Raw genomic sequence first — 144,179 nt, 5'->3', positions numbered from 1 at the left:
TGACCAGCCTACTTCCCCCACAGACCTCCAAGCCATGGCAAGACTGGAGACAAACTGTGCCTGGGTGTCTCCAGCTGTTCTGTCCTGGCACCACAGACCACTTTTCTCCCAGAAATCTGTACATTAAGGGCTGAGCTGTCAATAAGCAGGAATAGCCCCCAGCTATAGACTAAGAGAGTCTCTTGACTTTGTGAAATGTCACACATTCATTGCCTCAAGAATTTGCACCAACAGATGGAAAATGTGGGAAATCTTCCTAACCTAATGAGACTTGTCTTACTTCTTGTCCAGGAAAACTGGCTATTTCCTTGCAGGGAGGACTGAGAGTATAACACTCCAGTTATAAAAGACCATCTTTTTCCATCTTCAGAATTATTGAACTCCCATGAGGCCTCAAGATGTTTTCATAATTATTTCCAGTTTCTAAAATTTCTTGTAAATACAGCCTCCTCAGTCCCACCGATGTGAATAGACTAACCAGGGCTAGCACACTGACACACCTCTGTTCCACCTCCCCAGCTTGGCAGTCTGGCCATTTCAGCCCCAGCCATCAGATCCCCTCATGGACAGTGCCCAGGTACTTTTGTGGGATGATTCCCAGGATAACACGCATGGATAACACTGCTTCGCCTGGGGGGACACTCTGGCTGTGCCTGCCCTGCTGTGCAGCCTGCCCAGGGGCTGGAAGGACAATGCCTGTGGCTCTCACTTATCAACACAGAGTCCATCGAGCCCCTGTGCTTCCTAGTTACTAATTTAGCTTTTATGGACTTTTTCATTTCAGTTTAAAATGTCCAAACCCCCTCTGCTGCCGGTGGTTCAGCCCAGCAGTCTGTGGAGTGTTTCTAGGGCTTCTAAAGAAGGGTAGATGCTGCATGTCCTGGGCTGCACGGGAGAGCAAGTGAGGCTGGTTGAGGGTGCAGAGGCTGCCAGGACACTGCCAGGACACTGCCAGCGGGCTATGAAAGGGGAGGTGGTCAAATTTATCCTCTGGGAGGGTCTCAGGAGGGAGGAGAGACCTCCAGAACCACACGCACACTGGGTTTCATGTGGAACCAGTTCGTCCAAAAGAGGGGCTAGGGGCAAACTGGTGCCATGTGCGCAGCCAGGAAGCAGGGAGATAGATAAGAACTGCAGAGCTAAGCTCTCTGAAGTGTAGATGCCATCCTAAAGTGCAAGAAGCCACACTGCTGACTGATATTAGGAATGTTATTTAATCCACTGAATAAAATATTTAATAAAAGTGCTGAATTCATACTGATTAATTGAATGGCCTCTATAAAACTGCCTACTTACACAGCCTCCCACAACCTCTCTTTCACAACTCCATTTAAAGACAAGAAATGCTTCAATATTATTGTGTGGCAGTGAATGAATGTGATAAAAATACCTGTGTGATTGCACTATAAAAATTAGGAAAAAAGATCCAGGGAGAACTAGACATTGGGTAAGGAGGTTTCAAATAAAGGGGAAGCAATCTGAAAAAAAAAAACCCTAGTAAAAACCCGAGAAGCTGAGGCAAATCCATTCTGCACAAAGCTGACCATCTGGAATGCATTACTGAACAAGAGATGTGGGATCACATAGATTGTTTCTGGAAAGGGAGGGGCTTGAGGGGCATGGAAAGAAACCCAACATGGTTGAATTAAGAGCCAGCCACAAACACTGAGCCAGATGGCTTTTTCTCTTCTTAAAACGATGTATGTTCCCATCATTCTATATCTCTGCTAATCGCTTTAGCATAGGAGAACTACATGGAGCGAGATGTTAAGGGGGAAGCAGAGGCACCTGGGTAAGATGAAAAGAACTTTACTTCTCTTGTATGCCTCTCTGTCCTATAAACTGAAATTCAAAACAGGGATGTCTCTCTTATGCAATAGTACATCTGTTGCTGTTCTAAACTCTTTGGGCACAGAAACTCTTTCCAGACAATGCAGAACAATCATTTGGGTGTTTTGACAGGTTTCCAGCTGTAAGCCATATATTTGTTTTATAGCAAATTTTAGGTTAGTTCCTAGAACTTAAAACATATTCGATCTGCTTTTGTTTTACAATCTGTAAACACTTTTAGAGCTCTATTCTTTATTTAATAATAGATAGGCACAACACAGCTGTTCTCCAGCGGCCTGTATTTTCAGCATAACCTTATTCTTTCCTACATCATTCAGAGTTTCAAATATGTTAGAATATGGGGCAAAATATCAGGAGACCAAAAGTGTCTGAAGTAGAGAAGATGAATGATTTTTCATTTATATCTGTAGGACTTTACACTGACTGTCTTTCACAGTACCCAGGGCCATAGAGGATGGCTTGGATACAGCTAGTACATGAATTTGTTTCTATGGCTCAGCAGAAGATATTCAACGTAGTGCAAGGGTACAAACAAAACAGGGATATCAACACAGAGCATCTTGAACAACTGCATGTGGTCTCTCAGAAAAGTCAAGTGTTGCATCAGCACAATTATAAATGCTCCTGGTAGACAAGGCAGCTCATTCAGGACTGGTGTCTCAGCATGGCACTGCCCCGTGCAACATAATCCCACTGTGAGAAGAGACAAGGGCACCAAGAGCCCTGGGAGCACAGTGATTGTATGGAAAACATCAGTGCCATTGCCCAGCTGAAGTTAAATGCTGCTGCCTGCACAGCCGTGTCAGAGGGCTGGACCAGTACCTCTGTTGAAGGATGCCCTCTGCTGTGCCCCATCACTCTTTCAGCAGGGTACATTATGACCTTCCCAGCAGCAATAAAAAAGCTGGTTGTTACTTTGACTTCAGTTTATACTTCAAATGCTGTGATAAAATGATCTCGCAGAAGTAAGGAATGCAATGTGCCATTATAATGAACACAGCAGGCCCCCACAATTGGGTTGGCACCCAAGCTGCATTACAAATGCTTGCATATAATTTTCCTTTTAGAGAAACTACACTGACAAACTGTAACTCTCTGGATGTGCCCGGCTCGCGTTCCCATCTTTCAACACTGCACATTCACAAATCAATCCCATGCTAAAGCAGGATAAGCAATAGCAATGAGCCCAAACTGGATGGAAACACCGTGAATTCTTTCCTTTATACCAAGTGATTCTTCAAGGAACAGAATTTGTTTCTAGAAAATCTTGCCCCCTCACTTACAAAGCTTTAAGATAGGAAATCCTGTCAGCAGGAGGCTTGACAAGCTATTTGTTTTTATATACTCACATTAATAACTCAGTCCTTTCCAGACACCAGTCTTCTGTTGAAAACAAGCTGCCCACATGCACAGGGAACCCTCGGCAGATGCTGGTTGTGGCCTTTTCCTCTGTCCTCTTGGGAATCCTGAATTCCTGTCCCCAGACCTAAATCAGGTGACTCAGCCTTTTGTGAGCTTCATTTGGGAAAGAAATGGCCAGATACACTATTTTAGGTCATTCCCTTTCCGTTGTCCACTTTCCTTACCCCTTCAGCACCTTCCACTTAACTACTCCTTTGGGATATATGGGGCTGGAAACAACCATCCTAGAAGCTCTTTTGCAGCTGGAAACCTACCTCAGACAGTGTTACCAGAGCAGTACTGGGTGGAGGGAGTGCTGGGCAGAGTTGCAACAAACTGAGAACACCATGTTTTCATTTTTGTTATTATTGTTGTTATCCTCAGGGTGAACCAAGAGACCAGCGATTTATAACAATGGAACAAAAAAATGGTCACTTCCCCCAGAAGCTTGCACTGTAAATATAAATGTATAAAATATAAAATGTATAAAAATAAAAATATAAATATCCAGTATAAATTTGGTCTGAACAGAGAAATAGTCTCTCATGGGAGGAACAGTGAGTGAGAGTCTAATTTATAACGGAAAATAAAGCAAGCAGACTGCACAAGAGAGTGCTGCATGGTCATACAATAACTGCATTGTGGACAGGCATGAGAGTGCATTTGTTGAAAGATGGAGAGATGATTTTGCAAGAAGGTTTCAGTGCTAGAAGCAAGAGAGTTGTAACCTTCTTGACCCCAGCTGTGCTCTGGGGAATAATAGAGCTATTTACATTCTTCACAAGTAAACAGGACTGCATCAAAGAAAATACTGGCCCTACCACCACTTTCTTCTCTTCACCTCCAAGACCCCAGATTTTAGCTCAACAGGGTGACTTAATTACTCCAAGCAATCCTAGAAGAAATGAAGTAAAAAATGGCTTTGTATCAAAACGTGTCCTAGTAAATTACAAGAACTGAACACTGCTCAAGACAAGCTGGGATTTATAAAATAGCTTCCCACAGACACTGATCCAAGGCCTGTTAGACTTAACAGGAGCCCTTCCTCTGACTTCAGTGGAATTAAGAGGAGAACTCCCACCCATCCCACTAAGGCTCTGATAAAACTGACAACAAGTTTAAAGGATCCACCCTGCACAGATTATCAACTTGCACCATGGAGTAGGTGCGCTCATCACAAGCTCCCTTCAAAGGCCTGGAGATAAGGGCTGATGTATTGGATGTGTGGCATATGTGTATGTAAACACAGGAGGTCACCTACTGAAATATAAAACTTCAGGAGAGAAAGTTTTTAGTGCATCTAACAGAATATTTCTAGTACTCCAAGAGTTAAGTGTTTCTATACATTTGCCTGAAACTCACTTTGACTCCTTGGCAAAGGGCTCATCCTCATAGAAAAATCAGAAATTATAGAAGCTGCCACTTACTACACTTTTTCCTGTATGTTGCACTCAAGGCATTCACACTAATGAAAGGTGATTTTTCTCACGTTTCCTCCTGCTCCTTGCAGATATCTCTTAGCCACATAGAAATTTTTGCAGACTTTGGCACTGTCTGTGCTCTAGCAAGTCATGCTGGCAAAAAAACCCAAAACAAAACCCAGGCAGAATTAATGACAGGAGTTAATTTGCAAAACAGTACAGTGTGTCAGCAGCAACCAAGGAAGGAGAGCCACCCAGATATTACTGCACAAGATTAATTTAGAAAAATAAAACTTTTTAGAAAAATAAAACTTTTTAGAAAAATAAAAATTGCTGGTGAAGCAAATTACCATGAAGAGTTTAACTTCTACCATGGTAATAGTCCAATTTGTAAATGAACTGGGAAAAGATCATGGTAGCAAGGAATTATTCTGGAGACTCTTGCACTGATCAATAAAGATCAAGAACTCAAAGTAGAGGGACACAGGACTGTGCTTTCTCTGGAACATCTTCTGGTACATACTTAGGAAAAAGTGTAAATTCCCTTAAAGAAGATCAAGAAAAGCCATACATTAGTGCCTTAGGCTGGCCATAAAACACTCACATAAGGACTAAAGCAAAAGATAATCTGGCAGCTCACTCCACTGCACAGGTCAACAAGCACACCGGAGAACATGGTGAACGCAGTCTGCCCCTTCTAAACAGTTTCCAGTCAAACTGACACAGATGCTTTGTTTTGTCTGTTTTAATGTACAACATCATTGTTTATTATATATGTGTGTGACCACTTCAGGAATGTGGATAGACCCATGTTGGGCAATGACTGATGACATTTCTCTGGGCAGACAGGCATGGGGCAGCAATGGAGCAATGGAGATAACCCCAGAGCTAACTTGGGGTCATCACTTTCATTTTAGCAGCTGCAGGTGGGAAGTGCCAGTCCTCTAGCAGGCACTTTCACAGCAGGGGAAGAGTCCTCCATGTCTTTTTTTGTCTAAATCCCCGTGGCGCATCTAAGTAAGAACTCGTAAAGAGAGAGATATCAAACATTTCCACTTCAGTTGTTCACTTACTTACCTATTAGCTGGAAAATTGTCATGCCTGAATAACAGTCACATGTTTGTTTGTTTGTTTTAATAAGTAGCAAAGACAAGTTTTATTTCTGAGAAGTATACTCGTATATTGCTAGTTATCTTTTCCATGAGCATGCCAGTTAAAGTTTGCATGAAAAAAAAACCAGAAAAAAGGATGTCATTAAAATGGGTCCCAAGAACCTTTCAAATGATTCACAGTGGTCTTGTCCTAATTAAAATTGAATGCAAAAACAAACATGCTTGCAGCTTGCTAGGATGATTCCGTATATTTGTGAATTTTGTCAGCCTAGCCCATATGTGAAAAAATGAAGCACACACAGTTGAAGTTTAAGATTCTAATCATGCAGAGTAAGCTGCTTGAACTGAATTAACTTTGTAGAGAATGATATGAGTATTTGATCTCACTTACAGCACTTCTAAGTACTGTAGCTTGTTAACTCATTGGAAAAAAATTCAATTTGAGAGTTTCACCATGCCCCCATTACTGGAATAGGAAAGCATCTAATGTACAAAACCTTCAGCCCTGAGTAAGTCATAACAATACTTAAGGGCCTACTCCACCTGCCCTTAGAGCTAGCATGCACATTTCCAAATTTATGCAAGGAAAAGGACTGGAAAGAGATATTTCTTTTTAATGCAATGCATTTTTCTCTATTTGAACATAAGGATGGACTAACTGGAGGACACTAAAAAGCTGGACATAGGTGATGGGCCATCAGGTTGGCTAGAGAAAGTGAGTCACTGCCTTCCTCGTCCAAACCCTTTGGCTTCACTTGGCTTAACACTGTAAGATGTTTAGAACAGCTGTAGACTGGATCTAAAACCAACATACAGTTTAAAATAGACAACCTGGGGAAAAAAATGAAACACAAACACCCAAATCCCTGGGAAACCAGTAAAGCATTAAGGCAACACTGAACTTGTTGAGTAGAGCACAGCATTCCCTGTTACAAAATGGACACCCCATGGGATGGGGCCAGGCATCTCCAAGTGGGGGTTTCTGACTATTTCTTTGAAGATATATGACCCCATCCCATGAAACGTATGGCCATCTAACTTTTTTTAAATAAAATCAAGGTGGAGGAATGAAGCTAGATCTGGGGGGGGATTAATTCAGACTGCAGGTGGTTGCTTGCACTCCTGCAGGACCCAAAGCCAGGAATCCTTCAGACAAAAGGTACCTACCTCACTTCTTTCAAACAATGGAACAAGATTAACTGTTTTCATTTGAAGTGGCACCACTTTTGCCTCTTTGACTAGTGATGAGTACTCCTTAGGAAAGCAAGAGACCAGAGCTCAAAATACCTGCAATAACTGCTAGAGCAGGGGAGGGAAGAACAGACAGGAACACAAGCCCGTCTATAAAAACTGCATGCCATTTCAGGGTCTTATGGGAGAGATGCGGGACTGCAGAGAGAAAGGGACTGAGAAGACTTAGAGAAAGTGCACTGGTTTTGGGTAAGGGCATTTGACAAAGATGAGGGGAACACTGTGGCTCCCTCTTGTGAGATTATGACTGTAGTTTATATTAAGCAGTCACAAATATGAGGCAGAAACAGCTCTGCAGCAGTGAGAAGAAGGTGGTAGCCCTGACAGCACTTTTTGCTGTCATCTACTTTGCCAAAAAGATGTATCCTCTTTGTCTTCTTAGGGAACTCTGCACCACTCTGGCTAATTCCCCTAATCTGACCTGACTGTGAGGGAAACCCTGTACCTGCTGATCTGGACTGAGAATATCTCAGCAGGCAGCATAAGAGCTCAAGGGAAATATCTAGGAAAAGTAAAATTAATTCTGGACTAGAAACATCCAGTCTGTCTGAATTCATTTCTGAATACAGCCCTCAAGGACAAATCTTGCTCCAATTCTAAGGAATGAAAAACCTCCCCTGCACTCCAGTGGGCTGTGGAAGGGATGGTATCTGTTGTTCAACCCTGGCTGAGGAATCAGCTGGGCAGTAATTGTATACTACATTATGAATCTCAGTGTGCTAACACAGGGAGGATGACTAGTGGGCACAAGGCCATCATATTAAAAAACTGCTGGAGAGCACTGGCATTGTGTTGCTGCAAGCTCATCAACACCAGCTTAGCAGCCTATCCTGGCTTTCTGGGAGTCCCCTGTATTCCTTCTGAAAGTCGCTATGGTGCAAACCAGAACCACACCACACAACACAAAGAAGGACCTGCAGCTGACCTCTATTTGTTTTGGCACAGTGCAGACCAGTCTGTAAGAAGCACTTGCTTTTATGCTACAGGCAGCGATCTGCCAAGTTTCTCGATGTCTGGCAGTCAGATGATAAAGTTGCATCCAAAGCCCCAGAGGCTGGTGGAGAACTCACCTGGGCTCAAGACTGGGTCTCCAGCCAGTGCTTGGATGTGCCATGGTTCCTCTGCCAGGAAGATGCATGTGTCTGCACTTTTGCAGAGCTAGCATTTAACTTCACCCTGGTAAAAAGGCTGCAGAACACATATCCAGCACCTGAAACTCTACAGTAAAGACAGCTGGGGCCTTAGAGCTGAACCTGCCCAGTGATAGAGAGTGCCATGTCTGGTGAATGGAGGCCATCAAAGCCTGACATTCTCAAGGACCAAACTTCTCACAAACACTTCACTGCTCATACATAGGAATAAGATGAAAGAAAGAACAAACTACATATGACAGGCATGAATTGGTTTGCACAGGCTTAACTCCACAAGGGTTCCTAGGGCTGGTGATACTGACTGTTAGGTGCTCATTTTCACATACTCATGGTCTAAAAAGGAGCTGTCACTGTTCCCTTTTGTACTGTATCCTTTACAGGAGGCTGAGGAACTGATTCAATTAATTTTGCGATTCATACCCTAATCTGTGGCTTCCAGTGTCAGTTGTGGAAGAAAATAACTGCATAGGTGTTCTGCAATTCAAGTTGTCACCTCAACCTGCAGCTTTTTGTGTCCTTACATAAATAAACCTATCACCTAGAAAAAAAAGGACCTATATATATATATATATGAGAAGAAGTAACACTTGGATTAGCAGTAAACTGGACTAGTTGTCACTTTTTGATCTGTGTCAGCTGAAATCAGCGCTCTAGATAAAAAAAGGTACGACAAAAGTCCACAGTTAGATGTCCCATTTACTGTCCCCACCACTTTTCTTAGCACCCAGTTCTGTAGCCATGAATGCTACACCAATGATGTGGCAGTAGGTTTCCTGCCGCAGAACACTTTGATATCTATATAAATAACTTCATCAGCAAGGCTGCCGCTACTTTGATCCACCGCTATCACAGAATCTGCAGCAACACATCAAAGAGATTCAAAACTTCTTTCCCTGTGCCTGCCAAACTTCCCGAGCGGCTGCACCCACTGCGACCACAGCAGGACTGGAGCAGGGCCGGAGCGCGGCCGGAGCGGGGCCCTGGATGATCAGATGCTGCCCCCTGCCTGGCTTCTCGCTTCCCGGCCCCAGCTGAGCTCTCCTCAAGGCAAAGGACACGGCTCGCAGCTTTTGCCTCTCCTGGCACAGAATCATAGAACCATAGAATCGCTAAGGTTGGAAAAGACCGGTAAGATCACCAAGTCCAGCCAGGTCCACCACTACATCATATCTCTAAGCACCATGTCTACGCATTTTTTTGAACTCTTCCAGGGATGGTGATCCCACCACTTTCCCAGGCAGCCTGTTCCAATGCCTAACTACCATTTCAGTGAATAATTTTTTCCTAATATCTAATCTAAACCTCCCCTGGTACAACTTGAGGCTGTTTGCCACTTGTTACCTGGGAGAAGAGACCAACCTTACCTGTCTACAACATCCCTTCAGGTATCTCCAGACTAAACAACCCCAGTTCCCTTGCTCACTCCGTGATCACAACTCCAGCCCAAACTGGCAGGTATGCCACAGGAGGAACTCCAACAATAAGCTAGTGGTGAAAGACAGGAAAAAAATAGTTATTTCCTTGGGAAAATAATTTTTGTAGGCACCAGAAAGTCACTTTGACTGAACAGTTGTTCAAATTGCTCAGCATCATTTAAAAGGGAAAGGAAGGACCAAAGTCTATGTCATAAGACAGTGGCAGATTATCTCAGATCTTTTTGGCTGCAATATAGTGACTTTATGATACTTTATTAGGTTTTGGGCTTTTTGCATTTGCTGTTTTGAATGACAACCAAGTCTGTAGCATCCTGTTATAACTGGAGTCTGCAGCTTGTTGGAGAAATTGTACCTAAGTAGATAAGCTGCAATTACATCACTATTTTGTGCCTTCCAGCTGTAAAAATCAACACTGCAAATCCCACTGTTTTCCTTCCAGGGTCTGCTATATTTCCAAAAGGAGATTTTTTTTCCAAAAAAACCCAGTCAAAGTCAACCTTAAATGCTGTAGACAGACCTTGGACAGTGTAGCAGCACATTTCCCCACCCCTCCTTGCACCCATGCTTAAGCCATAACCACCAGTGAGAGTAGTGATGGCTGCATCCAGCTTATTCTGGACTTGGGGGGACAGATGCCAACATGGGAGCCAAGGGCTGTCTGGAAAGGTGACCTAGAAGCCTTGCTGCTATGCAAATGTAAGTGAATCATCTTACTTCATAAATAGTGGGCAGCCTTCTAATCCTGTGTGTGACACTCCTCTGGATCCATTGCAACACATCCATCTTTCTTGTGCTGTGACCCCAGAGCTGGATGCAGCACTGCAGGTGGGGTCTCACCAGCACAGAGCAGAGGGCCAGAATCCCCTCCCTCACCCTGCTGCACACACCTCTTTTGATGCAGCCCAGGACACAGCTGGCTTTCTGAACCCCAAGTGCACATTGCCAGGTCATGTCCAGTTTTTCATCCACCAGCACCCCCAGTCCTTCTTGGCAGGGCTTCTTGCAATCTCTTCCTCTCCAGATTGTATTGATACAGAGGGTTGCTCCAACTCAGGTGCAGTACCTTGCACTTGGGCTTGTTGAACATTATGAGACTCCCATGGGCCCACTTCTTGAGCTTCTCCAGATCCCTCTGTATCCCATCCCTCACATGTGTCAATTGCACCACTCAGCTTGGTGTCATTGGCAAACTTGCTGAGGGTGCACTGACCCCACTGTCTATATCACTGATGAAGATATTAAAGACATTGTTCCCAACATGGACTCTTGAGGGACACCACTTGTCACTGATCTCTACTGGAACACTGAGCCATTGACCACTATCCTCTGGATGTGACCATACAATTAACCCCTCAGCCACCAAACAGTCCACCCATCAAATCCCTCTCTCTCCAATTTAGAGAGAAGGACATTGTGGGGGACCATGTCAAAGATCTCACAGAAATCCAGACAGATGACATCCATCGCCATTCTCTTGTCCACTGATGCAGTCACCCCATCATAGAACACCACTATTCTGGTCAAGCAGGACTTACACGTGGAGAAGCTGTGCTGGTTGTCCCAAATCACCTCCCTGTCCTCCATGGGCCTTAGCACAGCTTTTGGAGGATCTGTTTCATGACATTTCCAGGCACAGAGGTGAGCCTGACTGGTCCGTAGTCCCCAGAACCCTCCTTTCTCCCCTTTTTAAAAATGGGTGCAATGTTTCACTTTTTTCTGTCACCAAGGAATTCACCTGACTGCCATGACTTTCCAATATAACTTAATGTCAAATAAGCATGCAGAATAATTTGACTGCTATCTGCAATGATCAGGAAGAAGCCAATAAGCAGCTCTGCATTGTTGATACATGAACCCACAATGCTGCCAGGTTTTTTCATGCTTACACCATACTGTGGCTTGGAAGTGCTGTTGTCACCTTGCCATGGCAGGGCAAGAATTCTCTCAAACTTATTTTTCTCATTGCACTGACAAAACAAGAAATATCTCAGAGGAACTGAGAGAACATACATCTGTATATAATTATATATAGGCATAGAAAGATATCTTAATGGTTTAAAAACTGTAGGAAAACATTTTATTTAGAGACAGGGTAAAATTATGACACAATCAAAATGCCAGGCATTTCGTCACTGCCTTCACCAATAAGTCAAGATTTGATCAGCTATCTTCAGTTGAAAAAATATAATTATCTCAAGTATGCTTAAACAATGAAAACCTGCAAAGGAGTAACCTTAGATTGGACCTATAATATTTTCTTTTGATAATCAAAATACTTGTTTCAATTTGGCTTTAATTTTGCTGAAAATAAATTTAAATTTTAAATTTTTTTTTTAAAAATCTAACTGGAAAGTTGAAATAGAGTATGTGAACAACTTCTAGGCATTTAAAAAAATGTTTTAAATTTATTGAAATTGTTATTTTACAATACAGAGTTTGATAAATTAGCACTTTCTAGTGGAAAATTATTATGCTGGTCAACTTCTCAGCAACTCTACCACTGTCACATCCTGCCTCTCACTATGAGATGTTGCCAATAGGACTTGACATTAATGGTACTGCTGATGGTTTTAGCCTGTTTAGAAAAGCGAAATCTCTGCCAAAATGACTGGGTAGGCAGCTTTTTCCAAGACTTATTGGTGACTGGGCAGGACTCTTACCCTACTGCAGCTGACAGGACAGATGAGTCACCTGCTGCACCTCACCGCTCATGCACTCCTGACCCAGGCAAGAACAGAGACTGCCACGTGCACACTTGGACATGCCCATTAGGTTTCATCTGAAGATAAAGAATTGTTTTCCAGTGAGAATAATCATTCACAGAACAATGTTCCCAGGGTCGTGGTAGAGTCCCTATAACTGGAGGTTTTGAAGACGTGATTGAACAGGGTGGTCGCTAATCTCATCTATACTCCCTTTCCCATGAAAGGTTGGACTAGATGATCTTCTGATGTCCCTTCCATACTGGACTGTTCTATGATTCTATGATTTATATGCCCACATGACCATTAGGATATGGATAATAAGTACAACTTATTTCAGAAAATGTTGGGTCCCCTAATTTTTCGGCACTTTTCTATGAAACAGCTCTTCACACAGGAATGAAGAACGTTGTTCTCCAAGACTTCAGAGATGAGGTGAGTCCCAGGAGAAACCTGGGAATTTTACTGAGTATGGCAGACGAGGGCTGTTCCTTTTGCCCTACCCAGCACAGCTTTCAGATGCTGTCAGGGGATGTGACAACAGCACTGTGAAAACGATGTAAAGCCCAGAGTACCCCCAGGCTCACAGAGTCTGCTCAGTACTCCTGTGTGGTGCTGAGAGCCTGTGGGGCAGTAGCTCTGTGAGAAAGGAGATGTGAGAAATGTGAGAAAGGATTCATTCTGACTCTTTAAAACAAGCCATTACAGATTCTGTTGGAAGGATCGGCCCAATTCACTAAAATGTGAATTAATGCAAATTAATGAAATTCAGTATAATACAAGGCTTCAGAAAATGCCAAAAACAAACAGTGTCAACACACTGGAATAGGCCAATCCTTGTATTAGCCTTTTAACATTTAAATACTATTATCCTTAAACTTCTGGAAACAAATGATGCTGGAAATAATAATAAGAAAATATTCATACTTATTAAATAATGAGGGAATCTTCACTAATAGCATCTGCAGACATCCACTTCAGTAACAATTAATAATGTTTAAGTGTCAAAACAATACCCATGCTACACTAGTGAACTGAGTTCTCTTAGGGTTTGAGCCAAGTTGTGGCACACCAAGGTAGGCTAACAGTAGCTTCAGTGGACAGATATGACTGCAACATAACATCCATTTCAAATGTATAGTTAAAAACAGAAGAAAAGAATTCTTGAGAGGACTCTTCCCTGTATGAGAGATAATTTAAGATGATTAAGGCTATATTGGTGCCACACCAAAGGACTCTCAAGCATATTAGTGTACCAAGCAAATGTTTTTTTTTAAGGTATAAAAATGGCCTGTTTGAAACAAATTTTCTAATTCAAAGCTTGCAGTTTTCATTTTGGCATACCTTTCATCCTTCTCCTACCTTTACTTTTTGTCATAGCTTATGTTATTCTTTTGTTCTTTATTTTATTTTGTCTCACTACATTGTTTTGTCCTTTGGAACTGCTTTAACTATAGAGCAAGAAAACATCCTAGCTGCTATATTTATTAGGATCTCCCTACTATAAATGAAAAATTAATTTAGAATTTGTTTTGTACTTACCATGTGCCAAGAAGGATGGAAGAACTAACCAGAGCTATCAGACTTGCCAGCCCCTTGTGAGATCTGCTGCATGCTTAAGCTGCTAGGAGGTAAAAAACGAGAACAAAATTAAGGCCTCACTAATTAAAGACACAAGCCTTGGTCTTGTGTCTTTGCAAAATGGCCATATATACATTCAGTATTGAGTAACAAGGTTTCCAATAATTCCCTCCAAAAAGATGCTTTTAAACATAACAAAGAGTTAATCTTTTAAAGATAGTTTGCCCATTTAAGTAATGAGAGCAAAGGCCAAATAACAGAACGAGGGACTCGAGAAGGACATGGCTGCTCAGTGTGTGCCATGTGAGGAAAAACTCTGGGCACAAAATACGGTATTTGCTCCTTTGCGAAATGGAAATATTTGAGAATTCCAGTTTAAACCAAGGAAAATGCCTGGAGACAAAACCCCAACTATTTTTGCACTCTTGGATGTCAGCTGAAAAGCAAAGGCCAAGCAATCTCAATCTATAAAGCTGAACTGAATCTGAAGAGAGACGTTTTTGACTCATGAGTCATTTGGTTTACGCCAGCCAGAGCACATCCACACTCAGGCTTGAAGCAAGAATTATGACAGATGTAGGAAATAACAAGCAGAAATGCTCTTCAGATGGTGCTTTCCAGCATGCAGTCACATGGAGTAAATTTAAACATTGCAGACACTTTTCAAAAATTCAAAGCAGAACGTGAATGCTACAACTCCTCCCTGACTTCAGTAGCTCAGCCCCTTCCTTCCAGGAGCCAGGGACCTGGGCATCATGCAAACATCATGCAGTTTTTGTTTCAGAAAATGATGGGGGGTGTTTTGCTGTCGTTGAGAGGCCAAAGGATGTCCAGAAGGTTCACAGATACAGGACCAAAACAAAGTGCTTCTTACACAGTTGTATCTTTCTGGCCTTACATTTAGTCCCTATCAGTACATTAAACAAATTATTTGGTTTTCTTACAGGTGAACCTGATTCCATAAGGTACCAAGAGGAGGACTGACTTTTGCTAACCATATTTAGCACAATAATTTTTAGATAGCTCAGGTCAGAAGTCCATTTAGTGCAGAACACTAAGATAATGTGATTTACCAGAGGATCAACACAGTTATAATCATCTCAATAAATTCCCTTTCCAAAGTCAGCTTTATCACAGGGGAGTAGTATTTCTTTCTAGGCTGAGATCTGGGTTACAGAAGCTCAGACAAATTTTAGCACTAACAGTTCTGTCATGTACAGGACAATGATAGAATTAATATCTCATAAATGTCAGCATCAAGTTCTCATAAAATATAGGACTAATCATAGGGACAAAACTTAAAGAAAAAAAAAAACACCTTCCCATGAAGTGGCTGTTATCTTCTACATGATGAGATGGGCAGGCAGATCATAATTCCATGCTTATCCACTCAAATACCAATTTCTCTCCTAAATCAGTTCTGTCAGTTCAAGTATTTTTCAATTATTTATCTTGTTAGTTCTTCTCAAAATGTTCAAGCTAATTTATTCTTCCTTTGAGGAACAGTATGAATATTGAATTTTAAAAGGTATCTTTCTGCCAGTCTTTCAGGAAGATAAATTTGCATTAATTACAATACAGTGACATTAGCTTCTTCAGGAAAGGCTTGTTTGGATTATTTACTGAGCCAGGAATACAACTGCCAATAAATCCATACATCTTATTTATATATTTACTAAACCATTCTTCTCACATTCCATTATCCTCTATCTTCTATACCATCTCCAAACCCAATGTAACAGTTTTTTGAGAAAGTTACAGGAAATCTATAGTTTGCAATCAAAAAGTAACTTATTACTAAAACAATGTACTTCCTAAGGTGCTCAAAATTGCTTTCACCTTAAAAGTATGGAAGTAATCCTAATTTCCAAATGCATTTATAAAATCCTGCAAATACTTCAGCTGTTTATATCATTATCTCTGTGACAATGATATAGACACAAAGATAATAAAGATTCATTTTTTACTTTACAAGACTATCAACAGGTTGATTGTAAGAAACCCTTTCTTTTGTAGTTCTTATTTTTATTTCCTTTCATGGCTGTTAAATATACTTTTTCCATATTACAAAGAGCAAACAAATGGGCTTATTTTCTTAAATACCTGCACAGAAAAAGTTTCACCTATCTGTATAGGATTTTTTTTCTGCACTCAGTAGCATGCATAGTAGATAGTGATTCTGTCAGATCACTTAGATAGGTTTTTTAATTCTTATTTTTATAGTAAATTTCTACTGTTATAACTCTAATCCAAATGGAAAATCACAACAGCACTGTGGTCATCTTCGTATCCCAAGGACCTATGCAGTTATATCCCATGAGAATTCAACTTATTGGTTTGGTGACTCCTCTGGTTGTTCTGGTGGCACGTCAGGGCTCAGTAGGGTGAAGCTACAGGATGAGGAAAGGGACATGAGAAGTCCCTGGACTATGTTCCTGCTGCCAAGCAAGCTCATAGCAGCTGAAAACAAGGCCGCAGTGTGTGGAGCTTGCAGGCCAGAGCCAGCGCTTCTGACTGCTCACACTCCCAGGCACACATGCATATCTGGTCACAGCTGTAGTTTGAAAGACACAGAAATGTCATTGCTTGTGTCTGTCTAGAGTGAAAAAGTGACCAAGAGCAAAGAAAAGGAGAACTGTGAAAGCTATTCCCTGTATTGGATCTTGTCTAATCATCTGCATATCCCTTTCATAGGATATTATAACAAATCCCTGATTGACATGTTCGCTAGAAAATAAAGACAATGCATAGACATACATTTTTACTTCTCCTTGTCCTCTTATCTTAAAAATGAAAAAAGAACAGTACTAAAGGGAAATGAAGTTGAATGATTGCTTTTTTCTCCCCTCTTTTCCAAGCGAGTGTGGATGTTACACTTGCCATTTGCCAAAGCTGGGAGCTACACAAACACCCCTGCCAGGACCAGAACCATCCTCCACTGCTTTTCCTGCCCAGGGAATCTCAATGTACAAAGAGAAGTACAAAGAGAAGCAAAGAGTACAAAGAGAAGTACAAAGAGAAGCAAAGAGTACAAAGAGTGCTTCCTAAAGACACCATAAAACCCCCAGTTAATATAAAAGAAAGGGAGATTTTTTTCATCATTTCTGTAAAGGATGTATCCGTTTCCTTTTAAGAGTGTTTGCCTTTCGCAAACAATCAATTTCAAATTAAATGAAAATTCAAAAATGTTATATTGAGAAAATCTCAGTTTTTATTTCAGGCAGACCTAATTTTATTTTGACTTTTCATAATTAGATGGAGAACATGTTTTGTGATTGGAAATATATATAAGATAGAACATCAAAGAAAAGCTGCATATAAGAACTATCTATAAATTCTATTAAGGTAAAATTTGAGTTTTTCAGATTTGAGTGGACAGTTTCAACTTCAACAGGATCCTTCATTTCTGCATAACGTTCAGATATGATATTTTAAGGGTTGAAAATGCAGCTCATTATTCCAGCTTTACTAAAAGAATATTTGAGTGAAAAATCACCACGAAATAAAACTGCAGGCAGATGGGGTCAGGGCCATTTTGCATTAATTTGGGACAAAGGGAAGTGTTAATGTCGGGGCCCCTTCCCCCCTGCCATGTAGCCCTGGGAGAGGGGCCCTGGGCGGGAGACACGGGGTTTCCCTGCCCCTGGTCAGCCTCCTTCCCCGTTGGTTGTTTTGTGTTCCCCTGCACGGGCAAGGACCCTCGGGTCCCGGGATTGAGCAGTTCCTCAGCATAGCCCTGGCCATGTGGCTGGGGAAATAAACATCTCTGAAACATCTATCAAGAATGGACCCATATATATTTCTTTTCCACGGGCCTCGTTGTTTGATACACGTGTTACAGCATCGTCACTGTAACACGTTTCCTCTCAGGGTCCTTGCCCTTGCCAAGCCTGATGCTGTTGGCAGCAGGAGCTCCAGCTAATGTAAGATTAATTTTACATTAATGGAAGGGTGGTGGGTAAACTTGCTGGTATCAGCCATTGTGCCTTGCAGCCATTAAGACATAAGCAGCTGCTGTGAGTAAAAGGCTGGTCGGGCTCCTTCTGGAGAGCATCTTCCTTCGCACCACCTTGGCCTGGCTCTACAAAAACACCTCCAGAGCTCGTAACCATCAGTCACCCCTCACGCTTGCACATGAACCTCCGGTGTGAAGCGTTGGCACATGACTGAAGGGCTTTTTGCATATTAATCGCTAATGATTTGCTGTGCCTAAATCCAGGCAGCTGCAGGGATCGGCTCGCCCCTGCCCAGCCCTGTGCTACGAACATCACCCACAAGGAGGAGCCCCATTTACAAATAATTCATTAAGAGAAAAGATGAGAGTTCTGCCTTAGCCGTACCCAGGCTAAACAGATTAGCGAAGAACCACCTCTTGATGAAAGAAACAGTGGCGTTTTTTACAACTAATTTCCCATCAGAGACAAGATTCACCAGAGAGGGGATATTTGCCTAATTACATTATTCCAACTTTTCCCAATTACAAGGAGAACACAAGTTTTGTGACTGGAAATGAACCCAAAGGGAAGAAACATCAAAGACCAACTGCCTACAACAAGAGCCTACAACATCAGTTATTTTTCCTTAGACTCATTTAATTACGATGCCAAGCACGTTTTGCCCAGGCAGGAGGGTGTGATTAAGTGAAACTGCTTCCCTGGGGACTACAGAATGATGCTGAAAGAAACAGTAAAAGTTAGTAGAAAGTTTTACACAGTAAAGTTACTGCATGAATATGCAACAGAAGTTTTCACTGTGAATTTATGGTGCTTATTACAGTATAACCCACAAAGCTTAGTTTCACTGAGCATTGTCTTTGTGAATAGCCTCATTACTATCTTACAGCTACAGCAGTATGGAGAAGAGTAGGAAGAGCAAGCGCACAAAGCCCTTGTGACGTTGTGACTTCTCTGGCTCGATTTTCAGGTGTACTGAGCCTTCCGAGAGCCACTTGAAGCCAAAAGGGTGCATGTGCACTCTGAGCCTGTATGGGCACGGGCTTTTGAAATTGTAATCCAAAGCCTGAGGTTTGCAAATTAAGTGACTGTGTTTCAAAACTTCATCTTGAGCAACTTACCTAAGGTTACCCAGCCGTGCCTGGTAGAATAAGGAACAAAATCCATGCCTGTCAATAATCAATAAAATGCTGCCAGATACGTCAAAAGAACAAGCAAGGATTTAGCTTGATCTCACTTGAGGAAGAGTTTAATTCAAGATTTCTTTCATCTAGGTGGGTTTTAGCTCAATTTTCAGCTCACTCACTTTAAAAGCAGAGTGTTTTTTCCTTCCTGTTTGTACGTTTATTTTACATACCCAGAATTCACAGTAAGGTAAGCAGTTTTCTCTCTTTCTTATCTGTCTGCTGCTATCTTGATTACTTTTCAGCATGTTTAAGTTGTTGCCTACTTTGCAAAATAAAATTACCTGAGCTGTTAAGACTTCAGAAAAAAATCTCACGGCAATATATTTATTTTCTGCATTCTTCAGAAACAAGTACCTTCAACAGATTGTTTTAATAAAATGCTGAATTTTTATATTCTAACAAAATCTGCCCTGCTATGATATTGGCTGGGAGGTCAACCCAGAAGGACCCAAGCAATCTGGGGGTTACTAGAGTGAGCAGTCGCCAACAAATATGATCACAGAGCTAATGGGGGCAAGACATTGTGCTGGACCCCACACTTAAAACCAAGGAATACAACCAAGGAAGAACTCACTGGGAATGTGAAGGTCACAGGCAGCCTTTGCTGCAGTGGCCATGAAATGGTGGTGGATCCCACAAAAAGGGAACAAGCAAAATAGCAAGATTGACCCCTGGAGAGCAGAAAAGCAGGTTGTGGCCTCTTAAGAAATCTACTTTGAGAAATCCTGTGCAATGCATCCATAGAGAGAAGAGGGGACCAGAAGAGTCAGTTGAGTTTCAAGTATCACCTCCTCCAGCTTCAGAATGATCCATCTCAATGTGCAGGAAATCAGTCAAAGGCAAGAGGCAGCTGCAAATATGAGCAAGGAGACTGAACAAAGCTCAAACAGAAAAAGGAAGTGTACAAGAGGTAGAAGCAAGGACAGGTGAACTGCCAGGAATATAGAGATGCTGTCCAAGCACGTAGGGACAGGGCTGGAAAAGGCAAAACCCATCTGCAGCTGAACATGGTAAGGAACTGTGGACAGCAGCAAGGACATCTACAAGTATACCAGCTGCAACAGGAAGACAAGGGAAAACATGGGCCTGCTGCTGAATGCAGTAGGGGACCTGGTAACAAGAAAGCTGAGGTACTTTTGTTTTACTGGCAAGGCCAGCCTTCAGGAACCTCATGCCCTGAAACCTGTGAGAAAGTCTGGAGCAAGAGGAAGAAGATCAAGTTAAGGAACGTTTAATTTTTAAAAAGCAATATTAAAGTCCATGGGGCCTTATGGGATGTATCCATGCCTCCTGACAGTGCTGGCTGGTGTCATTGAGGCCACTCTCAATTAAAGATTATGGTGATCAGGGAAAGTTCCTAAACCATAGAAAAGAGTGAATGTCACTCCTGTCTTTAAGTAGGAGGACATAGGGAACTACAGGCTGGTCACCCTCATCTCTGTCCCCTGGAAGGTGATGGAGCAAGTATTCCTGGAGAGCACCTCCAAACAACTGAAGGACAAGGTTACTGGGAACAGCCAGCATGGCCTTTGCAACCACACAGCCCTGTAATACAGCGTAGGCATTGCTAGCAATGGGCCATAAGCTTTGTACTGAGTTTGCAAGGCCTCAGGATAGAGAGTCTTCAGGCTCGCTTTATCCAAACATCTCTTGACCTGCCTGAAGCTTTATTTAATTTGGTTGAGCTGAAACAGCAATTTTACTAACGGACCAGGGGGTTAAACATGAGAGTTGGACGAGATGATGCCCAGAGGTTTCTGGCAACCTCCACTATTCTGTGAAAGTAAAGTCTGATGAAATTCAGCTAGAATTTGCCTCCCATTTAAGAAATATACAGAGCATTTTTTTAAATTACTTGACTTCTTAAATAATTCCAAACCATTATTTTCTCCTTATTCTGACCCTCTCTTTTCTTGACTCAAGTGAAGGAATGAAAAGTAAATCTGATGCAACATGTTCAGGAGAAGTTTACAGATATAAAATGTCTTATTCAAGTTCCTAATTAAAAAAAATAATGGTTTACTTTAACTTAAATTTTAAGAAAAAATAAAACTAGCAAATAATGGATTTGCAATATTGCTCTTCACTGCTTCTTTGAAGACTAATTCAGCAAATTGATTTGTTTAAATCTTTGGAAATCTATTTAAGCATATGAGAATTAATACACATTTTGAATTCATGATGTCTTTTGCAGACATTGTAACTTATGCTACTTCTTAGTTTTCTCTTACAAATACATCTGCAAAGACCTGTTTCTTGAGTAGGTCTATTGATTTTCTAAAATCAAAAGTAGATCAAAACTGGTATTTGCTCAAACATTATCTCTGTCCTTATTATTAACCACTAGCTTTTGGATTTTTACCCTTCTTTTACAAGAAAACTTTGAACTTACAATGGAAAAGATTTGTTCATTCTAGGTGTGTTAGACTTTTTGTTGTTTTTTTTGTTTGTTTTTTTTCAGCTGGAACAGGAAATTTTACTTCATATTTTACAAACTTTCATCCAGACCAATAATGCTTTTATTGTCATGGTATATATAGGATTGCCCATTAAATTATTAAGCTTAAAATCTGAGTCAAGTTTTCTATTTACTTTGGGTTTTGTTTTCCTGTTATGTTTTGCTGTCAGGTGTGGATGTATTACTGTCCCTGCTAATCAAGTGCTCTAGAATGCAATTTCTGCTTAGTTCAGTCAATAACTGATCAATTACTATTGCAAAATTGAAATGTATGTTGCACTTATGTTCCTGGCAGGTTCTGCCCAAACAATCACACCATCAGTACAGACATAAGTCACTTCTACTAAATTTCCACCAGTGGAATATTCTGGCAACTAAATTTATCTCAGAGGAAGTTTCTGGAAATGAAACACCCCCAAAAGTAATCCTAGGATAAAAATTTTAGTTCTCTGCCTATGAAGCTGCTAGGCATCATGTGATGCTCCCAGTTTTGCAAACAATTCAGCCATCTCATTATTTACTCCCCTCTTGGTAGTAGTTGACCCAGTTGTCTTCGATGGACTGGCAGGATGTCCAAATGCCTTGAGGACGTTCCATTTAAGGAATGCACATGGACATGCATTTGCATGCTTGCAGCATTGTTCTTCTCTTGGGTGAGGGTGATTTAAGATAGACAAAATGAACTTTCTGTCTTCAGGATAGAAGTATGCACCTGGGGTATGGAGAACGAGAAAAACTTGTTGAACAAGGGAATGCCACAATGATTAGCATTCATTTGGGCAGCAACTGGTGGAATGCAGAAGAGCAAAACTCCCAGTTTGGCATTTTAACAACCCTGAAAATGTCAGCATGTAGTTGCTTTTAACTACATTCTAAGCCAAACTTAACTTTTTACGGTCTACAAGCATAGCCTGAGGGCTCAAAAACCTCTGAAAAAAACCACACAGGCATCATTCAAATTAGAAGACTGACAGAAAAAGAAAATAAGTGACAAGTTCTCCTCAGCTCTGATTTTCTTTCCTCTTAGTTTTTTCTGATCTTTTTTCTTTCATCCTCACTCACAGCTTTCTTTCTGTCTTCTGTACTGAGGTGACATTGCAATGTAAAAATCAGGAAAGTACTGTTTTGTAATGTGCACTGCACACATACATTTGTTTTGATGACTTGTGTCTCTGTTTTCATATTTGCACAGAAATGGTAAAGTAAACTTCATTTAAAAATCAAAACAACAGCAGCTGTACTTTGTTCAGCTTTTGTTGTTTTGGGTTTTTTTGGTCTTCAGCTTAGACATTCAGTCACTTCTGATCTCTTGATCTCCCATTTGTTTTTTTTTTTTTTTTTTTTGCAGGACCATGTCACAAACCATAACTGCTGCAAGACCTTTCTCTTCATAGCCATCTCTGACATCATTCTGGCTTACTGTGCTGCCTTCTGCATTTGTTTTATGACACACACCTAAGTTTTCTTTCATGTGTGCAATTTCAGCTTTAAAGACACATTATGACAGGTTTTTTCTCCCTTACATTTTCCTACTTTATCCTGAATTTAGATTCACACTTTTGTATTTCTGTGTACTGTTGAAATAATCCACATTCTGTTGCTTTTCTGAATCTGTCTCCTAACTTCCTATTGCCTTTCTGGTCACCGCTTCACAGCTTATGATGGGCTTTTTATGTCTCTTCTTTAGCTAGACAGATCTTGTGGTATTTTGGGGTTTTTTTTAAGAGTTAGTTGCTGCAGCAAGTGAGAGTTTCCAAGCCCTCCTCCTGTGCATACCCTGGGAACACTTGATCTCATATCAAAGGGACTTCTATGATTCTCTGACTTCAGAACTGAGCTTTTAGTATCGCTGCTGTGATACATTTCAAATGCCCCTTTAAGCTGCAGCATTGAGAAGTAAGACTCATAACACTCCAATACTTCCATTTTAATACAGGTTAGCAAATACAGCAGACATCAGAATTGTTTTTTATCAATTTAGTCATGATATATTTCAACTGTTTGAACCCTTGTCATAATTCAGGCAATTTTAATCCCCAAAATTTTGTATGATACAGTGGTTTTAAAATGCAGTACTTAAATCCAGCTTGAATGCTTGCCATCTACCAACCTGGAGAGCCTATGTTATTTTTGGGCCCTAATCTTGTATGACCTCCTCTCCTCACTGCATTTTTCTGCCAGTTGGATTTTCACAACAGTTCCTTACATATTCTTCACAAAGTAGCAGGAGTAGTCAGCTCCTCATTCCTCAGCTGCAAGAAGTGTGTCTTACACATTGATTCTATAGAATATAGATTCTTTTCACCTGTTTGAGCACAATTTGGCATGAAGTTACATAAATACGGTCCAAACATAAAAAAGCCCCAAATACTAGAAAGACAAAGTGTCTGTCAAAAATCTACACATTTTTTATGCTTATCTGTCTGACATTGAGCTAGACAGCTTCTCAGACTTTTTTTGTCAGTGTTTGCTAAGCAGTGAATGGTACTTTATTGCTCATTTCTAGATCAGCCTCAGAAGACAGACACAGGACTGCCTTGCATTGCCACACTACAGTGCTGCCAAGCCACCCGCTAGAAGACTCTTCTGCCTTCTGTACTATCAACTGTAAGTTCAGGCTCTGTTTTTCCTTAATTATTAATATTTCAGCCTTTTACAAGCTAGACTATTTTGGTAAAAAGACATTGTCTCTTCAGTTTAGGATATTTTAATTCTTTTTCATGTAAAGGGGGACTACGTAAAGGCCTGGATCATCCTTTCTGTAGAGCTGTTCTTAGGATTGAGCTTTGTAAAAGAATAAATAGAAGAACATAGATTCCTCTGATCAGCTGTGTTGGGAGCTTTACAGATTCCTACTTAGGCAAGAAGGAATGCTGAACGCTATTCCAAGTGCAGGCTTCAGAGGTTATGCCAAGGGAACCGTATGCTGCTTGCTTAACTGTTAACACTGGCAGGGCTTTGAACAGGGCAGACAAAGGCAGTCCTTGGTGTAACAGCAACACGTCACAGCGCACAGCAGTGACATCCTACACACCATCTGCCTAGGTCAACACAAAAGATAACACTGGCATTTGAGATGCACTTCCACATACCTTAAGAACCAAAGAGCAAGAACAAGCCCTTAGAATAGGGTTAATTACAGGTACATTAGGTACAAGACAATAAAAAACCCAAAGTAATTATGCAAAAGTGGCAGATGCAAAAACTTCAGGACTACTGTACCTGAAGACCCTGGAAAAAATGTTTAAGATTTGTCTCCAGAAAACACCTAAGTGGAGCTACCTATGTGTGGACAAGGTGACTAAATTTCTGTTGTGCTCAGTGGAGTTGAATGTAGGTGTGGAATGGGCTGAACAGCTGAGACTCCACAGCATGCACTGAATGCATGGACAGCTGGACTCCACCGCCTGTAACAGGCGCTTCAGCACTCAGGATGCAGCACACACACAGAAGCACCCAAGTGTCTTAAGAAAAAGCTGGTAAGGGATCTGCCCATAAGCAACAGTGCTTATACATACACAGGAAAACACCAAGTTTTGCAGGGACATTTGAGCTACTTCCAGAGTAGCAGGGAGGTAGCTGCACTCATGTAGCATGCTGTACAAATGAATACACTTCGCTTCTTAGCAAGAGTAAAAAATCCCTATCAAACACTACTGTGCTATGGCTAGGTCTTCTGTACAGCACTCAGGTTTTGTTAAGAGAAAGATTTACTTTTTCCCCCTCTAGAAGAAGCTGCTCCCAGGGAAGCAACATTCATTCCTCTCCCAGCTGCCTAAACCTGGGAACACTAACGAGTTACTATTAGCCATTTAAATCACCTTGCATAAAATCCACAAAATCCTGGAAAATGGAATTCTCGTTATTAGCCCAGCTGTTGCACCACCACAGTGGGCAAAATAGTACTAGAGATGAGCAACAGGAAAGACTACGGAATTAATGACTAAAGGCTTATAGCAATTTTCACAGACTCATTTCATTAATATACAGAGCTTTTGAATGAAACTATGCTTAATGCATGGCTGTGTGTCAGCTCATGGGTGCTTTCCTGCTAACATCAATGATCTCCCTATTTATTAGGCATTTTCCCTGTCTTTCAGCATCATGTGACATGACATGATGTCCAATTAGACAGCCCTAACTGGATTGTTTTTGCAATTAAGATGTGAGGCAATACATTAAAGGCTACCTTAGTACACATTGGATATTAGAACTGACCAGTTTGTTCATAATGCTATAAAAATAGTTTGGCATTCACAAGTTTTATTAAATAGGATTTTCTATCTAGGAAATCTAATAGAAAGTCTATAAAGCAAGCATAATTTTTGTGTTCAGAGAAAGATTGGCCATGAGGAGAGTGAACAGTCTGCTGTGTAAAACATCCCCTGAAACCCATAAGACTGATTACTTACTTATCCAGACTAGGAACCATAGGAACAGATACATACTTCGCAGTTCACCTTTTTTTCCCTTCAACACAGAAAGAGATGATATAGGGAGAACAATCCTAAAATAGTCTTGTACTGGGTCACCCTGATTTTTTGAGGTAGAGAACTTTTAGTCTACTCCTTTTATTTGTTAAGTTCTAAAAAAAAAAAAAAAAAATCTAATTTCCTCTTAATTGCCACAAACAAAATAAAGTACTTGATTATCATGGTATATACTGAATGGTGCCTGTATTTTCTTATGCTGTTTTATGTAATCCTGGAAAGCTTCATGACTGATTAGGTGGGTCATTTGCAAGAAATGCCGTTTCAGAAGACTTGCACATTGATCAATACATGAGATAAGTTGTTTGGGGTTTTTTTACCCTGAGACCTTGCAGAACAGGTAAGAACAGACCATTTATGCATCTCAGATTGCCTTTGTTTTTGCCACCAATGCCCCGGCCAACTTATACTTCATTTGTGATCCAGTTATGAAATTCGAGTTACCCTTTCCTTCTACCCAGAAATTTATTAGTAATACTCAGGAGCAGCAAATAAAACAGAAGGTGTAACCAGGATTGTAACAATAGGCCTATCTATTGCATTGCAAACACAACCCTGGACTTGCCGCCACCACCACATTAGTGGTGTGAACAATTAATACGGAAACCTGTCAAGAAAGCTTTTGAATACAGCCCTACCTAAGCTTCAATAAGAAACAACACTCTTTGTACAACTGACATGGGTAGTTTGTCACCATTCAGATAGATGGGATGCCAAACAGGACAAAAGTTCAAATTAGTTTGACCATTTAAAGGATTAATTACAAGATTTGCTCTGTTATTATTTTACCCTCTACTAAGAAGCTACTTCACCTAGTAAAAGCAACTCAGCAACTAGTTTCAAGTTTTGTTTTTTACAAGACAGCAGCTTAAACACCAAAAATTAGTCATAAATAATGTTTATTATCTAACTGTTTACAATAGGGTAAAAGTAAAGTGAACTTATGTGTTTCCTCGAAGTATTCCAACTCCACAGATTTTGTTTCTACTTATACAATACTGAAAAACAATCAGGAGCTGCACAGGTTTCTCACACAGGATCAAGCATATCCACTAAGAGATGCCAACTCCACTGGTCTCCCAAAATGCCTTATGCTAGCACTGTTCTTGGACTGCCGTGCAGCAGCACTCAGACAGTGTTCAGCAGCAAGGGCCTCTGGTGCAAATCAGACAGCAAACTTTTTTTTTGTTATGAGACCAGATAAGATTGCAACAGGGAGCTTAGGTCACCATAGATACCTAGAGGGATAATTTCTAGTTCTATGCCAGGTAATCTCATCACAAATAGACTCCCCACTGAGGAAGAACAGAGCATCTTAGCCATTCTGCAGAGCACTTATCAGAAATAGTTACAAAACATCCTCTCGTTCCAGAATTGTTCTAAGTACAGGGACTCATGTTCAAGAATCTAACTACAAACAGTACCTCGTGTTGAGACTATGCTCCTTGGTGTAGGTCCCGTTTTACAAGTCTGCTATATGCAAAACTCTGCCCTGCAATGAGGAAATGAGTGGAAAGTGAGAATATTTAAGTTCTGTACTCAAAGTCATACACATAGAGGGCAAATGAACATCGGAGCAGAAGTCTTAGGAGAAGCAGCTGTGGGAGCTAGTGTTTAGTGGAAAGGAGGCTTAAGGGAGACCTTATTGCCCTCTACAACCACCTGAAAGGAGGCTATAGACAGGTGAGGGTCAGACTTTTCTCCCATGTAAAAAGTGATACTACAAGAGGAAACTGCCTTAAGTTGCACCAGAGGAGGTTTAGAGTGGATACTAGAAAAAATTTATTGATGGGTGGCCAGGCATTGAGACAGGCTGCCCAAGAAAGTAGTGGAATCACCACCCATGGAAGTATTAAAAAAAGCCCATGTAGATGTGGTGCTTTGGGACATGGTTGAATGGTGGACCTGGCCATGTTAGGTTAACAGTTGGACTCAATGATCTTAGAGGTCTTCTCCAACCTTAGTAAACTGAGAATATAGAAGTTACCACAAGAGTAGTTGTAAAATACTGCCAAAGGCAAATACAATACACATACCACTGAACACAAGGGAACAGAGTTAACAGAGCCTTAAGCTGAAAGTACAGGTAACAGATGTCCCACTCCTCTCTTACCTAGTATTACCGTTAAACTGACACACTCATCTAGAACAGTTTTAAAGATTAAGGTGAAGCTTGTGCTTACTGTCAAGTTTCAGCCATCCTCCCTCGTTGAACCACATTTGCAGCTGTGAAATCCTTATTTGAAAAAGTAATCCCAGCATCCCCTCACATACACAATTACCATACTTTCTGCAACGCAACACTGCAGAAGACAAGGCAAATGTGTCCTCAGCCTGTGGCACAAGAGCTGTGTCTGTTTAGCTCACCATCAGCTTGTTCTTATCCCAATTTAATCTGCACATATTTTAGACTGTTTATGAAATGCTGTACTGCTCTTTACAAAGTACAGTACACAGCTTTAAGGTCTGAAATGATGCTGCTTCCTCAGAAGCACTGGCCCTGAAGGTACTCATGAGGTGCTGGGAACTGAGACATGCAGCGATATTGATGGAAGCATCTGAGCATTGCTGCCTGGGGGAGGCAGCACCCTCATGCCTGATGCAGGGTGGCATTGAGCCTCACAGTGGCATTGAAGAGCTCTGAAGTTCAATTCTCAGTTTGTTTCCATTTATACTTCACTTTCATTGGCCATCTGATATATTCATAACAGGGGACACACAAAAGAACAAAGTCCCAGCAGAACAGATATCACATTCTACATCAACTCAATACACGTGGATTTCTGCATAATTGATCATTTTATTGGAATCTGTTAAAAGATGTTTGTTCACATCACCTGTTCAGCAGGTAGTTATGCTGCTTCTGTTCACTGCATACATACTGAGCAAGTCTCCAAGCAATATATAAATATTGTCTGACCCCATACTTAAGTATCTTTACTACAAAAAGCAGCTTTTCCTCAATAAAGTTGTATCCATGGGACCAATGTGCATTTCTTCTAGCTATGACTTGTACCAAATCTGTATCAACAACCATAGGTTAGATACATCAATGCATGTTAATAGAGCTTTAACAGTAAAAAAAAAAAGTAAGAAAGTTAAATACTGCAACAGCGGAGATACATACTGCATTTGAATGATAGAACATAGTCTGTTGACCTAGTTAATGACACAGTCACCAAAACACAACATACAGAAGCAATGTCAACAGCCAGTACTTGTCTAAGCATTTTAGAGTTCCCCTTTTCCCTTCAAATAAAGAAGGGTTGTGCACATCTTGAATGTGAACTTAGGTATCATTAACCTTACAGCAGTATTGAAGCTGATAAAGGTTAGGTAGAGACACACTAAAGCTGCAGGCCACTGAGGACACATAGCATTTGTGAGTTTGAGAAGCCAATGTTTACTATAGGACAGGTTCATTGTTCAAACTAAGTGCAGCCTATGTAACAGCAGCATTAATTGGCAAGACACACTTAGTAGAAAATGCCACTTTAGAAACCTAGTATATTTCAGTTAATTGAGTAAAGTGTTGATTTAGCTAGCTATAATGAGGGCTAGGGAGGTATTTTAACTGAAACACCTTGGTAAAGTGAAACAAGCTGACCTTCATTGTCCTCTAGTACCCAGGAAAAAAGGTAAATGTGTTCTCTGTGTCATCAAGGACTAGTATTTCAGCGGGCATTTCAGTTTTTAACCTAGGGGTAGGTTAAAATAAATCTGTATACAATGTAACATACCTAAAATAGGTGCAATGATGACCAAGTAGTTGTCAGTCTCTACTTTTACTATTACAAGCCCAACAATTTTGGCACACAAGTATAGCCAATCTTTTAAGCTCAAATTCAACCATTCCAAGCCAGAGAGACCCATTTCAGAGATGGCTCTGGGATAGCATTCTGGACTGTAAAAGCATGCATATACCAGCTGCCCAGAAACACACAGCTAAAAAAGAAGTTGCTAGAAATAGCCACTGAACATACACATGCATGCCAGTGAGTTTCCCCATTAAAACGCTATTTACAAGCCATACTTCAATTTTTTTGTAATTTGTAGTTTTCAACCCAACTTACACATATGAGTTCAAGTGAAGGACAAACAATACAACCTTTTGAAATATCCAAAGTGAAAATGAGTGCAAGTTATAAAGCTACAAAGAGGTTAGCAATGATTTCCTGGTCTTTTCAGGTGAAAAATTATTTACTAGATAAGCAACGCCAGAGAGGGGTGGAGTCCAGGAAGGACATAACCTTTAGGTAAGCAAACACAGCCTCAACCAACAATACTGACTTTTTGAAAATTCTGGAAGTTTCTTTATACTGAAAACTGAAGTCCTCCACAAAGTTATCTGGCATCTTGCTGCATGTTGTAATGTTATTGCCCTACAAGTTGTGCAGAAACCCACAGCCAAGTATTAATGCACAAGAAATTTAGAAGTTACCGTGCATAAGATATGATTAAGCTGTATCAGAATCTCAGGTATTGATTATGGCTTAGACCTGCATTGAAAGTGAACACTTAGACAAATATCCTTGCGTGGATGACATTGTCCATATGAAAGTGAGACAACTTTGCTACACTGAAGACTTACATGGTTAAAGTGACCTTCTGCTTAGAAGAAACAATAGACAATATATTCACAGATAACCATTGCAAGAATTAGCCCTGTAAAAAATTCAACAATACTTTTTACTTAAGTGTATATATTTGCAGATATTTTATAAGCAAGCTGTTTCTTGAACAGCCAGATATTTGATAGTTAATTCTTTATCCTACTTCCTCCCTCAACCAAATTTGCCAAATTCAAGACATTGTTTTAGCAGCATTCATGAAATCAATAGTGCAAAGCTGTTACAAAAACCTCTTTTCCCAAGCTATGACACACTTCAAGTTTTGTATTAGGTCAATAGCACTTCCCATGTATTTAGAGCTCTGGGGAAAGGCAGGAACAATAGATATGCTGAATCTAGCAAACAAACAATTGTTTGCCAAAGGCTTTTTTGTATTTTATTTTTGGGTGGATTTTTTTTAATTTGCTGCTCATACTGGCCCTTGTTACAACTTTGGTAACTAGTTCACTGCATTAAACTCACAATTCCTCATTTTGATATGCACCTATAACATGTGAATTGAACTGCACCACAATAATTGTAATGTCATCTCTATACATTCGAGCCAGCTCTTCAGGAAGACTAAGCATCTTGGACAGTCGCTCATGATCCACTGTTCCAAACTCATTGTTACCCACTGCATGACGTATCAGGTGAGTTGCTGCATTCTGATCTTCGAATACTGAAGAGATTCTTGCTCTCCTTTCTGTTAAGAGACCATGCATCTGTCCCAAAGTTACCTTATAGCCACCAACAGCTATTGGCTGCTGGTGGTGAACACCAGTGAGGTACTCCCCTACAATTCTAGCTACATCTTGCCTGTGCATTGTCTCCCACAGCCCATCTGTGGCCAAAACCAGGAACTTATCCTGTGGCCGTAATTTGTGATGTATGACTTCTGGTTCAGCTGTGAGGTATGGGGGAGTGTAGTAGTTTGGAGGAATAAACTTTGTATATTCATTGTCATTCAGCTGATCTGGGCCTGATTCTATTACTCTCTTTTGCAGTTCAATACTCCATTTAAACTTTACGTCACCAAAAGCTCTGAAAGGCATCAGGAGACCCAAGAGACGATCTTGTTTCACAAGACTCTTCTCTTCAGACTTTGGATGCTCCATTTTCACACGTTCCACTTCATGTTCATTTTGTGCATTGTGGTCATAGGACAAATTAACTGCAGACCAAGATCCATCTTCTTCCTGAACGCCAAGCATTGCCCTACTGTCACCTGTGTTTGCAATGTGCAAGTCAACACCATCCACATGAGCTACACAGGCAGTTGCACCAGAAAATGCTACTCGCAGTACTAGGTAGTTGAGAAAAGAATTAGGATCTCCTACTTGAGCTTCCAAAGAAATATCATTATCAAGCCTCTTAAAGGCATTAATTAAAGCTTCTCTCACATCAGTAGTCTCTCCACTGTTGAGATCAATCAGCTCCTGCCAGTAAGTTCTTAGACTGTTGAAGTAAAGCTTGGAAGCCTCTTTGCTAAAATAATCATTGGGATGCTTGTGCCACTGTAAAATGGGCAAGAGAGCTCTGCCACTCTCCACAGCATTTTCTATTTCAAGTAAAGTCTCATGAGGTAACAAAGAGACAGCAATGTAGTAAAATAGTCTTTCACTGACAGCTTGAGCACAAGCACAGCCTGCGTGGCCATCAAACACACCCAGAAGCATCCCTCTCGTCTGTAAACAAGTGGCAGCACTTCTCCGGTCCTCTATCGGAGCATTAGCAGGCAACTGGTTGCTATCGAAGCCAAGAACAGAACTTACATTTTTACCATCAAATTCTGGGACTTTGAAACTGTATTCATTTGCCTTCAGAATGCTGTTGACTTGTGGAGGGGTGAGGTAAAACCTCTGTGGTGTAGAAGCATAATCCCTTGTGTGAATAAAGTGATTAAAGTGCTCCTTTGGCCTATAAAGTACCGCAAATTTCTTCTGCGGTGCATATCTGAAGTGACTGTGAGCAAAATGAGATGACAAACAACACAGATGTCTATGGTGGCAGTAACACGCAGTACTGCCTATCCTGCTAATCTCACAGTTACGAATCAATGGGAACAGATGAGCTGGTGCTGGCATGGCATCAGAGAACAATGGCAGCCTGGAGCTTCGGACTGGAATTGCTGAAAGACAAGAGAACAACTATGCTTAGCGGGACAGCTAACAGATTTTTTTCCCCCAGAATTCTATTAAGATGTTTACAGCTCCTAACCGAGTTGCTTATTATATAGAGTTCATAGCTTCAAAGGACTTGACAAAAGAAAGGCATTACAAGGTGCTTGTTTATAGACACTACATTGGGCTGTAACCAAAAATCTATACCATACTTCAGCACAGGTGTTTTGGCTCTTATACCCACTCAGATAGCAGGCATGAAGTGAAAGCATCACCCAGACAGTCAATGAAGCTTCAAACAACTTAGCACAATGGTTAGCATGGAGCACTCAACATAATTGCCACAGGACTTTTACAGCTATTTGCTTTCCTGGTGATTTCACAGCTGACAGAGACAAACATGGCACACAAGGAAGAAAACTCTTTCTATAAGGCAGAAGAAGAGAAAGCATCTAACAGGAGGACTCAAGAAACAACTCTGAGATGACATACAGTGAAGACTGTTTAGACAACAGAAGCAAGCAGTAGGTGATAGGGAATGGATATTCTTTACACAATCAGAAGCCAGTAGCAGGTTTTGTTTCTTCTCCCCCCTTTCACATGTAAAACTTCAAACTTGTGTGACATATACAAAATAGCCACAGCAATCTATGCAGCAACTTTCTAGCTTAAGATATAAGTACAAGAGGTAGAAAGGAAATAATATATATTTCCAACAGCTACTCCATCCCAGTAAATTTTAAGATTACAAAGCACTTTAAAAAGCTACTCAATTGAAGGACTGTATGCAAATTATTTGCTTCCGTGTCTAGAACACAGGCTTGCACAATACTCTAATTCAGTGTTAAGATAAACCACTAGTATCTGAAAAAATATTCTACTGCTACTTGCCACATCTAAAAGCTTTCCTTACTTTTCACTTCCCTGAAGAAAGAGTATGCTAGCGTACTCTTTCTTGTCCCCATTTACATACCAAATCACAACATCAGTGAGAGTGCCTCTCAAAAGCCTTATTCACTATGCCTCATTATCAGGAAGTCTTTCACAATGTAATACTTGAGAAACAATTCCAGAGTGGAATGGAGTTGAACTGTGCCTTGTGTGAAGTACACACATTTAAGGCAAATTCAATTTTCGCTTTTATGATCAAGTTTCATCATAAAAGCTTTTTCTCAGAAAAGACCATTAGAAGGCTTACTGCAATCATAAGTACTAATCTATCAGCACTGCTAAATGTCATATTGTTTTACTGAAGAAATGGATATTGCTGTGTTATGCAAGGTGCTTCAGCTACTAAATGGATTTTTCAGCCAAGCAGGCATACCAGTATTTCAGATGAGACTCAACCCCACTAAAATAGGCAGCAAGCCCAAATACTCAGCCTAAAGGATCATACAACATAGGAGAAATTGCATTTTGCAATCACCCCATTCCATAAGCTTTCCATAGCTTCAGCCATAGGATTCTGATCACCTGGACCAGCTAAGAAGTGTCTGGAAACATATGAAGCTTTACCCCATTCTCTCTGTTTCAAAAAAGGGCAGCAAGTCACATTCTTCCCTCCAAGCTTCTTTGCTCTTTTTAAGTAAACCAGATTGGAGCCCATCTCTCTGTTACATGACATGTAAGTGCTGAAAGCAGAGCAGAATTTGTGTTGCTATCACTCCACTGACTTCCCAGTATTAGTGAGTGACTGTTGTATGTTGACAAAGACTCTCCCGAATCTCCCACTGACAGCTGTGAAGACTGAAGTTTTCTGTTGTGCAGGTACAGGAAGAGCTTGGGCTGTAGTCCAGACACCCAGCAGCAGTGAATTGGCTCAAGCTTCCAGATGCATACTGAATTTATGTTAGCCATTTGCTTCTCCAGTCCAGGCTTCACACACACACACAGCATGACAGCAATAGACTGAAACTCTAAATATAGATTTTAAATTCTATTCATTGCCTTCTAATTATATGGGAGCTATTTTGGTAACAGTTATGCATATTTCTTCACGTGACATTGAAAAGCAACAATTTTGCTTACAGAACAGTAACCTTAAGGTTCTATGGATGTGCCTGGCCTACAGCAGCACCTCAGTTTCAGTACTGGTCTCCCATTAGACTCCCACTGATCAAGTTCTCCTGACTGCTCAGCATTTGTGTTCCGTGCTGACCCACAGTGGTGCCTCAACTGTTCTGACAGTTTTGTTGGTCCATGATGTAGCAAAAATACAAATGTATTGCTGCTGTAACAGTTCTGCAGTGCCAGCAGAGAATATTTTGCTGATTTTTAATCATTAGTTTATCAAATGTTACATGAAATCCAAGAGAAAGTAGTAAAAAGTTGGCCTCCCATTTTCCCTGGCTCTTATCATTTACAGTAGATCTGTGTCAGTTTAAGAGATCAGTCTGTTTCACATACCAGATTCAATAATTCCAAGTTGATTAAGTAAATACATAATTCCAAGTGTCCAAACCTGAATGGAAGTTAGTCTCCCCCATTCACCCCCACAACACAGATGCCCCAAATATAACCAGACACTTCAGCTAGCCTTTAAATAATTAAGATCCCAAGATCATTATGGCTGATCAAAAGATGGCAGAGAAGAAAAAGAAGTAGAAATTTTACAGTTCAAGCAAGATTCATTAAGATAGTAGAATCAATCCAGTGTAAACACCTCCCCAAGCCCAGAGCAGGGTACAAGTGTTATTTTTCAAACTGTAAACATATTATGACCAATAATGAGTCAGATGGTCAACTAAGGGGTTTTGTAGTACTACACTAAGAAAATAGAAAAGTGTTCCACTTTTCTTTAATAAAGGCTCGTTATAGCCATTCTATAAGGGCTAATTGACACTGCACAGACAGGTTCCTCCAAAACACTGCGCCATGGCTTCGGGTAAAAACACTTACTCGGGTGCCTTTCCTACACCTGACAAACCTGAATGAGCCAGCTGGAGAGGACGGGGAGGTGGGGGAGGAGGAACAATAAGCATTCAACACAAGCAGCACCGTTAATCCTTCCCTTCGGCTTCGGCCCTCAGACACAGCCCAGCCTAGCAGCCCCTTCCCGGGTCCCATCCGACCCCCGAGCCCGTCGCTCCACGAAGGGAGATACATACCGATCCGCCTGGGCCCAGGACATACACACATTCTCCTGTCACAACATGAAGCCGCCAACATCCACAAAGCAGAAGCCCGGGGGGCGGGGGGAGAAGCAAGGCAGAGAGTTTGTTAGAGAAGACGTAGAGCTCCGGCACGGAGGTGGGACGGCAGACAGGAGGAGACACGCACACACAGCCCTTCTGCGGGCGCACGGCGCCGCCACTGCCGCTCGCCCGGCGATGGGACCGAGCCAGCTCCGCAGGGACCGCCCGCACCCGCCGCCCGCCCGGGCACCGAGCCGGCCCCGCTCTCCCTTCCGGCAGGGCGAGGGGCAGGGCCCGCCCGCGCTGCGCGCCGCCGGGCGGACACCGCTACCCGCTCAGGCACTGCGCGGCCCCGACATGGCCGGCCCTCCCCAGCTGCCCGCCCGCCTCCGGCACGACCACCTCCTCCTCCCTCCGCCCGTCCCGGGCACAGACCTGGGCCTTTCCCGGGCGGCTCAGGGAGACGGGTAGAAGGACCGTGCGGCGCAAGAAGAGAGGCGGGTGGAAGGACCGCGCCGCCCCGAACGCAACCACTGCTCCCAAACCCCCCGACAGCCACCGCCTCACGCCCGCGGCCGCCGCGCCTTATAAAGGGCCCTGCAGCGCGCGGCGCGCCGCCTATTGGCTGCCGAGGAGGGCAAGGCGGGCACGTGACGCGGAGACCGAGGGAGAGCGCGGGGGGCGGGAGGAGGAGGGGGCGCTGCGTGCGCGCGCACCGCGCAGGGGCGGGAAGGCGCGAACGCGCGAAGGCGGCGGCGGCGCGCGGTGTGCCCGCCCCCTCCCCCGAGGTGTGCGTGAGGGGAGGGAGAGACCCCCGGCGCGGTTTTCCGAGTGGGAAACGGGGCCGTGGGGGTTTTCCTCTGAAATGCTCGTGAAGGGTCTTTAACAGGTACGAAGCACGTTAACTCCACAAGAGACCGCTAAAGTCTGTTCCCTAAGCCGGGGACCTTTCTGCCCTGAAAAAGCCCCCCACATTCCTTCGGTCAGGAGTCAGAGTCACAAAACTGCTGACTGTTACGGAGACCGAATATGGGAAAATGTCTAAATTTTGTAGGGCGTATTGGCATTTACTCTGAATTCCTTTTAAAGAATGGTGCTCTGGTGTTTTTTTCCCCCCTTGAAATGTTCGAGTTGACTTGAACAGTCACAAAGCATGTTAACTCCGCAAGAGACCACTGAAGCTTGTACAGAAACGTCGGGGTTTGGGGTTTTTTTTTATTAATTTTTTTTAATTAATTTTTTTTTATTAATTTGCCCCATGGAGATTCCCGTGTTTTTTTTTATTAATTTGCCCCGGGGATTCTCCAGAATCCCTCCAGGCATAGCAAGCTGCTATGAAGTGCCAAAGACCAGGGACCTCTCTGCCCCGACATCGCCACCCCGCTGCCGACACTGCCAGCAATGAGCGGTCTGAGGGCAGTAGCTGCAAAGGAGGAGCAGCCCTTCCCTAGAAGGGCAGCAGCTGCCTGTCGTTCCTGCCGGCGCGGCAGCAGCAGTAGCCTCATTTCTCTCCCCTCTCTTAGTTACTGTCCTGTCCCTGTTCCACATCTCTACGGCAACACTCAATTTTGCACGTGCTTCTGAGATACTCTTATCCAGACTGGCTCGTCATGTACATTTCTGAATATGGAAAGTATATAAATTCGACAATATTTTGATTTCTTTGATCATCTCTCTGTTTATAGATGCCTGTGCTCTCACGCCTTACTATTTTTCACTATGTCCGGGATGCCCACTTTGCTGTGTGCTGTTGGCAGCAGATGTTAGCAAGCCTCGGGGTGTTGCAATTAGCATTCCCTCAGCAGCTGTAACAAAACATAGATTTTGACAATACTTACATCTTTACCGAGTTGGTAGGATGTGTACAGCTGTGTACCAAAACCAGGAGAAGAAACAAAGGAAAATCTGCACATAGTGCCCAGAAGACTCAAGAGCTCTACTTGAAATTAAGAGTGTGGAAAGTACTGCCCTGTGACCCTCTGTGTGAAAACCAGCTAGAAAGATAAAACAATGCCATCCTTAGAAATGCAGGTCTTTCATGGTAGGAGTTGAAAACACAGAGTATTAAAATTTTCATTTATTGCTGTTCTTGGTGACTTTTGAGACATTTATTTGTTTATCCAGAATGGTAAAACATCATCTTCTCTTTGAGGCTTATTTTAGAAGTAAAAAAAAAAAAGGCATCTGACAGACACCACTGTACATTAAAAACTTCATTAAACAGCATTGAAAACAAGTTATTTGCATGCCTTTTTAACGGTAGCACATGGTTAAAAATAGATTTCCAAAATGTGCTGAATCAACAACCATTTACATAATTTTCTATTTGCAGCAAGAATGATTGTAAAGCCCCAAAATTTAGAAAGTTTCTTATAGACTATGTAAAGGGGCACTATCACGGCACCTTCTCACCCTGTCAGAAGCAAGAAAGCTGTGGGAAGACAGACCTCTGCCTGGGTGAATTTGAGTGATGGTTGTATGAGTAGATACACAGAAATGGACTGGGATGCAGTCACCACTGATCAGCTCATATTCCTCTAAGTAAGGAGTTTGTAGAGTGGCTTCATGTATGACTTCCACAGAGAATGTTGCTGTCCAGAGTTGCCTACCTAGAGAAAAAATTCCACAAAATAGTTAGCATTTAGCACTTTTGGTCTTCAGAACATCTTGTGCCCATTAGTTCAATTCTCCATAATTTGCTGTGAAATTGAAACGTTAGTGGTACAACTCCTTGTTTATTTATTTAATTATCCCTTTATTCCTGATTTAAGGCCAGGAGAGGAGCTACTTTTAGAGCTGGTCTTGGAAGTTGTAGCTCCCTGTCTCACAGTATCCTGTTGATATCGCTGAACTTTACAAAAAATTTGAATTTTAAAACACTGAGTGAGAAAAGATTTTGGCCTTAGCAGCCACATGTAAATCCCACAAATTAAAGACAAAATGCTAAAATTTGGCTGACATTTTGCTCCTCAAGCTGTGAGTTTGCTGGTGTGCTGCCAGAAGTTGGATGTTGCAACGTAACTGGAAAGTTAGGTTTTCCTTATCTTCATCTTGCTGCTGCCAAGACCTTTTTGTGCACTTTGAGCAACAGTCCAATTTTGCTGATTCTAAAGAATAAAAAATGTTTTAATGAATAAAAACATATTGTTCCACATTTAACATTTTACACCAGAGATTGATGGAAAAGCAATTACTTGTAACTACTTCAAGGTATGCAATTCTCTGTTTCCCTGGATGAAAGGATTATCAACAGAGTGTAAGAAGAGCCATCATTTCTTGTCTTACTGTGCCTGTTGCCAGTAGTGGCTAATTCTGCACTGCAAAACCAACAAGCAGCTATGCATTATCACTGCAGCTAAAGTGCTGCAGTACTTACCCTAACACACATTTCCAAAAAAATACATTTCCAGAGAAACTCTGTTACAAATCATCAAAATCCATTTTCATTTGAAATCAAGTGTTTGTAATAACCTTCTAGTTTAAATAGATTTTTATGCCTAATGTATAAAAATGGATTCATTTTTATTGACTAATTTTTACTGCAAGTTAGTTTGGGAGCACTGGGTAATATTTCACTTGTTTTTATATCCCCTGACTCCTTAACATTCTTCTGATATCCTTGCACACAATGTTCCAGAAATGCTGTGTTTCTCCTGTGCTTGTTGAAAAGAGCTCATTAAACCTGTCTTAAAACTGAGTGCATGGATCAAACACTTCCACTTGGCATGCTGCCATACCGATCTGGAGCGGGGAAAAAAAGGCAGAAGAGTCATGTAAGTTTTGAGAGCAGAAAGAAAAGCCTAACAAGGGAGAAAATAAGGGAGACAAGCATGCCAGGTACTGAATAAACAGGAAGGATTGGGCAGGACTAAACTGCATTCTTTCCTTTCCTGAGAGCACTACAGAAGCAATGACAGCAGTCTGAGTATGCTGTTCCACAGAGAGCAATTTATTTTTAGCAGAAATCAGGAGCATTATGTGGCAAAAATAAATGTGTCGGTAGAGCTCAAAGCAGATGGAGTACCTGCAAACAGCGGTGGCCTGGGCTCTTCAGTCTGCTTCAAAGGGAGAGTTTGGTTGTGCTTCAGGTGTTCTGCTGCCCTCTCAGGAAGCCTTTGCTGTGGGTGGTGTATCTGTCCTCCCTCAACACAGCTGGGTTTCTGAGTATAGTGAACATTTCCGAAGTTTTACAGTGAGCCCTGCAAAAGGTGATTTTTAAAGAACGTCTAAGAGTATCAACTTTAGAGTAAACCAGCAGCACCGAGCCACATGATTCATTTCTCCCCTGCCCTTTCTAAAGGCAATTCCAATGGCGAATCACAGACAAATTGCTTTCAGTGGGTATGCACAGATACCCCATTTCAGTGGGGATGCACAGATAGTTTAATTTATTTTGTCTGCCCTGCAGGCTCTTTGTATCTTCAGTCTTAATTCCTTTCCAAAATGAAGCAGTGGGTCTGACTCATTCAACAGTTCAGATTCAACTTCCTAGACTCAGAGAGTAATTGAGGTCAGACAGGACCTGCTGAAAGCAGGGCCACCTTCAAAGCTAGGTCAGGTTGTTCAGGGACTTGGTCAGTCCTGTTTTGGACATCTCTGAGGACTGAGGTGCTCCAGTCTGCCTGGGCCCCAGTACTTCATCACTTTAATTTTTAAGATTTTTAGTTTTTAGTTAATCAGAATTTTCCTTGTTAAGCTTGTATCTGTTGCTTCTTTCCCTTCAGGACTTCTTTGTACCATCCTATATGTTGATTCTCATCTCATGAGCAGAGAATTAAATACATTTTTTTCAATTGGTAGTTGTTGTGCACTAGTTTGCACTTTTCACCTTGATTGGTTTATCAGGGTCTGGTGTCCAGTTTGGGGAATAGAGCATTCTAACTTGATGAAGTAAAGGAAATTCTGTAGCAAAATAATTTCTTGGCCAGCTTCAGGAATGATACTTAGGACATTATCAGTGGCTGGCTTTGAGGAAGTAGTTTCAGGATATCAGGAAGTTGGATCCAGCCATTACCTCAGTTCTGAAGGGTCTGATCCCTTTTCCAGCTGTAGTTCATCATGTGCATTTTTCATATTTCTTTGTTACAGTCATTTTAAAAAGTAACTACATTTGCAGTTATAATGGCTGCCATGCAAAAGATTCAATAGATTTCAGGGGAAATAGTGGAGATTAAAACTGGGAGGGGAATCTGCCTGCATTTTTCCATGCAGAGAATAGCTTACACTTTTCAACAGAAAAAATACTGTTTACGTAATGCTGCTGGAACAATGATATCCTGGGTTCATTTTATCAGATATGATACCCTCAAATAAAAGATTGCTCAGAGGCTGGTAACTGGATATAGCCTTTTGTCTTTACTTGAGGTCACTGGAGTCAAGAAATGGAAAGCCAGTGGATGGTCTATAGAAACAGCTGGCTTATTTGAGATCTTTCTATGCAAATGTGAATCTTAAGGACTAATAATTTCTCCAGCAATGAGGAAGAGCAACCAGTGCCAATTACTAGAAATACCGGTGTTACTGTCTTAGCATGAGGGGGTACTTTGAAGTGAAAAGTAGTTATGGAAGATAAAATTAGAAATTTTGATTTAGAACCAAGAGTAGGCTCTGAACAAATCTCTTAGATGTCTTGGGGCGCAGGGTTAGATCAGGTCACATTTCCACTTGTAACAAGGAAGTTTAGACAGAGTATCAAAGTGACCTCCTCTCATTCCTATTTGCTTTCTCAGTTTACCTTTACCTAAATGCTGGGAAAATAAGACCTTGTATCCTTTGGGGTTTATATTTGATGAAAAAAAATATAAGCATTTGTTATTTTTTTCTGTAGAAAAAAGATGAGTTAGGTTACTGGTTTCCTTGGCTGATAAATAGACTTATTTTCTCAAGTGACCCCATCTACATAAATATTTATGATTTGCTTTATACTGTATGTTTAATTTATCTTTTTAAACAACAAACCAAACATGTATTTGTTCTAACCTCTTCCCTTTCCCTGACTAGATCCAGTATCCTGTTCTTCCAGGCAGGTATCCTAAACAGAAGGTTACAGAGCCTCATTTGCTGCCTCTGAACCAAGGAGTGGTGGATTCTTGTGTGAGTGACCAGTCTTCACTGCACGGTAAGGCACTGCCCTTGCCTCAGCTGACCTACAGCCAGACAGTAACAGGACTCACCTGGGAAAAGAGGCAGTGGGGAACGAAGGTGACAATTATACCAGCCTTTTACATTAAAAGCTTTAGCCACTAGGCTGTTACATGCTAAAATAGGAACAAGCAGAAGGAGGGCCACTGTGTCATACAAGTGGAGCTGGAGCTTTGTTTATGGTATTCAGGAACTGGAGGCAGCCAACTCCCTCTGAGAGATCTTGGCCATCTCAGCAGAACAAAGCTGTGCTTCTGTGCCAGGCTTTTAATCAAAAGAGAAGGCCTGACTGTGACCAGTTCCAGCAAGGCTGCTTTAGGGGTGTTTCTTGTCTTGGGGAATTTTTTATAATGTTGTTTAGGGATCCCCGCTCTAAGTTTGCCCTGCGTTGGCACTGGGGTGCTTTCCTTGAATCTGGATTCCAGCCCAGGGCTGGATTTGGCTAGCAAGTCTGAATAACCCTCATATTCAGTTGCACAGCTCAATAATGTCCCTGTGGCAGAGGCCAGGGAGGTGGTGCAAGATCACACGTTCCCCCATGGATGGGCTGTGACTCTGAGAAACCTCCATAAAGACCTAGGAGCACTGGGAGGACATTCAGTAAGCACAAGATGACTGCTACCCTGCTGCTTCTCAGGAGCTCAGGACGCACATTTCCTGCGAACCTTTTGGGCTTGCGAGTGAGCAGTCCAGGCACCTTACTCCTTCCCCATGATCATTTTACTCGATGTGTTTCAAATGCCCTGGAGGAAATCCAGATTGCAAGCTAAGTGTTTTAGAGTAGTATTTTAAGAAGAAGGATTATTTATTCTATTAGTGTTGACTTTAAACACTGGGGCTAAACACCAGGCACATCAGGCTGTTTCTTTGAAACTTCTTTGAACTTTGGATGCATCTCTGCAGCCTGCAGCCTTGTGTAACTGCAGAGGTTTGTTCAGTTTGTCTGGTTGTTATATAAGCCGTCTTTTATTTTCCTTTTGCTTGTGATCATGTTATGTAGGCTGCCTTCTTAAATTTCAGGAACCCTAAGGCAGCCTGAGTCATGTGTATGAGGCTCTTTTTTGCACTGTTGTGTAAGGTAGTGAATTGCAAAGGTCATGGGAATGAGTTATTTAAAAACTGAAACATGCTGGGCTCTATCCAGCTTAGAATAGATGAGCTCAGAAAGGCATTTGCGTTTTAAATTACAGCTTGGGTTATCAAGGACTGATTTACCTAACTCACTATTTCAGTTTCCTTAGCAAACTGCTGTAGCACACTATATTTTTGTTTCTTTTAAATGTGCTGCTGATACAATCATGCATTCACATGAGATAATGAATAAAATATTTACTTTCAATACTAGAAAACAAGTGCATTCACAAATATTGTCATCATAGGCACAGTCTTCATGCTCATTTGTTTTCAGTGCTCCCAGCAATTATCTCCCTTACCATGTGATGCCAATGGAAGACGTAAGATGCATGGTCGAAGTGCGCTGAGTGCTTTGATCTACTCAGTGGACGACTGGGTTGTGATGTGTCACTGTGCTCTTGTGTAATCTGGCTCAGTCATACCGATGCCATGCAGGTTAAAGGCACAATAACAGATAACTCTGGAGTCTCTAGGGCAGATCACTATATTTCTGTTCACTCTGTCTGCTGTCTGGTTTAAGCCATCCAACTGTACCCTCATTTGTAGAAAGACCTTTCTTGCTTCCTCTTCCATGTCCTCTTCCAGGCCCTCCAAGTCACCACCCATACAAGAGCGTGTCCAGCCACACTTTAAAGTGAAAGTGCTCTGAACTCTCCCAAAAGCACTTTTAAACTTGGATCATTTCACAGAGCAGTTCAGGGCACAACTCCACCAACTGCTCAGCATGCAGAGCAGGGCAGGCAGCAGTCTCTGGAAGCAGGGAAGGGCATTGAAGCGGGCCAGGGGAACAGGAGGGAATACAGAACTACACCCTGGGAGTGATTTTTGTTCTCTCCATCAGCCTGTGGAGCTATCCCAGTATCATTTTGGCCATTTGCAAAATTCATGTGTGCAATGCTAATTTCACGTAGCAAAATGTAATCAACTTGTGATCACATCAACTCTTGTTGAAAACAGTAAGAAAAAGCTATGTAATGAGAAAAAATACATTAAATTGGTTTGGCATAAGGAAGCAGTTAAATGACTCTGATTACTGAAAACCAAACCAGTACAATCCACCTCCCCAAATATTGCACCAATATCACAAAATTAAGTAACAGCATGTCCCCATACAGGCTTGCAATGCAATGTACTGGTAAATGATACAGATAGAAAGTGGTTAAGCCAGAAGTTGTGGAGTCATACGTGCACATAGGAGACAAAAAAAAAACCTTTAAAAAAAAGTATAGAAATGCTAAGGGCACAGTAAACTGAGTTCAGGGACGACACTGAAAGGAAGGAGAACACTGGGGCAAAGGGCTTCCTGGAAAGGGCTTGAATGTAAGCACAGGTGGGCTCTTGCTGTTTGCCTGCTTTTTGCTTTGTTCACAAAAACAAGAACATTTTAAATAAAGGAATTGTACATGTGAGTCTATTGCATTATACCCAGCATCATGACTCAAGGTGATTGCTAGGATTAAACAGGAACAGCTGAAGATTTGGAATAAGGGAGAACAGGGTCTATGAAGATGTAAGGGTTTAAAGATGTTAGCAAAAAAAAAAAAATCCCAGTTCTTTTCCTGTATTCAAGTCATTCTGGTTTGTATTTGCATGTATCAGTGGATAAAATACATGAATCATGGGGTGGGGTATTTTTCTTGCATGTTAATAATGAAGGGTCACCTTGCCCTGAGTCAAAAGGCAGTGCCTTAGGTTAATCCAGAAAACACTTCTTGGATCTGCCATCATGTGAAGACTGGCAACAAGCTTGCTTTCCCCAGAGAAGAGCTATAAAACCAAGCAAGAGAAATCTGCAAACAGAAAGTCTGTTCACTTCTCTAACACTGCTTTTATCCTCGTGGACTATCTTGGGTCGAGCAGCTGGAAGACAGCATGTTCTGTAGGCAGACAGCTCCTGGCAGGCAGTCAGTACAGCTGCAAATACAACACTGTGTGCCAAACATGAGTCTGTAATTTCTACTACTCTCCAATGGTCAGCTTTTTGAGGATAGCATTTAGTCATTTCCTGGGAAGACAAAGGGTGCCCATCAGAACTAATGATAGTTTACTTGCTCATGCGTTGCCATGTGGGAGGTGGCTATAAAACACCCTTGGAAAATGAGCACAACTGATTCAAAATTACAGCAACGGTGTTGATGCAGGAATTTGCTGCCAGGCAGTTCTCAGAATCCCTGCACCCTTTGTCAGACAAGGAGGAATTTTCTTCTGACTTACTTTTCTCAGCTGTCTGAATAGAAGAGCAAATGAGCCTCAGGAGAAATAAGAAGTGTGTTAGTTTTCATTAACTTTTAATTTGAAGTCTGCATAACTGAATGAAACCACTGTAGTAATCTGGAAAGGGTGTCTGAAAACCCTGTTGAATCAGAGATAATTCCTCCCTTCTCTCTGAAAAGTACATATCAATAAGGTGCTTTGTTCAGAGGCACAGTATCCCCACCAGTACTTGCAAAAAACTCAAGCAGTGGAAGCAACTCTGGAAAGTCATTTCAGGCTGCTGCAGCATTCCCAGGGCTGTAGTAAAGGTCAGTGTGTGTGTGTCCTTCAGCCATGTGGAGTTTTGATTAGCAAATCTGCCTCGCTGACAGCTCTGAACTGTTTCCAGACAGTGAAATATCAGGGCTCCCATGTGCACAAGAAGTGCACTCCCCATGCTCAGCTTGTGCTCAAAGACATGGCACTTGCTGCACAGCGTTCAGGCTGTAACACATACTGCAGCAAGGCTCCCACCCAAACATTCCAATCATGTCAGGAAAGAAGTTCAAAAATGTTGTTTTGCTGCCAGGTCTTTCTTAAAAAAAAAAAAAAAAGTTTCAAAGAATACGTAAGTGAAAAGGGACTATAGCATAACTGAGTCTCTTCCCACACTGTACCATTTTCCAGGATCATTCATTAAGGCCATCTTTACAGCACTCAGAACACCAGACCATCATGTTTTCATGATTTTAGCTTGCCTGCAGCAATCATAATTCTGCCAGGTGCCTTGCCACCTTTACCTTTTGTTTTGTTCCTGTGGCCAACCCTGTTTGGTCTTGCTACCAAGGCCGAATCACCAGGTGTAGTGTGATACTGGGAAGCCAGATGTCCCTGACCTGGTTGGGATTCAGTGATGAGTCCCACCAGAAATGTGCCCATCCCTATGAATTAGAAGTATCTTCTTTGTTGCGTCCAAGCACCACTAACCAAACTTGTGTGGCTATGGATTAGCTTAAGTGTTTGTCAAACATATATGGTGCAGTTTCTCCACATGCTGCATTGGTATAGTGAATGCTGAAACAATGACAGCATCCAGAGCATTCTTCGGCTTCTCTTGGACATCAATAAGTAGCAAGCAGAAACTTGTTCACTGGCTGTCTCAAACCAAACACCTCTATTAAGAAAGGTTTGGTTTTCATGTTTGACAATTATTATTTTTTATCCTTTTGCTTTATCTTTTGTCAGTTACAGCCACTTTCTGTACCAGAAGAGTAGAGAAAAATGCTGTATGAAAAAAACAACAACAGGCTTGTGCCACATACTAGGGAGCAGCTGGTGAGTGAACAGCCCAGAACATCAGGGGAGCTGGATGCAGAGAGGAAATGTACTATATTGATCCACTGCTTCTGTTTTGTTTTGTTTTCTGTACCACACTACTCCTTTATTCCAGCTGGGAACTGGGACAATGCAGCAAGCTGAGGCTGCTGATGCCAGTGAAGGTGGGAGGGAAAAACACACATTTAAGGGAGAGAAAAATTTGGCCCAGTGTCCCCTTTTGACTCTATATAAAGCAGGAAAAGTAAAATACTGTTGCTGTCAGTGCCATCTTTTAACAGTAACTGCACAGTAACAGGACATTGTATTAGAATTTATGTTAATACTTAATTTTCTTAATTTTGTTTTTTTTTTTTTGCTTGTCCTCTTGAAATGTATCTCCCTGAACACTTGGCTACTCTGAAAAGACAAGTCCCTGTAGTCAACATGAACAGTCAATGCAGAGGTAATGTCAAATGATTTCTGCAAATACAACCTTCTTATAAAGTTTTATTCTTGTAAAAGTTCATGTCTTTGAAATGTTTGTAAGCCAGTGATGTAGTAATTTATTCAAGCTTGCTAGGTGCACTATTTTTCTATAGTCTCAGTTAAATACTGTGAATGAAGATTGCCATAGTTACAGCTGAGTTCAGAAATCGGCACTATTGTATTGCAATTCTGGTTTCCTACCTCGCTTATCTTGCTCTGGTATAGGGAGAAACACATTTCCATCTCTGTAATTAACTGTGATGTGAAAGATCTTGCACATTCATTTAAAAATGCTTGAGCAAATGTGAGGTGAGGGACATTTTCCATTGTCTTGTTTTCCCCCAAACCAGTGAGTGACATGGTACTTCCCACACCCAGTCTGCATACCTTCTGTGCAAATCTTCAGCCTAGTCCTTGAAATTCAGTTTGGCATTTTTGGCATTTTCATTCATTGCAAAAATATACACCACCAAGTAAACAGGTACACTGACGGCTTCCTTTTATATAGGATATATTGCATGTAAAGACCTGCATTACGTTGGCATTTATTTTGACAAAAAACCAAAGGTCCCAATGTGACTGGAGCTGGCAGGTCTTAACACTGACTTCTGTGTGGTCTAGATAGGTCTCAGGATGGTGGCTGGTAAGCAGGAATCGTCAAGGACTTCACGTAGTATCCTCTGAAAAGCAAATGCCTTCTCCCCTAGCTGAGTAATAACAAGGTATGTCTTACTGTCAGAACAACTTGTCTCCATGAGCTGCTTTCTAACACATCAAAAATCACACATAAATAATTGGCAATGATTCAGGCGTTTTGTCAGGCTCCTGAGTCATTACAAAGCAGACTGGGATCTGGGTCGTACGGGCCTGCAGGTGAGGACTCGGCATATCTGGCTCTGCCCAGTGCTGACCGGTGAGAGCGACGCCTCCCCTGCTCACGGGCCCGAGCGGGGCAGCGGCTCCGCGGTACAGCAGCGACAGCGCATCCTCACCGCGCTCCCGCATTTCTCACCTGCAGCCCAGCTCCCTTCCTTGTGCCGGCTGTCATATTTCACAGACCCTTTGCCAGGACAACACAGCTTCCAAAGCTGGAAATAGATGACTATTCTTTTTTTTTTTTTTTTCCTCACAGCATTGGATACTGCTGGTTCAGTGAATTGAATATGCCCATAGAGGAGGCAGGAGTAACTGGGCCGGGGCGAGGGGAGCCAGGTCGCAAAGAGGAGCAAGGAGAGCAGGTCTGCTTGTCCTCTTAGCTCTTTTCCATCATCAAGCTGTGGCTTTTGAGCTTAAAAGTGTGTGCGTTACCATAGGATTTGTTAAACAATCAGCACCTCTTACTTAATACAGTAGCGAGAATAAATATGCTTTATTCTCCTGAGATGGTGGGTGGGAGAGAACACTCACAGCACAAGATGGGATAGGGCCAATCTTTGTCCTGTGAATATTTTCCTGGATTTTTTTTCCTAGACAGGATTATGCAGGTATGTGCCGTATAGAAGGGATCTCCTGGTTGTTTGGGACGAACCACCAAAAACTGACATGAACAGAGCTTTGTTTTGAATGTTTGATACAATCCTGGTAGAACTATAAGGAAAACCAGCATTCACCATGCTTTAGTGTTGTAATCAAGCTCTCTGAGGTTATATGCCCAGCACATCTGCATAGTGGACATAATGAAATATGCATTTCATACCCATAGTGAAATAAATCTTCAGTTTGCTTGCTGCCTGTGATTGTGATGCCATATGCTTGGCTGAGCATTGCTCCTGATGGATCACTGTGCAAGGATGCCTTACACTGGGGGCTGAGTTTCTTGGTGAGTCACTGCAGTAGAACGCACGGTGGAAAAAGCTCATTTCCCCAGTTACTCAGAGGTAAAATATTTTTGGATCCATGCCTGGTTTGTGCTAGGATTATTAAGGATGTTTTTGTTTTTCTGATAAAGTTCTGTTATGAGAGAGAGCGATCATTGCTCCAGTTAGCACTGAATTCTCTCAAACTGTAGCTGAGTTTTCCTTTCTAAATCAGTTATGTGGCCGTGTCTGAAACATGCCTTGAAACAGTATGGTTGGCTTCTGTATTGAACACACAGGACTGCATTTACTCTTTCATCTTTGCTTTATCTTTAGTCCCCAGTGGAAAACTGGCATTGAGCCCTCATCTGAAGCATGGACTGTAGCAAATCTATAATTTTTTAAGCTTTGATGCAGTAATTATAAAATGAAAAATCATGTGGGTTGTTTTTTTTTTTAAAGCTCTGTTAAAATTATCGAAGTTCTTAAAAATTATGAGTAGAACTAAAGCTACTTTCTTAATCAACACTAAAGCAGTGGAAGGAGTGCTGTGGTGGAAATCTGATGAGGCCCAGAGCGAAGTAGTGCTGGAGATGGAGGTCAGTCAGTAAAGGCATGTTCTGTGCACAGGTGTCTGTGCAAAGTGCTGATCATGACATGACAACTGGATGTGAGGACTGAGTGCAGAACTCACTCTGCCAGCAGCAAACACAGCAAAAGCAGACAACCAACGAGAAAGTGGTGAAGGACTGAGCAGTCCTGTGTCTCTGAGTTCAGTAAACCTATGTCATCAGGATGGGAAAAGGACAGGCCATTCCCCAAATCAAAGTGTTTGTCTCTCCATTTATTGAATCCTAACCTCTTCTAAACATTTTTTTTTTTCATCTGTTCTGTTTCTGAGGGTGTGGCCACCTGGATACAGAGGGCAGCATTGTCATCTGAGCTGCCTGCGGTTCTGATGGTTTTTTGACCAAAAAAAGGCACCATGCTGAGCATGGTGATGATTTCTGCTGGTTTCTGCTGAAGGCACAATACTACAACCTTGAGGCAGGGGCTTTTAATGCACAAGGTGGTCTGGTAATCAAGTAATTGTAAGAAAAATAGGGTGGTGCATCAGGCCACGATTTATTTGACATCAGAAGTCATTTCATCATCCCTGCTATAGGCACAAAGCCTTTGTGGTGACAATGGGGAAACCTTTTCTCTCCCCATCACCTTTCCTCATATTCTCTTCTGTTGCTCCCTATGTCACTCACTGCTTTTACTTCCCACAAGCAAAAGAAATGGGATGTATTTAGTGCCTTTCCTCAAAACCTTGTGGAACTCTGGGACACCTTCTCTGCTCTCAGCTTGGGTCTGACACCCTTTGTAGCTGGTGCTCCTTTATGCCCTCCAGCACCATGTGAGGCTGAACCAGAGCTCTGGAGGAATGTGTGGATATCTGATATGGTTGTTAATAAGAATTTCAAGCTTAAGCAGATGGTTAGCCACAGGTAATAATCCAGAAACATCAATGGAAGCACTCCAGGTTATAAGGGAGGTTATAAATGTGTGCCTTGTCCCTTTGGAGTCTGGAAAGTGTGTCTGTCAGAGCTAGGCACCTGCATGTCTGCAAAATGCCCCTGAATGTCACCTTTCGTGTAAGCCCTGGAGACCAGTTTTCTCTGAGCTGTGGGTTTGAAAGGCATCCAAACAGCTCTGCATGGGTAAGACAATGAGGGCTGTGGGCTTGTCACCTTGCATGAAAAGTCCTTGGACTGCACAGAGTAGCCTTTGCTCCCTCCAGCAGCATTAAATGACCCACCCAACTGGACATCCAGTCACACTCTGGATGGTAGAAGGAAACATCTATCCAGAAGAAGAGACTATCATAGCCAGTATGCCCCTTTTTTGCCCTATCCCTGGATCTTCATACAAGCAATTTCACTCTGGCATACATAAAGGAAGCAACACCTGTTATTAAAACACCTTGGAAATCGTTGGCAAATAGCTCTTATAAACATCAAACACAGGAGAGATAAGTGCTTGGATAAAACGACAAATTGTGTGCCCTCAATACCATGAAGGCAGCACTGAGGTAAATGTATTTTCCCATAAGAAATGTGCAGGAATGCCTGCAGATACTGCAAGAAGTGAGAGAAAAGGATGGAGAATTAGAAAGCACAAGTATTCTCCTTTCTCAGGGCTGGGAGGACAGATGGTGGGTCTGTTCCTCACAGACAACACAGGAGATGTTTAATTTCAAAATCAAGTTTTGATAGTATGAAACATGAATGGAGATCCTGGGGTTTAAATTTAGGTAGTTTAGGGTTTGGTGTTCCTATAAACTTCCTTTAGTCCAGGAATTTAATTTTGTGTTATCCAAGTCCTCTTCAATGTGTCCAGGCTCCTTGTTCCCTGGGCATGGGAACCTTTATGTCCTTGGTGTGATATGATATCCTCCAGGATGCCAGGCTCTGTTCTGTGCTGCAGGGACCCATAAGCCCTATTCCCGCTAGGCATTTCCAGGCTTCTCAGCCCTGGAAAATAAAAAGTCTGAGATATTAGCCACCCTGCAGAGCTGTGGATGGGTGAGTCCTTGGCAAATGTGCAGCTCAAGAAGCCAGGAAGGAATTAGGCAGGTTCTGAAAAGAATCTGTTTCTTTTTTTCTTTAAGTTCATTAGAAACTGCTCTGCTGGTTCAAAGCTGGCTGAATTTGATGAACTGGCATTTTCTGATAAAAATCTGTTGTTTTGAAGACAATTCCTGCCAGCTGTAGGACATCCATTATTGCCTGGCGGAGCTGCAGTGACCAGTGGGAGCCAGGCCAACAAACTCTGAGCCACCATACCCAGGGAGCATAGCCCTGCTCAGTCTGCACCTCACCAGGCTCCACGAACCAGGTCCTGCCTTCACACCAGGCCAGCAGCAGAGAGGAGCAGCGTTACAGGCAGCCAGGTCCTTCATATCCCTGCAGCCGGTGGCCTTTCGCTGTTGACGCAATGGGGCTACCAAAGCTCTGTCTCTCCAGAGCAGTTTCTAATTTGTTTATTGATGTTGACAGAAGCCCATTTTTACTTCTGTCAGCAGAGGTGATGCGGCTGTAAATGAACTGGCTGCTCTGCCTCCCTCATTATCAGCAAAATTGCCAGCTAAGCACTAACTTCTGGACCCTCTGTGGCTGATACATGGAGCAGAGCAGCAAAACACGTGGCCTATTTACATTTCACTACACTGGGGGTGAGAAAAAATGTGGGTTTTAACCCCTGAATTGATTGAGTTCATGACCAGGGAATGTATGTGTATGCAGGTGGCTATATGGCCCCATGGAAGTATATTCTGATCATAATTGATCTAAAATAACTGAGGCTTTGTTAAGGTCTAGCTATTTTGCCTCAATTCATACTTTCAGAATAAAATTCATAAGATATAGATGGGGATGACAAGAAGCTGATAACCCTGAAGTGATTTGCAGGTTGTTCTTTATAACAATATATATAACATATACATAAAAGAACATTAGCTCAGATTATTGTAGGCATGACATTACAAAATGACCATTAACTTCAGATAATTACAGGGAGATTGGCTTTAATTAAGACTATATTTTCATGTTTATGTCTCTCCCTCACTGAGATCCTATTCCAAGCATGTTGTTTTGAAGTTCCTTTAATATACATTTTATGTTTTTGCTGGGCACTTAATAACTCGACTGGAGTTCAGTGGAGAGATTGTCACAAGCAGAAGTGGAAGGCTGTTCCTTTGGCTTTGGCCCCTCGGCAGCCAGCAGAAGCAGAGTCTGATACACAGCCAATGGATGGGATGGTCAGAGAAGGTCATGGTTTTGTTCACTTTGAAGAAGCCTTAGCATTGAAACCTTGCTGGCAGTGTTGGGATCACTGCTGGAAAGGCAGTATTTGGGCTAGAACTTGTCCTTGTGCAAGAGCAGGCTGCACAGAGAAGGTTTGGGCCAGGCCCCTCCAAGTGCTTGGCAGATACTCAATGGCAAAGAGGTGATACAACATTTTGCAAAGTATCTGGGAGTATTCCGGCGTGTTTCAACCACCATTCTCTGTGGGCATCCCCAGCTCTCTGTGCTGCAGTTGCATTACATAAATTAAATTGCCACACCAAAGCTTTCAGCAATCAGCCCAGTTATTTTTTGAAAACAATAGCTAATTTCATCAAAAGGCATTTCTCCTGTGTTCCCAGATGTTTTTACCCTCTTCGTCCCAGTGCTCTCTATCCAAGGAAACAAGATAAAATCCTGTATTGGTCATGGATGGAGAATTTTCCTGGGCCAAGGGTGGTCCTGTAATTCCTTTATGTCCAAGAAGATGCTTGGCTTTGTCTGGCCTGACTTCTGTCAGCAGTTGAGTGTAATGGACAGGATGGTGGTAGCCAGAGCTGCCCAGCAGCACCCGTTCTCAGTGGTCCGCCCTGTCCTTGCAAAGAGACTGCAAGGCAGTGGGACTGTCTGCTGTGGGACACAGGGACAGGAAGACGCTCTGAGCCTTGTAGTATGGGATTTAGGATAGGCAGGTGCATAAAGTGAGCAAGTGTCCTTACAGAGGCTGAACGAGTGGACTTGGGAGCTTAGGAGGGAAGAGGAGTTTGGGGCGATAGCCAAGCAACCCCCAGCAACATGTCTAAGACCAGCGTGACAGCTGCTCCTTGTCCCTCGGGGGCTGCCCAGAGCCTCTGCGGCTCCTCGTTCTGCAGCTATGAGGAGTTTCCTGCTGACCAGAGCTCGGCCTGACAGCAGAGCTGCTGCTGCGCAATGGCTTTGATCCTAACGCGGCGCTTCCCTGTCAAAAGGGCCCTTTCGGAGGCAGGTGGGTGGAGCACGGGCGTGCGAGCGCTGCTGCGGCTGCGCTGGAAGCAGCAGCTGGAGAGAGGAAGGGACGGCAGAAAACACCCTTCCTCCTTCATCCTCCAGAGCTTACACAAGTGTGCCTTTTGTCCCACAGTTTTACACGCTCCCAAAGATGCCCCTGCATACATCTCCGCTTTCAGCTCTCTTCCGTGATTTGGGAGTGCAGTCCCCTGACCCAGGAGACAGCCCAACCCCAGCAGGGCTCCAGCACTGGCCCAGCCTTCCAGAAGCACTGCTCTGAAGCTGTATCTCATTTAAACGTGCATGCTCAGGTATAGGTAATTCTACCAGCTACTTTAATTTGTGCTTTTCCAGAGCCCTCCATTTTTTTCCTATGATGAATTAAAGGGCACAGCTGGCTGCCTGGGGAGTGCCAGCCTCTGCCACTGCTGGGACTGAGAGGCAGAGAGAGGCCTTCACTGAGAGGCCCTCTTTTCTCTCCAGGTTGTGAAAGAAATTTAAACTTTTCCATCAGGTCACCATCAAGACAATACTCTTAAATCAATACTGCTCTGGGACTGAGCAAACAAGAGGGAGGTTGTTTGAAACATTTCTGTTCCAGGTTTGGCTTGAGTACAGCCTTTTTTATGCGTGTGTAAACCCAGAGGAAAATTGTGTTTAACAGTGTAGTCTGTTGGGAGCATGAATACTGTCCTCTGCTCAGTAATTAACCCTAAAAATAAATACCTTGGGAGCAAACTGTGCAAGAGCCTGTGCTATGACACAGCAAGGGGGATCAGGCCACCAGTGGGGTTTCAGCATGTGCTTGGTGCGTTTCTTTGAGAAAAACATTTCCAGCCAAAGTAAATGGGGTGGTTTCCCATTTCCTTTGGTTAAATCACTCCTTGGCAACAAAGGAGACACAGACCTGCAGCATCCCCAGATTTTGGACAGCAATATGAGCTTTGGAGCATTTTATATTGCTTACAGCCCTCCTTTAAACTCTTAAGCAATGCCTTGGGGCCAGGAAGGTCACTGGTCTCTGCTGGCTCTTGGGCTAATGATTAGAGACACCTAGGGGCCAGGTACCTTTTACCTGCCAGCATGGCCACCCTGCTGGGAAACATCAGGTTTGTTTGCAGAGGTGGTTTGCAGGAGGAAAGTGCAATTTGGGGTTACCCAGACCCACTGCTGGGAGCCCTAGACGTTTCTCTCCACTCTCCACCTTGCTGATGGTTCCAGTCCTCCCACAGAGTTTAATTTGGTGCATATACCCTTCTGCACCATGGATCTGCACGTGGAAAATCTTGAAGATGGTAACTTCCTGGACTGTAGGCACCTTTCTCAAGAAATGCCTTTCTCATATACTTGCTGGGACAATGGAATCTGGTAATTCTTGGCTAAGGTCTGAATACAAAACCATGTGAGAAGGCGTCATCACTGGGTGATTGTCCCTGCTGCATTGGCTTGGGACCCTCACTGTAGTCCCAGCTTGCCCACGTTGGGTGTGCGGATTGCTGGCAGCCAGGGATGGGGCGGTACCGTGTGTTCAGCATTCACATTTACTGCACGCTCTCCTCGTGACAAAGGGGCTGAAGAGATGGAGCACACAAGAATGGGCTGCCTTATATTTCCTGTGCAATGCCAAAAAACAGCTGAAAGAGCTCATGATTCTAGGCTGATCCTGTGCTTTGCTCCAGTGTCTCTGGGTAAAACTGAGGCCTGCTGTCCCAGGCACCTCTTCCCAGGCCTGGCTCCTCCACTTTTTCTCCCCTCACCTGGTGCCACCAGCATCATCCTTGCCCTGCAGGACAGCAAACCCTGCCGGGATTCTTTGCTCACAAACAACCCTCTGAGCCACTTGCCCAGTTAGATCCATTTCAGTGCCACTGCACAGATAATATCAGGGGCTGAGGCTTGTTCCCAGCTGTGAGCTGAGTTCTAGCTCATGCTCCTTGCAGATGTCTATTATGCCATCCTTGAGCTGAGAGACTGAAAAGACGTGTGAAGAGCAGCCAGGATTTTACACTCCTGCATACACACAGAGAATGTGAAAACATGCAACTCCTCTAATTATACACTGTGGTTTCCAGTACAGCTTTTGTAACTGTGGATGGCATGGCAATGACTGGCGGGAAGTGAAGCTTCCTGAATTCTCTTAACTTCTGCCCTTACCTACTGCACCCATTTCAAGCTCTCCCAGGTAAAGCAGCTGCAACCAAACAGTGCTGGAGAGAAAGGGGAAGCAGAGAAAGCTAGAAGCCTCAGGAAACAGAAGTCATTCCCCAGAGCAGACCAACTCCTTTCTGTTCCCTCATCTAGATACATTTAAATGTCTCCTACTTAATTGCATTGAAAAGAATCCCAGCCCTTCCCTGGCAATGGTTGCTGAGAAGGCAGCGTTTCCCTTGATGACACGGGATGGGAAATCAGTGTGACCGTGCCAGGGGAGCCAAGAGCCCTGAGTGGCCACCAGGGGAAGCTCCATTACCTCATGGTCTCTTCTGGCTTCTCGTCTGGTGAGCATGGGCAATGAATATTATTATTTCCAAGAAGCATGTCATCAAAGCACTGCTCTGCATTTATTCAGACTGTCAGAAATAAACCACTGGAGAGCAATGCTAAACAGCTAAAGAGATTGAGGAAATTGTGGTTTGGTCACAGTATTTGGGGTGAGGAAGCAAAACTTCCTCACTGACAGCAGCCAACCCTTCCTTACAACCTGTATAACAGGGGTGTCACAGCTGCACATCTGCAGCTGCAAACCAGACAGCATCACTTTAGGATCCTACTCTTGCTGTTGACAGACCAGATGGTCCTGATCCACAGGTCTCAGACTCAATGCTTTCCCATCACCATGCTCACAAATCCCTGAGACTCATCACAGCATTTGCAGCCTTCAAAGGAATTCAGTTGTGTTGCCTTCCCAACAGCACGGTGCTGGCTTTTCTGCACAAGCAAAGGCATGGTGTCACCTAAGAGAAATAATAGGCAGTAAGATCAGCTGGCAGTGAGAGCTGCAGCTGCCTGTGCAAGCTGGGCAGCCATATTCCTTCTCTGTCTTTTTTTTTTTAAGAACTGTAACCATGTCTACACAGATGAATTTGTCAGGCTTTGCCTCCATCCTTATAAAAAGATATACTTCCCTGTCCCTGTGGGTTTAGGTTGATGTGGGGAGAACCCAGAATCTCATCAAGTTCTGCACTGAGCTTTGGGTGCCCCATGTCACAACACCCTCTGCATTGTAATCCCCACAGAAAGCCATCTGCATATCCTGTCATGTGCCTGGCCATGCAGTAATATTTTCCAGTGTTTGTAGAGAGAATAACTTCCACTATGAGGTACAGGAGAGCAATTTTGGTCTTTTCAATAGTGAAGCTCATCACTTAATATCCACATACACAAAAAAAAGAAAATATTGCAAATGAGAAATGCAGCCTTTTCCTTCCCTGTCTCAAACTGTCAAAAAACCAGAAACTAGTTTCTGACTGTATGCTTTTAGGAGAAACGAACACCTGAGGGGTCCCTCTCTCAGCACCATTGCTGCTCTGACCTTCCAGGATAGTGCAATAAATACTGAGCTTTCAGCACAGCTGTTGCTAAACATAAATACTTCAGCTTAACTCCTGCAATCCCCTTGACAAGGTTTCTGGGGCTTGGCTCTCTTGCAGGCCCAGGTGAACCTGAAAAGAAAGAGGTGAGGAGAAGGGCTGGTGCAGGTAGGGCAGCAGCCTGGGGATGTGCCCTAAAGCCAGTGCCCAGATCCATCCTCTGAGAGGCTGCGGAGGGGGGGATGCTGCCCCAACAGCTCCATGGAGTGTGTAGAGGATTCAGGGGGAACTATAGCACATGAAAGTGCAAAATTTATTCATCCCAGGTTGGCTGCTGGTGGCAGGGCATGGATAGGAAAGGGGATCAGGCTCTGGGATGTACTGAGCTGTTTGCTTGGAAGGTCAGTTGGTACAACTCTTCTTGTCCCAGAGATCAGGCAAAGCCAAAAGCAAATATCTCCATTCAGCATTTGCAGGAAGAACTGGAGACGTATTTCTTGTATGGTTTGAAGGGGATTATTTTCCTGCAGCTGTAAATCAGGGTGAGAAGATTATGGAGACCATGGGGTTACAGGTCATTTTACCCATTCCTGTTTCCTCCATACTGCCTGAGCCTTTCTGCCACCCTGACACACAGACCTGTAAAATGGAAATTCAATAATTCTGTAATAAAAGGCACATATGTAAAAAACCCCAAATCTAAACCCAGCCACTGAAAGAAACCATCTAGATCTGTCTCTTACTTGCTGCATGTTTTCTAGGAGTAACAGCTTTAGTACTATGGCAAGTATATTTCCTTCTCTCTGCTCAGATTCAGCCTCTGGTTTGATTCCATGCACACCACAGGTTGTGAGGAGATTGACAGGTGTGGGCTCAGCTTTTGCAGATTAACAAAAGAACAATTCTGAACATTCAAAGGGAAATTCTCCATGTCAGCTAACGCAGTGCTGCCTCCTGATCTCTGCAGAGCTATTCCATGGACAAGCTTTGAAAATCAAGTATTTCCTCATTAACCCCAAGGGCCGCCTTACCTCTCCCCAGCTCCCAGGCTTGGAGCTACTCCTGCTGTGACTGAAGTGACAGGGGAAAACTAAAGGGGTGACAAGTCTTGAGTAGCACCAGTGGTTTGGTAAAGCAGTCTGCAACAGAGAGGGATAAAACTGGTCAGAGCTCTGGACCATCACAGCTTACTGAAGCTCTACCAGGGTAAAATGTAACTCAGCTTGTGGAGAGGCAAATGCATCTCCCATGGAGTTTCCTGGGGGTTGTTCCACAGGCTCCAGGATCCCCAGCCTAACCTGTGGATCCAGGTCCTCCCCATGGGCACTGGAGCCCAGACCTGCCCACACACTTCTGCCCATGGAGGCTGGCACAGCTCAGCCACCTGCAGGATGTCATCCACAGCTCCGCTCCCTTTGGCAGCCAGTGGTGGGCCAGCAAGGACTGTGACTTTCTCAAGCCCCCTATGGCGGGGGTCATCTGTCTGCTGTGTCATGGTAAGAGGCTGGGAAGGAAGGAAAGCAGTGTTCTGGGATGGAGATGGTATGTAGGCAATGCTGGAGGAAGCCGATGCTCAAAGAGCAGGTTTTTTGGAGGCATCTTGGTTTCATACCTTCTTCCTTTTAGACATATGAACCTGGGACTTCATACTTTTAAACTGACTTTTAAGGCTATGTTTGGATTTTCATTCTTCTCACCAAAGAACCTGTGCTGCAACCCTAAGGCACAGCTTGGCGCACAGTGCTGCCCAGCTCGGCAGCAACTGCCCCGGCAGAGCCTGGCTGCCAGACCTGCAGGAAGGGAGGGGCAGGATCTGCATCTCAGCTGACAGTGATGGGGTGAAGAAGGCTGTGTCAGGCACTGCCTGAAGGCAGTGGCTTGGGGCGCAGGAGAGTTGAACAGGCGATTAGGGCTTTTAATTAGTGAAAAGGTACAGGAGAAACGGGCATGGTACTGGATAGAGAAGAAAAGTTAGGGGAAAGCAGGTAGTGTTGAGGGAGACCTTTTTGAGAGGTTTGGTAGTTACCTCCTTCCACCATCTGTTTACTTGTGATTTTCTTAGGAGTGTGTCACAATGCCATTGTCCCCTTCACCCACTGCTCAAACGCTCCTGCTGAGCCTGAAAACAAACCAAAACCCCTGGAGCTCAGCTTGGCTGGCATCACTGTGCTGCCCACGCTGCAGCAGCTGATGGGAGAGTGGAAGCTGAGCACCCTGCCAGCTCCCCTTCTCACCTCTGGTAGGGTTTGCCTCAGTCACACATCTGCCCCTACCATTCAAGTGAATGTTGCAGTAAAATGGCAAGTCCTCACTAGTAAATGAAACTTGTAAATTTTAACATATTTTTGAAGTTACTGTACCTTTGGTCTCTAACTTGGCAAAAAACATCCATCTCATTCCATTAGTTTTGGCTATCCAAAATCATATCCTTTGTTGTTGCACTGACTGCAAAACCCATTTCTCACTCTTGTTCTGACAGAGCTTCTCTGGACTGTAGAGCCAGCAGCAGCCTCTGGCCAGACTCTCGTGCATGGAAGGAGAAACACGTTGTAGGTTTGGGTCAACTCAATTAACAAGTGGAAAAAAACCCATCTCCAATATTTGACTTTTTTTTTATTGCTCAGAGAAACAGACAGGAGAGACTGAAATACCATGTGGGCAAACAGAACATTTAGAAACCTGAAAGACACTCATCACATGAACAACACATTGTAGATGCATATTAATTAAAAAAACCCAAAACCATTAAGCTGGAAATACAATCACAAGAGATATTTATTGAACAAATACCGAGCTTGGTATTTCCTGAAAAAATATCACGGAATAGGGGAACAAAGCTCAGTCAACCTGTTCCAGGTGTTCACTGGACAGCAAGAATGAAGAAAAGCTTCTATGAATTCCTGGAGCTTTTGACTCCTGTAATTATTTCCTAAATCATGCAGAGTGCCTATGTTAGCTATATTAACATATTAACAAATGATCTGGAAAAATAAAACAGAGTAGTATGTACACTGAGGAGAAAGAGAGGGCCAAGTGACTGAAGTGTTTTGACAGGATGTTTTTAGATTAATTTATCATTTTTCTGTAAGAAGAGTTGCTTTTAGCAGTAGTTCTTGCAAAATTCAAGGTCATTAAAGCTTTCACGTGCCTTTCTGTGCAGCAGATAATTAAAGGCATATCTAAAGCAAACTCAAAGCAGGAGTTTTGTATGGACAAGTGTACCTGGTTAGCACAAGCAATGAGAAGAGAGCCCAGAGTGAGAGCCCACATGGTGAAATGTCTCCATTTCTGCTGGTACAGAACTGATAAAAACCGAATGAATTAAAACCACACATCTACAGATGCCACAACTACATCTTCATTCTGCTTTCAGACATTCTCTGATTCACCCAAGTCTAGTTAGTTTAGTTATTCTGACTGCAGTTGGTCATAAATCTGACCACTCTGGAGAACGTATGGTTGAGGTGTGGTTCTGTTCCCTGGAAAAACTGCATAATCATGAATACATCATCAGAATTCACAGAGAACAAGCCTGTGCCTGTGACCACTGACAGTGACGCACAGTTCTATTGGACCAGTGTTAGGACACTTCATCAGGGTCACCCTCGCTCATTAATGCACCACAGCAATGCCCTACACCCCTTCTGTCACATCTGTTAGCTTGAGTAAATACGGTCACATGACAAAGATTTTATTTTCTCTCGTTCACTGACTTTGCAGTAGAACTTGTAAGGACTTAAGTTCAGTGAAGCTGTGCAAAGATATCCACCAAAGAAATACCTGGACACCAGGTGAGGCTAACTTTGCTTTGTGAATGTCCTACTGCAGACTCTTTTTCAGATGGCTCTTTAGCTTAATTTACAGTTTTGGCTCTCAGTAGATCACTGACAAGAAACCTCACAACTAATGAGGTCATACAGTCATGGTTCCCAGTGGAAATACGATTTTTGGCTGTTTAAACAGATCCAGAACCTAATGGACACTTCAATTACTACATTCACCATAAATGCAACAACCTTATTTTTATTTATCTTGGACAATCCACTCCATTAGAAGCTTTGTATTCACACCTTTTCTGAGGCATAGTATGCACCAACAAATTAAGAATTGTGTCCTTAAGCAGACAAAAGCATGACATGGAAATGCCCATGCTAAACTGCACATTAATAAATGGATGTCCCACTGGAAATCAACTTTTCAAGTTATCTCTCTGGTCACAGCCTTACTGGCAGGCACATTCTATCAGTCAATAGCAACTGTATAGGACTAGGAAGCGACACAGACTTTGCAACACCAAAAGCAAATGCAGTGCAGCAGTAGCGACTGTGAGATTTACGTCCATGTTACTCTAAGTTTCATATGATATGACATGGTACCAACATGAGAACATGTTCCTCTTTATGAAGCCAAAAACCATCTGAAATGCAATGCTGCTTCAACTCAGATAAGCACGTCTGAACTGGAAATCTGCTAAGTTAAACCAACCATGTCCTCAGTCTCTGTTTCAGAATAAACATGAGATGATGTTGACTTACATTTTTCTGGTATTTTTGCTCGTGTAAGTCTCTTGTTGAATCATCTAAAGACAAGTAACAGCTATAAACCCAGCAAACACTATTCACGTTTAACCATTTACTGAAAAAACATTAAGTATAAAAAGGTTGGGAGACTTTTCAGTGATAAATATGGGAGGTAGACATCTCAGTTTAAGGTGGTTTGAAGGCCATTCATAATCTCCCTTAACACTTAGTAGGTGGCACTTGAGTAATTATTAACTTGCCTAAATTACAAAAATATGATGACGGTAAAATGATTATGGTCTCTGTTATATCTAAAGATAATAAAGTCAGAAAATTAAGAGACCAAAGGTACATGAGCACCTGTGAAAACAATTCTAAAAAGATTTTAAAAAATTGTTTCCATTTCACTCGTGTGGAAAAAGTGAACAGAATAATTACTGCTGTTTCCCTGAGCATCTTGCATCACATGACAGAAGATCAGGAAAAAATCCGAAATGCTGATGACCATCTCCTCTGCTCCATCATAGCCTCTTTTTCTACATCACTGTAACACCACTGTACCTCAAACACATGGGACATCATGTGCAGGCCACACCCAAGAAAAACAATGGTAAACTCCAAGAGAAGAGACAGAATCATACAATACTGTATGACACAAGAAAGAAAAGTAAATTTTCAAGTGGGAGTCGCTGCAAATAAGTGATCTTTAAAAAGTCCTCCTAAAATACTACCTTAATTCAGAATAAAAGCCATGCTGTGTAAAACTCGACATATATTTGGTAAACATCACACCTCAAAATTACTTAAAGAAAAAAGATTGAAGGTATTTTCACAGAACTTCAGAGTTGGCAACCTCTGCTGTCAATCAGATGCTCAAATTGTTGCCTCAAAGTCAGTGGTCCATATCTTATCAAAAGCCATAAAATAATTTTTATCTTTTTTTAATAAAAACAGCAGTAAGTTTACTTCTGTCTTGTTCACATGTACCTTTCTTTTTAAAGGCCTATGGCTTAGTGTTCAGAAATTAAAAAAAAAAACCCCTATAAATACAGAAAAATAAAGCTTAATAGCACACAACATGTTATTGTTGAAAAGTGCACTACAATTAATCTGCAGGTCAGAGACGCTTCGATCATGTTCATATTTTCCATGATTAAATCCTTAACAGTTCTTCATCTTCTTAATTAAATGAGAAATCTTTGATCCACCAAGGTTTTGGATGCCAAATTCTTCTGCCCAAGTGTATTACGAATAAACCTAAATATCTAAGAGCATTTTAGTAAACATGTATTAATGAAGAAATACTTACATCAGTATGTTTCAGTATCTAAGATAAAATAGTAACTTCAGATTGTCTTTAAATTGTGAATAATATGAATGTATTAGGTGCTTAACTTCCTTTAGCATTTTTAAAAAGTTTCCACTACCTTTCCACCCTAAATTACGATAGAATTACGTGTGATTAATTTTAACAGGTATTTGTGTTTTCTACTACAAATTATTTGTAACCTCTTCATTCAGGATCACCATGTGAACAAAATTAATTTCTCACAAGTCTATTTGACAAAATAAATAAAAAAAACTATTTTATAAGTTCTCAGTATAATCTTCTGTCACTGCATACTGCTAACTCTATTATCTAGTTAACTATTTAAACTGCCATACTGACTCCCATTTAAAAAATATTACTGTGTTCTTAAATTGAAATTTACCTCTTGTTGCAAGTATGTTAGAATAGCTGCTAAAACAAAACTTTGGGAAGCTAAATCCACAACGGAGAAAAACAGGATATCAAAGATGAGCAGTGTTGTTTCATTGCCATAATAGAGAACATCACTGAAAGAGTGTCCTTCATCTGTGGAAAGAGAATATTCTTTTACAAATTATTATTTTTAAGTTGCAAGTTTGTGGAGTTTCATCAGTCTATGCTGAGAGAGCTGATAAGAAAAAGGAAAATCAGAGATATAGCAATTTATGGCATTCTACGGCAACATAGAGATAGTTCTGTCATTCTATTGAAAAATAACACAAACTTTTCACTTATAAAATGGCATCATACTGATGAACACAACAGGTAAAACCCATGTGTCACATTCAACTCTATTTACTCCTGAAATCTCAATTAGGTTATTTTAAAAAGTTGTTTTAAACCGAGAACCAGATGTAACTTCCTCGTCACTGAAATTTTTAGTAACTATTAGCTCTGGTCCCAACTCAACAAGATCATAAAAACATATACTTAATGCCTTACTATGGAGGAGGTTCAGAGCATTATTTTTGTTTAATGGTTAACAGTGCCCCAAAAAATGGGTCTTTTAAGGTGAAAGTACGTTTTTCATAGGCAAAGTACTCTAGACCATTTATCTACTTCTTTATTTTATCAAAAAGCACCACTTTTAAAAGAGAAAAGAAAATGTAAACAATTAAAGGAAACCTACTCTTTTCCCTCTTCCTACTTTTTCAAAAAATGTCCAATACAGGTTTGATTTGAAACAGTGTATTTTCATTACAAATTGTGTATTTCAGTGCCATGAAATCCTGATTTGTATCTAAACTTCTGGGAACTATGGCAGTCCAGACTATCAAACAATGTATTTCTATCAGTGCTTATGATTATGAACTTCATAAACACGTGCACATCTGTATATCCTTTCAGCTGCCTTAAATAAAAAACATCACAGTCAAACGACAAATTATAAATAGGATTTCTGTAACCTGAAGAACTTCTCTTAAATACCTCCCTCACAAGCAGTCACTGAATGATCCCTCCTGCTGTAAAGTCCATTTTAGATTGTAAATCCTGGGAAAGGAATCTACACAGAAACTGGGATACTTAAAATAATACAAACACCACACGTCTTTTTACCATTATAAAAAATACTTTTGTCTATTGGTTCCATGAACTCCATGCCAAGGATTCGTTCAAGCAGCAACTTATCTTTAACAATATAATCCATTTCTTTGTGAACCTGTAAGAAAAGGCAAAACAACACTTCTTGTTTTATGATTTCAAAATTGCTACAAAGTGAAGTACAGCTACTTATATCTTTATGAATGAAACAAAACCCACTGGTCTATTCCAAGATGAAAGTAAGTACATAACAAAAAGGATTTGTCATTTTTAAGTGCAGTCTGCACTGCTGGACAGCATTCCAATTGTTTCTTTTTTTTTGAATGAAGCACTGTTCTGGTTGCCATAGAACAACAAATCTTAAAGCACATATGCTTGAAGAGGAATTACAGTTCCTTTGGATTTACAATTTTTAGTAGCTACTTAGAATAAGTATATTTTCCTTAATACAGTAATGTCAACATACATACGTGATCAATAAAAGAACTGAGAAATTTGTTCATGGCATTGTAGGCCCTTGTACTTTGTTCGAAAGTATTTGCAAACGAGTCCAAAAGCCTGGCAGGACCACGTTTCTGAAATAGAACAAGACCAAGACTTCAGCAGAAAAAAATCGTATTTTAAATAACATTTAAAGAATACCAATATCTCACTTACTCTTGTTAAGGTTTCATGAATCCAGTCATAGTGCAGTCGCATTTTTCTTGAAATGGAAATCTGAAATGTCTGGCCATCTGTGTTTGGTAACAAACCTCTCTGACTACACAGATTTTCCTATACAATTAAAGCAATTGTAAATTAACATTATTAATGCCATTCATAGACCCAAAAATAGTCAAAAAGCTTTTCATTTCCTCTCTTTCATGTATACATAATATTTAATATCTCTAAATATTTGAATCCACTGCACTCTTGTTCTATTGCAGCAAGATTTCCATAGGACATGAAATCCTGACCCCTGCTGTCACAAAGTCATAGTTCTCTTTTCACCTGTGTTCGGTTCATTACCTTCTAATAATACATATTCTGATATTCATTCTCAAGACCTTTCTTTTAGGTCTATAATTTATTCTAGACTTGTCTCGCTTTTTTTGTTTCTTTGTTTTGGATTCCTGACTTTTTCCATATGTTTTTCAGGTCACATTTTAGAAATCTGAGAAACCCCAAGAAAATAAAAAAATTGACATCTTCATAGGGAAAACCTCCTGCTTTTCCCAAAATTATATGAAAATAAGAAATTAGGAAAAAAATTGTAGGAACACACAAGTCAAAAACATTATTAATAAAATTCCTCTATATTTCAGTGTTTGAGATTTAATTTTCACATGGTTTTGGTTTTTTTCTGTCCACTTAATATTGAAATAGCAATATCCTTATTTAAGGTACTTTCATAGTTGTCCCTAAAAAGATACAAGATGTCATGAAATTTAGTGTGGTTTCTGATCTTGTATTAGACCTTTTATATTTGCCTGATCTTGAAGCAAAGATACAACATATGACAAACTAGAAAAAATACTTATGCAAATTAACTTATATAAAGAATGGGTTGTATCCACCGTAGTAGAAGAGATGGACTAAAAGAATTAATTGGAAGGTTACGTGCTTCTGCATTAGTTTTTCAGATCTGTCTCTTTACAAAAGCTTTTTGGTATGCACCATTTTGAATGTGGCTGTGACCTTATGAAAAGCTTAAATATTGAAAAGAAGGTTCTTAAATACGTGAAAAAATCTTTCTACAGAAACAGGAATTTTATATCCTTGAAATCTGAAGAAGTAACAAGAAGAAATAGTGAAGAAAAGAAAGATAAAGAGCTAGTTAGAAGAACTACTGAGTCATATATTTACATACTAACAGCTGCTATCTTTAGGTAACATGGTTCAATGCAGTGCACAACTGCAGATCCATAATGCAAAGGTGCAGGGTCTTTATATAAAATAAATAATTGAGCAGGTATAAACTTGAATACTTTTACTTACTGCTTCTCTCTTCAGGTTCATATTCATTTCTTCCATATTGGTATCTGCATGTCCATGCACTGAGCGACCATGGATATAATGACCAAAGCAGTTGTGTGACAAGAGAAACACTGAAATCTAAGAGATGGGGGAAGAAAAGAACACTTTAATCAACAATTATCATTTTACTTTTGATCTTCTGAATTCACAGTGAAGATCAGTCAAACCAGCCAGCCCTGCTACAAATACACAGTAGGCAGGTACCAAAAAAACATGGGAGAAAAATATTTACCAACTCTTTTACTAATGAGTTTTATCTACATGTAACTAGAAACACATACCAGCTTCAAGTTTAGTTTATCACAGCAAGGATCCCTGCTTAATTCCATTGAGCCAAGAAGTTAAAGCGCTTAGATTTTATTTTGATTCAAAGGTTATTTCTGTGCTACATAATACACAGGCATGATTTCAGCTGAACTCCTAAAAGACTGTACTTAACAGAGCTTCATTCAGTATGATACTATGCTTATCATTCAGTATGATACAATCTTACATCACATGAACTCCAAAAGTAACTCTCTACAACCCAAGTGCTACATGGGTGTTTCACAGAAGAGGAATAACTAAGGCTGGAAAGATTGATAAAAGGGGCGAATCGGTATTTTTAAGAAGTTCTGGACAAATGAGGTAATCCGGTCTGCTCTGACTGCACTCTTCTTTGGTTAAAAGGGAATTTCTGCAGTACAAAGCTTCAAGACCCATATGTAAAGAAGAGAAAGGGAAGTAGTTCAGATATGAGTAAATGAAAATACATGCAAAAGGTGGTAACTGTTAAGAGGGACAAAAGGAAGTTCAGCAGTTGAGGGACAAACACAAGATAGGAGCAGAAAGTGAACACAAGTGTATTAAATAAAACCAAGACAACCTGCAAGTCAGAAGGATTAAAACACAAACCAATATACAGAATGGCAGCAAATGCTTCCACACCTAATTTCTGTTATAACGTGTTATTTTTGAATTCTGTATCAGCACATGCAACCAATTTAAATAAAAAAAAGAAAAACAACCCCTAAAAAGCAGAGGTATAAAAGAACATATGGACACCTATGCTTCTGGAATCTTTTTCCAATTAAAGTTTAACTGAAATCTTACAGAGTTCACCAATAAAATGAGCTGTAAGAAACATCAGGTTTGGCTGTCAGCTAGTAATCTAAATTAAATGAATAAATATTATTTATTATTCTTAAAACTATCTTATGTACTATTCTATTTAAAATGCCACTCTACAAATGAGACTAAGAAATACTTACATTGCTCACGCAACACAAATCAACAAATTGGCTTATCTTATCCTCAACAAATCTTTCATAAAACACAGCAAAAAATGTAACCTGAAATAAATCAACCAAATTTTCTTTTATTAGCTCATCAGATTTGACATTATTAAGCAATTAATTTCACCACTTAACACCCACAAATAATAGACTTCTGTAGTGGCCACTGTTGCACTGGACTTTATGAAACAGGATTGACATAATACTTCCTTTAAGAAGGAAAGTTGTAGCAAGAACCTGCTTTTCATTTTGAACTTGTCAGATGCTTCAGAGTAATTTAAAATAAAACAAAGCATTTGCATAAATTCACGTCTTTGAGAGGATCAAAATTCTGATTCCAAACTGAGATGTCTCATATCTCAGAAGATTAATTTTGAGTCCCAAAGGTGTACTATGCTAAAACAACTAAACATAACAGTTAAGAACATACCCAGTGCTATGATAAGCAGTTTGGACAGCCTAGTGACTTATTCTAGCTTCCAAGAACCAGCCTGAAAATGATAATTCAGGATGTCATGTGTTTCACATACTTGTAAGAGGGCAATGGCTACCCAGAGTGCAGCAGACACACCAAATCTTAAAATGCGGCTCCAAGGAGCTACATAGCTCTCACTGCTTCTTGTAAGACTGGAAGAAGCATCCATTAAAGCCAGGTTAGAAAATCCCACCACCTGAAGAGACAAGAAGGTCAATATAACAACAGGAGACAATGAATAGTATTAATTAGGATCCTGTTGTTTCCATCACAACAGGAACTAAGAAAAAATAATGAAAAATGGACCTGGGAGTAGTAGCATGCTCACTATGACAGAGCTCAATTGTGTGATCCAGTGTTGTTACTGAGAAACGTAATTAAAACATAACCTGTACATATATGGGTTGATACATAAATTAAAAAACATGCAGCTAAATCTCACAGGAAGACAATATTGGTTTTTACTGAAAAACTCCAGAAGATTCTACTGCTGTATTGCATAGGGATATAATTTCTGCAAAATTTCAGCTCTTTAGTCCTATATATTCCAGTGTTAAAGCACTTTAGTAACGTATTTTGCAACTCTTAAAAGACTTTTTTTTTTTTTGCTTTTATTTAATAGAAAAATATCTTCCTCCACCATCTGTATGGCTGAATCTATTTTAAACAAAAAATCTAGAAAAAGTTCCGAACTAAAAGAGAGGAACACTATGTGTTGAAACACTTAAGAGGAAAAAAATGAGTGAAAATCTTTCAGAACAGAAGTTGCACCAAAATATACTGGTGGTGGGTTGACCATTTCCTCATGTCCTAGTGCTTAATACTTGGGAGAAGAGACACCCACCTCACTACACCCTCCTTTCAGGTAGCTGCAGAATGCAGAAAGAACAGGTGCTCTCTTTTCTCCCATTCCTCTTATGTAAAATGGCACTAAGTTGGTCCTGGCTGGTATTTACCAACAGCAAAAATGCTCACGTAGTGAATGAGGAAAGTTTCAGGACTTTCATTATTTAATTTAAAGGACAAATTTAAAAATTGACTATAAAATTGAATAAGAGTATTAAAATATGTATACGAACCTCACAAAAACAACTATATGCTAAACACTAAGAATACTTCCCAAGATACAAAAAATTACTAAACTATAAAAGAAACAAACCAAAACATTTTTTAAAAGCTAAAGCACAGTTTCTCACATATCCTGAAGCTGTAACTGAAGGCATACTGCCATCAGGAACAGAACTGGCACATTTTATTTCCTGCATTAGAAAAGGGCACTGCAGCAAATTAGCAGGAAGGAATTAGCAAATTCTGCAGCAAATTAGCAGTTCAGACAAATATGAAATCAGAAATAAAGCAATAGACTGTGGCAGGAATGGGCTAGTAGGCAAATAAAGAATTGAGTGTGTACACAGATTTATCAGTCTCTTAAGCCCTTTAAGGTAACTCATTACCTTAAAAGAAACCCCAAACAAAACTAACAAAGGTCTCTAAGGTATTTAAAGGTTGGATTTTTTTTTTAAGTCTTCCTTAATGAAATATTGCAATGACTTGTAAAATAATTATTATGATTTTACATGATTTCAAGTGAATTTAAAGGTGATTCCCTATTACCACACAGAATGCAAGAATTAAAAACCAGACCCTTATGTTACACTCTGGTTATGAATTATAAATAATAATAGTAATAATAATAATAGTAATATTACCTCCAGAAAAAAAAGAACTGCAAGCACTTGAAAGAGAGGATTTATTTTCCTCATTGTCTGAATTTCATTCCATTCATTTGCTATAAAGTATGTCCTCCATATGCTCACAGGCGCAGCTGCACTTTTAATAACACCTTCACCTAAAAAGAGTACATACAGTAAAGCTCTAAAATTAAATATCTGAGAGTAATATCTGAATTTCACCAAAGCTGCTTATACAAACAAGTGTAGTTTGAGTTACCTTCAACTGCTTTAAGAACTTTGCCCTTAGGTCTTTCCCAGTCAATAAAGAAAATATCAATAGTAAGTTGTGAAACCAGCAAGTGTAAAAATTGTAGAGCCTAAGAGAGAAAATGGAGAAACACAAGAAGTAAGGACAGAAATAGCATATACACAGTGATGAAGGAATAGTCATTGCATAGATTATTCATTAAACATAACAAGCAATATCTTGACTATACATGAGACTGCAACTTTATTACCAGCTTTTGATAATTTTTATGTTTGTTTAAAAGCTTGGAATAATGGTAAGTCATGTGATGATGTCCAAAATTACGAAGAAAATACAGCAAAGTAACAAATTAAAAAAACTGACTAAATATTTCCCCGTAACATACTAACCTGCACTACGAATTCCAATTCAATACAATACCCATAATTTATACAATATTTGTGTGTGCCATGAAGGCAGAACAGTGATCTCAGAATTCTACATATTTGAACATAATTATTTAAATCTGTCTTCTTTCTAATCAGGAACTCACAGCACGTCCATTCTGCTTTAAACAAAAGTACTTGCTTTCTTGACACGATGCTATTTTATTTGGGTTTCTTTATACCTTTATCCTTGAAAGAATGATTTTTCAGTCTTTCTTTTGTAACCATCTTGAGATACTTATTTTCCTATAAGGACTCAACAAAATAAACTTCTATGGAAAAATGACTTAATTCTTAGAAGAATATAACTATTAGGACATAACATCTACACACTAACAACTAATAACTATACAAGATACTTAAAAACAAGCCTACTGAAACTATACAGAAGCATGTTGACATATATTTTATGGCGAGGAAAAAATTATTTACCTTTAAACTAAACGCACACGCTATGTATGTAACAAAATCTTCTTCTTGAGATGGAAGAGGTAAAAGGACAGATACAAACTGCTGAGCCTATAATCGAGAAGTTACATTGAAACAGTTCACCTGGCATATGTGACAACTGTAATAAATGCTTAAGTGTGAATAAGCTTTTCCAAAAAAAGATCAATATTTAATGTGCAATCATTTTGAATGTGTAAATTATTTTAAGTGACTATTAAGCAGACTGAAAGTACAATGAATCCTAAGGAAAAGAAACAGGTGAACACAAAATTTAAGCACACAAAACAGAATATTATATAGAACTTGCCTCAATAGTCTGACAAGAAAAAAAAAAAGAACAGAAGAAAAAAGAAAATTAGTGTTAATGTAAAAACAGATTTAGTATTACTAAGTTTTTATACATCCAAATCTGGAAAAACACTTACTTTGAAGAACACAAGCCAATAAATCCCTGTGCCCAAGGTGATGATAAAGAAAACGTTGGCAAGGTCTCCAGCATAGAACAGTAAGAACTTGAAAACCGTCTGCAATTAGAAAAACAGCTGTAGACATCTGTAAAGCTAATTAAGTAATGCATATGCTTATAATGCATTCATATAAAATGTTATGCAGCTCACATAGGAAACTCTAGTACTGAAAAGTAGCCCTGAACAAGTTTTCCACTCTAGTTATATATTTATTGTATATTGACTAGCTGAAACTCCTGCATGCTGGTCTTTGTTCAAAGAAGAATTAATCTGAAAACTAAGTCCACTCAACTGATCAGAATAGCTCTGTAAATACCTTTTTTTTTAGAGCAGCATTTCCTGAATGACAATATCAGCATCAAAAAGAATGCAAAAACCTACTTTCTCAAGTGAGCCTAACTCTGGGGCACAGTTCTATGCAGCTAGGCTAGAAATTATTTCAGTTACCTTAAGAAGATGAATAGTTATAATCACAGGGAACAACAGCAAAGGTGTCCTTAAAGAGAGGAAGAGATATCCCATCTCAGTTTGCCAGCTGTTCATACCTGCAAGTCAATTATGGAGCTTCCTGTCCGCCTCTTCCAGCCTGCAGTCTTGAGAAGGGACCATAACACTGCCAGTCCACCCAACACACCCAATGCAATCTGAAAATAACAAAAAATTATTTGCAGATATTTTTAAAAAAACACAAAATAGAAGTAAATCATTATATTAACAAATTAAATGGAATTACAACTTACATCAGTCTGAATCTGAGCCTCTGACTGATTCATCTCGTAGCTGACTGCGAAAGAAACCTGAATATTAAAGTACAAAAAGTAAACACGCATAGAACTCTGAAGTGCTACAACCATTACAGACAGTGATAGCTGTCACAGTTTCAGTTGGTGGGAATTCCCATCTAGGGCTACTATACAAGTACCACATACATCTTTTTTTACTGCATATGACCTGGTGTGCTCTGGTGCCAGGCTTAGTACTGGCATGTGCTATGCTACTCTTACTGCAGATTTCACCAGCAGCAATGCTGGGGATGGGTGCCTGCCATCTGCAAGTTACCAGCTATACCTATTTGGAATTCTTTCAAATGTGCGTGATTTTTTTCCTCCTGAAAGGAGACACTGAATGTTTGATACTTTCCCTTTCATCAGTGATTAAAGGCAACCTTGATGTAATTACACCAATGTGCAAAATCATATGGTAAACTTGCATAGCTCAGATACTGGGGTTTTTTCAGCTTGAATGAAATAAAAATTGTCATGCAGCATCGAAATTGTTCCCTCTAGCTTAAATTTAACCCAAGACCTCTTTTGACTTTGGTCTGAAAAATTTGTACATGGAAGAGAAAATGTTTGGCTTGGTTTTGTAATATTCTGGCCTGAGTCTTTGTCACTAAACAGCTAAATTTAACACAAATATGATAATAAATAGTATTTTTAATTAAATTTAAAAGAACTATCAACCCTCCGTGCCCCCAAAACAATCCGTCCTTCCCTACACCTTGTCTTCCCCAAACACTTGCTCCTGTCAGACCTCCTTCTATCACTGCACTTGGACTTAAGTCTAGATATCCTCAGTTACTAGAAGCTCAGTGTTTACAGAAACTGGTAACAAAATTCAGTGTCTCTCTTTAGTTGCATAAAATTTGTTAAATGCAACAAGACATCCAAAATTGACAATACCCAAATAGATCTCACATAGATGTAAGGATGAAATCATATGACAGAAAGCTGAGGAACTGAAAACAATTGTTCCTACCATCACTATTTGAATGAATTACTTTGTAGATACAGCGCTGTTTCAGTGGTTAAACAAAGATATCACTTAAGCATGCAAAAACTGTCTTGATTTTTCTACTTTCTAATTCTCTTGCTTTCATGCAACTAATATGGAACTCAAGGAATGCTTCTAGCACCACAAATTTCTTCTAGCTAGATATCTCTTTGTACTGGAAGTCTGAACTGTTGAAGGTTGACAAGCAGAAAATGCTAATATTCTTTTTTTTTTTAATAGGTGAATGATTATTCTACCATCCTGAGATCAACATTTTTACTTTTTAAAGCAGTGTGATCTAACACACAAACAAGGCAGAAGAACGGGACATCTGAGCTGCTGCCCATGAAGGCAGGCGAAAGGGCAAGTAGGAAATGCCCCTTCTCCATCTGCTACAGCAGAATTTGGTGGTTTTCAGTACAGAAAGACAAAACACTACAGGATGTTTTAAATACATTACCAATATTTTAACCTAAACTACAGGTGACCTGAAATGTTTGTGTCATAACAACCTCCCCTTAATGCATTGTTTAAATAAAAATAATAATTCCTTGCATAAATTGTTTGCAGTGTTTTATAGAGTCCTTTATCTGTTATTTTCCTATTACTGTGTGTATAATTTTATTTGAACTGTAGCCTAATTTAGCATTATAAAACCAACTTCAAATTCTAAGTATTTTAAGTTAAAAAAGACTGAAGAAAAATTGAAAAGAGAATTCTTTTAACTGATTTGTCTTAAAAGGTGTTAGTGAAAACTTATAACTTCAAAACTGATCAGAATGAGAAACTGCTTATTAGATTTTTATAACGCACTGCCAAAAACCAGAATTTCAACAGAACTAAAAGTATAATTAAGGTAGCACAAAGATCTCACCATGACACTCTGGGTTTCAGGGTTTTGGATAAGCACATCTGTGTAAGCAACAGTAACTAGAGGAGGGTAGATAGTTCCTCTCTGTGTATGGGATACCAGACGAATACTGCAGAAATAGAGAGTATGATTTTTAATACAAAAAAATGGATGAGTGCTTGGAAAGCAATCATTGAAACTTGTAAGAAAATACTAAATGAACAGAACAGCCTGATCAATAAAATGTGAATTTCTAACCCAATGACATGGCACTTCACATTTTAAAAGCAACTGGAGTGTACAAAGGCATGTACACAAATATATAAAAAGAAAAACATGGGAAGGGTTGTTTACTTGTAAGAAAATACCTGAATCAATCTTTACCTGTCTGCATCTCACAGGAGGACATCACAAAAAGAAGGAGAAAAGAAGTTTCTTCCAAAATATATTCCAGCTGAGATGAGCAATTAGTATTCACTCTAACAGGTAGTCTCACAATTTCAGTTAAATGACTACAAGCCTACTCTGGATTGTATAACAGAATAAGCAACAGGTTGTAAAAATACTGCAAAAAATAATATGGAGTATGAAATAACACCCTTGTATAGTCAGCAACACACACATTGAAAAAGAATGAACAGAGGAGTTTTTAGGCCTTTCCAGACAACACCTGCTTCTATGAGGCGACTGAACACCTGCTAAATTGCATTATGCAAACACGGTCTGATCCTTGTACCTGGAAGGGAATCATGGTGATTTTAACTCCCACAAGTCAATGTTGTTTTCTTTCACTCATCAGAACAACCTATGGAAATTCATGCTATTTCAAAATATGCAATGGAAAAAGCAGCATATATTACATATTAGACATATTAGAAAATACATAATAAAACCACTTTAAGACAATAAAATGCAGACTGTGCAACACTGGCTTTATTTTCTATGTACTATATATTATATGAGTTAATCACCTTATTGTTATTTTGCTAGCAATCCGAATTACCCTTGGTGGTTTTCCCAAGTCATTCTCTTTTCCACTAAGTGTATCCACCAAAAAAAATCGACGAGTCAAAAGCCAGTTGTTCATATTACTGCCTATGAAAAAAACATAACAGTTTCGCACACATTATTCAACACACAAAAAGAATGAAATGTGTTAGAAACAACACATATGATTGTATAACACATGGTAACTACTTAGGATATAAAATTGTTTATTTTCAATTTATACAAATGCATAATGAAATAAGATTATTCTACTTGTGCATATTACTGATTGGAACAGTGTATGCAACCAAAGCTTGCACTTAAACTATCAGAACTTGCCCTGCCCACAAAATACTAAATTTTTTAAATGGAAACAAGTTATGGCGTGTTGTGGTATCTTTAAAAACAACATAGTAACAGTAATTAATATAGATTATTTCTGCTTGAAGTTTTCAGCTTGTTTAATTTCAGACATGTTACTAGCATCATCTTACCTTGATTAACAAACTTTTCATTGTATTGAAGATTCAAATTTAAAACTGGCACGGCCCAAAGATGTCGTTGTCCATCGCCACCATTATATTCAAGGAACAGGTCATAAAAGACTGGATTAGCAAAATCCAATAAAATCTTAGAAACTGAAATTTTGCACTACAGGAAAAAATGTGAAAATAAAAAGATCACTTTAACTGTTTAATTATTTTGTCAAGCTGTGGATTCCTTCCCTACAAAATTATTGTGGAATCTGTCCCACTTCTTCACAAAAGAGACTATCACAGAATCATCAAGGTCCCACATGAGCCTCCTTTTCTCCAGGCTAAACACTCTCAGCTCCCTCACAGGACTTTGCTCCAGACCCTTCACCAGCTCCGCTGCCCTTCTCTCCATGCTCCAGCACCTCAGTGTCCTTTTTCAGTGAGGGGCCCAGAACTGGACACAGCACTTGAGGTGTGGCCTCACCAGTGCCCAGTACAGGGGAACAATCACTGCCCTGGTCCAGCTGCACAATCCCTTGTACAGGCCAGGATGCCATTGTCCTTCTTGGCCACCTGGGCACATGCTGGCTCATGTTTGACCAGCTGGCTGTCAACCAGCAACCTCAGTTCTTCTTCTGCTGGGCAGCTTCCCAGCCACTCTTCCTCAAGTCTGAGCACTGCGGGTTGTTGTGACCCAAGTGCAGGACCTGGCACTAGGCCTTGTTGAACCTCATGCAACTGGCCTTGGCCCATCAATCCTGCCTGTCCAGATCCCTCTGCAGAGCCTTCCTGCCCTCCAGCACATCAACATCCCATCCAACCTGGTGTCATCTGCAAACTTGCTGAGGGGTGCCCTTGATCCCCTTGTCGAGGTCATTCATAAAGATGTTAAACAGGACCAGACCCACTACTGAGCCCTGGGAAACACCACCAGTGACCAGCTGCCAACTGGATTTAGTTCCATTCACCACTCTCTGGGCCTGACATCCAGTCATTTTTTCATCCAGTGAAGAGTGCACCTGTCAAAGCCACGAGCAGCCAGTTTCTTGAGAATGCTGCGGGAAACGGTGTCAAAATGCTTTATTGAAGTACTGATAGACAAGGCATTCCAGCTATCTGCAAACAATTACAAAGTACTAATGATTTTATGCAAACTTCTCGGAAATGGTTGCAATTAACTGGAATGACTAATGTGGAGAATGAAGCTCTTAACATTTTTCAAGAGATTTGGAAAAAATATCCTAGCGAACCTCACAGACATAAAATTTGAAACAGTGTAAACATTAAAGTCAAGAAACATAAATGCTGAAGTCATGGAGTACTGAATCTGGTTCTGGGCCCACCAGTACAGGAGAGAAAATAAGCTACTTGATACAGTCCAGCACAGGCCACTATGGTGAGGAAGGGACTGAAGCATCTCTGCTATGAAGAAAAGCTGAGACTCTTTTACCTGGAGTTAAGAAGGCTCAGGGGGATCCTATCAATGTGTACAAATATTGTGCAAGGGAGGGTGTACAAGACAGAGCCAGGCTCTTTTCAACAGCACCCAGTGACAAGACCAGAGGCAATGGGCATAAACTGAAACAGGAGGCTCCCTCTGAGCATCAGAAGACAGAGGTTTTCATTGTCACAGTGACCAAGCACTAACACAGGCTGTCCAGGGTGGCTGTGGAGTCTCTCTCCCTGGAGATAAAGACCTATGTGGATATGGTCCTAGGCAACCTGCTCTATATGGCCCTGCTTGAGCAGGGCTGTGGACATGACAGCCTCCTGAGGTCCCCGACTACCTCAACCACTCTATGATTGTGTGAAGAAATTACATGTGAAAGTAGGTAACTTTTTGCATATGTGAACAACCATGCATGTTTAAATACTCCTATAATTTGTCAACCATGTTTTCTCCAAAGCCATATGGAAAAAAAAAAGTAACGTATACAATGGATGAAAATAATTATACTAAAAAATACTCAGTAAGTTATTGATGTGTCTATTCAAATCCAACCATATTAACTGTTATTAATACTGAATAACAGGTAATAACAGACTCAAGACCAAATAATCAAGATTTTAAAAAGAAAAAAACCCCCATACTTGACTAGTTCAGTGATCCTAAATAGAACATGTTTTCATTCTGTCTGAAATACTGAAATATGGATTAAACAACATTAAACAATATGGAAGAATAAAAATATTTAACAAAGATTTGTCAATGTTATTTGGTAAACACTTTAAATTTCCCAGACTAAGCTTTGACAGCCTTCCAAGACTTTCACACCACCTAAATAGCATCCAGAGTTTATATATTTTTACACTTCAACACATAATGTGGGGAATGGTTTTCAATGTTAGATGGTAATTAATAAACAATATTCATATAGAGGTATGAGATGCTGTGCACACATATGGAGTTTTATAAAGATGCTTCTTTCTCCACTCCCTTGCCAAAGAGAGTACCACCTTCCCATTTAACACATTAAGTGACAAAAATTGAAACTTTATCACTGGCAGAACCATTTCTGCAGCTGACGTGATTTAGTGTTCTATCCTCTCTTCCTTTCCTGGTGTTTAGTAAAGTAGGAAAACCCCAATGGTTTTTTTTCATAGTTAAGACAGCTAAAGAATCTCTTTCCTCTGATGAGTCACCTATTCTATTAAAACACATTTTCAATCTCTTTACTGAATTCACTAAAATCAGGGCATACAATAAAAAGTAAATGGGAACAATATAGAGGCACCACATGACTGGATTTGCCTTCTTTCCCTATGAAAACTGACCGAAGATGGTGGTAGGAAAATTAGGAGATATGATACAAAGCATATGGCTGTCATTATTTAGGCACTGTGTTCTTCAACTGCTAAGTCAGCGACCTCACAAATACAAATGCCAGTTTAACTTATTGTGATTATGCTATGTAGTAAACAAGTTTTGTGATATAGTTAAATAATTTAAAAAACCCCACACTTACTTTACTCAATTTCACAAGAAGGAACTCCATGTTGCAGCTTATGCCTAAACTCCAAACATTCTTCAATATGCACTGAATAACTAATGACATATAAGGCAGCTTAATTCAAAATAGCATTTTATATATTACTTACACTTTGTTGGTAAGTTGTTCCAAAAGCAAAAGCTGCATTCAATTTAGTTTGGGTATCAGGACAAAGCTGAATAAAACATGGTTATAATTAGGTTAATTCAAAGGTCTCATTTTCTCATGCAAAAAATATTTACAGGCACCTCAAGCACTTATGCATTCAGAGTTCTCACAAAAGATATTTGTTCTATTTTTTAATAAGAGAAGGATTGATTTTGGAGTAAATACAGTTATTTATTTCACTAATATTGATGTTCTTAAAACGCTGGTTTAGTTTATTCATACTTGCATAGCATTTTTCAGTTCCATCGCAGAAATCTGTGGACAGCAGCATCCAACCAGGCAAGAACAATCTTTCTGTGGACTGAATATTAAATGCACTGTGCTGCCTCAAGCTCAATCAGTGGCTTCTGCTAAATTCAAGAATCCCATAAGAAAAGAAGTCCACATTCACACAGCCCTGTTTCTCTTAAGCTGGCATTCTCAGAGGATCAAAGTTATAGCAAATAACAGATTTTTTTTTTTTTTTTAATACAACATTTATACTTTCAGCAAAGAACAGCAGATTCAGCTGAATCTGGAAAAAAATGGACCAAAGTCTAACTAAATGAGTATGGCATTTCGTGGAGGGCACAGCCATTTTCCCGAAATGAAAATCAAGTCTAAATTTTCATAAAACACAATTCTATTAGTGTGAAACTGAAATTCTGGGAATTGCTACAATTATGCATTGAGACCACTTTAGCACTGTAATGTCTTATCATCATGCACAACCTACTACATTAAAAGAGGCTTTGAATGGGAAAGCTATTCCTTTCCCATTTGCTCTGGATAGCTGTTAAAAGCTTTGCCCTAGAAAATGTGCCCCAATAAACCTAAACTTCTATGTCAATATATAATTTTCTAGGCATAGTAACTATCTTAGTAACCTGTTCTGTCAGACACTACTTTTCCTTAAAACTGGAGATGCAGATGCAAGATGGCTCATCCTGAGGCAACAACAAAATAAATCCTGAATGTCAGCTGCTCTTCTGTAGACACTGGAGTGTCTGAAGTGACGTGCTCCAATAGAAAAGAGACGGACAATTCCCAATTGTTCTTGCTAGTGTTCCTATAGTTGTCTGCCTAGAGAAGTACTGAGTGCCTAGATCACCACTGGACTGCTAAACAAATTCTATTCTGCAACATGTTGCAGCTGCCAATTGTTCTCTCTGATAGACTAATTACTATTGCACTTTCTAATTGCTGCTAACTTGCATTTTTCACCACCTAACTATGCAGCATGGTACTGCTGAAGTAGAATGTCCGTGTCCCTGAAATCTAAGGGCGTAGTGTCCAAGGGTACTTCTACCCAGTAGTCCCCCTTCCTATGTAAAGTCTCCCACCAAGTATTTATAACTTTCTGTTATTAAAAAGACAGGCACATGCTGGTCAAAGTGTATATTTTATATTTAAAAACAAAAGAAATAAGAAAGCAAAAAATTCCAAGACGACACAAAGAAAATAGTGTAGATCAGCTTTCCTACCTGCCTTGACAGTGACATAACCACTGATTTGGTTGTCACCCCCATGACGTGTGCAAATAGGTGACAGCATCTAATAGGGACATACTCATAGAATCATCTATAAACACATGTGGACAAAGAGCTAAAGAATACACTTTTCTCAACAAGAAAAATAGGTTTAATAAGAAACTACCCACGTGAGCAACTATGCTGAATGGAAGACAGAGATAGTTGGTTCTAAATTACTAACACTGTTTTTCAGAGCTTTCCAATATGCCAGATTTATGCTGGTCCAAAGGATGAAGGTAGTGTTGATGAATTTATACTTTTGATTTTGTAGAGATCATTGTGAGCGAGAATAAAGGGCTATTTTCCCTAACCTAGCTCTACAGTTATGAACTGTCATTAGTGTAGTAACCAAACTCTTGGCCTTTGCCTTAATTGGGCTAAAGACACTCAGAACGTTGTGTTATCAAGAAAAGATTATTAAAATCAAACATACCTGTAAGACGCCTCCTTCCAAACTTTGCCACTTTAGAAAGTTTCCTGCAGCATCAAATGAGGCTGCAATAAATTGCAGCTTTACATCCTGATGATGAAAAAAAGATTAAGAACAATGAAACTGCCCTGAAGTGGACATTCACATTTTAGAGACTGCTCTCCAACTGTTTGACGTTTCCTAAAACTTCCAGCACAATCCTTCATTTTTTCCCCCTTTCTGATTTTGTTTTTAATCTTGGGTTTTGTAGTTTACTTTTTAAAAAAAACCATACCATTCTTCTGCAGCTTTACTGGTGAATGGAAAAAGTTCCAGAGGAACTTCGACACAGGTGGACATGCCCTAAACTAATTCAAAATCTATGCAGATTTCTGATGTATACTATGCTGGAATATTGAGGGCTTCCAGGACCTTCAGTGTTAGGAGGAATAACAAGTATTTTAGTAATTAAAACAACTGCTGCATTGCAACATTGTTCAATTTAAAACACAGCCTTGTAGAATATGGCTGAAAAAGGCTATCATTTTATTTCTGAGACAGGAAGAAAACTCTAGATAAATTGGCAGTACAACTGACAAACAGGTTATCACTAATACTACTTTCTGTGATTACCTGAACTTGAATAACCTATTCCAGCTACTCTATTTTTACAGTGAATTTGGAAAAATAAATCACTTTACTGTTTATTTACTCTCCGATTTCTTCATAAAACTGTGCCAGTTAACAAGCTACTTAAGCAGTCCATTCCTCCCAGGGATGGATATCTGGCTTTGATAACATTAAAATTATTTTCCTCACCTCTTTTTTTTTTCTCTAATTGACTGCAGTAAGAGGTTCTAATACACTGACTCCACCTCTGATACAATCAGCTTGTAGAGATTTGTAACGGAAATATTAGAAGTGGTATAAATCAAATAGGGAGAGAAAAGTGTGTGTGAGCAATAGAAAGGGTTAAACACCACAAAATAGTGATGAAGAACACTGTTCCCAGCTACAGAGATGATAAATGGGCTGTGATAAAACCTGGCATAGACAACTTGTCAGAAAAAGACCCTGCACTTTGGCACACCAGAAGGGTGGCAGCAAAGATACAGCATGTCACATTTACCCCTCTTTTTCACATTAGTTCACCACAAAATCTGACAAAAGGATGCACATATTTCAAACATGGAAAAAAGACAAAGACAACTTTGCCTCAGATTTATGAAGAGGGAAGTAAACAAGACTCTGAAACAAAAGACAATGTCAAAACAACTATGAATTCCTAAGGTGTCTAAAAGGTTTGTCTAATTACAAATTTACCACTGCCAATCCAGATCCTTGGGGACACACTGAACAGTTAAAAGATGGCATCCTGTGCTCCTTGTGCCCTGGTCAGACCACTCAGGCAAGCACACCTTGGCCTTATGAGAATGTGGCTATGAGAGTGTAAGCAAAGGAAGTGACTAGACATTACGTAAATAACACCTTCCTCTTCCGTAAGATCTCACACTGAGTTCGTTACATTCACTGCCTAAAATTTACCTTCAGTAGAGTCACATCTATAATAAATCTAAACCTTTTTATGTGATTATGTCCTCTTCCTAACGTATGCTTCCCTATGTCTACTACCCAACACCTACCTTATCTGTTCCCTTAAAACTGAAGGTTGTAGGAAAATGATTTTTCTCAAGCACTTGGGATGCTAATCCAGGTTGGTCACCATAATACAGCCATGGAAGATTATGTCTCCTGAAAAGAATAACAATGTTTTCTCTAAAGAAACATAATCTTTTTCATCAAATAACATTTAGAATAATAATTTCCATACAAAGCTATTAAAGACCAAAACTTATGGAAAAGGCAACTTACCAGTAGGGTATTGAATGAACGATGCCTACCCTGGCTGTACTGACAAAAATATACTGAAACAAACCACAGGCATCAGTACTTGAAGAACTCAATGAGTTCATATTCATCACACACATATTTCCAAGAGCTTGGCATGCTGTTAGATTAGAGTACAACTGCAGTGGAGAAACACAAGAACACAGAAAAAAGTATTTAATCACCTCTCCTTTTTGTGAGGCAGCCAGAAAATTAATGTTATTTTTAAGAAGCCACTCCTAAACCCTTGTTTTCACTTGAAAGTAATTTCATTTTGTCAACACCTAATATTTTCTCCCAGGTATTCAGGTACCATATTTTTATAGATCTGCAGATGGCAGCATGAAATCAATATTCTCACTTTTTCAGCTTATTTTAGTTGCATCAGCTGGATGGTAAAAAGTGACAGAAATGTCAAAATCTGCACTTAGAAAACAAGGTAAAAATCAAAATGTTTAATACCACTTAGGCTGTATGGCAAAGATGACTCCAGCAAAGACCTCAGACTGACAACTACAGATGCATGTAGTCTAAGTATTTTCTCTTCAGTTTTATGTTCAATTTTGTTAAACACAGCAGTGCCAAGTGATATGCAGAGGTGACACCTGGCATCTGTGTGCAGTGGTCATTGCACTGGTATTAACTTGCCACCTCCTTACCCCCATTTGTGTGGGTCAGACCAGCAGCTGCTCATCACATTGAGGCAGCACCTCTGAATTGCTGAGCAGGGTGAGGCAGACAAACAGGATAAACTGATGTCAGTGGTAAAGAATGGGACCAGTGGGGGAATACATCTCAGAGCTGTGTTTATGAGATGGTGATGGGAGCAGCCACAAAGGTGATCTGGGAAAATTCTGAACAGAAGTCTGCTGAAACACTGACTGAGAGGACACCTGCCAGCCTGTGAACATGGCCTGGGAGTCTGAAACATCCTTGAGAAGTGCAGCTGGGCACTCGAACTTCAGAGACCTTCTGAGATACCATCAATAAGCACAAACTCAAGGAATAGTAACGGCAACCTATCATCTGGAAAGACGAAAAAGAGTCTAGAACAGGCTTAGGGTTTAGAAGGGGGAAAACATTCCAAAGGAGTAGACATAGGCAAGTGCTGTTGTTTGTTGTACATGAAAGAGTAGAAAAAGAGTCCGGAAAAAACAAAATGTAGCCTGAGAGAATTTAAAACATTGTCATCTATTGGCTGCTCCAGGTGGTGCTGTCCTACACCACCTTATGTCTCTCTGATATAAAAATTACTTTTTACCCAAAATGGGGAATGAATCCGTCCCTGTCTCTCTCTCTCAATCTCTACACACAGAGAAGGTCCCCTACACAAATTTTTCTATGAGCTCTCCTAGGCCAGTTATCAGACTGTGGCTTGGGATGCTTGACTGACTCCAGATTCTGCAATGTTGATCATCTTTGAAGTGAAACTTCATCTGTCATCAGTTTTGAGGCCCCACTGCTGGCAGTGTAGTACCTGCACTGATACTATTGGAATAATATACATGCATAGGGGTAATTCATCATAAGCACATTTGCTGCTTTCCTAGTGATCATTCTGCAGCAACCTGTAATATTGAAATGTATGTCTGCTGCTACTATTGACTGCTGCTACCAGTGCAGTACATACACACTTGCTTTACTAATCATAACTATACTCACTTTACCAGGAATAATTTGTAATAATTTCTAATAAAGAAATGCGGGAAATAAAGCCTCCATGTGCTTGTGTATTACAGAATCCTGCAAATCTATATTGTGATCTTTAGAGATGTCTAGGCCAAGTAACCCTTTGGGTTGTGACCCACAGGGACAAAATGTAGAACCTGAGAAGTATAAAATCTGATTTCAAGAGAGCAGTACAGAAGGAAAACGAGCATGTGTGATAACAGAGTTGGTAAAAGGGAGGCAGAGGCCCATGCCCTTCACAAGTGTCTGTGATTCTGTTGCTGCAGCCACTCTTTCACCCATGGTTACTGTCACCCAGAGCAACATAATGGTACGTAACACTTGCATAACATAAAGCAAAGCTAAAAAGGGTGGTTCTGTGGTTATGAATAACTGAAAATCAACTAAGAGGTAAAGAGCAGGTGCCAATAAATACTGAATATATAAGAAATTAATTTTCAGAGTGACCCCTTTATATCCACATATATGGATAGTAGGTCACATGCTACTGAATATTGAAGGATTTTTTCTTTAACACCATTCATCTTGTGAAAATTCCAACCCTGTAGACTTGCAGTAACATTGACTAGCCCTCAATATTTCTAAGCACTCTATATATATAATTATTTCTTTTCTATTCTCACCTCAAAATAAAATTATTTAAAACTAAGCAAGGTAACTTCCAAAAATAAAAGTGACATGCTTTTATAGAATACCATTCTGTATAAAAAAGCAAACTGCAAACATTAATGAAACTCACCCAACAGGCAAAGGCTGAGGACTGCAGGTTTTTCAGAAACCATGCTGATGTCAGTGTTATACCCTGTAAATAAGGAACTTTTTCACTGTCTTTGTTCACAACAACTCATCCATAAGGTAACAGTCTGGAAAACTGTGTCTGCTAGAAGATGCTACTTATTTTTTTCTAAGAGCTTTCTGTCCTTCGTAAATATCTCAGTCTAACAGTATCAGTTCAAAACACAATCAAAATGCAATGATTTCTTTCACTTCACTAAATTAGACAAAGTATACAGAACAAGAGCTGAAATATTTAAGCTTTGAACATGGATTCTGTGACACAGAAGTCTTCTTTACTGCACAAGGGAAGTACTAACAATTTCAAGGGTAAGAAGTAGACTTGATGGTAAATCTAACTCAGGACCAAATTTGCCAAATTAATTATTCCACAACCTCCTTTCTACAACTACTCACATTCGAACTACACATAGCATTCATACATACTGTAAGCAAATGAAAAGACATATTTTCAATAAAATGTTACTTAGAAGATGGCATTTTCAGGGAGCAAAACAATGTTTGATATCAGAAAAACTGAAGACTGCTCTTTACTTTCTTTCAAGCAGTAGCTTTTAACATTAATTCATTTGGGATCAAAGTACATTTCTTAGCCACACGGCATTTCCTGAATTCAGAACTACTTGGCAAATGGTCCTAACTTTGAGCAGATTTCATAACTAATGAAAGTTCATTAGATAAAACAATGAAAACCCCTTCGTTCTTCTCAATAGAACATATTTTCATTCATTAGCTAATTCAAGGAGTTCAGCAATTTCATACACAATCTCATTTTCTTCTATAAGCTCTAAGATCAAGCAGTAAGCTCAACCCTTACATCTTTTTTCAAATATTTTACACAAATACAAATTTTATAGTAAAAAAGTCCAGAGGCACTCATGGACTCTTCAGTATATTTTTGTGATACAAGGGTATGCTTCAAATGCACACAGTTAATACAAAAGGCCACACGCTACTTGTTTTGATACTAAAGTAATGTAAATTACTTCCCTTTTTCAGTTTCCAAGAGGGCATGAATTTTTAGAAGTTTATTCCATTAGAACAATGCTTGCTTGGTGTCCATACCTACACTCTATCTTGATGCAAATGACCTTACAATCACCGTGATCAGACAAAAAGTTCCACCTTTGTTTTCCAAGAATGGGAATTTGAAATACATACTGAAAGTAAGTAATGAGAAAGCTTAGAAGTGTTTTACAATAAATGCACTTACTAGCTGTGCAAAACGAACAGTTGCAACTCCCTTTGGGGGTAAGCCTTCACGAGCCAAAAAACACAATCCCCCGGTCTGAAAGAAATAAAAGAATAAAAAAATACTGATATGATATTGATACACTTGTAAAAATCACTTTGCTTTTTCTGAACTTTCTTCTACTTACTTCTGAACATTCTTCTACTTACTAAAATGTTTGGGCTGTTGCAGTCACAAGACTTGCTTACTTGGATGAATGTCTTTTCACATCTTACACACCTATGGATCACAAACATGAAGAATGCACTTAAAACATAGCTAAGTATGAGATTTAGTACTCAGTGAAAGTTGATTACATAGTATGCCTGGGAACAGTGTCAGCAACTTCACTAGTTTGAACTGAAATTCAAAAGTTATTATTGATTTGTTTCTACTATCAGTGAAGTAGAAAATAAATCAAACAATTAATTATCAAAATAAGGATTCTGTTCTGCTTCCAATCCAAAGCATGCTTTTTAGTCACACAAAAGCAAGACAAAAAACCAAGCTGCTGGCCTTATAAGGACTTCAGTCAGCACAAAACACGGTGGGTTTGATACGGGTTGAGAATTTCCAATTCCCTGCCTTCAAAACTGTCATCCCAAAGATACAGTCTGTTCCTCAGCAATATTCCATTTGAATGGTAGCATGACACGTTCAAATTTATCATCACAAAAGGCAAAGAGCACCCACCTACTTCCTGATGCATCTGAGGCAGAGAATGACTGCTCACTTCCATTACAATGTAAGCACAATGCTTCATTAAGCAAAATGCCATTGATGCTTCTTTCCACTAAGTAGAAAAGAAAAGCAACTGTGATAAAATTGCCTGATGCAAAGTGTCACACAGGTTAAGATAAGTGAAAAAATTCAGCATCTGTGCAGATCTAAAATAAATTCAAAGAGTTTATTTTGAAAAAATCAAGAGCAAAACTTGCAAATAACATCCACTATGAAATGCACATTCATGTATGTATGTGTGCACTGCTTGTAGCTGTGCACATGCAGTTTAGTTTTAATGAGTAATGCAACATTTCCTGTCTAGTTTGGCTGTTCCTCTGTTATTTATTCTGAGTCAAATTTCAAACAAAGGCCTCACTGCAAAGCAAAAATTCAAAACAACAAGTTTGCAAATTACTGGGGAAAAAAAATTAAATTTCATCTGAAATGATTCACGGAAATGTCACAATTTCCAAGTTTCAAAATGGCATCTTCCACCAACTGTATAATCTGGCAAGAGATTTCAAATCTAATTATTAAAAAAAAAAATCCAAATCAAAGAGAATCAAAAAAATACAATACTAATGTTCTTCCTGCATGTCAAATTATGGATTCAGCTTTGCTCTCAGTATTTTACCATAAAGGCCCAGAAAACATTTTGTAACTCTCATAAAGTTTAAGGTAGAAGACTGGTATTCACTGTTTTCCAGACTCCTAGGAAAATTAAAAATTATTGATCTGGAAAACAGTGATTCTCCAATATACCCTGTTGGAAATGTAACCAAAGTGGACATTTATAATACTTATTCAGAGAATTATAGGCATTCCATGTCTTTGAAAATAAGGAAAAGTAGAGGTCCCAAGAGCTTTTATGTTTTACACCAGTGATGTGACTTTGCTCTCAGGTCTATACTATGCAAAATAAGCAGAAATCCATTTAATACAAACACTAAAATTTTTTTTCTATGTACTGGAAATCATCTGCAACTACTAGAGAGCATCAAGTAAGAAGCACAGACATAGGGAAGCATAGGTATAGGGAAGCACATCTCAGAAAGCCACAGGTACAGGTGTCTCAGGGAGGCATGAAATGCACTGACACTAATGCACAGCCATTGCTTGACTTGCTCAGGCTGTTCTCTTCCACCTACTCACGTAGGTATAATTCCTTTACTGCTTTTTATACTTCAAAACACTGTAATATTTTTATAGTCTATATTGACATTGTTTTTATTCCAACTCCATCTGCTGCCAAGGAGCTTGAAGTATTCGTTGAGCAATATTCATTTATGGAATGTTTGCATAATAGTTTTTATTGAAATGAGCAATGGTACAGATTTATCCATCATCTTTCAGAAATGACGATTAAGATCAAGAGGAATGTTGAATTTTTACATTAGATATGTAAACATATGCAAAATTTTCTTTCTTATTTAACGGAAAAGCATAACTTAGTAAACTCAAATATCTAAAACAAGTGCTATCATCTCATAATTGGCATATATTTTTTACCTAGTATTTCGTTATTGGGGCATTTACAATTTCCTTTCGAAGTCAGGCCTTTGGGGCAAGTAATACAATTCCACCCATCTTGAGTAACTCCGCTCTAAAATAAAACACAAAACTATTAGGATTTTCAAAAATATAGACATCACCCAGTATCTGTGAAGAATGCCTTATCCAGCCATTAGTTACTAGAAAATGTGTTCAGATAAAACATTGATAACATTCATGAAGCTTTTAAAGATTAAAAAAGGCTAAACAATCTGGCAAAAGTAGTTCCTATGCAGACACAGAAAAAAATGTTACGATCTTCTGAACCTGTTAGCTTACACCTTCAGTAAAAATTCAAAGTGGAATGTTTAAAAAGAGATATAGAAGTCCTACACTGAATAAACATAATAATGCATACATAGACAATTACATATAAATATACAGAAGTAATGGAAATGGAGGAGTTCTAAGTGAAGCAGCTTATATAACTGCTTGGAATTTTGTACCTACCCAGACAGTTCACATCCACACTTATTATATACTATGAAGTAACTGCAAAACAGATAAAAACCACTGAGGAAAATGAAGATAATTGCTTATCCTCAAGTGCTACTGCTGTTTCTCTCTTCCCCACTATCATCATTTTATCTTTGCAAAAGCCTTGGCAGTAGACCAAAGGCAAATGCCACCATTGCAGGAAAGAGGAAGAAACAGCAAAATATCACAACACAAAGGAATGTGTGCCAAAGTCTTTGTCTAACACAGCAAGATGAGAAGAAGAGGGAAATTACCTACATTGCCCAGTAGCCACTAAACACATAACTCAGGCAACTAAGCTGCTCTCCTGAGAGTTATTCTAGAGTTATTGAAGGGAAAGAAGTATTCAGGAAGGCTTCACCCTCAAAAGTTGGTTTGCTGGAAAAATACATTCCTTTGTTTACTACAGTGGGAAAAATCTGGTTAAGCCTGGTGTATCTGGCTCAATGCTGTGATTATGACACAAAATTGTAACTTAATTTGTCAAGGAAGGTTAAAAGAACTGACCAAACTATATTTATAATTAAAGTAACATGGCAGGAGCAGCTCATTTTGAAGTAAGAAGATGAAATATCAGGGATTATAAAGATACAGCCTAAATATTACAATAATAGTATTTATATAAGTAATCAGTTAAGATACCTATGAGCTGAAAAGCATCTTTAACACTGTACAGAGTTGTGCTGTCTGGGCAAGGACAAAGAAGAGAAGAAAAGCAGTGGAAGGAACTGAAACACTTTAAAAAATTCTTATTTTGTCTGTGGAGTCAAACTCGTAATGAAAAAATGCCTGCAAAATAACAGTAATAGACAATTCTAAGTCGAAAAAAATAATAGCTATAAGCACGGTCTTAAAAATTCCCAAGCAAAGACTATTATGTAAAAATATTTTAAATTAATGAAAAATAACTTGCAATCAGGATAAAATTTAAAATTAAAAAACCATAATGATTATGGTTTGTATGATTATGATTTGTATGATTATGATTAGTATTATATCATTAGGGCAAACATGAAAAGTTCAATACTTACCATATTTTCTGGGCATTTTTCACAAGTAACAGAGAACCCACCATTACTAGAAATCATCCTGTATCCTGGCTCACATACACAGGAACTACCTTAAAAAACCAAAACAGATGCACTTTTAATCTATATAAAACTGACTGGTTGTAACAGAATACTAAGAACAACTGCTATTGTTCTCAAGAGATGAAGATGAGATAGACATAAAAATATTTACATGAGATGCGGACGAAAATCATCTTGCTTTCTAAAAAACTTACCTTCAGTAGAGTGTTACAGTTTGCACACAGACGTTTGAGGAGAATGTTACAAGGCTGACTGATCTACCAGGGTGAAACAGGGACCTGGAGCTTGTATTTTGTGGCCTTTTTTAATTAAACCAAACTTTACCAGTTGGTCTGTAATAGATATAATCTCTCAATCTAAATCTTGCCACAGCCTTCCCTCTCTACAACACCAGCATTATATGTTTGTATATAGGTTTTATTTTTTTCAATATGAAGTCAGTCCTAAAACCAAAATGTGTTCCTATGAAAAGGTTTTTCAAAATATAACTGTTGTATGGAAAGCTGTTTTAAACTCGAGGCTTTTAAAACTGTGCATGGGGATCAAGGTTTATATTGAATGGTTTTCAGTGAGTGAACAGAACACAGTTAACATTTTATATGAAATTAAACACTACTTTCATGGCACAGTACAATGCCCATCTGCTAGTGCTCAACAACTTTTTTTTAGGAACTTTTCCAGTCTCACTCTCGTGAATTTCTCTCTGTACTTTTAAACACACACTACAAACCAAAACAGATTACATATACTAATAAACTGTTTTTATCATTTAAGCTTATTGAACTGTGCGGGTAAAAATAACGTCAAATTGTGTGAAAAGCTTTATAACCTTAAAGTACATTCTAATGAGACCAGTTGTACAGAAACATTTGTCAAAAAGATCAACCATTTATACTTAATTCTAAAGAAGAAAAAGCCCAATTGGATTAGATCAATGAAAAGTTTGAGTTGCGACACTCACGATGACAATACCTAGATTTTTAGGCATGTCACTTGAAAGCAGAATCCACAGGGATGAGCTAGCCAGGGAGAATATGGGCAATCAAAAGTGGAATTCAGTCAAGATGCAAAGTGCACCAGGTGGCGCCTACCTACACTGCTCCAGACAGATCTGAAGGAAAAAATAAACCCCCGACCTCCCCTTGGAATTTTCCTCTCCTTGAAGCCCTTGATTTAGAGGAAGATTCAGCCTAAAAGGGAGCTACGGATCTAGATACCCATGTCATCAGGAGATCTGAAAAAAAAAAAAAGTATTTTTTTTCAGTAAGTGCACTATGGGATTACTCTTTAGGGTACCATGGTGGCGGTGGAAAAGGTGACCAGCTTTTATGCAGCAGTTGTGAACACAGCCATTCACATCACTGCTTCTGACTGAAGTACCAGTTCTGAAGAGAGATGCTGCTGGGTCTTAGTCTCAAATTTGTGTTTGTACAAACAACAGGGAACCCCCCACTCTTGTTGGACTGTGTATTTATAAAAGATGGACTCTTTAATACCTCCTTATGCCCTAAAGAAAGCAACCAATTATCTGTATTTTCCATTTAGTACTGTCCAGCTGTGCTGTATCTGCTCCAAGTTCCCGCGTGCGACGCGGACGAGCATGGGCACAGCCTGAGGATCTCAGACATTTGGTATCTCAGACCAATTCAAGTTCTGACAATGAGTTTCAAGTTACAGAAGTGTTCGAGAACATAAATTCAGGGTCCTGTGTAGTTTTACAGATGAAAATGCAAATACCTATAATGTTTGAGGAAAAAAAGATTATTAAAAAAGGTGTACAGTCATTTCTCTGAGCTGTATCTCAGATACAACATAGCTGTGCTGGGGGCTCTTAGGTCTTTGCGGGACCCTGGCCCTTTCGCGGCTTTCCCAGACGTGCCCGAGGGCTGCTGTTTTACCGCCACAGCCTGAGCCCCGACTGTGCATCTCCCGCTGCTTGCGAGCGGATTCAGCGCGGAGCCGCCCGAGTCCCGCCTGCCCCGAGGCGCCGGAGGCGCCGCCTCCCCCATCGCTCACCGCCGGCGCTCTGCCGCTGGTGGGCCCCGCAGGGCGCGCAGGCCAGGCGGGAGCTGTCGAAGTAGCGGTCGGCGCCGCAGTCGGCGGGGCGCTGGAGCGGGACGGAGAAGCCGCGGGCGGGAGGCAGCGCCGCCGACAGCGCCATGAGCAGCGCGGCAGCAGCGGTGCCGCGGCCCTGCGTCGCCATGGCCACCGCACGCCCCCCCGCGCACGCCGATTGGCCAGAGCCGCGCGGTACGGCGAGCGCCCAGGGCCCGTCGCCGCAGCACGCAAAGCGTCCGCTTTGCACAAGCCCGGGTTTATCTATGCGGTCTGCAGAGGGTTTGTTCGTCTTGTGCGAGAGCGGGAGCAAGAACCGAGAGGACTCCGAGCCCCGTGCATGTTCCGGTACCTCGTCTCTAGAACTGGTGCACAGTATATCATACAAATGTAACACGTGTTTGTAATTTCTCCCCAGAACGGAAAGTTGTAACAAGGTGAAAACACAGAATATGCTTAGAGCAATGGATGCACAACCAAAGTTACTCCCCTTTACCTTTTACACCTTTGTCAGCCCACTTCTGTTCACATTCCACAGAGTCACAGAATGTGTCAGGTTGGAAGGGAGCACAGTGGCTCGTCTGGTCCAACCTCCCTCCTCAAGCAGGGCCATCCCAGAGCACACGGCACAGGACTGGGACAGTTCTTGAATCAGTGAGCAACCTGTTCTTGAGCAGTAAAGTTCTTCATGCTCAGGTGGAAATTTCTGTGCATGTTTCTGCCTCTTGCCTCTTGTCCTATTCCCTCAGATGTTACCAAAACTTGGCAAGACACCGTGTCCTGGATTTTAATTATTTCTCATTGTCTCTCTCCTGCATGCTAATTCCCTATTATGATTTTCGACATTAGCATGGTTTATTTATCACTGAATATATTTTGCTGGCTCAACAAATGTTTAAAAGTTGAGTTGATGTTTTCAAGTCAAAATACCTGTCCGCAGGCTCAAGTTTATGTAAATTTGACTGTGTAAAGATGTAACTTTTTACCGCTTGGTGTGCTTGATTTGTGGAAACCTCCACCTTGTACCCTGCACAGAATAAACAATGTCTTTTTTCTAAACAAGACTCTGCCTGTGTTGAGAAAGCTCCTAAAATCGGCAACATTGCTAGGTGAATCTATCATAAATAGTACAGATTTTTTTTTTTCTATGTAAAATGGAGCAGGCAAATACTGATAAGCATAGGAAGACAGGGGAGAACAAGCAAAGACAGGGAAAGGCAGGTAGGATAAACATTAGGATAAAATACCTTGCTTGCACAACCAAAGTACTCTGCCTCTGCCCTTCCCTTTCCTCCACCTTGAACCTTTCCTTCTCCTCTTCCATTCCTCCATCCCTGCCTTCCTTTCCTCTCACAACTCAGACTTGAGCTAGCCCCGAGATGTGTCAGAAACCGTGTCTGTAGGTCCTGGAGGAGCAGCGCTGAGGGGCGCCTGAGGCTCGGCACGCGCCTGCACGAACGGGAACGAGCCTGAGGACAGCGCACAGCACGGCAGCGGCACTCGGCCACCGTGTGATCGATGTCTATATGCAGATCTATCATCGTACAGGTCTATCACTATACAAATCTATAATCATACAGATCTATTATTATACAGCTCCATCCGATCCACTTAGACGGGGACCGCAGACGCACGTCCGGGGCAGACAGCGCATGCGCACTACCTGCAGCACCTCGCCCCTCGCCGACGGGGGCGCGCGGCCCGCGCAGGCGCGGCTGCGCGGAGGGGGCGGGGTCGCGGGGCCGCGGCGTTCTGCGCTCCGCCCGGAGGGTGCGCGCGCAGGCCCGCGCTCGCGGGCCGGAAGCGCTCGCGCAGCGCAGCTTCTCCTCAGCGTTGGGGGGGGTAGTGGAGGCGGCGCCATCTTGGCGGAGCCGTGCCGGGAGCTGCGGGCCCCGTCCGAGCGGCGTGTCCGGTGGGTGCGTGGATGAATTGCGTGAGGGACAGAGCACGCGGGCGGCGCGGAATTTGCCGGTTCTCAGTTGCCCGACCCCCGCGGAACCGCTGCGCGGCCGCTCCGTGTGCCCCGGCCCCCTCCTGTCCCTGGGCTTCCCACCCCCCTTTCCCGCTCCTGGTGCCTCCCTCAGCCCTGTCCCGGTGTCGGGCAGCAGACGGGCTTCTTCGTGGGGGCGGAGCACCGGCGGCTCTGGCGGGCCGAAGCGCGTGTGGCGCGGGGCGGCCTCCCCTCGCCCCGTCCCCTCGCCCGTTCCCTGCCCTGCCGCCCGCGGCCGGGCCCTCCAGCAGCGCTGGTGCCGGCAGGGCCACTTGCTCGGAAGCGGTTCCGTGCTGCATTCGACCGTGTAGCGGGCCCACCTGCAAAGCTCACTCACGTTTTCCCTCTGCACTGTGAAAACTGCTATTAGTAGCAGGCTGCTTCCTCTACTTAAGGCTTATTTTGAGGAACAGAGTAAGAAACCTTTCCCTGTTCCGCTGGTTATTCTATACTGCTCCAGTTTCATAGTCGGGGTGTTTCTGTGGGTGTTCTTTCTAGCTTGCATACAGTCTGTGTAATCTTTCAGTGTTATGATAAAAATATTAGTCTAGTGCAGACTTAGTTTCCTACTGTGTTACAAGATGTGGATTACTTAAACGGTTTTAATGATGTTTGGAATTTCCCGAGGCCGTGGAAGAATAGGTATTGTACTGTTTTCTAGCCAATTTTGCTTATATATAAAATTTCATGAAACTGTATGTACTTCTGTGCTTTTAACTTGTGGCATGAAGTTGTCTGTTCTCCAAATCCTTGTTCTCTGAAGTCCTTGTTTAGTTAATGAATTGCTCTTACTTTTCATGACAAGTCAACTTTTTTTGATTATGCACTTTAAATTGTTGGATGGCTTGTCTATGCTTTCTACCCATGCTTGATTGTTTATTATACAGTCAGTAAGAGCTGATTATTTGAACTTGTATTTGTTTGTGGACTTCTTAGAGATGACATTATGATCTGGAATCAGTGTGTCTGGTTTTCACCACTGAAGGTTGTGTATTGTATCCCTGGTGCATCGTGGAGAACTTGCTGTTTATCACCGAAGAATTATGGAGGAGAGCTGTTGTGAATGATGTTTAAAAATTGGGATAAGAAAACGGAGTTGTGAATCCAGAAGTACTACAGATTAAATACGTCATGAAGTAGCAGGGCAGCGGATTTGCTTTTTCAAGACACGAAGGTGCCGTATGAAAATTCTTCCCTTGAATTCTCCATGCTTTTTGGCACTGCCATTGCATCTGTTGAGAAGACACGTTGTAAAGTGTTCTGGGTCTGGCTGGGATGGAGTTAACGTTCTTCACAGCAGCCCATACAGTTCAGTTTGGATTTGTGGCTAAAAGAATGTTGACAACACATCGGTGTTTTGGCTGTGGCTGAACAGCACTTGCACAGTATCAAGGCTTTATCTATTTTCCCTACTCTGTTCCTTGAGTGAGTGTGCTCAGAGTAGGTGAGAAGCTGGGAGGGAATATGGCTGGGACAGCTGACCCAAACTCATCAAAGCGATATTCTGTGACATGTAACGTCGTGCTTGGCAACAAAAACTGAGGTAGAGGAAGAAGTATTTTGTTTGATGGTTTTGGTTTCTTTGGGGGGATTTTTTTCTTGGCTCCCAAGGCAGTTATTTGGAGGAAGGCTGGACATCAGTCAGCTTGCGGAAGGTGGTGAGAGATTTCCTTTGTTTTGCATTTTTCGTTCCACTGATGAAACTGTCTCTATCTTGACCCACAAGTTTTCTTGACTTTGTTCTTTCCCATCCTGCTGATGGGGACGAGGAGTGAACAATCAGCTGTGTGGGTGCTTGGCTGCTGGCTGGGGTCGACTCACCACAAAAGTACAGAGAACAGATGGTCTTTAGTGAAGTTTCTAAATGGGCAGTTGTTTTCGGTTTGTTGTGCTTACAGAGTACTGGTGCAGAAGTGAGACACAGTCCATTAGTTACAGAATTTGGATTTTGGTCTTGTTTTGCTAAGTTCAGGTGGAGTGACAGTTATGGTTATTGACCGATAACTCGTCATCAGGATCTAGTGCTTTATAGAGCAAGGTTTGTAGGGGAGTGTTCTCAAACGATCAGAGTGTTGGGCTGTTGTGTTTGTTTTAAAGGGATGCAGTAATCTGCTACAGAGGCTTGTGTTTGTTCTGAGAATATTGTGCTATTTATTGTGTGATGTTAGAAAATGTTGAAAATCAGGGTATGTTTAAGTCAGTGTTTTCAAGCTTTTCTTGTTCTTATGTTTGAAAGGCAGTAATGATATAAGGAAAATACTGAAGTTGGCTTTGTAAATTCAGGTACTTTCTGAAGTTTCTCCTTGTTGGATATTTTTGCTCTTTCATTTGATGGTCTTCACTGTGTATGTTAAGTGCAGTGCTGGACTGGTCAGTAGCATACTCTTGTTGTGAACTTTGAAACCAGGTGGATTTCAGAAGAATGGACATGTCCTGTAATCCTGAGATGGACCTAAGCAACTTTGAAGAGCTCAGTTGAGAACTGTTCCCTCGATACACTGTCAGTCTGTTTCATTGCAACAGTTCAGTGGCACAATTGATGACCAAGTAATCTCATCGTATTTTCATCATTTCCAGAAGTCAACTTAAATTTTGAATTTCTTTTGCTTCTAAAATGGAAACAGAAAGATGCAGTGCATGGCATCTTGGAACATGGAAGGAATTCTTCACATGGGTTTATAACATGCTTGGTTTTAGTATTAGCCACTGCTATGGATGGGCTGCAGCAGTGTAGCACAGTGTGTAAAGCAAAGTACAGGTATCGGCCATTAATTATGTTTCGTTTTCTTTCCACAGTTAAGTTGATTTTACAGAATTTATCAGGTCTCCAAAGCAGAAACAGGTAAGCTGCCAAAAGCTTAACACTTCTCACTGAGTATTGTGACAAGATCATACACAGCCTTTTTTCCTCACAGACTTGTGGCTGGCACCTAGGATATGCTTGTGGCCGCTGCAATTAATACTCTGACTACGTCAAAGATACAACATTTTTGAATGCTGAGAAAACATACATTATTGAACAGAACTGATCATTTGGTAGAGGAAGTTGTCAAAGCAGTAAAGTCATCACTGTTTCTGAATTACTTCATTTTCCAGTGACATAGTTATTCTTTTTCCTTTGTCCTTTTATCAGCTAGTGTCCTGTTCAAAAGTAAACTGGATTTCTTTTGTTCCTTAGGACTGGGCAGAGATCTCTGGCATGTAGTAACTATGCCGTGAAAGACTTGAGGTGTTCTTTAGGTATTGTGGATGGTGCGGAGTGACTTAGGTTGATTTTGTTGCCCTTAGGGCAGGGAATAGTGATAGATTTGTGCACGTGTGCTGGTGGAGTAGCTAATTGTTCTGACTAATCAACGTTCAGTGAATTGTGTTTTAATCTTGTTCTTGTGAACTTGTGGGTTTTTTGATACTTTCTCTCTTGATGAGACAAGGGCATTCATTAAAAAGGCTCTAGCTTCTTAAGTGATAAGATACTGTAATAGCTGAGTACTAAAGACGTGCTATCATGTGTACCTTTTTGTCTGCAGGTGATTTTTGCTGTGGGTTGAGCTCAGCATGGCTGTAGTCATCCGTTTACAGGGGCTTCCTGTTGTTGCGGGTCCTCCAGATATTCGTCGTTTCTTCTTGGGATTGAATATTCCTGATGGAGGTGTGCATATTATTGGAGGAGAGATTGGGGAGGCTTTTATTATATTTGCAACAGATGAAGATGCACGGCGTGCCATGAGCTGTTCGGGAGGGTTTATCAAGGACTCGCGCATAGAGCTCTTTCTCAGCAGCAAGGCAGAGATGCAGAATACCATAGAAATGAGCCGGAAACGATTTGACCGTGGGGGACGAGAAACTATGTCTGGCTCTAGAAGAACAGGTACTAATGGTTCTAGTACATCAAGTGTTGGAGATATACCACATTTAGTTACAGCTTCTCCAAAAGGAATAAGAAAACCTAGTTACGGACCACCAAGTCGCCTGGAGGCTGGTTTCCATACCAACGGCACAAGATACGGTGATATGGGTATACCTAAGTCAAACTATCAGTTAAGAAAGGATTCTCACCCATTTAACCCAGATGATCGTTACCTATTTCTACGTGGTATACCTTACTCTGCAACGGAAGTTGAAGTACGTGCTTTCCTTTCGGGGATACGTGTGGATGGGGTGATTCTGATAAAGCACCGCAACGGTTTAAACAATGGTGATTGCTTGGTAAAATGTGCTACACCTGGTGATGCCTTAGAAGGACTTAAGCGTCATAGACAATACATGGATCAGAGGTTTATAGAAATTAGTCCAACTACAGAGGAACGGTGGATTGAATGTGGTGGGAGGATAGACATGCCAGATGAAATGGATCACTTTTTGTGCGAAGACCATTCTCCAAAAAGTTCAGGCTACATGCATTCAAGGAAGCATTCTCGTTCAAGGTCACCAAGGAGACAAAGAACACATTCTCGTTCATCTCCCAGCCAGGAATATTACATACACTTAAGAAATCTATCTTTTAATGTGGAGAAGAGAGATTTGAGAGATTTTTTTCCTGATCTGGATATACACAGCAAACAGATCAAGATTCTAACAGATAAGCATCAGAAAAGGACTAGAGATGCCTTTGTAGTGTTAAGGAGTGAGAGAGAATATCAGGCTGCTTTGGAATGTCATAGAAAGGTTCTTCTCAATCGTCCTGTGTACATTTTCCCAATTTCAAGAAAGTCAATGTTGAAAATAATTGACTCTTGTGAGAGGAAAAGATCACCGGACAGAGATCATTTTGGACAGGCCATATCAGAAAAGAGTTACCGGGAAGGTCATTCCAGCCCTAAGACGTGTGTTTATGTAAGGAATTTTCCATTTGATGTGTCAAAAATTGAAGTGCAAAAGTTCTTTGCAAGATTTGATATTGATGAAGATGATATCTACTTGCTCTATGATGAAAAAGGAGTTGGACTGGGAGAAGCACTAGTGAAATTTAAATCTGAAGAACAAGCCATGAAAGCAGAAAATTTAAATCGTCAGACATTTCTGGGAACAGAAGTATTAATAAGACTTATATCTCAAGACCAGATGCAGAAGTTTGGTGTAGCAGCACCATTATCTGCACCAAATGAAATGCATGGTCGTTCACATCTGTATGATAGAGGTGACCTCTCCCGTCCAGTTGGTTCACCATCTGGGCCACCACAAGGGCCACCCATGCATTCGTTTGGTCCCCCTGGGAACTTTAGGCATCATTCTGAATTTAGAAATCCTCCTGAGGACTTCATGTGCCCTCCTAAGAATTTTAGGGGTCCACCACCCCTCATGGATTTTGGTGGTGACAATGAACCTTTTGGCAGAATGGAGTTTGGGAATAATAAAATGGGAAATTTTCCTGAAGGAAGATTTATGCCAGATCCAAATTTCAGTGGTGGTTCTGAGCGTGTTGTTCCTATTCTATTGAAAAATTTACCTTTTAAAGCTACTCCTAATGAGATTCTGGATTTTTTCTATGGCTACAGAGTGATACCGGAATCAGTTTCTGTGCAGTACAATGAACAAGGATTACCTTCCGGTGATGCCATCGTTGCTATGACAAACTATGAGGAAGCTATGGCTGCTATTAATGAACTGAATGATAGGCCCATTGGTCCACGGAAAGTTAAGTTGAGTTTGTTGTAAAGGAGGACAAGATGCTCTAATAACACATTCTAGGTTTGACAGTATTGACAGTTATTTTAACTTCTAATTACTGGAAAATGCAAAAGAAACAGTTTCCATCAATAGTTGTAAATAATACGCAGTTCAGTTGTTTAGCTCTTGGTTGAAATATCTGTAGGATACTGAATGTCATACATCAAGGTGTAAAGGGATGGAGCTGTATTGCTTTGGTTTTTTTTTTTTGGTTTTTTTTTTTTTAAGATTAATTCCAGTTTTATGTCTTTGCATCAAATAAAAACTAAGTGCTGGTTGATTGACCACACAAACGGTTCAAATAGAAGATTTTCAGTGCTATCTGCATTAGTAAATGACAATTCTTACTGAAGTTAGCTTAATAAAATTTTAAAAATTACTGAGGATTTTTTTTGGTTGTTTCCTTTTGTGTAAACTCTTCAGGTTTTATTCGGTTTCATGTGTTTGCAGGCATTCCTGTTAAAGAGCTTCCTGTTCTCATTAGCTGGCTTTGCAACTTTTTTAAAATAAAAAGGAAATTGCCATTTAAATGTGTGTCTTATATTTAAAACTTGTATACTTAATGATCTCAACTATTATGCTCAGCAGATCTGGGTCCTGGTGAGAATGATGCTGGCTGCTTCCTCTGGAAAGAGTGAACTGGTAGTTTGTCAACACAGCAAAGGATGGGGTAGTTTACAGAGATTGCAGAGGCTGTATTAATCAGGCTTTTTTCTTGTTCTCTGTAGTACCTTGAGGCAGAAGATGAATGTTGGAATCAGATCAAGAATTCTGACTTCAGTGGTCTTTGTTTTATCTTCACATGCTGCATAATATGAATACTAACTTGCTAATGATGTCTGGATGCATTCCAGGTCAATCTCTGATTAGTTTTAAGTAACATCTGTCACTGGCAACCAAGCTGACAGCCAACTATGTTATTTTCTTATGTAATAAATGCTTGTGTCAGCATTTAGAACAGGTTGTTTTCATTGGTTTTGTACCAGCATATTTAAATTTTAGGAAGAAAAAAAAAGGTAGCTTGGAAAAGCTGTGTCTTCAAAATTTAGGCTTAGTAGGAAACTTCCATTGTGTGGGTGAGGAGTTTCCTTGACATTGCAACTGTGCAAGATAGTATCTGTAGTATTAAAGAATTAAGTCTCAGTCCCCTCAAACAAAGTTGCAACTTGGCAGTGAAAACTTTTAATCTTTGCTTGGGCAATACCAAAAAATTCTAAATTCATGGAGAAGTCTCTATTCCAATCCCCTCATCAAAGCAGTTTAAGTTAGAATGGGCTACTCAAGGCCTTGTCCATTGCATCTTTAATAGCTTTAAGGCTAGATCTGTCTGGGCAGCCTTTCCAGTGAATGATCTCCCCTCACTGGTGGTCAAATCTTAATTACTTTATGTAAAGTCGTCAATATGAATGCAAGCAAGACTTCCATGCCAACTGTTTGGTACAAGCAAACAAAATGAGTGGAATTTTTTGTTCTGTAATTTTCAAAAGGTTAGTGTAGCTTTATTTCTTCTGCATATTATTTGTTCTGTGTTTTAAGTGTCAGGAAAAAAGCTTTTTGAATGATAATGCAAGGTCTGTATATGTAGAGTCCTCTGAGCAAAGAAATGTAATGGCCAAGTTTTCAAATTCTGAACACGTGGCATACTGGTTTTTGCTCTCCGGTAGGAATTAGCTTCAGAATCATACAGTTTTGAATCCTCTGAACTTAAAAGGAATTAAAACTCAACAATTTTGTGCTTTATTAAATAGCTACTGTAAAAGAGATGAAGAAGCCAGAAGATGTTGCAGGGAAAATAAAGACATGAGAATCCTCAAACTTCACATACGTTACCATCATGTTGAAAACTTCATTGTGACTGTTTTTGTAAGCTAGTATCTTTACTACTAAGGTGAGTTGAAAATGTGGATACAACTAACTTCTCCAGTTAAACATTTTTGATGATATGTTGATTTTAAAGCTCTTCTAGCTACAACACAACAGGAGATTTCAAACTTGCAGGCTGGAAAGGTAAGGGTGTTTAGTAGGTTGTTTTGCCAATAAAGTGAGATTTTCTTTTAGAAAAACCATTATCTGTTCTCAGAAAAGGTTAAGAGTAATTGCTGGTAAGATAGCATTAGTTTTTGGGATGGTAAAAGTTTTTTCCCCCTTAGTGAACATATAAAAAGTATCATAAAGCTTGTAATAGCAGAGGTCATAATTAAGGCATTTAAAAATGGTCTTCTGTTTGCCCTGTAGCTGATTTGTATTTCATTTAAAGCCAGATTAGAGTTTATGAGTACTTTAGGTTAATCTGAAATGCTTGATTGGTAGGCCAAAAAAAATTATTTTTTCAAGGTCTATACAGAGAAGAGCTGTACCCCGAAGTATGTACAGATGCACTGAAGCATAGGAAAATTGGGAAGGGATGCCAGTACATCAGTTAAATAATACGGTTAATAGAACAGTTGATTCTTAGTTTATAGCTGTTACCTGGTTGGTGTTTTGGGTCTATGTGTGTCCGTCTGTCTCTGTTCCCCCTGCCTCTCCAGATTGGGCATTATATTCTGCTTCTGCCTGAATAGGTGGTACAGGTGCATGGTGTGGTGACAGCATTTCCTGATAATTGAGTTTTATAATATCAGATGTTTAGTAATTTGGAGGCACTGTATTTCCAGTACAAAGGACAAATCAGAGACTGTCTATAATTAACATGGCTTGAACTACTGTTCTTCCTTTTTAAGTACCATCCATATAGTAAAGAGTAACAAATGAAATGCTACAGTTTGTGATGTTGATATAAAACATAGCAAGTTTCCTTAGTTATGCCTTCTCTGAAGTTGCTTTTGCTACTACTGTCCAAAAATTCTGATGTAACGGAGAACAGTTTCTGTTGTCAAAAACTAGAAATAGTGATCGCTATGAAAGCACCTTGAGGCATTTAGGGAAGGTCTAACTGGACAGTCTGATGACCATGCTTAATCCCAAAGGAATGTGCCAGTGTGTTCAACAGAGCGGCAAAATAGTTTAGGCGAGAATGGATACAAACCTGCCTCACCTAGGTGCCAGTAATAAAAAATACAAATGAGTGAATGGAATAACTGCAAGTCAGTCTTGCAGCATGCACCATAAGAAAATTCTCTGCAGAAGTATCTTTAGGTAATATTTAACTGTTTAGTAACATTCTAAATTATTCTGGCTGTGAAGTATTTTAATCAGGGACTTTTCATATATAGTTTTGAGGTCACAATTTCTGTGCACGTGCAAACTTAAGACATCACACATGCAGGACAAAATTGCCCAACACTGTGCTTCTTTTCTGTAAGTTTTTCTGTAATTCTTAAAGTTGACTTTTTTTTGTGACGTAGGGAGAAGGAATTTGATGCTGCTGGGGAAAACAAAAATCTCTTTCTGTACCCTAGCTGCCAATCTTTTAGAGGGCAATTAATCTAAACACATCTGCCTTTTTTTTCAGAATTGCTTTCTCAAGACATAGTACACAAATAATTGCTATTTGCATATGTGTATATGAAAACCTGAAATTGTTATGAAGTTAGCCATCTGTTTTGGAGACGGACTACTTCATTCTGTATGAAATGGTAAAGTGGTGATCACCAGAATTCTGATGTGATACAACTATTTATTGAAGTGCCTTAGTCGCTGAAATAGATGGGAATAAATTACCTAGATACTTTTAAAATTTTGCTCATTGGTATTTACTGCAACAATAATTCAGTGTCAATAGTATGTAATGCTGGTGTAAAATTATTTTCTGGGTTTAAAACAACCCTATATTGTGAACTTTTCACTTTCATCACATTAATTTTTGGCAAAACCTTTTTTTTCACATGTCAAAACAGGTATGCATTGCATACTTCGCATCAGTGGAGAAAAGTAGCATCAATATTATAAATGAACTTCCTGATTTAGTTCTGTAACTAAAAGAATATTTCATTGTAATTTAAAATTGTTTTCCCAGTGACGAATTTGAATTCTTCTGCGTTCGTTCTTTAGCAGATACTAAAGCTGGACGTGAACAGTGTGGTATCTATCAGCTTTCTGGCAGACAACCATACACTGTTAAAAAATGAACACACATAACCACCATCTCCAAACAGGGTAAGAAATTACACTCAAAATGTGTAATTTCTTGTATATTTGATGGAATCAGTAACTGAATAATGTAGCTAAACACATGAAATTTGAACTATGTATAGCATGTCAACTAATATAATAAACATCAACTACATAAAATATCCACTAGTTTTATCATGAAGGCACTTTTATTTAAAAGCAAAGCAGCATTAAACATAGATACTGGGCCAGGTCCTTATTTGTGACTGTTCATTCTGTATGTGTAAAGGAATCAAAAGTCATTTGAGCCTGATGAAAGCCTGAGGAAAATGACAAGTAAGAAAAAAGTACACCTCACCCTGCCTTCTGCCATCCAGGGTGGATAGCAAAATGAAATCTTAACAGGTTGTTGCTGCAAACAGTTTCTTGATTACTACAGTTACTTTAGGATGGATAAATCCAATTATAACAGGTACAGCTAGAGTGCTTAATAAATTCAAGAGGTGTGTAGCTAGAGAGGTAATGGCAAAGTAACAAGAAAACAATGTTCATAACTGCTTGAAAGCTTAGTGCAGTGTTTGGACACTGTTCATCATGTAAGCTTAAGCAAATGTGATTACAATATAACATCTATGCAAATATTATACAGGCATCTATTTAAATATTTAATTTTCTAGCTACTGAAATTCTCCACTTTCAGCAGATTTTTTTCCATTCTTTGAAATGGGTCATTTGTTATCTGGCACTCCAGAATCAGTGCTGATTCCTGCTCCTGTTGGAATTTTAAATATATAGCCCTGGTAAAATTTTAGATCCAACACACAAAAGCCTTTAGGTAAAGGTGTTTTTTTTTTTTTCCCCCCGTAAAAGAACCCCCCTCTTGAACAGCTTTGTTATCTCACTTCCTTAGTAGCACCAGATTCATCCTCCTCATCTTCATCTTCTTCGTCCTCCTCTTCTTCGTCCTCCTCTTCTTCATCTTTTCTTAGCATTCTGCGGGAAATCTGCTAAAACAAAAATCAAAAAAAGGGATAGCAACTGTTTGTTCTCTGCAAACAAAAACCAATTCTCCATTGGCATTTTCAGTCTAAATGTTTGTAGGGTTTTCATTTGCAGGAGGCGGTAAGTTGCTTATTTATTAACCCTTTCTAACGTGCACGCCACTGGAAAGATACATGACACAGAATAAAAATACCGTAATGATTTTTAAAAGCTAAAAAAACCCCTGTAAGTCCTTGACAACTATTACAGGATAGGGAAATGGTATTTTGATCCAATTAATGCTAGAAATTGAGATACAAATCAGTTTTTTCTTGGGTTAGCTGTTGAAACAGCAGGCTGAAGATGAGTATTAAGTAATTTTATCTTGAAGACATCAGACCTCTTACATTAAAAGCTCAAAACTATGCTGCTCTAAGCTTTTTATTTTTGTTTTCAAGAATGAATTAGACAAACTGATTAAAAGAGTCTTGATTCATAGATGAATTCTTTGCCTGCCCTGCTTGCCTTCAGAGTGACTCCTCTGGTTCATCAAACATTTAAAAACAAGTGCCAGCTGCCAAGCTTTCATCTCATTTGACAGATTTTGCAGTCTGTACTTTCTTCTAACGAGGGCTCAATCTAATTCCTATTGAAGATAGATTCTTCACAGACAATGCAACATTTACAATTTAAAGAAAGATATATGGGGGTTTTTTTCTTTCCCCATGAGAGAGAATGTTGAAGACAGTTATCCAAGTCATCTGGAATGCTTTTGAAAAATTATTTCAGGTTCAGTAGTTCTCTAAGGGCATCTGCAGTTCTAACTGTGGTTGTATTTTCTGTGTCTTCTCACATACAGTGATATAATAAAACTTCTGTACTGAAGAAAAATCTTGCCCTTTTTTTTAAGCAGCCCCCTATTTTAAAAGTCCTTAAATGCTCATTATTAAACTGACTTCTGAGATGTTATAATTCATATTGCCATGAATATAATGTAAGGTTTTTTGTGTGTGCATAAAGCAAACTGTAGCATTGAACTTCTGAAAGCAGTAAAGTTCTTAAATCTTGTTGATGCTCACAAAATACATAATTTAGCTTGAAGCAAATGCTTGCTTACAAATTCCTGAACACAACAGAAAATTGAGTTAATCATTGGATGAAGCTGGGTTAACTTGAGTTGAAATGTCTGAAGTAGCAGTCTCTCATTCTGTGAAAGAAGAAAAACACAAATGGCACTGATTTGTAATTGGAGATAAAGGAATGCTGCAGATTGAGCCTGTTAAGGTAGCTTCATTTCAATGGGATAGACTAATTTTCTACAGTTTTTTTCTAGTTCAGAGCATCTGAAATTCTTCAGCAGAACTTGTATCATGTTTCTGAAGAAAAGCTCCCCCTTACCTTTTCCTCAAATAAGAAGTGTTTTGGCTTTACGTCTTTTTTCTGCTCACTACTCAAATACCTCTGACCATGCAGCAATTAACTGAATAGTGTATTAAATATTATCACTAGTGGTGCTAAGATGGCCATCCCTAAGAACCCACCTGGATCAGGGAAGGAAAGTGAGAAAAGAAATTACACAGTTAAACCAAGTTACTGTGCCAAAGAATTAAAACACACCAGTACTGAAATTTAATTTTTTGTAACTTAATGCAAAAAAAATAAAAACTGTTGATCATAAATAATTTTATGTAAAAATTAATTCTATGAGTTGCATGTAGGTGATGACTGTCCTTGCTTAAGCAGTTCAGCGCCATGTTTCACTGCAGATGCTACTACAGAAGCATGGCAATTCTCATGTCTTAGTGTTGGAACATTCGGATGTGGACATTTTCAGTAATGGTTAAAATGATCCTGTGCTGTCCTACAGAGTCAGTGCAAAAGTTTGTTGATATACCAACCTGAATCAGTAAACCAAAACGCTGAGGATAAATTGCCAAGTAAAGTGTAAAATGAAGGATGTAGGTCTTTGTGAAAAAATGAATCAAGCTCAAGGAGTACTTTAGATTTTTAACATACAGGTAATACAGAAAGTTAGTCCACAGAACCAGAAATACATTCAAGGATGGTATGTGTTATATCCTCTGAAAAGACCTGAATTGTGTTACTGGCACACTTCATTCCATCTGGTATGCAGTGACTTCCAACACTGTCCCTCACCTACAGGTTAGTGTTTGTGTGTGTGTCTGTCCTCCCCTGCCCCACAGACTTAGGCCGTGTGATTGTGTGAACTGCTTAGCACATTATTTATACCGCTTTACATTGGAAATCGCAAAGTACTGCATTACAGTCAGTAAAGGATTACTGTGTAGCAGGAAACTAGATTTGTGAGAAACTCCAGAGTGAAAGATCCACACAAAAGATAGAAAAAGTCACCTGAAGGTTTTTCTGAATACAGCATTTTTTTCTCATGAGATGTTTAGTGGTTCCAGAGATTAGAGCGCTTAGTGTAACTCAGCACCATGCTATTTGCACAATCAGGAAGGGCAACATGGGGGGTATGTGGAGCAGGCTGCCCTTTCTTCACTGCCCTATGGTGACTGCATTAGTAGGGTGTTCCACCCCTTTTTTCTGCCACATGATCCTCCTCTGCAGATACACTGCACAGCCAAGTAAGATGACATTATTTTGAATTGCACTGCAGTTTCCCTCTAGGTCTAGGTGACTTTCTGTTCTTTTCAGGTAAGTGAGAGGTTATGAGAACACTAACACCCAAAGTTATAATTAAGACAGCAGTCTAAGAAAAGAGAAAGGTTAACTTGCAAGTTAGTCAAAATGGAGTCCCACTCCATCTCTGGGAGAAATCACAGTGTACATACACTCAGTTTTCTGTTGTTTTTTGTTTTTTCTCTCTTATGTTTTCTGAAGTAGCCTGAACATGAAATTTGCTTGAGTGATAGAGAGGACTGGTAAGTTACTCAGTCAAGGTAGTACTTCATGCACTGCCTCACTAAGTTGTATCTCTTCAGATGACACAATTCATACTTTCAACAACAGAACAGCTCAACTGTAGTAACTGATCCATTCTGTGTTGAGAGCAGAGGTGTAAAGTGTGTATTAAGTCAAGAAAAGTTTTCCTTACTACTATATCAATGCATTATTCTATTCAAAGAAGAAAAGTAACATGCATACATTTTAAACGTAGCTTTGTCTTTAACTTCAACACTGGTAAGAATCATCGTAGTTACAGGATTATAGTTGCAATAAATTAAAAATAACTTTGCCATTTTGCAATGTCTGCAAGTTTACTGCTGTAAACAAGTGTCAAAGATATTTGCAAGGTAGCTGATCCAAAAAGAGTGGCACTGTCTTCAACTGTTTCACTCATTTTCAGAGTATAAAAGGAGAGGTCTGTTGGTCAGAGGTTTGTTCTGCTGCTAGAAGGTATCACTACTCTGAATTAGGATCTGGTAGTCCACACTCTAGAATCTGAATACTAAGAATATACAAGTGTATTTAAAGAATGTTTCTACTCTTTCAAATAAGCTCCCAGATGTCTTCTCTGCAAGATGCCACAGTTTGTTAATGGAAGACAAAGTATCACTGGAAATGGCATTTGTCAAAAGTAAGCAACACAGCTTTAAAAGCTGAGGTTTTTTTTCCTTCAATGATAAAGCTGGTATTGATACCCTTGAAAGTTTCTTCACCCTTCGGATCGTCCTGAACTGAGTAAAGACAGTGGATCCATGTGCACTAGTGTGTTGCAACAATTAGCTAAAAGATTATCTTAAGTAGAGCTTTAATACAGTGATTTAGTATGTAATTTTTCTGTCTTACCTGTACTGTTCTCAATGAAGATTTTGAGGAGCCAGTTCTTTGCAGGGGGGACTTGGAATTTGCACGAACTATGTCTAAGCGAGACTGATAGTCTGGTGGATAAAGTGAGCTCCGAAAAACCTAATCAAATGGAGAAAGCTGTGACTTGGATGCTTGCAAGCTAAGAATCACCAAGACTTGAAGCTAGCAGAAATGCAGCATTGGACAATGAAACCTGATCTAAAGATGTGCATCAGCTGTAGTTTGGATTGATCACTTTTAGCTGAAACAATGTCCTTGCTTAACCTGAGACACATCACCATACTTATGTGGTCAAAGTACACATTCTTCAGAGATTTGAGGGCATTTACACAGGGAAAACTGCAATGGTTTCCCACCAACATATGTAGCTGAGTTTCAGGCTGAGCTAGAAGTATGAACCCCAGCAACTCCTTCAGGGGCTCTCTATTTCTTGCAAAGATGAACTCTTGGCCTCTTCACAAGCAAATCCTTGCTGTCGGTCACAACTGCATCAGGAAAATTTTACTTGAAATGTACAGGAGATGTACAACTCAAGAAAAATTTGGGAAACCTCTTAGAATACAGGGGAGACCATAACATCCATTATATTTTCAAGTTATTTCAATAACCAATAAAGCTATTTGTGCAAGACTTTAAGTCAAGAAGATGGTAAATTATGGTCAGTATTTTTATGAAAAGTAAGTAATTGTCCAAGTAACAGGAAATTTAAAATTATATTAGAAATTTGGTTGTGAAAGACGAAGTATTGACTTAAAGGAGATTTCTGAATCTGGTGACATCATCATTGTGAAACTAGAATAGTACAAAATTGCCATGGCATAGTTTATATTATGTAAAATTACCAAGTAGTCTCAAATATGACTGTCACTGAAGAATTGTGGTTTTTAAAGTCTTGTGCTAACTTGATTCTGAGCTATATCATAGACAAAATTATGACTGGGAGGATTTACAAAAAAAGACTGAAAATGATCCAACTTTTTTGACAAACATACATACACAACACACATTTCAATGATATTAAGTTTAAAGGCCCAATATCCAGAAGAACTGCAATAATGAATAAAGGACTGAAAAGCATGTCTTGGGAAAGAGAAACTATAATTTAAGTAGAAAAGAAAGTGTGACTTGAAGCAGTTAACTGCCACAGGGCAAAAAACCCCAATGCAGTAAATAAAAAATGTCTCTTAATTCTAGAACAGCCTAATAAAAAATGACTAGAAGATGAAAACAAGCAAACAGAATTTAGGTTAGAGAGAGATCTTTAATGCAGTAATTAGTCTTTACATCATCTTATCACAGCAGTGTAAGATTTTTTCTTTGTGCATCTTTAGAACAAGATTCACTGGAGAAGTGTTCTTTAAAAACTGTGATTAGCTGAGCTTGGAGTGGCAGGTAATTTTGTGAGTCTCTTTTCTGTATTTTATGGAAAAGATTAGATTGCCATTGCAGTTGCTCTCTCTGTTCTGAGATTATAAACATGTATGCTTTTACTGAAAAAGTGCTAAAAAAAGGCTTGGTATACATGCGGTTGTTCTGGGAGCCTGAAATATTTGTTGCATTTTTCTGCATTGGACATGTGTAGCCCAACTCTGAAAACTGTTTTTTATATAGGAAGTAAACAGAAAAGCAGATCTTAATCACTCTTACCTCCAAATCTTCATTTTCATCAATATTTTGGATGTTTTGGTAGGCAGCAGTATATATCTCTAAAGCTTTCCCATGGAACAACATTTCAATAGTTATAAATTCAGAAAATATGTTCTGAAAGCAAAAGAAAGATTTTCTTAATGCAATAAAGTACATTTCCACTTCAAAAAATTACTGTATTCTGTGTTTGGTATTTATATGATATAAATAACTGCATGATACTTAGTACTTTTAAATAGTCAGACCTGAATTTTAAAAATTAAACATATATCCTGGCTGGGCTATCACTTATGCAGTTATTATTTCATAATAAATTTTAAATAAATACTTTGAAAAGGAAAGAGGAAATGTATTAGGAATGACATGTCTTACAGAAAAGTCACTTGATAATCTCCAATATGTATTCACAAGATGTAGTCAGTCAGAAGTTTTGCTGTTTTGAAGACAGTCTTTTATAACAGGTTGGGGATAAATTATCTGTAAATTCTATACATATCTATAATTTACAAATCTGTGAAATATTCATGAATACCATGAGATTTGCATTTCAGTGAATACTGAATGTTGTTAATCTTGCCCCTGACTAACTATAGTAATTTTATTATGCAAGATGAAATGAGAGCACACATACTTTGATGTCCTTTATTTTCTTTTTCTCAAAATTATCAATGGTTTCCTCTAAGTGCCGAGTTGTTCGAGTAGTCTCCAGTGTTGCTCTGTGCAGTTCATTTTCAGCCTGGTAAAGCAACACAAAGGCGAAATTAGTCTTGTATTTGATACAAAGCTATTTGCTGTAATTTCTATGAAAACATTTAAGTCTGAGTTTTCAAACCAGTATCTGTGTTACAGTATTTGAAATCTGTAGCTTAATGAACATATAAAGATGCTTTCTACATTGTTGTGACTTTGATGTGAAACATGAAAAATGACCAGCTGCAGCCAGTCAGGAAAGTCCCTCTGCCCTGATTCATTTTCTGTAATAATCGTGATAGTTTTACTGAGCCAGCCCTGACGCCCTGCTGACAACACAGTGACTGGGTTTAGGTACTTAACCCAGCACAGGCCAGAGTGGTGGGTGAATAGGAAAGATCACCCTTTGTTTTCTAGGGCAGATCAACCTGCTGGGTCCAGAATCTTTTCCAGTATCATGTGCTGAACCTCATCTTAGTAAGTATTTATAAATTATTTAAATAGACAATTATAGCAGCAGCTGTAATTAATGTGCTTATCCTGCAAATATCTCAATCTGCAGGCTGGAGTTACTGTAAATTTTAGATTCAAAGGCATTTCAGGTATTTTATATTTTTAATATTTTTGTATTATTAAAACAACTTGTAAAAAACATCTTCAACAGGGCACTGGGGACACATCAACCAATTCCTAACACGTAACTACAAAGAATTTCTTATTTTGTTACTACAGAAAGCATTTTAGATAGCTATTTTAATTAGATATAATTATGAATTTTATAGAAAGTTCACTACCATTTAATGAAAGATGTTGAAACTGTTCTCAGTAAGTCAAGTCTGAGAACTGTGTACTATTACAAATTAACAACGTATAGTTGTAAAAGCTTGCACTTGAAGTCTACAAAATTTGGGTCTAAACTTCTGTTGTTTTCTGTGCATTATTGGTCAAGCACCATATACTAGTAGTAATTACAGGCTCAGTCAGTAAGTATCATCACAAATCTATTTTGTTGTGAGATTCAAAAGTAGTATATGGATCAAGTATTGTATCCTATGATCAGGTTGTAGGGTTCTTTCCATTTCTACAAAACTGCAGTGTAAGAAAGGATTTTTTTTAATGGAAAAAGACACCACAGGTCCATTTCCTGTGATCTAGCTTTTAGTGTTACATATATAGAAACCTAAGGCATAAGGGATGCTCTGTTCACTTCTTTGATTATAATCTGCTAATTTTATATTGCAGGATAATCAACTTGGAACAATCTCCTTTCAAAAGCAGCCTAAAGTCACAGACACAATTCTGCAATTACTGGGCAAACAAAATTGATAATGATCTTTAGTAGTACGTAAGGTCACATGTTCATTTCTCTTTATTGATTTTGCCCAAAACACAGGAGGGAAGGACAGAAAGAAAAGAGATTTTGTGTATTTTCAATTAGTTCAATCAGTCATTCTCTGTAAGTGAAGGCAGCTATTATGCATAAGCAGCCCTTACATATACAAATACACTATGTTATTTCTATGATAATCAAATAGGTCTTCTCAATACATCTTAAATAGATTGGACATAATTTGTGCACAGATGCTTTGGGAGAGGAATTGTTTTTTGTAGAGCGAAGTGTCTGAAGTTGCAGAGCCTGCATAGTTTGCACAACAGCAGTTTGGTATTTTCTCTTCTGAACACTCACCTGTGACTGGAAATATGAGTAAAGGAAAAAATGGCAATGTAACAATCAATATTCATGGAAGTTGACTTCCACTTTTAATATACTGTGAACTATTTACCTCAGTTATTTCAAAACATCTATGTATTTAGTGCTATTATTATGTTGTCTGAAGCTTCTGGCTGTAAGCTGTACAGTTTGTTAGAGCTTTGCTAGAATTCAAGTATCCAGGCGAAAACATTTCAGGACAGCTGTATGTATTGGATGAGGGTTTAGTTATTTATTTTTGAGAGAATAAAATAAAAAGCAGGCAACCTAGGCAGACTACTTAAAAAAAAAAAAAAGATTTTGATTAATAAAAATATGTTTTTGTATTTTTAAAAATCTGGCAATGTTTTCTTTCCAAAGCTGTGCTAACGTCCCATTTGTAAGATGGGAGTGAGTACAGATCCTTTGCTATCTGTGGCCAAAGTCGTTCACTGCTGCAACATCACAGTTGCTCAAGAAACAGTATGAAAACCCCGCAGGAGCCCAGCTGATGTGCTCTAATGTGGTAAAGCCTCTCTCAGAGCTCAAAGCTAACCTGCACAAACCTTCAAAAGCAAATGAACACATTCCTGCTCCTAATACCTTTTTATGCGCTTTGTGTCAAATCACTTGAAAATGCAAATATGCAGCATTTGGTGCCTTTGTCCATGTGCAGAATCAGACTACTGAGATTCTATAACTCTTCAGGCAAAGCCTTAAGAACAGAAAACAGGTGTTACAAGAAGCTAAGTCACAGAAGGGTATTTGGGAGAAGCTTAGAAAAGAAATTAGAAGAAATGAATTAGGTGCTGGTGACACACCTATGAAATGAAATGGCAATTAGCTTGAGGGAGAAAAAGGGGACCGGTCTCCCTCTGGGGAAACAGCTTACTGTTATAATTTAGTCCCTTAATTCCAACAAAAGAGAACTTTGCAACACAGCTCAAGTTCTAACCCTGTGGCTAACATGCATCTGTCTTTGTTATATGAGGAATTCTAATTAGTCATCACTTGATTTAACTGATTTGATTAATATTAAATGGAAATTCTCTAGCAGAGACAAAAATAAAATGTAGTTCTCCTGTGTTGCATTTGACCAACACAGTCATTTTCACTCTTTCTACTGTCTCATGCCCCAGTCACTATAAAGATCCTGAAGATTCTGAAATAGTTGATAAAATCCAACAACAAACAGGATTGCTTAATTCCCAAGTCCAATACTAAAATGTAATAAAAAGTAAACAGCACATCATGAACCTAGTATCTGTATCATAATAAGTAAGCATAAAGGGACTGAAGTAGGATTGCCTTGATCCCGTTTATTCTGGCATTCCTTAGATTCTGATTGCTTCAAACTTTGAAACTTCAATGAGATTTCAATGGAAATTCTAATTCAGTTTGATGGAGGCTTAATTTTTACTGCTGTGGTACAAAATAGTATACTGGGGAGGGTGACTAGTCTTTGGAAAGGAAGAGTAGTCTAGTTGAGTATTCTACTATCAGAAAAACAACTTTTCCTTTCATGCAGCTGGAGGAAACTCATATCCCATCTAGGTACCAGGAAGCACAATTACCGAAATGGCAGGGAGAAAAACAATAAACTAAAAAATCCACAGAAATAAAAAAGAAATTGTCTGATTACACTTACTTTCAAAAACTTCCAAATTCCTAGATGTAATCTATGCCTACCTCTCTTGAATAAACGTAACAAATAATACATAGTTTCTTTTCAATTCAAAAGTGAGTAACAAAGCAGCTGTAACTCATCACAAAGTTTAAGAAAAGATTCAAACATTGGAAACAGTTCCTCTAAGGAGCATTATTGTTACTACTACTTCTTAAATACAACAGAATCATGTAAGAATTTTAAAAACTATTTCTCATAGTGACTAGAAATGCAGGATACGATAATGTGTAGATCTGATGGATTCCGCTGACGGGTCTTTTCCAGTTGAGATAATTGCTTGGCTTCTCGGTGCTTTGCTGTTAAAGTTGCTTTAAGATCATCCTGGAAATAAAATGTTTTAGACATGTTTGAAATACATCTAGGATAATACAAAATATGCTCTCCTTCATACATGCATTGCCTAGAAAACATGGACAAAACTTCTGCTTTGAACAAAAACAGATTTTACTGATCTTATTCTGTTAATTAATCCTCTGAAAGAGAAGTTAATGGGCATTGATAAAGTTTGTGCAACTCCCTATAGCACACACTATAATTTAAAATGTGGGAAGGAAAGAAAAAGATATTCACAGCTTTTCGTGAAAAGTACAGTAGGTGGTCACAAGCTGAGATCCCCAAAGCATTAAGAAGGCAGACTCATTCCTAACTTAGCAACAGAATAAATGTGGTACTTAGAAATAAAAAGCAGCATCAAATAAAGTGGCATCAGTAAGAAAAAACCCAAAGCAGGCAGCAGTCTGCTGCCTGGCATGGTCTGACATAACTGCTGTCACTGCTGGCAGTGGAGCTGCTGAAGGGGCTGGAGCAGAAGTCTGATGAGGAGTGGCTGAGGGAGCTGGGGGTGCTTAGCCTGGAGGAGGCTCAGGGGGAACCGTAGCACTCTCTACAACTCCCTGAAAGGAGGCTGTAGCCAGGTGGCTACAGGTGGTGGGGTCAGCCTCTTCTCCCAGGCAACCAGTGACAGATGAGGTCATATAAGCTGCACCAGGGAAGGTTTAGATGAAATATCAGGAAATTTTTTTCCACTGGAGGGGTGGTCAGGCATTGGAATAGGCTGCCCAGGGAACTGGTAGAATCACCATTCTGGAAGTGTTCAAAAAAGGTGTGGATATGGCACTTAGGGACATTGTTTACTGGTGAACATGGTGGGCTAATGGTTGGACTCAATGATCACAGAGGTCTTTTTCAACCTAAACAATTCTATAGTTCTGTGCTACACAGATTTTAAGGTACCACAGGAATTCTATGGTTGAAAGGGTTAAACTGGCTATTTATATATATGCATTTAGTAAAGTGTTTAAAACCATTTGAAACAAAATACATCCAAGTAATGATGTAGCTGGAGAAGATAAAACTTAACTGATCTAGAAAAGGCAGAAACTGTTGAAAACCATTTTTGCCCCTCATTTCTAAAGGAGTAGTAGCATGTACTTCTAGGAAGACTTGTGACAATTTAAGAATGTTTATCTATCAGTCTTCTCAAATTATTGTTCATGGTATAAAACTGTGTTTTGCAAATTGTTTGACATTCATGGAATGTAAGGTTATCAGTCAAGTATTTATCACTCCATTGACACTGGTATGGAAAAGGACATTAATTTTGATGGCTCCAGTTTAAAGGAGTAGTAGTTTAGAACAAGCAGAAATACAGGCTAAAGTCTAACAAAATCTGAGGCAGGATTTGGCCTGCACTTCAAATGACCTTTTACTCTAAAAATGCCATTTCCATTTACTACTCCAGAATGGAGGGAGTTAGAGCTATTAGAAACTATCATATTGTGAAGTTGTCTGTGCCCCATCCGTGAATTTCAGAATCTTAATGCATGTATATCTCCATCACTCAGAAGGACATGCAACTAAGAATGTGTCTTTCAGCAAGTTTTGTGATCCTGTGACCAGATCACTAGTCAGTGACAAGCCCAAGACTGCCAAGTTTCACAGTGCTGTGTGTTCCTTCAATAATGAGGCTGTACATGAAGTTGGGGTCAAAACATGCAGTTTCTTCCCTGTTTCTATCCTTACTACCTGTATGTCCTTGTATATAACTGTCATTTTGCTTCATCACTACAGAGACAGAGCTGTTTTCTGATAATAAAAACTACTTCATCTTCAGCCCATCAAAACTAGTTTTACTGCTCGGCTTTCAGAAGGGCATCTACGCTACCTCTAAGGTCAAAGACTGCTGAAAAGGCCTTTTGCCTTTATGAAAACCATGTGGCTGCAAGAAAAGCAATAACAGAATTTTTAAAAATTGTTTTGCATTTTAAATTTTAAAGGTAGAGAAAAGAATGTATTTATTTTTGAAACAGAACGAAGTTTTCTATCTAATGGTCACAGCTGCATGTTTAGTGCTATTCAATGACTGAGCCCTGTTAACAGCACTGACTTTCTAGACCTATTTAAAACAATCAGATTTAACACTGTGGCTTGAAAGGTTTCTGACTTTCATGCAAAGTATACTTGAGGATGCAAAGTTCTAGAGTTGCCATTATTAAATTCAGCAGTTTCTTTCTAGCGCAGTGATTTTGGAAATACCTACAGGGACTGGACTGTTCCCTCCTCTACCTCTGTTTTCTGTAGCAACAGCCACCATGAAACATACATCTCTTCTACCCAAAGTGTGACAAAGAATTAGTGCTACTGTGGCTGTAGTGGTGAAGCTGTGTACAAGTTTTGGATGTACAAAAGTAGGGCCCAGTTACATACATATTTTGTCTAAGATGTTGAAAAACTGAAAAGGGTGCAGAAAAAACCCCAATAAAAATACTAAAAATCTGGGAAAAGTGCAATTTATGGTGAAAGAATCAAGGTATACATTATTACCTAACAGAAAAAAAAAAAAGAAAAATTCATTTTACTAACATCTAAATACCTTCATCCAGAAAAAACTCAGAGCATTACAGAGCTCTTTCATCTCAGTGGAGCATATAACAAGAACCAAAGATTAGGTGAAGTCTTTCACTTAAAACAAAACACCACAAATATCAACTAACCACTAACTACCACAAACAGTCCTACATTCACCTCCACTGTTTCTAGACCAAGTTTTGACATGTTTTTGGAAAATATGCTTTAATGACACTCAAGAAAAAATGGAATAGAAAGGAATAGGCAATGAGATAAAAGGTACAGAGAATATAAAATTATTCACAGTCCTTCTAGGTTTTACCTATGAATTCAAGTCACATGTAAGAACTCTGGTCACCCATCTAATTTCAAATAATACAGAAATACAGCTACAGTTCATCCACCAAACAATGAGCTGGCAGAGCCTCATCACTGTACTGTTACCTGCTTTAGTCACTGAAGTTATTAAAGCAAATCAATCCTTTCTTCTGCACGTGGATCACCTTGGTTTTATGATGTCCTGTTTTACATGAAGAAAAGGAACCAGGAACAGAGTTGCCAAAAAGCAGAAAAGCGAAGATTGATATACAGAACAATGAAACAGAAAGAAATCCTCATATCCTACATTTAAGCTGTGTTACAGGACAAGAATATTGTATTCGCTTCCATTGAAGCTATTCAGCATCGTGAACCAGAACGAGTGAATGAAACAATTTTATTGCATTAGCAGATAAAGGACAGCACTACCCTGATTGACCTGAGCCTCTTCAAAGCATTTAGTAGCCATATATATTTCCTTTCCGTGGGGATACTGCAACATAGTAGCACAGGACATTGATGGCTTACACCACAGAAAAAGCAACAGTTGTATTTAGACAAAGCACAGAAATACTCCTGTGTAGATCCTGGAACAGATCCAGTAAGTAAGCAGCAGTGAGAACATCCCCTTTATAGAAAGTGCTGTAATGACATACCCTGCCTGGTTTTACTTAGCTAATGTAGGTACAGGTAAAGCAGTCCTAGAACTAGCAGCTTGTGCTAGATTTACATGAGTGACAGAATTTCCTTTGTCAGTCAATATGTCCCAGTGATTAGAGATGATAACTGAAGACCCTACAGTTGAAGTTTTAACCAAGGTTTATAGTCAACGTGCAGTGGGAAAAAAATAACCATTTAATGGCCTACATCTTTAGTGAACTCTCTTAGTTCAGAGGTAAACTAGTAAAATAGTTAATCCCATCTACAGTTTAAGAATGCTCTTGTACTCCTCACTGTAGCTAAAATAAACATGCAATGCTTTCTGACATTCTGAAAGGCAAAGACCACAGGAAATTCCTTCCATTCACTGTTGCAAGCAATGACTTGGTTTCAGTTGCTTCTGTCCTCAGCATTACTGGCTATCAGTGGCAATGCACCTAAAGACAGGCTCTTCAATGCTTTGGAAGCCCCAGGCACTGCTGTAACATTTTGTGTCTCCTCAGCAACCCTACTGCCACAAACACATGAAACTTGTCTCCCACCCTTAACATGTATATCCTACAGCATATTCAGTTCTAGATCTCACAAACTGGGTTTCAGAGTGACCATTAGGATACCAGGTTTTAGGCTCTGTAGTCTACAGCTCTGCTAAGGACTACCACGGGTAGTCCTACTCAAGAGCAGGATACATTTCCTTCACAATTGTTTCTCTGACCACCAACTGAGGTAGGCTTCTCTAACCACTAAGTGAGGTTGCAGAAGGTTCCAAACACTCTACTTGGTTCTTCACCATATGGAAAGAAAACAGGAAAAAAAATATGAAAACTGCTTGCTTGAGATGCAGTGCCACAATCTACTCAAATTAACCATGATGAACACATCTCAAGATTTTTGTACATAAAATACCATCAGATAATAATAATAATTTAATATTTTGATTTATATAGATTATGGTACAGACTTATACATCAATTGCAGATTTGAGTTTGCAGGATTAAGGTATTCTCTGTATAAAATCCAAGTATTATGAATACTACTTTAATCTTATAAACTAGTATGTGCTTATTAAAAATTACTTGCTCAAGCTTATCCTTTCTGGAGGAAAGAAACTCACAGATATTTTAAGGGAATACTTCAAACCCCTATAAACACTGTTTCTAAAATATAGTGAATGAAGAGACCTCAGATTTTTGTATATCTTCAGGTCATCATGACGACTTAGCAGAGAGGGATTTAGGCCACTGCCTACTTATCAGGTTCAAATGTGTTTTCTAAATTATGAACTTTAATGTAGAATGTAATCTGAGTTAGAAAAGCTGTTAAAGGCAGCATATTGATGACTAAGAGTCAAAGTAGTAGTAGTAATAACAATAACAGTAATAATAATATCACCATCATCATCAAAATCAAACAATAATAAATGACATTATTTATAAATAAAAAAGTCTTGAATTTACACTATCCAGGAAGTTTCATACTAATGCCTTTTCTGAGCATTTGCTTGTGTTTAAAGAGCTTGAATATCCTTGTCTTCACATCAAAGCTTTTTCCTCCAATATATATAGAGCTTCAGTTCAGATGTCTAACTACATAATTAAGTTGAACTGATTACTGAAATATGAAAAATCAGAACCATTTTCCCCACAAATTAAAAGTTTTCAACTGAGTGGCCAGGACACTGAAATGTACCTTGTGAGAAAACAGGTTTTTAACCTACCCTTTTAAGTTTCACTATGGTCCCATAACATTTCAGAGGTTCAACAACCTTTGCTTCCAGCCTGTCAACCTAAAAAAGAAATCACATGATTGCTAAAATAAGCTATATCCATGGTGTGCAGAAATGGGAAACAATTAATTTAATAGTGACTCATCTTATTAGGAATTAAGTCCATATATGCTGAAAAAATATTAGGATAAAAGTTTTTAAAAATTCTGTAAAAACTACAGTCAAGCACATTAACCAAGAAGTAATTTGTTTTCTGAAGAGCTCAACCTGATTTCTAGTAGAATTCCTTTTTTCTTAATTAGATCAGGATAAATGAAACATGGAAAATTCTGAATACATCAAACTGAGTACTAAATACATCCAACATTGCATCTTGGAGTTCTGTAGCCTTCTATCTAAAGACCAGTGTATTTGCTCTACACTTACTGATAGGTTACAGACTAAGCCATCTTTGCTATCAAATATACTGTACAAAATGGAACACTTCTTAAGAATAATGGAAACAGCATCACTGGTACTGAGTGCACTAAAAATACCAATAACAGGGTGTGTAAAATGCATAAATGCTCTCACAGATGAATGGTTGTGAATTTTTGTTTCAGTTCTTCTAGTCAGAAAAACAGCTACATATGGTCAGACAGGCAATAGGATAAGACCTGCTTGTCAAATCTGACAAAACTGTCTGAGTGGCCCCAGCGTAATCTGCCAATGACTTATGGACCATGAGTGAGTCCTGTGGCCCATCGCTGCTACATCCAGATTAGGACAAGATGCATACCTCTACAAGGAAGGGACAGCTCCCTCTATACTGGTAGTCACCAGTCAGCCAAAATCTATGCCAGCAGAGCAAACATTTCTCCTTGGTACCATCTACCAGTGTGCTGTCAAACAATTTCACTTGAACTGCCAATTGAATAGAAAGGAATAGGACAATAAGGCTCTAAACAACACACATGTTACAGATGTACCAAATAACCTGCCCATCTTGCTTACTTAACCTTCCACATGTTGTGGTACCTCACACCTCAGTATTTATATATCGAGCACTGCAGCTAAAGACCAGAAATTGATAATCCTTATAAGCTAATCTTCTCTGGTCCACTTTGTCAGCAAACAGGAAAACTGTTAAGTGACTTGATGCCCAGAAGAAACAAAGCTGAGATCATATATTTTGTTTTCAGGAGCAAGGAGAACTTGATTTAAAAACTAAAAGCTTCTCTTTTCATTTGCTGCTTCTGCCTTTTTTCCTTCACAGGGCAGTGTTGGTTTGCAGACAGGCATGGTAGGTGAATGTAGGCCAAATGTCAGTTTTTAAAAACACATTTAAAATCGAAAGAAGCAAAATTCAAGTTGTTACATATGTACCTCAGAATTACAGGTTCATTGTTTAATGACAAAAACAGAGAGCTCATACAGTCTGAGTTCACATTCACCTTTGGCCACAATATAAATTTAATCTTTTAGCAGAGGATTATTTGCTACTACATCAATTGAAGCATAAGGACCTGTGTATGGCTCAGCTGGAGCCAAATGTAGAAGAGCTTATGGAAAAAATAAAAATCACACACACCTTAAAGTTTCTTATTACTTCTTAAAAATCCCTCCCTAAATAGGTTGTTAAAAATCCTCACATATTTCTTGTATTTGAAACTCTGCTTCCCATATTAACTGCTTTTAAAAGGTTTTCTTTTTCCACTTTGTTATTATGGAGAGATGACTTGCAACGCTCTCCAAAATAAGAAAGTCCTGTCTGAAAACATAAAGAATGTCAACTACTTCAGTCTCTTTTGTGAATTATAGTGGGTCTTGGCTGTTCAAAACTATAAATGGGAATTTTCTACGTTCTACTAAAAGAATAGACACATACTCCAAAAACTAGTTTGAGTACACGTGAATGAATTTTTTTTTTAACCTCAGTATTTGGAATTCTGCATTGTAAGTTACAGTTTCACTGGCACCACACATAAATGTGTAAGTGGCATAAACACCTTTCTTTACACTCTCACTCATCCAGCAGAAATGTGACTATGTAGTCACATATGGTCCAGATCAAGTTTGTACTTTTAGTGTTGAACTACAAACTTATGAAATTGACAGTGTTCCCTGACAGCACCTCTTCAATACTATTTCTGATAATCTCAGCAAAAGGAAAATGACTGACTTTACCTCAGCTGCTGCTAGACAACTCAAGTCAAACAACTAAAAAAGAACACTTTGTTAACCATAAATCATAACCCAAAGTCTAAGACAATAAAAAAAAACCGTGCTCTCTCTCAACTACTTTGAGTGTTCATAGGGATAGTCTTGCCGACTTCAACAGGACTAATTTTAGGTAGTTTTTCAATGAAGTTATTAGGAGGGTAAATGAAGAATGCTTTGGCAGCCTGCTCAGACACTAATATATTTAGACATGTTTTCTCCTATGTTTCTCTTTCAATTGCAGAGTATATGATTTCCCTTTTAATCACAGATAAGTAACTGAAAAGTTCAGATGGCAAACACAACATGTACAGTTTTAATTTTGTACCTCTGCCTGGCGATAATCCTGAAGTCTGGAAAATTCATCTGCAAAGTTTTTCAGTCCAACTTTTAAGTTTGGTGTCTCTGTAGCTGCATATGCATATATTTCATTTACTAGAAGATCTGCTTTGTCTCGTAGTCTGGCAGTTTTACGTACATATCCAGCAAATATTTGGCACAATTCACCAAAATGTTTTTCCACATTTGAAACAGCATCTTGTATTTGTCTAGTCTGATTGTCCCTGGATACCAAAGAAAAGTAAATGAAAAATAAGAAGGGCACAAATGTTTACAACGCATACAGAAGAAAAACTATATAATTATACTATTAATAATTTGGATATCTCGTTTCAGTGCAAAGCAGAAATTTATTCTTAAAAAGAGAATGTTGTAAGTGATGTAATATGTGATTATTTATGAATGAATAACAAACAAACAAAAAAGCAGATTTACACTTAAAGATCCAATAGATGAAAACCCAAATCACAAAAATCTGCTTGGAAGTCTTCCTCCTGCAGTTAAGCCAAAGCTCACTATTACTACTGGTATTAGTTACTAACACAGTGGTAACACCTGCAGTCTCAAACAAGACTCCTGCAAGACCACCCCTTCCTGCAACAGTTTACAATCTAAACAGGCAAGTCAGTGGCTGGAGAAATTAGGCAGTAGAGGAAAAATTGGTAAAGGTATTACATGTTTTTTAAATTGTGAACAGTTACCAAACTGCTCCTGATCAGTACTACAGAGGATAAATACCACTGAGAATTAAAGAAGAAAAGTGCATGAACACAAGAGGTGAAAACTCTAATACCACTGAAAGGATATTAAGCACAAAAATTATTATCTTTTAAACTACATAAACCTAATTAATTTATGTAGTTTAAAAGATAATAATTTACAATGCCTGTATGTTTCATTATTAATGATTTAGGTAAGTCATTCCAGTAACTCACATATTTCATTTTGTACTTTGCTTTCATATTCCTATATTATTTGATGGTCATGTGAACTCATGCCAGTTGTTTTTGATCTGACTGAATCAGCTGTAAGACAATTCAGCTAACAGTACCTGCCAGATACTGGGTCCTAGGAAGTCTCTGCAGTCTAACACAAGTTACTGGTGTGAAGTGCTAGAATTCTCAGCAAGAGAATTCACTCCTACCACTGTCTTGGCAAAGGACAGAAACAAACACTTCCGTCATATCCTACTATCCCAATACTTAAATACCAATATTTAAACACTGACTTCGTATTGGGATACATGATGATCAGAAAAATTTGAAGTATTCTGGTACTTTGAGACTAAACAACAATGCTATCAATTCAAATGAGGAACACCTTTACTTCAGGAAAAGTATTTCATGCCGAAGTTCTGCCTTGGGCAAAAACCCAGCTGAGTTGCTTCATGGCAAGCTGTCTGGAAGACTGTTCAAAAGAGATTCTGTTAAGGTTAAAAAAAATCCAAGGGAGTTTTCAGTCCTCCAGGACATTCTGGAGCACAGAACCACTTGAATAGCGAAGGTTTCACCTGGTGAGTAGGCAAGTAAGAATTTCATTAAGTACTAATAAAGCTGTTTTTCAAAATTAATACTACCTGATAAGATCTTCAGTAAAAGGTATATCTTTCCTATTTTCTTGAAAGGTCTTCATGTCAGAAAGTGTTTCCCTCCAGGCGGAAGCCATAATCACCCACTTTACAATTCAGATCTCACAGTACACCCATGCAACTAGTATTTAATTTTGGGACACGAAACACTACATTTTCTTATATGGGGGTGGAAGTTTTTATTCCCCCCCATTATCGCGACCGCTTAGAATTCTCTACAGAATTATTCGCGAGAGGTCCAAATAAGTATCGGCAGCACATCTTTACGCCATCTCTGCATAGCACACTAGGCCTGGAAAAGTTTTGCGGCCATTACCAGAGGAAGGCAGAGGCGGCCCCCATCCCCTAAGGAAGGCAGATGCGCTGAGACGGACCGGGCCTGCATCGCTCCCCGACCCCCGCGCCACCCCCGGGCACGCTGCCCGAAGCGGGGCCTCCCCCCCCGCAGCACCGCGGGGCTCCCCCGGCCCTCCGCGCCCCCGTACCTGGCGTCCAGCCCGCGGCCCAGGAGCATCATGGTGGCGACTGCGGCGGCGGCCCGGCGGGAAGCAGGGAAGGAGGGCGGCGCTCCGCGTGCGCTCGGTTTCCATGGACACCGCCCGCCCGCCCGCGAGCCGGGCCGGTCCCGCCCCTCGGCCTGCGGGACGGGCTGCGGCAGCTCCGCGGCCGGCGGGCGGCGCGGGGGGAGCACGCAGTCCCCGAATCTGACAATCCCAGGATCACTGCGGTTCGAAACGCTGAGATCATCCAGTCCAGCCTCTGACCGAACACCACCGTGTCAGCTAGACCATGGCACTGAGTGCCACGTCCAGTCCTTCCTTAAGCACCTCCAGGCACGGTTACTCCACCACCTCCCTGGGCAGCCCATTCTAGTATCTAATCAGCCTTTCTGTGAAAAAAGTCTTCTTATGTCCGACCTAAACCTCCTCTGGTGCATCTTAAGACTATGTCTTCTTGTCCTATCACTTGTTACCCGGGAGAAGAGGCCGACCCTCCCCTGGCTACAACCTCCTTTCAGGGAGCTGTCCAGAGCAGTGAGGTCCCCTGTGAGCCTCCCTTTCTCCAGGCTAAACACCCCCAGCTCCCTCAGCCGCTCCTCACAGGACTTGTGCTCCAGACCCTTTACCAGCTCCACTGCCCTCCTCTGGACTCGCTCCAGCACCTCAATGTCTTTCCTGTACTGAGGGGCCCAGAACCGGACAGAGCACTCGAGGTGTGGCCTCGCAAGTGCCTGGTATAGGGGGATGATCACTGTCCTGGTGTTGCTGGCCACGCTATTGCTGATACAGGCCAGGATGCCATTGACCCTCTTGGCCATCTGGGTGCACGGTGGCTTATATTCAGCCACTGTCAACCAGCACCCCCAGCTCCTTTGCCACTGGGCAGCTTTCCAGACACTCTTCCCCCAGCCTGTAGCACTGCAGGGGGTTGTTGTGACCCAAATGTGGGACCTGGCACTTGGCCCTGTTCAATCTCATACAGTTGGTCTTGGCCTGTGGATCCAGCCTGTCCGGGTCTCTTTGCAGATCCTTTCAACACTCTTGCCCAACTTACTGTCATCTGCAAGTTTATTAAGGGTGCATTTGATTCCCTCATCCAGATCATCAGATACTGACTAGGACTGGGCCTAATGCTGATCCCTGGGGGACACCACTTAGTGACTGGAGTCATCCAGATGCTCCCCACACTGAGCATGCCCAAGGGCAGGGGCTGGGTCTGTTCAAGGACAAGCACAGTGTCAAGGCCTGGGCTGGTAGAGGAGCAGAAAAAAAAATAGGGAACTTTTTTTGGTAAAGTCCCTGTTTTTGCATGTCCAGCCTTGGCAAGTGGCAGGGAGTACCGGGGGAATTGGCCAACCTGACTTCACCTAAGGGAGAGCTCTCGAGGTTGAGCAGCCATGGGAAAAATCCCATGGAGCACCAGGAAATGTCTTGAAAAAAAAGAAGAACAAAACCAAACCAAACCAAAACCATTTAAAAAACCCAACCCTCTCTGTAGTGGTAATGTATTGGGAATGTGACTTCAGGACTTTGTGGCCATGGTCCTGTCTCAGAGTCCCTGCACTTGCTTGTATGAGATCAATGTGAAAAAGACACTTAAACAGGGAAGGTGGGAACTATGCTGTGTCCAACACAAACCCCTCTGATATTACAGCAGTCTGTGGGAGCTAAGGACTCAGACAGTTGTCAGAATGCTGGCTGTACAGAAGTACATGGCAACAATTTCATGCAGATAACAAACTTTAATTTGCAGCCAAAACCAATGGCCAAAAGTAATGAACAAAGTGGGTAGGGGTGATGCTCCCATGGCATTTAACAGGTTACAGGTTTGGTATACCCACTGGGATTATGTTACTACACAAAATGTACATGTGCACACACACACACACACACGCAAAAAGAAGAGGCTTCTCACTCTTCTGGGTACCCAGAAGATCTAAGGGTCAAAGGATCACTCAGGGATATCCAGTAGGAAAATAGTCACTGCCCTGGGAGAGAGTGGTGAGGGGCACTCAGTCTGGGAAGTCTCCTTGGGTATCTGACTTCCCCTCACAGACCCTCTGCTCCAAGAAAAACCACACCTGGGGGTGTCTTGCAGGGCCTGGTCTGGTCATACCTGGTCATGGTGCAGAAATGTCTCTGCCCCCTTGGCTGGGGACCCTGTCTGTGGGCCAAGGGTTCTGCTCTTCCCATTCTCACCTTGGGTCATGAAAGGTTGGTTGTCCCCATGTGTCAGCCAGGGAGAAAGTGAGTGCTACTGCCACACATGCATGAAAATAATTTTATAGGCTTGCATGAGTATGTGAATAGAAATTGGTTTAGTTAAAATTTTGTTTTTAACTTTTCATCTTGGTTTTTCTGTTGAAAGTAGATAATTTAGATCACTTCAACAAAAACTTTAATTCGCATAAAGCAAAATATTCTTCTGTAGCGGGTTCGGTTTGTAACTGGGCAGAAACGTCAATCTAGTATAGTGGTTTGGTCCAAAATACTCATTACTGTTTATCTTCTGTGAGATAAGAATTAGGAGAAATGCAAAGCAGGCACCAAACTTGAAAGAATATAAAGAAGTTTATTAACAGACCTAAAAGAGGGGAAAAAAAATCATACTGCACCTTCAGAACTTTTCTCCTCACCCCACCTTCCTCCCTTCTCCCACTGACAATGTGAAAAGACAACCCTTAAGATGTTCAGTCTGTTTGCCACTTCCATAATAACCTTGTTCAGTCCATTTAGAAAGAGAAGTCTCTTCTTGCTCGTGCTATGAAATCATTATCACAACGAGACAGCCGCCCACTTCCAAATAACTTTGTTCAGTCCATTTAGGAAGAGGAGTCTCTCTGCTTGCATGTGAGTCTCTTCCCCCGACTTGCAGCTTTTCCCGCAACTGCTTTCGAGGGTCCACTCTTGAAGTTTTTTGGGGTACAACTTTAAGGTTGAGCCATTCAGAAACAGAAGTTCTCTTCACCCATCTCTGGGAGCATTTCATCTCTAAGAACAGAGGCCCTTCTCCTTCCCTGGGAGCAAAGGGTCTTCCTCATCTTCATCTTTAGGACTATCTCTGGGAGCATCGCTAGGAACTGAGGTTTTCTCCTTTCCCATTTGGAGCAAAAGTCCTCATCGCTTCCATCTCTCCCTGTTCAAACTTCTCATGAAATTACAGCTGCGTCAGCATCTGCCTATCTCAGCGCAGGTGCTTTTGCTCACAAGTATAAGTTGAACACTCCACCCCCCCATGCCTTCATGAAATTACAACGGGTACTCTGATACATCATAGCTTCACAACAGACTTTCAGCTTTAAGCATCTCCTCTTTCTCTTCCCTCAGGTTTTCAGCTCTTCACAGGAATAAAAGGGTTAATCTCACCTCAGCCTTGCAGCTGGAATGTGGTTTATCGAAGTGGAGAGGGGGGGGAGCCGAGCTGATCTGGCTGCCCACAGCAGGGCTGCGGGGGGCGTTCCGCGGGTGGAACAGGGCCCATCGGCTCCAGGATGGCCGTGGCCTGGCCCGGCCTGGCCCAAGCAGGGCCTGGCCGGGCCCGCTGGCCCCCACACGGGGCCCGCTGGCCCCCACACGGGGCCCGCAGCCACCTGTCCCAGTGACGGAAACGAGAGAGAGCTTGGGGGGGAGTTTGTCTATTCTTAAGTGTGGATCACAGAGGTGGCCACAATTTTAAGTGAATTGTCCATATTCAAACTGGCCAGCTGATAGGTTCTGTCAGGTCATGGGGAAAACTGTAAGCACTCCTTTGCGAGGACATCACTTCTGAGACCAGGCTAGCTAACCCATGACATCTTCAAATAATGAGGATCTTATTAGTGGTTTGCACCAACTAAAGCTAAAACAAAACCAAAATGTTGCCACTTTTTCTTAAGGCAAATTTGTGAAATCATTGGTAAAACTCACTCTAAAGGCTTGCAGCCCTTAAGGACTTGGCAGACTAATATATCTAAACCAAAAATATCTTTCAGAGGATGCAAGGGTGAGAGGGCAGCTGTTACCTGGAGATCTTAATTTGTCTCAACTGCAGGCCTGAGAGGAGAGGCTTCAATGTTTATTGTTAAATCCACCCACTACTAATAATCTAATAAATCAGCTAAATGACCTAGCAAATAATGACATCACTATTATTACTGTGCAATCTTGTAATTCCCCACAATGTAGCAAGATCCAAATTTATCACTCTTTGATCTTATTCATTATAGACAACTACCACTGAATTACAGCTCTATCACCCCTCTCTTGACTGCGTCACAGTGCTTGTTATCAGGGTGCAGTACAGTCTGTCTCTGGATGGATTTTTTGAGGGAGATTTTTTCCCCAAATTCCCCTTCAGTAATGTATTTTCTACTGTCTGCATGTTGTTTATGTAGCACACTTTCTGAGACATACCATTCCATTTTATTCTTTTCTTCACCTAACTCCACTTACATCTAAGCACTTTATCCTATATGCAGGAAATTGACATACCAGAGCAAGGCTTATCCTGTTAATTTATTTTTTTCCCCACCGTTTTTGTGCTCAGATAGCATCCTGCTCTCAAGTGCTTAATTACAAGTCATTGCCCTTGACATGTTCTTTGGACAGCCTCCTGGTCTCTTGAGGTATTTTCGTCTCTTCACAAGGACCTGTACTCCAGCAGGACCTCTCACTCACAAATTCTAAGAGCTCTGAAAGTTGAAAACATCTATTCTGCTCCTTAGAGCATGTTTGGACTTCATTACCCAGGAAAGGTCAAGCAAAGCAAGTTCCAGAATACCCAGAAATTCTTAATAAACAGCAGAGTGGTGCTGTATGAGGTGCTATACAAACAGTAAAAAGAAGTACAATTCTATTTACTTCAAATTATGCGTCAATGAGAAACAGAGACTGCCACTTAATGAGAGGCTAAAGGACTGAAAATAAGAAAAAGTTACTTGTGATTAAAGTTCAAGAAGTACTTGTCATTGGAATAAGACATGAAAGAAGAATGACAGCTCATCCTCAGTTACTGCAAACTAATTCTGCTTCAGTCCTGAAGTATGGTACTTGGCATAGACATTAAAAAACTTAATTTGTATATGCTGATTTCACACATGGTTTGACTTAATAGTTCTTAATATGATGCTGTAGATAGTCCTGGAATATATGGCCCACCAGCTCCAGCTGCACATAGAAAGTTGAAAATAATGTCATGAGGGCCTGTTGAAATTTTGAGTCATCAGAGTGTACAAGAGCACAAGCTGCATAAATCATGGAGTGGAAAAATATTTTTGTACTATGATTTAGAAATAATTATGGAGAATTATGTTGAAAGTAATGCCAAATTTCCTGCTCATTACCTCTAAGTAAGTTTCCAGAATAACATACTAAAGATGATGACATCTTATAAATGACAAATTCTGCAGATAAGAAAGTTCTGAAATATCCAATTGACAGTGTTTTCCAATATTCCTCCAGAGGATAAGCAACAGACTCCTCCTGACTTAAATCAGCGTGAGTAAATTCTCTGTACTGTTTTGTTGAACAACAGTATGTAACTCCAGCAGTGTTCAGCAGTAGTGAAGAATTGCTTGCCATTGCTGGGTAGAAAAAACAGGGTATGCCTAAGGCTGTGGAAACTTCAGGAACACAAATTGGGATAGAATTTCTTCCATCATATTTAGGGAATGCCTTAGCCATTTGTAAGGTAAAGCCATATTTCTGGGTTGGAATTTCATCAATGAGTGTGTCCTAGATATATGTAAAATATCAAGAGAATGTTCAGTCAACTTCTGTTTTATTTAACTGACATTAATTTACGTGGTATAGTAATTACTGAGTGATCCATACAGGTCCAGAGGGTCATCTGTGCACTGCAGTTTATGTGATTAAGTCTGCATGTAGTTGATGAGCTGCCTATATATTCATGTTACTACTTCTTTTCTCACACTGTGTTCGTAAGTTTAGAATATCTTTTTTGCAATCTTTAAACTTTTTATATAACGTTCCATTTTCATGTTCACCTATGCTATCAAATCTTATTGTATGTATTGAAAGGCAATCACTGTAGACCTTGGATGTCAAATGACACTAATTTTAGCAGAGAGGTTTAGCTCCTAGCAGATTGGGCATTATAGACTTTTAATAATTCAAGTGTTTTCTCCTTCTGCAACAGTTTCCCTCTTCCTGTTATTTCACTTCTTTGGGTCTGCAGTTCCCTTACTTAATGCAGGAACTAGACCACCTCTTATTCCTAGTTCAGTGTTTTGTTAGGAACAGCTAGGGACAAGAGGCAGCTTTTGGGAAACATCCTTCTCTGATGCACAAGTCTCCAATATCAAGTTTCAGATATCTTAATTAAAAACCAGTTAGTTTGTTAGAGAAAAAATTGTCAACATAATTAGAAAAACAGTAAAACATTGTTTCCTCGGGCTAATACCCGCAGGCCGGTATAACCTTCTGTCATCCATTTCGTCAGTACTGGTGAAAGCATAGCAGCCTCTTGATGATTGCATTTGCATTTGCATTTGCCTGTTGTTTCCTTATTTCTGTAAAAGAGCTTTAGCTGCTGTGAGGGGCAGGATGTTGGGCTAGCAGGGTCTTTGTTCAGCACAGGCACTTATGTGTTATGTTTTTTATAAACTACGACGAGTTCTTTTGTTTGGTTCCTTGTTTACCTTTGTGTAAGTATTTCTGCTCCCGTGCTTCTCTTTATGCAAACTGAGTTCAAAGGTGAAATGCAAAATATGTCTGGAACATGCTGCTGTACAAGTTTTTTTTGATGTGTCTTGTTTTCAGTGGTTTGTCAGACAGTAAGGTTTTGTTCAGTGTTACTGCCACTTTATTCTACCATGTAAACTTTTGGACTTGTTTCTCTCAGACTCTTGTTTATGTAGTAGGACCCTAAGTCCTTGGCTTGCTTCCCCAGCCTGACTTATCCACATTGTTGCTGGTTTATCATTAAGACCTATTGCTCAGTATGGACATATGAAAATGTTCTGTGTTGACAATGGTTTATGATGCTTGATACTCTATCTCAGGTAATCATATTTGTTGTGATGCAGACCATGATCTCAGTAATGTTTGGTGAGTACTGATTGATTCATATTCCAGGGAAGGAATTGGAAAACATCTGTTTCTTGGAATCATGGTCTACATGATTCTGAATGTTCTTATTCATTAGTATCAACAAATGGTGTTCCAGTTTTTGTTGGTTGCACTGTAGAAATCCAATATTAGGCTGTCAGAATGCTTCACCTGAAGCCTGCTCAAGGTTCCTGAGTTGTGTGGGCACATTGTGAACATTGCCAAAGACAAAGGGCCTGTGCCAATCTACTTCTGTTGTTGGAAGGACAGAGCAGAGGGGACTTTTGGAAAGAGACTATTACTACACATCTCCATGGACATCTTTAGTAAAAACGAAAGTATTTATTTGAACTTAGTGTATAGATGGTGAGGAGAAGAAGTTTTGAAGAGTGGGTCTGCTCCTTGTTCTGCAGTAGTGTCCCTTGTTCCTTCAGTGGCAGTAGCACTGTCAAAGCCTGCTCAGCTTTCCAGGGCTCTGATTGATGAAGGTAGGCAGTGGAGCCAGGCTGTTTTGCCATTCCCCTCAGGCTAGTGCCAGAAGCAATCTAATCTGCCTTTTGTTTTCAGATAACTGTGTTAATAAACACATTAATTAAATAGACACTTGTATTATTAACATAGTACATAATTTTAATTAGTAAATAGTTATTTTCCAGACATACTTTATTATTGAAATGAGTATGAGTCAACAAGAGCAAGCAAGTCAGAATTATTCACTTTCAATTTGGTATTTATTAAACTACAAAACTGGTGGCAAGTCACTTTACTGCCTGAAAAGTAGAGCAGAGAGTACAGAGTTCTTTGATTGCTCCATTCAGCAGGCAGGGAATGTCTCCTAGGTCCTTCACAAGTGAAATGAGTGAGGTTGGAAGAGTGGTGATGTGGATGGAGCTCATGTATTTGAACAGGTATCTCCAGCATGTACCAGGTGCAACACCTTTGATGGAAGGTTCTTCACGTCTTCTATGCCAGACTTATGCTGGTAGTTGTGGGAAAATTCCTGAAGGATGTCTATAATGCTCTCCAAGAATGAGAACATAGGGCATGTTTCTAAATTGCTTCTCACATAAGCAACTTCTTCCCAGAAATCCCAACAATGAGTGGCAGGGGTTGTCTTATACCCTTACTGTAATTCCTGGCTCGGTAGGGTAGTGGAGCAGGCTGCCCACCTCTGTGATGTGTGCCTGGATGAATCCTGTTGGGCCTCTTGCTGAGTCACCATGGCTGAAATAATGCAAAGGCATGAAATAACCCTCATGAGTGCTCTTGTGGCATGGAACTGAGGCTATATATGTCCTGAGATGTGGTTTATGAGATATTTGCAAACCTTGCTGCAATAATGTTGAAGGATGGTAGAAAACGCAGGGAGTTAATCTCAGAGCAAATGGGCATGGCAAACCTGGAGCAATTTCAGCCAAGTGGCTTTTGTGATCATTCACTGGAGGAAATTGTTCCCAGCACTGTGCCTATACTTTGTCTGAGAGAGAACAATTTGCAACTGCCAAAAATAGGGTAATGATAAGACAATTAAGCAATACTTGGATTTGTCTCATGGCCCTATGGCATTTATGTATGTATACCCAAAGAATCAGTTATGCACAGAGGGTCTCTTCCAGGTACACTGGGCATCCATCTGGCAGGTTTCCTGTAAATCTGAACTGCAGATCTGGTCTCTTGATCAACCTTGAATTTGTTCTCAGAAGATTATAAATATTTTACAAGGTTTCAAAAGGAAGTTGGTATTGCTCTCAGTTAAGTCCATGACAGTTCTGCCATTAGCAGTAGAAATCAAATCTTTTCTTTAGAGAATTCTTTTCCTCTTTTTGCAATAGTAATATTCCATTCCTGACAAATGCCTGTACCAGGAATATGTTCTGCAGCTGAAGTGTTAGCCCAGAGTGAGGTCCTGCCGAAGACGCTGGTATGTGATAACAGCTACCACTTGGTGGCATCCACACCATACTTTATTTAGCTGAAAACTCCACAGCTAGCAATCTGAGAAAAACTTTGGGAGTACCTGGCTTGACATTCACTCCTTAAGGGTGTTTAAAATAGTTAACCTTACCCTGGTCTGGATTGGTCGGGGCCTGACATGCATGACCCACCTTCTGTTTGTGTTTTAGTGTGGGAGTATACACATTTATTGACCTTGTGGTTGACTCAAATAATCAAAGTGATTAAACTCTATCTTGCTGCCATTCTTTGGAAGACTGTTCAACTATTTTTTATTCACAGGAAAGCTGCTTAAACCCTTGGACCCTGGGTCTTGACCTTGCTGCTTACCTTACCTCAGTTTAAAATAAGGTTTGATTTTAGACAAGTCAATTAGAAGCAAAAAAAGCATAGGTCTGGTTAGGGGGAGAGTGTACTCGAAAAGACTTCTTGAATCTTTGATTTACACTTCAAAGGAAAAAATACTCAGATTTATTCTGGAAAGTGTGAAACATTTGCATTACTAACAAATGTTTATTAGGAGATATAAGCAACTGCAGATTCACTTTACCTGAATTTTGATATTTAAATGAGATATCAGAAATATATTTCACCTGCCAAAATCTTAATTTGAAGGTCTCTGTCTGTCTCTGAAATGTCATATAGCAACAACAGTCACATTCAGTTTGAATCTTATGAGTACCTAACTTCAGATTTAAAGTTGCAAGCCTGACCTGCTTGTATTTGTTGTCAAAGTTACTGAGAAGAGAAGCAAGTGCAGGGTAAATGGTTGGGCTTGATAGGTTGGAAAAGATTTTTCCAATGTAAACAGTTCGGTGATTCTAAGACAAATCTTTTTAAATGGCTGCTAAATATGAATTGATTTTTGGTAGGTTGGTGCATATATCCTTAAGTGGGCAATTTTTCTGATAGTATTAGTCAGATGTAAGGAGAATCAAGAACGTTTCAGCTGTTCCAAACTTGGTCTGCAAGTCCTTTGTCACTTCAGGGAACATAATATAGCAATGAGCATGGTGTGAGATATAACTTAATGGCATTTGGCTGCTTGTGGACTGGTACTAGAACAATATTTCTACTTTTACATATTTCAGACATAAAATCCACTTGTGATGGAAGTGAAATATTAAATAAATGAATAAATAAAAATCTAAGAAAACCATATACTTGTAACTTGTAATCTAATTGCATTACATGATGATGGTTGACTAGTATCTTGACATTTGAGTGCTATTCATTCATTGCTTTCATGCTTAGATTCTTTAACCTCTTGGAGCTGAAGTTAGAAGGTTTGGGGTTGGTTTTTCGTTTTGTTTTTTTTTTAATAAATTTTAATTTTAAACAAATTTCATTCCTAGGCCATTGGGGAGTTTGTGGAAACCAGACACTTCCCAGTGGTTTTTAGGCTTGTTTTTCCCCTACTAATAAAACCAAAATAAAATTGAAAAAGAAAATTCTAAACACTTGATAAATAATTATTATTAATAGATGAGATTGGAGGCAATAAAGGATTTAACTATCAAAACATTCCACATAATTGAAACTCAGTGACTTATTTTGTGATTTTTTTGTCCTAACCTGATGAATCTCCCATTCCTCTCAGTGTCCTGTATCAGTGTGGTGAGGGTTGGGCTTTAAATAAAGCACTCCTGATTCTATTCTGTTAATTTTGAGTTTTATTAGGCAGGATAAAGCAATAATCTGAGTTAATTTCTTCTTGAAAGTTTGATAATCCCAGGAGCAATACATGACACTGTTACATGTTTCAAACAGAATAATCGGTGATGTTATAAAATAACTCAATTTAGAGAAAACTTCAAAATTCTCAGTACCTCGTAGTTCCTCCCATCCCTCTAGTCCTTCAACATTGCTCTTCATTGTTGTTAGGTACGTTTTTAAAGTTACAGCGAGAAGGCCTGTACTGAAGTGTATGTGTCAGCCTGCTTCTAGAGGGCAGCAAATGACTGTGTTTTAGCCACAAGAGGAACAAAAGCTCACATACAGTTCTGCCAGCAACACCAAAGGCACCATCCAGCATCTTAATGGCAAACTTCCCACTTTCTTTGATGGGAGCAGGATCAGGCCCCTGATGCTTTCCTTGCTTTCTTCCCACCCCCACTTTTAAGTGGATAAATAGTGTGCAAAAAATGCATTGGACTCCTGTTATCAATTGTAAGTTTTTTAAACTATGAACTGTGCATGCAAACATTATGGTTTTTGTTAACATTCTAAGGCTACAGTTCATCGGATATAAAAAGTACATGACACAAATGTAATAGTATTTATATGAATATGAGCTCATTGGGGTTTTTTATCTGTTTTGTTTTGTGGTATTTAAAGGAATGTGAATGATTTTTTTGCTTTGTAGAGAACACTGGGGGGTGCCCCTTCTTTTTGGAAAAAAACCCCACTACTGATAAATTCAAAAGTGCTCCTTAATGCAATCAAAAGGAAGAAAGAAATAAATATTGTCAGTAAAAGTTTTATTTTAAATGTATTTCACTTTTATTTACATAGTGCTATAGCCTGGGTTTTTCTATAGCCCTCCTTATCACAGCCCTGGTATATTCTCATACGCTTATACCGATGTAGTGTAATCTAAATGGTGATGAGTTGCCTAAGCATCTCATACCTACTATATTTTTCTCAGTCAGTGATCTATCTCTACAGAAGGTGCTATCACTTTGTAGCCCTCAGTATCCCTTCCTCTTCCTTTTTTTTTCCATAAAAAAGACACAATTTATTCTCAATATTTCATTAGTTGAATTTGAGCAGAGCTAGAGGAATGGGAACAGGTCAGATAGCAACTTCTTTAGAGAGCTTGTTTTGACTCTTTATCTCTTTGGCCCTTTGCTTAGAAAAAGCTGAAGTTTTGTGCTCCACATACTTAGGGGACAACCTGGCTGCAGATACGAGCTGATGAAATTGTTGAGCTTCTCTAATGTGTGATTTACTCCTCATGGCTACCTATGAATGTAGAAGACTGAAACCAGCAACAGTTCCGTACATTCTGCTAATGCAAACTCTGTGTTGTTGGCTGGGAACATGGGTTGTATACCCTCCAGCCTAGAGGGCATTTTTACCAAGTATCAGATATCAGAAATAGCAGTGAAACAGAATCAGGCTCCGGCTGTCACCATTTCAGTGCTATGCAGGTCAAGAAAGGGGATTGTTCCAATAGAGATGGAGAAACTCTCTTTTAGCTGAGAACATCCCAAAGCATTAGATTGGATGCCTCTGGTTGAGGGAGAACCACCATGGATCATGTATGCACCACTCTTGCCAGTGGTGACCTTTCTGGGAAGAGTTGGTTCCCTTGAGGGTGCTCAGAGTCCAGAGCTGTGGCAGGAGGATGCATGATGTAGAACACGTCTCTTCTGGAGTCTAATGAAGCCTGCAGCTATTATTTTTTGTCTCAGAGATAGCCCTTACTTCTTTCACTAGTGAACAATTCTAGTGGCAATCCTGGTGCAAATCAGGTCTCATTTCAGTTGCATTTTAAAACATTACTATGGAACTGCATTAGTTTTTGCTCTGTTTCCAGTGCTGGTCCTGGGTATCTGTGTCTGAAACCATTTACCGTTCTGATTCAATTTTCTAATAGAAAAGTCTAAAGAGTGACTCACACCAGAGTTCCAATTTTTCTTTTCAATGGTTATGAATAAAGCATAACATAAAGGAAAAAAGAAAAGCTTTTGTTGTCTACTTCTGAGGGTACAAAGGAAACATAGAATATTCTATGTGACTTAGTGCCTGAAAAAATCACAGCAAGGCTTCTAGAAAAGTCAAGAGGTGAAATACTTTAGCTAGATATGATATCTTTGAGATGCCTCAAACAGGGCACTGTAGAATTTTGCACCCATAAAAAGAGAGGTTTTGCTCTCCAAAGTTTAGTTTTTGGCAGTCTGCATATCTAGAAATGATGATGTTTGCAATCATGTAGTTGTTACTCGGAATAGTTATTAGTTACTCATTTCTGAAATATTTGCACAGATACTGGACCACAGCATACTGTAGTTTAGGCTACTAAGTGCATTACTTCTTGCCTGCTGACTTCTCCAGCATATGGTACTTTATTTTGTTGGCCACAGAAATGTTCTATAGCCTTGCAGTAGCTTTGAGTGTGGTTCGTGGCATTCAACTTTAATTATGCTTAATAACATAATACAAATACAGCAAATAACATTTCCCATATTTAAAGTGTGGTTCTACTCTGAAATGTGATGATTTAAAGATAATTCAACAAATAAGTTCCTTGTGCTAGTCAAATCATAACTTACTACTAACAACAATAAATTTCCCTATCTGCCTTTCCCTTATGTAGTGGGTTGATGCTGGCCAGACTCCAGGCACCCACCAAAGCCTCTCTATCATTCCCCTCCACAGCTGGACAGGGGAGAGAAAATATAATGAAGGATTCATGAGCTGAGATAAGGACTGGGAGAGATCACTCACCAAATATCAGCACAGGCAAAATGGGCTGAAATTAGAGATATTAATTGAATTTATTACTAACAAAATTAGAGCAGGATAATGAGAAGCAAAATAAGACCTTAAAAACATCTTCCGCTCACCCCTCCCTCCTTCCCAGCTCTGTCTCCTTCCCCCAGCAGTGCAGGGAGACAGGGAATGGGGGTTATGGTCAGTTCATCACCTGTGGTTTCTCCTGCTGCTCAGGGAGAGGAGCCCTTCCCCTGCTGAACTGTGGGGTCCCTCCCATGGGAGACAGTTCTCTGTGAACTCTGATGTGGCTCCATCTCATGAACAACAGCTCTCTGTGAACTGCTCCAGTGTGAGTCCATCCCATGGGCAACAGTCCCACTCAAACTGCTGCAGCGTGGGTCACTCTCCCACAGTGTACCCCTTGAAAGGGTACAGTCCTTCAAGGAAAGGCTGCTCCAGTGTAGGCTCCTCTCTCCACATTCCCACTGGGTCACAGCCTCCTCCAGGCATCCACCCACTCTGGTGTGGGTCTTCTCCATGGGTTGCAGATGGATCTCTGCACCCCCATGGACCTCCATGGGCTGCAGGGGCACAGCTTGACCATGGTCTGCACCATGGTCTGCACCAGGGTCTGCAGGGGAATCTCAGCTCCAACGCTGGGAGCATCTCCTCCCCCTCCTTCTTCACTGACTTTGGTGCCTGCAGAGTGTTCTCATCCCACTCTTCTCTGGACTAAATTATAACCATGCAATAACTTGTTTTTTTTTCTTCTTAAGTATGTTATTGCAGATGTGTTCCCACCATCTCTAATTGGCCGAGCCTTTACCAGCAGCACGTGCATCTTTGGACCAACCAGGGCTTGGCTCTGTTGGACAAAGAGGAAGCTTTTAGCAGCTTCTCATAGAAGCCACCTCTGTAGGCCCCTGGCTACCAAAGCTTGGCCATGCAAACCCAATGCACCGTAGCAGGGCAGAACCAGCAGAGTTGGTGCCCATGCTGGTACTCTTCCCTTCAACCGCCATGCATAAATGCATCTGATGTATTCAAGAGTGAGTATACTTCCCTGTGGCAGCTCTAGGAACTCTTCCCTTATTATAAAGATACCTTTTAGGGTCTCTGCCTCCACCCAGCCAAGTTTTTTATACAGTTATTATTTGTTAAGCTATCAGAAAAGTCTTGAATAGACCTCAGTAAATGACTCAATCTTTTATTCACATTTCAGCAAGGACATCAATGAGAATCAATAAAAATAATTTAAAAATCTGCGGAGTGCTGTCACTTTTTTCTTTCTCATGCTGTAGAGAGATGATTATGCTGAGGTAGGGTTTTTGTTTTGTTTTGATTTGCTTTCTTTCATTTAGACTAGAGGATTTTGTTGTCAGCCCTTTTAAACTAGCCATGCTTTCATTTTGATACAGAAGAAGACAAGTAAGCCAGCTTGACAGGCACAAGCTCAAACACAAAGCGATTGGGAAGTCAATGACTGGGATAACCAAGGTAAAGTTGAGACTTAGCTTAGAGCTGTCAATAACTTCTTAGTATATATCTTACCTTATATCAGGGCTTAAGTATGCTGTGGGCACAAGAGACAGTGGGGCTGTGTGCTGCCCTTGGAGCTGGAGGTGCAGCAAGGGATGGGGAGGACAGTGCTGGCTCCGAGGGCCATCCAGGCAAAGCGTGTGCTGGCTGTGGGCTGATGGGTGTGAGCTGGTGCCTCTGCACAGCAGTGCGTTGTGCACAGGGCAGCTCACCTGGAGGTCCCTGAAAGAGGCTCCCTTCTTTGGACACGAGATGGCTTAATTTTCCTACAGAGAAATGGTTACGAGCAGTTCCCAGTTTTTTTGCACAAAACTGAGAAAAACAGGAAGTTGGTCCTTTTACTGTAATAAACATGGCCACCTTTACAAGCTAACAAAACCCCCCAAACTACCAGATTGACAGTAGTGAAATAAGCAAAATAAGTTGTTGCTTTGTTGCTGCTTTGAATTTCCTAAAAAATCCATCCAATATCTCACTCAGAGCACATGTGGAGGCAGTCTTGCTATACTGTAACATGAACTGCAATAAACTCATCCCAGTACATGCTGGAGTTTCACGTGCACACACGCACACACACGCATATATAAAAATAAACCCTTTAACTTAAGCAGAAAGTAATTGAAAATGGAGATTTTGTTTAATTACATTGAAAATAACTTCGTTTTAAATGGTCTACCAGTTTTCATTTCAAATCTCCTAGAGACAGTGATACTGGATGAAGAATTCATGCTGCACTTCTTCTACAGCTTCCTCAGCATAACAGTCTCTAGTTTGTTATATGAGTACGGTAAAAGTTGATTTGAAAAGTAGCACTAAGCAGAGCAACGGTTGCTTAAACTTTGTTTCAGTGATCAAGGCAGCCCAAAGAAACGAAATCTTTTGGCAAAAACTAAACTCAAAGCTAAGAAGAAAATGCCATACCCTAAAAATAATTTCATAAAAGATTTTCCTTGTGTCTCTAGCCAAGGTTGCAATAAAGTTCACGCACAAAAAAGAGAAATCATTGTTCATTTTTGCCCTTTAAAAGATTGCATTAACCCTGGCTTCTCTGCTGTTTTAAACTGAGATCAGACACTGGCACTCAGGAATACCCCTGGAAAGGTGTGCTAACGGCTTTGTGGGTAGGGATATTCTCTGCAGAGGTTCAGCTAGTGCCTGCCACAAGGCTTGGAAATGTAGTACCAAGGGTTGTTTCGACTGGGCCTGGACATCTCGAGGTCATGTTCTTCCCACAGATTTTGTCATCCTGGCTGCACAGATGCCAGCCAGGGAGCACCTTGGCATGTCACCTTGTTGGTGTGATACTGAATGCTCAACCCTTAATGCTTTCCAGGTGCAAGGAGAAATGGGAAGCTTCGTTCAGTGCAGACAATAATGGAATGTGCCACTTCAGACTTGCTGTAGCTTATGCAGAAATTTCGCAGTTAATCGTAGTGGGTTGCCAGATACAAGGCAAAAGCAGGTCTTAAAAGTTTCAGCATGGTTTCAAGTAAAACATACAGAAATTTTTCCTGAACTCTCTAAAAATAAAATTCCTTAAGAGTGAACAAAAAATGCACAATAGAATTTATGCTCACGTCCAAAGCTTGAGTAATGACAATGACAAATTAGTGTTGTTTTCTAAGGTTCTCTTTGCTACAATGATAGATCCCAGTACAGCAGATATTGTCTGTTAACAATATATTATATAATTTTTTTTATTTGAGAAAATGAAGACTTTTGAAATTGGCATGTCTTTATTTTGGACTCAAATAATGGAAATATTAAAATGTTTCCCATAATTGTTTTTATCTACACAGTTTAAAGCAGAATCATCCACCATATGCATGATTATTTTTGAGACATTAATAATACCTCATTATTAGTGTCTCCAGCTCTTAGAGACTCCAGCTCTAAGAGACTCCAGCTTTGAACTTTGATAATACATCATCATGATATTGTATCATTTGCAACAGATAATGCTGAAGGAAAGTGTATACAAATTAATGGAAAATGGAAAAGTTATTTGTTTTCAACTAACTGTTTAGTTCTTGTACTACATAGTACATGAATAAATGTGTTAGCTGCATTATTATTTCTTCTTGAGGTTGTGTGATTTAAGTTTTTGCATACTGCATCGTGTCTGTCAAAGAGCTTAAAAATTACAAGGGAGATTTAATGTTGTCAGCCTTGAAGATGAGAAAATAATGAAGCATGTCCCCACAAGGTGGTTAATTCTATATTGCTCATTTTAAAGAAACTTAAAATGTTCTTTATCTCATATAAATGACTGTTAGGTATGAACTGCACAACTGCAATTTTATATTCTACCAGGAAAAGGAAATTGATTGGAAAACTGGTGGGTCTGAGGGATTCAGCTGTTTGGTCTTCTTTTGGGAGTTAGAAAGTCCCTTCTTATCTCTAGTATGGCAGCAGGAGGATACATTCCTGATGCAAAAATACTTGGACAGTTTGCAGAAGTCAGCTGAAGACTGATTGTGATAAAGGTGAACTTCAATTAAATTTCTCTTGGTTTTATATACAAGGAGGTCTAAGAAACTATTAGAAAACCAAAATTAGAAAGAAATTACTAGAAAACCAAAAAGAGAGTGAACGATGCAATAAATGTTAAATATAATTTAAATAATAATTTAACCTTTTATTTCATAGTAACAGGAATGCATATTTAACAGGAAAGTGAATGACATACTAAAAATAATAATATTTTTATAATATTTTCTTTAAAGTAAAGAGTTATTCCTTATATTTTAAAAGAGCTAATATTGGTTTATTTGGTTGGGGTTTCTTTTTTAGCATCTCAGTTCACAAGTTCTTGTTTTTCCATCTTCTAAAATTTCAATAACTTATTTCAGGGTGACACCAAATAAAAATAGAGAGGACACTTGCCTGAATAATTAAATTATAGTAAATTACACTTGTTGCATTGGCTCTACACTTCTGCTAGAGAAAATGCAAACAGAACTAAACAGGATTTTCTCTTCTGTCAACCTTCTGTTCTCTGAGTAGGAGCTTGATATTTTTACTTAGGTTTTGAATTAAACTAACTGCCTGTTTCATCACCACCCTTAGTTAGTTGGGGGCATGGCGTATTTTATTTTCAAATGGCAGCTATATGAGCACTTACAGATATCTGTCTTTGTGGATGGAAAGAAACTTCAATGAGAAGGTGCAATGAAGTGCTTGTGAGTTGGGCTGTAAAGGAGCAGGGGGCTTGGATAGGCGAGGTTACAGGCTTAGCTGGATGTAGAGGTCCGGAGGCATTGGACAGTTCCAGTAAGCAGCTTGTTCCTTGGTGAGTCATGTACTCTGCAAGGCTGGGAAACTTCCACCTTTCTGTGGAACCTTGCCTTTCTGTCAAGGAGTCACCTGATGCTCCTGTTTTTCTTCTGCTCCACATCCGATCAGTCGCCACATTTCTGAGAAGGCTCATGAAGCTGTCAGGCACAAGGCTGCAGCCCCAGCTGGCCGGGGGACGCAGCAGGAGAGCTTTCTCCAGCAGCTTGTGGGGTCCTCTTGGTTCCTTCAAGGTCCCTGGCTAGGCCTCAGAGTGTGACACCATCTGATCAATGGCTTTGTGCATGGGTGTCTGTCCAGAGGAGAGGCACACCTGTGAATATTATTCTCACTAGTTACAAGTTGTTTGTGCTGGGACAAGTTGAAGTCAAGAGCTCATGGGCAGCCACTGGATTTGCATCACCTGAGTGAAGCACAGGGCAGGCATGCTGGGTGGCAAAAGAAGGCTGATGGTTGAAATTACAGCTGAAAGCATTCAGGGAAATACATCCAGCTCCTGGGAACTCATTTGAAGGCAACAGGGTGAAGGATAACTTTGCAATTGAAAGTTGACATTTTGCTTTCCGTTAAGTTTCTGGCATATCATTAGTGTTGGTCACAGTTTTGCAGCAGTGAGAAGGTGTGATCAGAGACCCCACACCTGAGCTTGCCTCCCTGGAGGCTGGGCATCCCACTGAGGCACACAGGTCCTGTGAGATGCGTTGTCTGTCACAGGCTTTTAGGTTTGCAGGAAACCCCCACAGCTTTTATGAGATGCAGGTAGAGCAGCAAACCTGGTTGCTACTAGTGACAGAATCAGGCCTTTATGTAGTTAATAATATGCTCTGCGGTGCTTTAGTAATAAGTTAAGAGAAATTTTGGCTTCTTTAGAAAAATCAAAGTGATCATTAACTTACACTGAGCTGACACCAGAAATGAGTCAGAAAGGATCTTGATCTGAAAGCTTCCCTGTAGGGCACGTACATGCATCCTCAAGCTTTTCTCTTCTTTCCCTGGGAGGGCTTGCCCTCATCCAGTTCATAACGCTTTGACTTTCTGCCTGATATTGGTAACTTTTGAAAAGTTGCCAAGAGGCAGAATTGTCTGATTCACAGGAACATTTGCAGGTTCTCCAAAAACCCATTTTATTTCTCAATAAAAAAGATTTTTGTGAAATCTCATAGGACAGTGATCAT

The 144,179-nt window shown here is 40.2% G+C and overlaps 4 protein-coding genes across 17 annotated transcripts; 1 reads left to right on the top strand and 3 right to left on the bottom strand.

Moving 5' to 3' along the window:
- Window positions 1–28,774: 28,774 nt before the first annotated feature.
- Window positions 28,775–36,449, bottom strand: PDP1 (pyruvate dehydrogenase phosphatase catalytic subunit 1). Of its 4 annotated transcripts, none has more exons than XM_042035960.1 (3): window positions 36,297–36,449; window positions 35,835–35,869; window positions 28,775–32,735 (listed from the first exon to the last, which is right to left on the bottom strand). In XM_042035960.1, the coding sequence occupies exons 2-3, from the start codon at window positions 35,863–35,865 to the stop codon at window positions 31,084–31,086; spliced, it is 1,683 nt and encodes a 560-aa protein (XP_041891894.1). In that variant the 5' UTR covers window positions 35,866–35,869; window positions 36,297–36,449; the 3' UTR covers window positions 28,775–31,083. The 4 variants fall into 4 exon arrangements, with proteins under 4 accessions (XP_041891894.1, XP_041891896.1, XP_041891895.1 ...); XM_042035962.1 differs by having other exon boundaries at window positions 35,835–35,842; window positions 36,297–36,448; XM_042035961.1 differs by lacking the exon at window positions 35,835–35,869 and having other exon boundaries at window positions 36,297–36,448.
- Window positions 36,450–59,868: 23,419 nt separating this feature from the next.
- TMEM67 (transmembrane protein 67) lies at window positions 59,869–93,889 on the bottom strand. 4 transcript variants are annotated; one of them, XM_042036066.1, is made up of 29 exons: window positions 93,605–93,889; window positions 90,243–90,331; window positions 88,693–88,786; window positions 87,154–87,253; window positions 86,631–86,700; window positions 86,443–86,517; window positions 85,174–85,236; window positions 82,731–82,885; window positions 82,502–82,610; window positions 80,883–80,969; window positions 78,880–78,945; window positions 75,799–75,955; window positions 75,289–75,412; window positions 74,342–74,447; window positions 72,435–72,491; window positions 72,240–72,338; window positions 71,653–71,751; window positions 71,535–71,543; window positions 71,210–71,296; window positions 70,362–70,461; window positions 70,121–70,260; window positions 68,467–68,607; window positions 67,913–67,993; window positions 66,624–66,740; window positions 65,304–65,420; window positions 65,117–65,221; window positions 64,662–64,764; window positions 63,508–63,650; window positions 59,869–63,060 (listed from the first exon to the last, which is right to left on the bottom strand). In XM_042036066.1, exons 1-29 carry the CDS (start codon window positions 93,687–93,689, stop codon window positions 62,980–62,982), a joined length of 2,859 nt encoding a protein of 952 aa, XP_041892000.1. In that variant the 5' UTR covers window positions 93,690–93,889; the 3' UTR covers window positions 59,869–62,979. The 4 variants fall into 4 exon arrangements, with proteins under 4 accessions (XP_041892000.1, XP_041891997.1, XP_041891999.1 ...); XM_042036063.1 differs by lacking the exon at window positions 93,605–93,889 and adding an exon at window positions 92,319–92,518; XM_042036065.1 differs by lacking the exon at window positions 93,605–93,889 and adding an exon at window positions 92,319–92,518 and having other exon boundaries at window positions 59,869–63,052.
- Window positions 93,890–94,128: 239 nt separating this feature from the next.
- RBM12B (RNA binding motif protein 12B) lies at window positions 94,129–104,927 on the top strand. 7 transcript variants are annotated; one of them, XM_042035721.1, is made up of 3 exons: window positions 94,129–94,269; window positions 97,144–97,189; window positions 97,875–100,544. In XM_042035721.1, the coding sequence occupies exon 3, from the start codon at window positions 97,903–97,905 to the stop codon at window positions 100,000–100,002; it is 2,100 nt and encodes a 699-aa protein (XP_041891655.1). In that variant the 5' UTR covers window positions 94,129–94,269; window positions 97,144–97,189; window positions 97,875–97,902; the 3' UTR covers window positions 100,003–100,544. The 7 variants fall into 7 exon arrangements, 6 of the variants coding, with proteins under 6 accessions (XP_041891655.1, XP_041891659.1, XP_041891658.1 ...); XM_042035725.1 differs by having other exon boundaries at window positions 95,333–97,189; XM_042035724.1 differs by having other exon boundaries at window positions 95,284–97,189.
- Window positions 104,252–124,822, bottom strand: CIBAR1 (CBY1 interacting BAR domain containing 1). 2 transcript variants are annotated; one of them, XM_042035729.1, is made up of 9 exons: window positions 124,717–124,822; window positions 122,633–122,867; window positions 120,097–120,165; window positions 114,774–114,875; window positions 112,865–112,870; window positions 111,119–111,223; window positions 110,488–110,601; window positions 108,820–108,939; window positions 104,252–105,071 (listed from the first exon to the last, which is right to left on the bottom strand). In XM_042035729.1, exons 1-9 carry the CDS (start codon window positions 124,746–124,748, stop codon window positions 104,958–104,960), a joined length of 897 nt encoding a protein of 298 aa, XP_041891663.1. In that variant the 5' UTR covers window positions 124,749–124,822; the 3' UTR covers window positions 104,252–104,957. The 2 variants fall into 2 exon arrangements, with proteins under 2 accessions (XP_041891663.1, XP_041891664.1); XM_042035730.1 differs by lacking the exon at window positions 112,865–112,870 and having other exon boundaries at window positions 104,923–105,071.
- Window positions 124,823–144,179: the final 19,357 nt, after the last annotated feature.

The sequence above is a fragment of the Corvus kubaryi genome, unplaced genomic scaffold, assembly GCF_017639235.1.
Source record: "Corvus kubaryi isolate FWS band 111438036 unplaced genomic scaffold, C.kubaryi_AGA036_p1.0 37385, whole genome shotgun sequence".
In the NCBI taxonomy this organism is placed as follows: Eukaryota; Metazoa; Chordata; class Aves; order Passeriformes; family Corvidae; genus Corvus; species Corvus kubaryi.
Note: the sequence above shows the minus strand (reverse complement) of the source record. Positions and strands in the feature narration are given on the sequence as shown.

Coding starts and splice junctions, on each gene's coding strand:
- PDP1 (XM_042035959.1), bottom strand. CDS start 35,895: ATGTTGGCGGCTTCATGTTGTGACAGGAGAATGTGTGTATGTCCTGGG. Junction 32,736..35,834: donor TCCTGGGCCCAGGCGGATCG/GTATGTATCTCC, acceptor CTTGTCTTTCAG/CAATTCCAGTCCGAAGCTCC.
- TMEM67 (XM_042036063.1), bottom strand. CDS start 92,505: ATGGCGACGCAGGGCCGCGGCACCGCTGCTGCCGCGCTGCTCATGGCG. Junction 75,956..78,879: donor GAACAACTTACCAACAAAGT/GTAAGTAATATA, acceptor TTTTTCCTGTAG/TGCAAAATTTCAGTTTCTAA. Junction 70,261..70,361: donor AGTTCTTAAAGCAGTTGAAG/GTAACTCAAACT, acceptor TACTCTTTTTAG/GTGAAGGTGTTATTAAAAGT.
- RBM12B (XM_042035728.1), top strand. CDS start 97,903: ATGGCTGTAGTCATCCGTTTACAGGGGCTTCCTGTTGTTGCGGGTCCT.
- CIBAR1 (XM_042035729.1), bottom strand. CDS start 124,748: ATGATGCTCCTGGGCCGCGGGCTGGACGCCAG. Junction 114,876..120,096: donor CCATAGTGAAACTTAAAAGG/GTAGGTTAAAAA, acceptor TTTTATTTCCAG/GATGATCTTAAAGCAACTTT. Junction 105,072..108,819: donor CTTCATTGAGAACAGTACAG/GTAAGACAGAAA, acceptor TTTTTGTTTTAG/CAGATTTCCCGCAGAATGCT.